General features: G+C 38.6%; 1 protein-coding gene across 1 annotated transcript; it reads right to left on the bottom strand.

Moving 5' to 3' along the window:
- Positions 1–61,678: 61,678 nt before the first annotated feature.
- Positions 61,679–134,144, bottom strand: LOC126235870 (uncharacterized). Its single transcript, XM_049944774.1, has 9 exons — positions 133,910–134,144; positions 117,488–117,605; positions 92,460–92,593; positions 92,083–92,179; positions 91,630–91,859; positions 83,127–83,278; positions 75,691–75,816; positions 69,098–69,228; positions 61,679–61,893 (listed from the first exon to the last, which is right to left on the bottom strand). The coding sequence occupies exons 1-9, from the start codon at positions 134,108–134,110 to the stop codon at positions 61,790–61,792; spliced, it is 1,293 nt and encodes a 430-aa protein (XP_049800731.1). The 5' UTR covers positions 134,111–134,144; the 3' UTR covers positions 61,679–61,789.
- Between the last annotated feature and the right edge of the window lie 10,035 nt (positions 134,145–144,179).

Here is a 144,179-nt window from a genome sequence, read left to right as displayed (position 1 = left end):
GAGTATTCAACTGAGTTCACTTCACTAGCCATGGAGTACACAGAGACATGAAAGGCAAAGCAGCACTTTGCAATATGGTACTGAAACAATGAAATTGAAATCAGCCAGGGTTTGTGCAACCACCAATTATAGCAGCAGCAGTGGAATCATCAGTTTCACTTGAAGAACCAAATACTACAATATTCTGGACAAAGCTGAAACACCAAAAAGAGGATCTCCATAAAGTTTAGCTGCTGTGTCCCAAGTTACAACCTAAAAAAATCACAGCTGAAATGCCATGTCACTATACATCAACTCAGTACACCCACAAAACAGGAACGAACCACATCCATTTTATGGCAAGTGATTCCACAGTAATTTTAAATTCATCTTGTAAAACATTGCTCTGGAAATAAAATTACAACAGTAAAAGTGTAACGAATGGTATGTCATGTTCACCTGTTAAAAACATTTTGTAGGATAAAGCAACCAAGTAAGTAAGCCATTATCAGCAGTTAAGCTCCTTCACCAAAATAAGCAGTCCATGTCAAATAAAGTTAGTTAACAGAAATCAAACAGTGGGAGGATGGAATGTAACAATATTATGAAAACAAAAGTTGCTACTCACCATGTAGCAGAGACACTGAGTAGCAGATAGGCACAACAAAAAGACTGTCACAAATAAAGCTTTCAGCCATTAAGGCCTTTGTCAACAATAGATCTCACACACACACACACACACACACACACATATATTCATGCAAACACAGCTCATACACACGACTGCAGACTCAGGCAACTGCGGTTTCAGTTGCCTGAGACTGCAGTCATGTGTGTGAGTTTAGCAATTGTGTGTGTGTGTTGTTTACAAAGGCCTTACTGGCTGAAAGCTTTATTTGTGACAGTCTTTTTGTTGTGCCTGTCTACGACTCAGCATCTCCGCTATACTGGTGATTAGCAACTTTCCATTTCATAATATTGGTTAACAGAAAGTATCTTACCACATACAAGAGTAGAGGACTTTACTCTTCCATCATTTTTTTGCAGAAAAGCCTTTATGCATAGAAGAACATATGTATATGTTAGAGAAGACATCAAACATAGTTGCTTGAAGCTCATTGATCAGCTATGAAAAGAGGATGCCTTCAAAATTTCTGCCACAGAACTGACTAACCCACATCGCACCATAACTACTTTCCTAGCAAATCTTGAGAAGACACTTAATAGTATAAAAGCATTTAGTAAAACAACTATCATGTGTGGTGACTTTAACATAGATTTCAACATTCAGGAGACAGATTAAACCTTGGGCCACCACAGTATAGGTTATGTGGGGTTGGTGATTGTAGTAACACGATTCACATTTCCGTCGCGCTTCACCTAGTGTAGACCGGGAACTGTCCATTAGGCATGCCCAATGTGGACTGGCTGGGCACAGCCCGTGCTGCCTGAGTTGTTGTTGTTCCACCAGCAGAGGTCGCGGCCGAATTCTCGCGTGCCCTCTGGTGGGCGGGACTTTACTTGCGGCAACTACTGTCCGTGATGGGCCGTGCCGGTGTGCGCCTCCCGAGATCTTTCTGGTGGCTACTGCAGTGATAATAGTGTGGAACCATTGTATACTGTAATACTGGCATTTTTAGTTGGAAAAACTAAATTCAAGGAATGCATAGAGGTATTGCCATGCATAGGCGAAGATTATTCAGTGATTCTTGGTCTACACTTTCTTGACAAACATCATACTAAGGTTGATCTTTAGCGATACACACCAGAATTCAGTGGGACTTGGTTTAAATTGGGGGAAACAGTTGCAACTGAGGCAATGGCACAAGGTTCACCTTTCATGTGGGTGAGACTAACAGAACGGCATACATTTTTAATAAAGATCAGTAAGTAGGATAAAATACCAGGAGGTACAGGGAAGATAGTGTTGGTTTCAGTGGATACCAATTGGCTGAAAGAAACATTAAATGTGGTTGAATCACTCTTAAGTAAGTGAAAAACTGGATAGTTTGTATTGTTTTGTCTGCTGAAGTTTGGTGCATGAGAGTGATATTAACGGGGAGCAGTTGATTCTGGTTAATGTGAATAACTTTGGCAGAGGGGAAGTGACTCCACCAAAGGGTGCAGTAATGACCATTCTGGAAATCTTGGAAGATGAGGACTTCCGTAGGTCAAGTCTAGAGGGAAGCCACAAACAACCTGTCAACATGGAAGTGTTATGAGGGAAAGAGGGCCACTTGAAGGTCAGTGATCTAAGGGCTATGGAAAACTTGTTGTTGAGGTTGAGTGATTTATTTTGTGTAGATTAAGGGTTACCAGCAAACATTGTGACACAACATCATGTACTGACTGGGAATAGAACACCAATTTATAAGAAACCATACCTTATAGCAAGGTAACTGAAAACATTAGTAGAAGAGTTCACTGATCAACAAACACAGGATGGAATCACAGAGCTCAGTGACAGTCACTGGAATGCAAATGTAGTGCTCATGCCAAAGAAATCAGTGGACAGAACACGGAAATACAGATTTTGTTGGGACTACAGATATCTACATGCACAAACCATTTTGGATGCTTATCCAATTCCAAACATCACAGAAACTTTGGATTATCTGGATTAGTGTAGTTCTTTACAACTATGGATCTCAGGAATGGGTATCATAAATTGGAAGTGGCCCCTGTGGATAGACCAAAAACATTGTTTATGGTACAGTTTGGTCACTATGATTACAAGTACATGCCATTTGGACTAAATAACACACTGGCAATGGTTTAGCTGTTTTTAGATGGGGTATTGAGAGGATTAAAACCAAAAACTTGTGTGGTGTTTCTAGGTGACATAATTCTGTTTCAAAGGAATAACTGAAGCATGTGAGACAGTAAGAGCATGTATTTACTGGACAATGGTTGGTATGGTTAATGTTAAGTGGGGACAAGTGCTACTTTACACAAACTCAGGTAAACTATCTGGGTCACGTGATTAGTGAATGCAGCATACAGACCGATCCTCACCTTACAGTCACAGCTCAAAATTTTCTGACTCCATGAACAACTGAAATGAAATGAAATGTTGTGTGGTTAGGGCCTCCTGTCAGGTAGACCAGTCACCTGGTGCAAGTCTTTTTAGTTTATACCACTTCGGCAACTTGTATGATGAACAACTAAGCAGATTCAGCCATTCATTGGCCTTTGTAAATATAACAGATGCTTCGTGAGGGACTTTGCAAAAATAGACAAATCCTTGAACAGCTACTGTAAAAGGGGATGAAATTCCATTGGTTTCAGGAATGTCAAATATTAGTTTCAGATCCAGCATTGGTTTTTCCGGATTTCAAGAAATAGTTTGTCCTTTCATGTGATGCTTCAAATGAAGCAGTCAGGTGTGTTTTGCAACAGATAATAGATGGTCAAGGACATCCAGTAGCTTGCGCTTTGAGGCAGTTAAACAAGGAGGGTTGTAACTACTCAATGACTGAGATAGAGATGCTGCCGATAATATACGATATTATGTATTTACAATTTTACCTGTATGGTAGGAAGTTTGAGGTCATGACAGACCATGCCTCATTGGAATGTTTGCTTGATTTAAAAGATCTGCCTGGAAGATTAACTCAATGGGCACTTAAGTTTAGTCAATTCATGTATGAGGTAATCTACAAGACAGGGAAATTGCATGCAAATGCATTAAGTCATAAGGCAGCAACAGTGAGGACGTTAGGGAAGAGAGTAGATGAGTGGCAGAGACCAAGGACAAAGGATAAGAAGTACCATGCATTTAAGTCATACCAACATTTTGTTATTCATGAGGGTTAGTTGCATAGAATAATGAGGTGTGGATCATGTGGGGTGGTTCCAGTGGTTTTTCAGAAGAAAATTTTGCAGTAAGCTCATGACCATATGTTGTCAGGTCATGGAGGGTGACGTGATGAATAGATGTGTACCAGAACCATTCTGGTGAAGTAACAGGAAGCTCAACGTGGAGCAGTAAGTTAGGAATTGTGTGCCATGCAAGCAAAGGACTGACATTGCGCATCAGAAAGTGCTGTTACAAAGATTAACAGAGGCATCTAATCTATTTTCTGTGTTGGGGCCATTTAATAAAACACCTACATGGAAAAGGTATGTTCTCATGATCACTGATCATTTTTCTCAATTTCTAGCAATGGAACTGATGCCAGACCAAATTGCTAGTACTGTGGCGTAGGCATTAGTAAACAGCTGGATACTGAAGTTTGGGGTACCTGATCCCATTGTTGTGGATCAAAGTAAAAACTTTGTCCTGGATTTAATAAATTAATTCTGCCACATGTTGAGCGTACAGAATTCACAGAGAAGTCTGTTCGATCTGCAGAACATATGAAAAAGACTTCCTTATGGCTTCTGTGCCTAGAATTCAAAGGTCCATATTGTAAAGGGCTTGTCACCATTTGAGGTGGTGTACAGCAGGAAGCTGTCTCGTCCTTTGAGGTTTTGACTCCTAAATTAGAGCGAGATGGCGAATCAGTAAAGAAGTTTGCCAGAAGAATAAGGGGAGTTTGGAGTAATGTACAGAAGGTAAACAAGAAGGCACTAGAATGGCAGGAATAGCTGAACAGTTCATTACGCAAGCTGCTGCATTACCACGTCGGACATTGGGTAATGGTCATGAATCCCTGTACTCAGAAGGTGAAAATAATGACTAAGTACCATTGACCTTATCAGTTTGTGGAAATGATCTCACCACTGAATGTGAAGAACAATTTCCCACAAAGGCATCTGTTATATATGTCTTTCCTTCTCATCCCATCCAGTAAGTCTTCTCTGATTAAGGATTCTGAGTGAGTTTTCCAAACTCTACCCCTTTTCCTAAACCTCTCCAGTCCTTCCCTTCACCCTTCTTCCTACCTCTTCAACCCTTCTGCCAGAAGAAGGAGCCACTACTATTGAAAGCTTGCATACATATATGTTGTCCTGCCACCGCTTGGTGAGCAGTTTTTTTTATCTGTCAAATTACATTATGTTATACATGGCAGTTCCATTTAAAGGAATGGTAGAGGGGATACTACAGTTATTAGCAACCAACCAAAAGGAGAAAGTTACAATAGGTAAATAAAATGGGACTTGGAATTGGTGAGCAATGTAAGGTGCATGATGTGCCATACATGTTAAGGTCACGTAAGTGAGATGTAGGATTGTAATGTGTTGGGAGTTTTTCAGGTTAGTGTATCAGAGAGTGGTTATGTTTATTACCATAGGGATTTTTGGTGTGTGTGTGTGTGTGTGTGTGTGTGTGTGTGTGTGTTTGTGTGTATTATGCATTCTCAGAAGGAGGGAGGTGGTGATAGAGTAATGTTCTACAGGAAGCGAATGCACAAGGATGTCCTGGGTGAGAAGGATGGTCTTGCTGTTGCTGTGCTTCACCAAGGATGAGGCAGGACATGTAATGGTTGTTCAACCTCTAGAATTGCGTGAGGTGTTCTCAAGGCAACTGGATGTGTAGCTTACTAGTCATAAATGGATACCAAAGCAACAGTGGAGATCTGAGAGTTGCTAAGGAGGTGTGTGGGCTAGAAGATCTCTATTCAGAATTGTATAAGGAGGCACAGGGAAATAGTTTGCTTAGAGAGATAAATGGAGAGTCCAGGAGTTGCAGCTCACTTACAGTAAATTAAGGACGCAGTTGTCACAGTTGGTGGATGTGATTCCACATGCCAGGAATTGGTGCAAGAGGGGCTCAGTAAATATTGGAAAAAAAATTGTTAAAGACAATGTTTGGAACAGCAGATGAAGTGGAAGTGCAGGTGTTAAATAGTACAGCTGTCCATGTTCAGTAGATGGCAAGTTCTATGAAGGATGACATGGAGTGGCACACAATACAGTTATCGTACTTGGAACAAGGAGTGTTGAAGAACAGGACACTAGTACAGGAATTGGCAACAGAGCTAACACAATGTGCGATTGAAATGAGGGAAGCACTGGATAGCAATTTGGAGAGAATACAAAAGCAACTGAGTGCACTGGCCAACAAACTGAATAGAGCAAGATTGCTATGTGGGCTTGTGGGCCAACTTGGGGATACTAGGAGTGAAGTGGTTATGTGTCCCGCTTACTAGGCAGATTCACTAGCCACTAAGCCACCATGGCACAGTGGTTCGCACAACGGTGCGGATTATTTTGGCATACCTCCCTCCTTGATTCAAATTCCCGCTGCTGCCCCAGTCTGCATTTAAAGTCCCCCTTACACACGAACAGAATTATGGAGGCTCCCCCCATTCTGAAACAACACATTAGCATCAAACATAAATGGGGTTCCAGCCTGAAACCCAGGTACAGGTACTTATCCGAATGAAATGATGGAATTTCAGAGACTTTACTGGTCTCATACAGATTTGATTTTATGTATATAAACTGCAGCAGTGAGTGAAAATTTATACCAGGGCTGGGAATTAAACCTGGGTCTCCTGCTTACCAGACAGGTGCACTAGCCACTAAGCCACCTTGGCTTTGTCCCAGCGTTGGTACAAATTTTCATTTGCCACTTCAGTCTGTACACATAAAATCATATTTGTATGAGACCAGTAAAGTCTCTGTTACTGTGTTATTTCATTTATATAAGTACCTGCACCTGCATTTCAGGCTGGATCCCCCACTTAGATTTGACGCTAAGGTGCTATTCCAGAGCATGGAGAGCCTCAGTAATTCTATTCATATGTAATGGGGAATTTAAATGCAGACTGGGGTGGCAGTGAGAATTTGGATTGAGGATGAAGGCATATCATGGTAAACCATACCATTGTATGAACTGCTGTGCCAATGTGGCTTAGTGGCTAGTGCACTTGCCTAGTTAGCACAAGAGCCTGGCCTTGGTGCAAATTTTCATTCACCGTTTCAATCTATATGCATAAAATCATATCTGTATGAGACCAGTAAAGTCTCTGATACTGTGTCATTTAAATGCACCTAGGTTTCAGACTGGATCCCCCATTTGCGTTCAATACTGAAATGCTACTTCAGAACATGGAGAGCCTTGTCAATTGTGTTTGTGTGTAAGGAGGAATTTAAATGTAGGCTGGGGCAGCAGTGAGAATTTGTATCAATGAGGGAGGCATACCAGGGTAATCTACGCAGTTGTGCAAACCACTGTAAGCAGAAGACATGAGTTCAATTTCCAGCCTCACTACAAATTTTCACTCACTGCTTCAGCCTATATACATACAATCATATTTGTATGAGAGCACTAAAGTCTCTGAAATTGTGTCATTTCATTTGTACACCTAGGGAATTCATGATGAGATTGTGTCAAGCAGAAAACAGTTTCCTGCAAAGTTACAAAATATAGCCAAAGGACCGAGCGAGGTGGCGCAGTGGTTAGCACACTGGACTCACATTCGGGAGGACGACGGTTCAATCCCATCTCTGGCCATCCTGATTTAGGTTTTCCGTGATTTCCCTAAATCGCTTCAGGCAAATGCCGGGATGGTTCCTTTGAAAGGGCACGGCCGATTTCCTTCCCAATCCTTCCCTAACCCGAGCTTGCGCTCCGTCTCTCATGACCTCATTGTCGACGGGACGTTAAACACTAACCACCACCATAGCCAAAGGGTAGAGGTGGAAACAGTTGGGGCCATGGTGCATACAGTGATCTGTGTACCCGTTGCAAGGAGAAACTCAAAGTTTCAATGCTATATCATTCACCAATCTCCAGTGAAATGGGAGTTATTGGGGAAGTTGGTGCAGGTGAGAAAACAGGAAGTAATGCTAATCTCAGAGGACTGGCAGACTCAAATGGTAATGTCACAGGCAACGCTGAAAAGATGCACGCAATAGAAGGTTGTGATAAGCCTGGGTATTCAGGTATGGATTGATATGCAGCAAGTTTGTTTCTGGGGTAAATAAATGGGATGAACCATGGGAAGGAGCTTCTGCCTGCTCGAACTTACTTCCAAAGGATGGGAACACATTCATTATAATTAGTATTCATGCCAGAAACTGTATGGTTTAATTGCTACGAAGGAGGAAGATTGGTAAGGGTGAGGAAACTTGAGTTTCTGGAAAGCAGAATGATTGTTAATGGCAAGGCTTGTGAGATAACTGGGATGGACTTTTGTCTTCTGGCAATGTTCATAGGTGGAACTGTTAATACATTGTCACAAAATATGTTGTTTTAGCTGGAAGGATCTCTGAGGATATTACCCATTCAGAATTCAATCTATCTAAATAACCCACTGAATCCAGAGCTTACATAACCCCATTACAAATTAACAGAGCCCAAGCAAGGGTGACTTTTCTTGGAACAAATGTGATAGCATATACACCATTTCCAGGACCAACAGCAGCCTAGAGTGTTAATAGCAAGTGTTTCAGCCACCAGTTGTGGCATGTTTCTAGCTGGCTTTTGTATACTGTTTTTCTGGGTAAAATGCAAGCAGGCACAGGCTATAGACATGCCAAGACACCATTTACCCATAGAATGGCTGGGGAAGCAATCAATTTTAAGAACTTAATCAGTATATAAGAGTGTAATGGGGGTACATGGTAGTTAGTTAAGGCAATGCATGAGTGAGTGGACACTACATTGTGAATTGGGAGCGATTGTCCTCAGTGTATAAGTTATTAGAGCTAAGGTAGTTTAGTGGGAACCTGATATTAAAGATTCAGAATGAATCTTCTCAGAAGGGAGGAGGTATGCTGCACCACAAGTACGTATAGGCACGGATTTGGAGAATTCTTGAAAATTTTGCACAGCTATGGCTGGAAGATAGAAATTAAGGGGCCAAAGGATATATCGGGCAAAAGGCATTCACAATGTTGTTACTAAGCAAATAGTTCTGCTAGGCAGGTTTACGAAGAAAAGGAGTATAAATAAGGAAGCCCAGACACTCGAGGCAAGCAGTTGTGTAGCCATTCTGTCTGCATCTGGTACTGGAGGGAATGACGATTGTTTAAGCACAATGACCATCTGGTGATGAATTTCAGTGGCCAATTGTCCCGCTGTATGAACCACCAAGCTCTATTGTATGGACACACCAGAGCCGAGGTGAGGCACGTCAAAAACTTGACACTGCACGGGAGCAGGGAGCAGGGGTGTGGCCAGCCTCCACTCACTGGGTGATGTCTTCCAGAGACTGGAAGCTGCCATCTGCAAGGGCAAAGCCACGATATAAGCTCACAGTCGTGCAGGTCCAAAGCTACCGTCCATCACCGACCAATCCACCATGAGCAGGTGACTGAAGCTACTGAGGCTCTACTACTATGATCACTGCTGGCTCTTACCCTTTTGTACTCTACATGGTGATCACAAGAAGTGCTTGAGGGAATAGCCAGACATGTTCTGGAGGCCTTCAGCTTAGCTGATACAAGCTGCCAGTCATGCCAACTGGGCCATTGCAGGAGCCATCAGCTCACAAAAATGGAGCAGCTGGGTGCCATAGTAGCAGATTCTGGTGCTAGCATTTGCACTGTCACATGTACACACATCATGCTGCTGCCATCTGAATCAGCAGAGGCACTGTGTATTCCTTGTTGGAATAAAAGTCAATGCCAAACTTGTATCAATACCTCTGCACACCCCAGTATGATTCAGTCCTGTCTACCAAACCATATCTCTCACTCATCCTGGCATATTATGACCCCTGAGGTCAGGGGATTGTAACAATATCTTGTAAAAGGAAAATTTTAGTCAGTAAAAAATCTTTATTTACATTTATAATTGTGCAAGCTAGGACCATGTCCTAAGTTTTCCATATTTTGTTATCCCTATAGATAATCTGAAGATGCCTCATGAAACACGTTGTTAATAAAAGAATGAATTGTAACCAAGATTACTTTTAATTGAAACACAATGCATTTATGTTTTGTTTAATGCTTGTGTGGTTTTGACGGCAACAAATAAATGAAACTGTTGCAACAGATAGAGGTGTTACAATGACTCTGAAGAAACTGTGGCCAACTGGATGGTCTTGTTGTTATCAAACAAACAGAATTTCATACAAATTTTTTGGTGCTTATACAGTATCATTCGAAAGAGTATGAAGCAAGCGAGAGGGAAGAAGCTTCTAATTTGATAAAAAAATATGGAAACTTTTGGTTACATCCTGTCTCTCCTACTTCAAAGTATGATTTTGTAAAATATTTTTTTTAGTTTCCAAGCTAATGCAGTCCCCTAATGCCTTCTAAACTGAAGAAATGGTTTGGTCACATTAAGAAATAATTTTGAAGTTGTAGAAATAAGAAGAACCACTGGGAGATAAATCGTAGGTACTTACAAATTGTTTGGTCAAGAATGGTGGGCATTAACTTGGCTCCTTCTATAAAACAAAATAAAAGATTCATCCTTATACATTACAGCTTTATAAGTGACAGGCCTGACTCAACAGTCTGCAAACCAATACTAGATATTTTCTCTGAAAAATATGATATTCTATTTGAAAACGTCCACAAGAGGAAGTTGTAACAGAGTACAAAGGGCAATTGAAAGAAGTACAAATATTTACAAGTTCAGTACAGCAGATGATTATGTCTAGGGATGACTCTGTTGGTTGAAATAAGGCTCCAAGTTTATGTCCACCATTGACATTAATTCTTGACCAAACAATTTCCAAGTGTCTGCAATTTCTCTCTCAGTAGACTGGAGTTTCTAGTTTAATGTGACATGTAAACTGCCTCTGTTTTCCATTACCATATTATTTTTATATAAAATTAGAACTACTCCCAAAATTTCACTACTATCTATTTTGGCTTTTGGCAATTCATCAGTAGAAATATAATATTCTCATCTGCTGAGGGATTTCTTTGAATCTCATATTAATTATTTGTGGACTCATATAGCTATCATTATCTGGAATGAATTGAGAGTTACATATTCTAAAAATCCTCTTTTGCAACCCATGCATAGACACCAACTCGGTAGCAGCCTCTTATACATAATGACTCCTAATGCATTTTGGGAGACCCTACAACTCACAGACCTATGGTGCAAAGTCTACGAAGTCACAGTTTAACTTGCTGTGGTCTCCAAAGTCTCTTGTTCAAGCCTTCAACTCAACTCAGAATTAGGCTATCAAGACTAGTTCTGAGGACATTTCTGCAGACTATGAGCTTCACTGAAATTCCATGAGCTATGTTGTTCTCCTCAATCTTTTCAGCTAATCACTGGAATTATTCACGTATGAAACTGGATGCCAGATGACAGGCATTGTTCATTCTAATGTGTACCAATATGTGCAGCTTGTGCACCCTGATATCCCAATGGCTGTTGGAAGTATTTCAACCTGTTGAGTAAGTCCCTCTGACATGCACAATGAGTGGTAAGGATGATTCTTCTTACCTTCTGCTGCAATTTTCCTGAAGTGTGCAATATTTCTGGTACGTGTCTCTCAGTAGCCTGCCCAGCACATCCATTCATAGCAGCTTCCAATAAAATGACAGAAATTTGGGCGATTTCCAGCTACTTATGAACAGCAATTAATTTATTCCATAGGCAAGAACAACATTCACAGTGGGGTTGTATTGTGAATAGTGCAGTGTTTTTCTGGAAAATAACAACTCCACCTGAAAAGGCCTCAGAAGGTCCAACAGTGTCAACCGACTGTCATGTCATCCTCAGCCCAAAGGGGTCACTGGAGTCAGATATGGACGGGTGTGGGAGTCAGAAGATCACACTATTGACCCTTGTCAGTTTTTGTCATCTGGGGCCACTATCTTTCAGTCAAGTAGATCGTCCGTTGGCCTCACATGGGCTGAGTGAACCCTACTTGCCAACAGCGCAGAGCAGACCTGATGGTGACTTATCCAAATTTAGCCATGCCCAACGGTGCTTAATTTTGGTCATCTGATGCAAACCTGTGAATCCAATGTGGTGGAGCCATTGGCTAAAATGTACCATTATTTGCCATATTTTTGAACTTCCAATAGTTAACAGACCCCTACCCTATTTTACATACTTCCCTCTATTACAGAAACAGCAAGGCTCCCAAACAGGTGAAGTGTGTTGTACTGGCTCAGTTTCAGTTCCATAGACAGCTCTCAAACTTGTTGGTTAGGGGTATAAGAGTAATACTATCCTAAATTCTTCAAAGTCTGTTTCCATTGTAAAATTCCCTTAGATCTAACACTTACTTGCCACCCACAGTGAAATGGACAAGTTACAATTGGTCCTGTTTGCCTGTAGATGAGACGGTATCTACAGAAAAGGATAGTACTTGAGATATCTTTGGTATTTCTGGTATATGTCTCTCTGCACTCTGCACATCATCACATACATTCCCAGCAGCTTCCAATCACATGAGAGAGATTTCCAGCAGCCCACAGGCAGCAATTAACTCACCGCATTACCAGGAACAACATTCACAGTGGGGTTGTATTGTGACGGGTGTTGTGTTTTTCTGGAGAGTAAACAATTAATTTAAATGAAGCTTATCAATTCCCTTTTAATTCTTGGGTCTGTTATGGTGCAAGGATTACAACTTTCTTTAAGAAATTGATTTTCTGATATAACAAGAGATAAAACTGAAATAAAATTTAGAGTCCCTGAAGCTATTTGGAACTCAAAGCCTCAATGCTCACTAACAAAATCATGTAACAGACATAGAAATACTGGAAATTTATGACCAATCAAAACAACATACACTGCTGTTGAAGGTTGAAACTAACTAGAACATAATATAACAGTTATAATACTTAGAGAACATACCATTATGCCATAGCAGTTGACTCCTTAAGAGCTATGTTTACAATGGAGTTGTAAACTTTCAGACACATCCTCAGATGGTATAGGATTTTTGCATAATTGAATTTGCGATTTCTCGTTTTTAAAGTCAGAAAATAAGCAAAGATTTTTGTACACTCATTATCTTATATAAATATTCATCTGCCATAAATTAATATTATAATAGTGCACAGGTCCACATTTTGCTTAATTATGGTGTTATGTACTAGTACATATAAGTATTTGTGTGTGTTGTTATTTGGTGCCGGCCGCTGTGGCCATGCGGTTCTAGGCGCTTCAGTCCAGAACCGCGGGACTGCTACAGTCGCAGGTTCGAATCCTACCTCAGGCATGGATGTGTGTGATGTCCTTATGTTAGTTAAGTTTAAGTAGTTCTAAGTTCTAGGGGACTGATGACTTAAGATGTTAAGTCCTATAGTGCTCAGAGCCATTTTGTTGTTATTTGGTTTGATGTACTTCTTGGGTGGCATGTCGGAATTGCAATTTATCAGCAGTTGCCTCTACATAACAAGTATGTCAAGGAGCTTCCAACACCACACTTGTGCTGAAGGGCAGCTTTGGAGAAGATATTGTTGAACATCATCAAAATGTTCTGGTATGATTTTTTTTTTTTTTTTAGTAATTTAATTGAAAGCTTTGTTGCTTTGGTAAAAATAAAATTGGTTCTTTTTGTCGTGACAGAATAAATTACTATTATTCACACCAGATTTGTCGGAGAACAGCAGCAACATGTGTAATTGATCCAGCTTTAAGAAATTCTATTACCTTTTAGCGGAAAATTCGTGCGGTACTCTCCGACGTTAGAAAAGTTGTGGTGTTCCGTTCGGAACAGGAGGCGGCTGTCTTTTCTCCTTCGCGATATCGAAAATTACTCAAAAAAAATGAACAGAAATTTTTTTCGGAGGAAGATCGCGCGGAGAAAACAGACGGAAGTTACATGAAAGAAACCTAAGGGACCAACTAATTGGATTTGTACGAACATATAAACGGAACTGAAAGAACTTGGAATAAATACTATAACGATGTCGTCACGACAGCCTCCTGTTCCGACAGAACACACGCTGGATCATAAGCTGCATAAATCTTTTAAACAGGAAAGATTATCACAAGTATAATTAATGAAAATAAGGTTGAGAGATTTTCTTTGAAATTAAATAAACTTCAAGGCTTCAAGTATTATATTATGAAACGGAAACTTACATTAACATGGCCACCCATTGTGGCGGTGGAGCGAATTTTCATGATATACATTCTCGCTTGTTTGTGGCTACATATATTTTTTAATCACTTAAACTCTTAAAGTTACAATAAAATGATTATATCAGTATGGAGCACAATACTTTTGCGTCCGACTCGCAACACATTCACAGAACAGCTAGAGAGCAGCGCGGCTCCCTGCAGAAGTAAAAATTGGCAATTGTTATTTTTAAACATAGGTGCATCATTTTTTTTTTACTGATCGATAGCAGCGTATAACAGTTTATAGCTATCATGATATTCTGGGCTTTTCAGGAGCGCGGCAAAGATATCTGGTTACAACATTCATTGGTATATGTTAAAAGTTCGCACATACTGACGCGAATACAGAAAAAAAAAACTTTTACATGTTAAAAATCGCAGTGATAAAGGCTGTAATGTCACAATGTCTAGAAAACTTATACAGTAAAACTGCTAGTTTGTGTTAGTATAAAAAGTCTTACTGAGATATCCATACTAATAACACATTTGTACAACCTCTGACAATCAGATGAAGGTTATTTAAAATACAAGAAAGTATAATTAATGATTGTTAAATGAAAACGAAATTTACTTCAAGAATATTTGCTGACTTTGCCACCCAGCCAGCCTTTTTAGTCTTTAGAAGAAACTTGCAAATGAGTGAAAACAGATGGGAGCATTTTACTAAATTCATAATTACCTACACTGCAATCAAGTGATAATGATTGCCCAAACTAGATATCACTGCCAAAAGTTGTAGAATGCACAGCTGTAGCTTGCAATCATCAATTTATTACGAAATATGTTATGTACAGCCTGTGTAAACTTCCAGGAACTCTCAAAAACATATTTTAACAAGATTGATATACACCAAAATTAGGAGAAGGAATGGGGTAGGTTGAAATGATTGTCTGAATGTGCGTACTAGGAAGATACAAGACTAATTCAACTGTTTACAACAGTTGACTTAGTATGAATCACATTTTTGTGGCACAAAATGTTTGAAAATATGTAATATCCACAATACATACACAGGCTGTGATGATACGAACAGCATGTTTAGTTTATATTTAGATTTTTGAAGGGAATACCGTAGTACTCGCTCCCCTCTCTCTGCCCTTCTAATGTTTCTTCCTCCAGCAGCTGGTATGTAGACACATCTCTCCTGACTTAAATTTTAATCATATTGATTTCTGACTTCCTCGAGTTGCAATTACACTGAGTGGCCAAACATCATCAAAAGTCACTGAGACATAAGTCGCTCAATGACAGCTGATGCCTGCCCATTTATATCCTTACAGTCCCAGCAGGAATGAGTTCCCGACACTCCATATTAAAAGCGATGATGATCTGATTCAAAGCATACTTTTGATCACCCTATAGGGACATTCTGGTGTTCGTTGTAAAAAATTTAAGGTTGTTGTAAGCATCAGTTTACATGTGTGGAAACGCTGTATCCATAGTACCGAAGAACCACCATAGACATTGTCAACCTCACAAATCTGTATTCTTGAGTGATCTCCTAAGTGTTATGACCCATTCATCTTGCAATAATCATCACCTCTTTTTCAAAGTCAGTTATCTCATGATGTCCCATGATCACTAAAGACTTTTATTTGACAGACTGCTCAGATATCATGGCAACAGTCACATTTGCAAAATACAGATGCAGCATTTGATCATCACACAGAGTACACATTCAGATGGGACACCCTTCCTATCAGTCATGGCCATGCAGTTTATGCACACTAATGAGCAAAATGTTATGGCCACTTGCTTAATAGTATGTTTGCTCACTTTCGGAATGCAATAAAGCAGCATTTCAGTGTGGCATGGATTCAGCAATTCCTTAATAGATTCCTGGGGTACATAACACCAGATGTTTATGAACTGGTCACACAGTTCCTGTCAGTTATGGGCTCGTGATTTATAGGTATGGAGATGGCATGTGCTGAGATGCATTCCTTTGGGTCCAGATCCGGTGTATTTAGTACCGGGATATCGACATGAAATCACTGTTGTGGTCCTCAAACCACTGTAGCACAATTGTTTATTATGGAGAGCTATCCTGCTGGAAGGTGCCATCGATGTCTGGCAAAACAGCAAGCGTGAAGGGATGCAGGTGGTGAGAGGATCCGATACGTGGTAAAGATTTAACATATTCTTGAAGTAACTTTAGTTTTCTCATATCAATCATTGATACACTTTCTTGTATTTCAAACAACTTTCAAATGATTTACATAACTATTAACATTTATTAGACAAGCTTGGTCAAATATGTTACTGTGAAGGCATCTCTATAAGAATATTAATACACATAATTTGCAGATATTTTACATAATGTTTCTTTTAAACACCATTGGTGAATTTCAGCATTATTCTCTCTGGTGCCCTCCTTCAGCATCCATGCAGTTGTACAAATTTATATTAAAAAAATATAATATGATTAATTAAAAAACTGATTTTTTCTCACTTTTATCATTTTGATTCCTTATAGATTTTCAAGCGAATGCAATGTCTTTCACTTTTAACTTACATCGATTCCTGTATTCACTTTGCTGTTGAGAGTCACACAAGTTGGTTAAATGGTTCTCCTTCCGTCATAATTAGTTCTCATTCTTGACCGTGTGTACAATATTGATTCTTAATCAAACTTCCTCTTATGATGCAGGCAGCTACAGTGACATGACACTGGGATAATGCACAGCAGAAAAGAAAACTTTCGTGGTTTTGCACAAAAACGAACTCTCAAACTTCATATTTTCATAATATTATTATTCAGACAACATACTGTATCACAAGAAATACATCTTCTCACCACGAGAACTAAAGACAGAGTCTCTCCAATAATCGTCCAAAAACAATTGAAAAAAGTTTCCATCATTTGTTTCTTGCCTTCCAGTGTGGCAAAATATCTCTTTGCCGATGCTTACAGTGGCCACACTAGTGTTTATTGTCATTGGTAATAACTTTTATTGTAGCATGTCAAGGCTTTTCCTTTATGTACCTCTACACAGTGCTGGAAGCTCCTTGACGTACATGTGACGTAAAAGCATCTGCTGGCGAACCCCAACCATCATGTACTGCCTGAGGAGTACCTCAAACAGAATAACAACACAACACAAAAGCATATATGTGTTAATAAAAAATACCATATGCAGAGTATGGACTTGTGTACTATTATAAAATTAATAAACAGCACAATTGCTCCTTTATAGAAGATGACGAGGGTGCAGAGACGTTTGACTTTAAGAAGGAAAAATTGTATTGTAGAATATTACACTGGTGTTGTGTTTGTTTCATTCACAATGTACAAAATATTCTACCAAGAACTGGCATAACTTCAATCAACACAAAAGAAAATTCCCTAATTTAAAAATGCAAAAATTCTGTACCCTCATAGTAGTCCACAATAATGTTCACATAGTCCACAGCTGTCATGGTGCCTTTGATTACCACCACAGGTCCCATAGCAGCCTAGGTGAACATCTTTCACAGGATAATACTGCCCCCACCAGCCAGCATCCTAAGTGCAGTGCATGTTTCGAGCAGTTTTTTGCACAAATTACAGCTAATCCGGACACAGTCATCAATTTGGTGTTACAAGAATCATGATTCATCTGACTGGGTAACACATCTCAATTGATTCATGGTCCGATCTCAAACATCTCATGCCCACTGCAACTGTAACTGATAATGTCATTGGGCCAAGATGGGACAGAGCCCCACATTCATCAAAGTGTACTGAATGCTATACTCCGAAACACCTGTGCCTGCATCAGCAGTGTACTCAGATCTGTAAGAGATAACCATCTATTCTGCTTTACAGAGTGGGCAAGCCTCTGACCTCCATATTCTGTGATGAGTCACTGAGACCCAACTTGTTGTCAGCTACTCATTGTTTCACTGTCCTTCAACAACTTTCCGTATAGGGTTCTGACAGTAGCATACAAATAGCTGACCTGCTGCACCACTTTCAAGATGCTCATTCCCAGGTGTGAGGCCATAAAATCTGTCCTTTGTCCAAATTATTTATGTTTGTGGATTTCCACATTTATGGCCCATGTTTTTGGTAGAATGAGCCCTATTCACCTCTGTTCCACTTATATAGTTTCCATACACAAACACACACACACACACACACACACACACACACACACACACACACACACACACACACACATGTATGTGTGTATATACCGCATTGCAGCATTGTGCAGTTACATACTTTTTTATATTTCTTCTACGAATGTTTTACTATAGCTGTGTAGTTTGTCTTCATCACTGGATACAGAGAATATGAAGAAGAGTATGTAATATGAAAAAATGTAATACCATTATTATACCTGAAATAAAGACAGCAACAGAGCAAGGATGATAGCAAGTGCAGGATAAAAGAAAATATAATTAGTAAAAACTTATATACGAGGTGCGGCTAGAAAAAAACCGGACTGATGCTGGAAAAAACATTTATTTACAATTATTTACAATTTAATGTTATCTCCTTCAATGTTCTCTCCTCCTCGGTCTCTACACCGCTCCATACGAATTTTCCACTGTTCATAGCAATGCTGCAGATCATTTTCGGTAAGTCCATACATTACTTCCGTCGCTTTTTCTTTTACTGCTTCAACAGTCTCAAATCTAGTTCCTTTCAAAGCTGACTTGACTTTAGGGAAAAGAAAAAAGTCACAGGGGGCCAAATCAGGTGAGTAGGGTGGATGATCTAAGATGGGAATGTTGTGTTTTGCCAAAAACGTCTTCACTGACAATGCACTGTGAGCTGGGGCATTGTCTTGGTGAAGGATCCATGACTTTTTTCTCCACAAATCGTTCCGTTTTCTCCGTACTCGCTCACGTAGGGTAGCCAGGACGCTAATGTAGTAATGCTGATTCACTGTTTGTCCCTCTGGTACCCAATCAATGTGCACAATCCATTTGATGTCAAAAAAACAATCATCATTGCCTTGAATTTCGATTTTGACATTCGTGCTTTTTTTTGTCGTGGAGAACCAGGAGTTTTCCAATGCATCGATTCGCGTTTAGTTTTGGGATCGTAAGTAAAAAACCACGATTCATCGCAAGTAATAACATTTTGTAAGAAGGTGGGATCACTTTCAATGTTTTCCAGGATGTCAGAACAAATCATTCTTCGGCGTTCCTTCTGTTCAATTGTGAGACACTTTGGAACCATTTTTGAACACACTTTGTTCATGTTGAAACTTTCATGAAGAATCTGCCTAACACTTTCCTTGTCAACTCCTGTTAACTCAGACACTGCTCTGATTGTTAAACGGCGATCTTGTCGAACAAGTTTACCGATTTTTTCAATGTTTGCATCAGTTTTTGCTGAAAATGGTCTGCCAGTGCGAGTGTCATCACTGGTGTCTTCGCGGCCATCTTTAAATCATTTAAACCACTCAAACACTTGTGTTCGCGATAAACAATCATCGCCGTACACTTGTTGTAACATTACAAACGTTTCACTTGCAGATTTTCCTAGTTTGAAACAAAATTTGATGTTAACATGCTGTTCTTTCTGTACACTCAACATTTTCCGACGCACAGACAAAACGTCAACTACTTAAAACAGACGCCACGGGCAGACTGAGTGCAGGAGGCAGATGAAACTCGAGCAGTAGGCGGAGCGAGAGTCACGTGACAGGCCACGCGACTTTCAGCGTTATTTCATTCGTTTTATTGTTTCACCAGTACTAGTCCGGTTTTTTTCTAGCCACACCTCGTATATGGCAAGTCCAAGGAAAATCGTGAAAGACAAACATTTACCTCCATATGAGTGTTAGGCCATGAATTGGCATGATTATAGTAAAAAAATTGCACTAACTTTTTCTCTTTCTCTAGGATGAGTAAAACACTTCCCTCTCTTTCTCTTTCTCTTTCTCTTGGGCTGTCAGGAAAGGCAGTATGTGTTCAGCAGGCATTGTTTTGAGAAGGCCTGAAAGGCCTGGAAGGCCTGAAAGGTGAAGATAAGTGGCTCTTAGAAAAACAACAGGGGGAAAATATGAGGCCTGTTCTGGCAACAATCTATAAATTGTGAGGGCTTATCATGAAAGTTGGTGGAATATTAGGTGAGAAATGAGAGTTGAATCATGTGAGGAAGAAAAATGAGGTAGAAAATCACAAGAGATAAAGGTATGAGCTAGTATGTGGGAAGAGAATATAGGAATTGGAAGCAGATGACTAAGGGAGAGGACAAGTGAAGATTTAGCCAAGAAGGAATCATAGATATGCCATATAGATAATTCCCAAATGCACAGTACAGAGGAGTTTGTGTACTGTGCAGAATGGGGAGGTTCCATGTTGCATGGGTGCATAGTTGTTGAAGTCATGAATGGTGTACTGCAACCATCTTCACCGATCAGCTGGCTAAGTTTACACTTACCTCAGTCTGGTCATGGCCATTCCCATCAGGAAAGAACTGGTTATTTGTCATACTCTCTTAGCTTATTACACAGTAGCTGCAGCACAGCTGGTAGCTGGTAATAGCTTAATGTCAATGACTTAATTGTGAAAATTGTGATCCTTCTACACAACAGAAGAATTTCTGAATGTATAACATAGCAACATAATGTGTGAATGACTATGTGTCTGGGCAGACTGAAGAGACCAGGGGGAGCAGTGCACATGGAGAGATATTATTAAATGTTGGTTTAATTAGAAGTCACAAAAGAATACTAAAATAATAAATAAATAAAATAGAGGTACAGTAAGATTGGGCCTAACAAATGAAAGAGGAAGCCGCCTGGTAGAATTTTCACAGAGCACAACATAATCATAGCTAACACTTGGTTTAAGAATCATGAAAGAAGGTTGTATACATGGAAGAACCCTGGAGATACTAAAAGGTATCAGATAGATTATATAATGGTAAGACAGAGATTTAGGAACCAGGTTTTAAATTGTAAGACATTTCGAGGGGCAGATGTGGACTCTGACCACAATCTATTGGTTATGACCTGTAGATTAAAACTGAAGAAACTGCAAAAAGGTGGAAATTTAAGGAGATGGGACCTGGATAAACTGACTAAACCAGAGGTTGTACAGAGTTTCAGGGAGAACATAAAGGAACAATTGACAAGAATGGGGGAAAGAAATGCAGTAGAAGAAGAATGGATTGCTTTGAGGGATGAAGTAGTGAAGGCAGCAGAGAATCAAGTTGGTAAAAAGACGAAGGCTAGTAGAAATCCTTGGGTAACAGAAGAAATATTGAATTTAATTGATGAAAGGAGAAAATATAAAAATGCAGTAAATGAAAAAGGAATACAAACGTCTCAAAAATGAGATCGACAGGAAGTGCAAAACGGCTAAGCAGTGATGGTTAGAGGACAAATGTAAGGATGTAGAGGCTTATCTCACTAGGGGTAAGATAGATACTGCCTACAGGAAAATTAAAGAGACCTTTGGAGATAAGAGAACCACTTGTATGAACATCAAGAGCTCAGATGGAAAACCAGTTCTAAGCAAAGAAGGGAAAGCAGAAAGGTGGAAGGAGTATATAGAGGGTCTATACAAGGGCGATGTACTTGAGGACAATATTATGGAAATGGGAGAGGATGTAGATGAAGATGAAATGGGAGATATGATACTGCGTGAAGAGTTTGACAGAGCACTGAAAGACCTGAGTCGGAACAAGGCCCCCGGAGTAGACAACATTCCATTGGAACTACTGACGGCCTTGGGAGAGCCAGTCCTGTCAAAACTCTACCATTTGGTGAGCAAGATGTATGAAACAGGCGAAATACCCTCAGACTTCAAGAAGAATATAATAATTCCAATCCCAAAGAAAGCAGGTGTTGACAGATGTGAAAATTACCGAACAATCAGTTTAATAAGCTACAGTTGCAAAATACTAACACAAATTCTTTACAGACGAATGGAAAAACTAGTAGAAGCTGACCTCGGGGAAGATCAGTTTGGATTCCGTAGAAACACTGGAACACGTGAGGCAATACTGACCTTACGACTTATCTTAGAAGATGGATTAAGGAAAGGCAAACCTACGTTTCTAGCATTTGTAGACTTAGAGAAAGCTTTTGACAATGTTGACTGGAATACTCTCTTTCAAATTCTAAAGGTGGCAGCGGTAAAATACAGGGAGCGAAAGGCTATTTACAATGTGTACAGAAACCAGATGGCAGTTATAAGAGTCGAGGGACATGAAAGGGAAACAGTGGTTGGGAAGGGAGTAAGACAGGGTTGTAGCCTCTCCCCGATGTTATTCAATCTTTATATTGAGCAAGCAGTGAAGGAAACAAAAGAAAAATTCGGAGTAGGTATTAAAATCCATGGAGAAGAAATAAAAACTTTGAGGTTCACCAATGACATTGTAATTCTGTCAGAGACAGCAAAGGACTAGGAAGAGCAGTTGAATGGAATGGACAGTGTCTTGAAAGGAGGATATAAGATGAACATCAACAAAAGCAAAATGAGGATAATGGAATGTAGTCGAATTAAGTCGGGTGATGCTGAGGGAATTAGATTAGGAAATGAGACACTTAAAGTAGTAAAGGAGTTTTGCTATTTGGGAAGCAAAATAACTGATGATGGTCAAAGTAGAGAGGATATAAAATGTAGACTGGCAATGGCAAGGAAAGCGTTTCTCAAGAAGAGAAATTTGTTAACAACGAGTATAGATTTTAGTGTCAGGAAGTCGTTTCTGAAAGTATTTGTATGGAGTGTAGCCATGTATGGAAGTGAAACATGGACGATAAATAGTTTGGACAAGAAGAGAATAGAAGCCTTTGAAATGTGGTGCTACAGAAGAATGCTGAAGATTATATGGGTAGATCACATAACTAATGAGAAAGTATTGAATAGGATTGGGGAGAAGAGAAGTTTGTGGCACAACTTGACCAGAAGAAGGGATCAGTTGGTAGGACATGTTCTGAGGCATGAAGGGATCACCAATTTAGTATTGGAGGGCAGCGTGGAGGGTAAAAATCGTAGAGGAAGACCAAGAGATGAATACACTAAGCAGATTCAGAAGGATGTAGGTTGCAATAGGTACTGGGAGATGAAGAAGCTTGCACAGGATAGAGTAGCATGGAGAGCTGCATCAAACCAGTATGTAAATGATTGGAAAGTAGCCCTATTTTTCACTGGGAATATGTATTACAATTGTGTACATATTGAACTGGCAGATACAAGAGAGCAGACAACAAGAGCTTTTTCGAATGACATAAGATACTTAAATTTAAGTGTATAAACAAGTGTGTTACATACAATGATGTTTGTAGAGATAATATTGTTTTCACTTCCAGTAATGCAGTATGTAAAATAAGGCAAGGACAACCATTCACCCATAGCAGCTTAATGTGTAGAGCACAGAAACACATAATAGAAAACAGTATTTACACAAGCTTTCAAGCACTAGCTCTTTTTCTAGCAACAGCACACACACTCTCACACACAACTCCACAGACACCCAAATACACACTCCCATGGTCACAGCAAGACTAATTATTGGTACATGATTACTGAAAGCTGATGGAGGTGGGGTGATAGTAGGGGAAGAAGGAAGGATGGGATAGTGGGACAGAAACATACCTTTGGACAGATGACTCCGAGACTACATAACAGTATTCCCGGCACTCTTTTCATCTTCTTGTGTAGCCACGGAGCCACCTGCCCAAAGACCTGCCTCTTTCCCACTAACCTCACCTTGTGTCTTTCCCTACCCTCTCTCCACCTCCATCAGCTCAGGCAACTGCTTTCAATAATCGAATATCAATAATAAGTCTTATCAAACAATGGGTGTGCGTGTTTCAGTGTCTGGGTGGTTGAGCCAGAAAAAGAGCCAGTGCTTGAAAATTAGTGTGAATGATGTTTTCTGTTATGTATTTCTGTGCTCCGTGGTTGCCTTTCCTTTATTTTCCTTACTGTCAGTTTCAACAACATAGGAACAGACAGATTGCTACTTACCATAAAGATGACACATTAAGTTGCCAAAAGGCTCTATAAAAAGACACTTACACATAAGCTTTTTGCCATAGCCTTCATCAGAAAAAGAGAAACACACACCTTTCATTCACACAAGCAAGCATGCACAACATGATTGCCAAATTTGGCAGCTCGGTCCAGAAAGCAACTATCACATGGGATGGAAACAACAATCTAGAGGGGGAGGGAAAGGGAAATGGATAGCAGTGTACGGGTGGAGGGGGGGGGAGGGGGGGGGAGGGAGCTCTGTCTTACAGTGTGTGCATGGACTAGAATGCCAACAGGTGCAGTGCCAGTAAGTTGTGGGGCAGGGAGGTTGTGAAAATGGAACAAAAGAGGGAGAGAAGTGGGAAAGATGGGCTGGTGCATTGGCAGAGGGTGGCAAAGTAAGAGAGTGGAAGGCGAGTATGGGGAAACGGTGACAGGACAGAGGGGAAGGAAACTGTTGGGTGGAGGATGTGGGGATAATATATTACAATAGGTTGAAGGTGAGATAATTACGAGGACAGAATGTGTTGTATGGATAACTCCCATCTGCACAGTTCAGAAAAGCTGATACAGCAGTGGAGGGCAGGATCCAGATGGCCTGGGTAGTGAAGCAGCATTGAAATCAAGCATGTTATGTTCAGCTACATATTCTGCCACAGGGTGGTCTAATTTGCTCTTGCCCACAGTTTGGCTGTGGCCATTCATCCTGGTGGAAGGCTGGTTGTTAGTCATACCAATGTAAAAAGCTGTGCAATGATTGCAGCAGAGCTGGTAAATGACTTTTGGTTTCCATACATATGATTATAATCCGACTAGTTGACTCTTGCACTTCCGAACAATATGCAATGAGGGGATTTTTTTATTGTTATTTATAGTAATATGGTACTCTTGCTCATCATTAATTACACTTAGCTCTTTGGGTACATACAAGTAAAATTCTTAACAGATACTCAAGAGAACTGACTGAAATTAGGAAAAATAGAAAATGCTAAAACACAGCACAGTGAGCAGCGAGAGATATTTTTATAATTAATATTGGAAAGGTGAAAACTTCTAACAATGGTTATCTCCTTCAGACCAAAAATAACTTGTCTGTAGGAGGAGGAGATTAGTGTTTAACGTCCCGTCGACAACAAGGTCATTAGAGACGGAGCACAAGCTCGGATTAGGGAAGGATGGGGAAGGAAATCGGCCTTGCCCTTTCGAAGGAACCATCCCGGCATTTGCCTGGAGTGATCTAGGGAAATCACGGAAAGCCTAAATCAGGATGGCCGGACGCGGGATTGAACCGTCGTCCTCCCGAATGCGAGTCCAGTGTGCTAACCAGTGCGCCACCTCGCTCGGTAACTTGTCTGGAGTTTATGTAAGAACCTCCCACTAAATATAAGGCACCATGGCATTGTTAAACAATGAGAAATCTACTACTTACTATTGAGATGCTCTGCTTACTCCAAGCAAAGAATTTGATTGTATTCAATTTTACAACTTACTAACAAAACTTAAGTTATGTGATTTATATAATACAATAGTTACTGCAGTTGTTTCCCGTTTAGATAAACAGAAGATACTCTTAATTGGATGTAGTCATTCCCAACAGTAAACATTAGCACCGGAGTTCCAGGGGGTGCTCACTTCAGACATGTTTTTTTTATTATTTCAATTATGGACCTGTCCTGTTATGTAGCTCAAACCATTATATGCTCTGCTCCTGATGCAAAAACTGCTTATCATACATCAGGTAAATGTTTTTCTGGATCAGAGACCATGGGAATCACTTGATTCTGTTAACTCAAAACTGCAGTGAGACAAATAAATCAACTTTGTTTTCAAGACAATATCCCAGATAACTTATTTCCTGTAAGCACTGATTATCTTCATGTGATGTACTTTTCACTTTTCACCTTTCACTTTTACAACAATAAAATTGAAAAAAACAGAAAAAGAAGTTTTTATAATGCATAAACTGAGAGTAGAAAGGATTGTCAATCTGCACATTTATGTTTTTGTAGTCTGTATGAAAAGCACTAATAAAGTACCTGTCAGGGAAGAAATTTGCCACTATAATACTAAAGCAAAGGCAATTTTGAATAGAGACATCAAGGTGCAGATTAGCAGGAACAGAAAACACAGGTACTGTGGTCAGAAAAACGGCCAAAACTTTAAGTACGAAGTATCATAAACCTCTACAAGTCTGTATCATTTAAGTTGGGAAAGAATTTCTAGAGATACCTTCAGAATAACTAAAGGACTGAATGAAGGATGCAGAAGTCACTGGATCTCTGGTGCAGAAAGTGCATGGCCATGGGAATTGAAGTAGGGAACCAGTGTATATACACACTTTTTTTATGCTGATGATCATGCCGTTCCAGCAAGCAATGAAGAGGATACATCTTACCTGCTTAGGAAATTGTTGGAGGAGTACAAAAATGTGGTTTGAAATTTAATTTCAACAAGATGGAATATCTCATTTTGTCAAGAAGAGAGAAGTAACCTGGACATTGACAGACATCCTATTAAAGTGTGTAAAGAGTTTAAGTACCTGGTAGTATCCTCTCTATCACTTGATGGAAGATGTGACAGAGATATCCAACAATAGATCAGGCAGGGAAGGGTGGCTGTCTAAAAATTAAATCCTACACTTTGGTCCTCAAAATTGAGTTTAAGGGTTAAAATTCATTTATACAGATCCACTGTTGACCCAACAACAAGATATGGGAGTGAGTACTGGGAACTCACAGAATAAAATTAAAAAAAAAAAGAAACATTTAGAACTTTAAAAATGGACCAGTCCTGACTTGACCATGTAAGAAATGAATAAATAAGAGAAAGGACACAGATTCATTATAATATTATGGATGAAACAGAAGAAACACAGCTAGCATTGTTTGGGAATGTTAAAAGAATGGATAAAGACAGATGACCCAAGAGGGTACTTTCATGGCAACTTCTTGGAAGGTGAGAAAGGGGAAGATCACAGAAAATCTGGCTACGTTGTATCCAAGAATAGATGGAGAGAAGTGGAATGGAAGATGATGAGGAAAAATGGTGAGATCAAGGCATTTGGTGACAGAGATGTGAGACACAGCGACAACTTAGGACTTCCACAATAAGAAAGGCAGTACCTTGAACAAACTCCTAACCTTTTCATAATCTTTGTCTATAAAAATTTAGGAAATGAAGTAGTATAATAGGTATCAAACAACAGGTTTATAATTTTTTTATATCTCAAGTGGTGACATTAGCTTTTAAAAATTTTCTTGCATTTTACTCTAGTTGCCTATTGTCTTAATATTTATTTTATCAATGGTGACACTAAATGTTAAAAATTTTAGACTTTTCCTATATTATACCATACTTATCTGCCACATATTATTTACACATTGGAAAATCCAGGATGGAATAATGACAATATAATGAAAAGGATACTTTGCTACTCACCGCATAATGGAGATGCTAAGACACAGGTAGACACAATGAAAAGACTTTCAAACAAATAAGCTTTCAGCCAGAAATGGCTTCATCAGAATTAGACAGCATAAACACACGCGTACTCATGCAAGCACAACTCACATACACATGACCGCAATCTCTGGCTTTTTCAGTATAACAGTAACTTTTCAGAAGTACAGAATTCTTAAGAGTTTCCCATTGCTGTACTTGCATACATTATCATGAACTGAATCTATCATGAGACCTACCACACAGGAAAATATTCCATATCATTAGTATCCATCTGTGGCAGAATCTTACGACATACTGTGAATTCAAAAGTAATAAATTATCTCAAACAGAATGACCTCCTCCATTCACTGTGGTATTGATTCCAAAAATATTGGTCACATGATATCAAATCAGACTTTACCTACACAATGTCCTTAAAGCCACGGATTAAGGTGATCATATGGATGGACTGTTTTTGACCTCCAAGAAGCATTTGACTCAGCACCACACAAATGCTTTTAATGGAAGTATGATCATAAGGTGGCAATGTGCCAGGAGGGTAGGTAACTACCTACCACTACACATCGGTCTATGGGCGAGTGCACAACCTAAGAAAACTGTTAATTGGGTTGTCTACACAGGGGTTTGGTTGTACATTGCTGCATTATGCCCATATGCAAGCATCCAAAGATTTTTCAAGGGGCCTATGGAAGCAGTCAGTGAATGTTATACATAAACAATACAAATAAAATATAAATAATTAAGTAACAGTAAATTAAGATAATGAAATGGAAATGAGTGTTTGGCGTCATTCGCCAGGAGGCCCCTAGCGGGGCAGGTCTGGCCGTATTGGTGCAGGTCTTATTACATTCGACACCACATTGGGCAACCTGTGTGCTGGATGGGGATGAAATGATGATGAAGACAGCACAACATCCAGTCCCTGAGTGGAGAAAATCCCTGACCCAGCCAGGAATCGAACCCGGGCCCGTAGGACGGCAATCCATCACGCTGACCACTCAGCTATCGGGGCAGACAATTAAGATAATAATACCTCAGGATAACAATGTAAGCTTACCACAGATGAATTTTATTGCTCATTTATTAACCGACAAAATACTTTCTATGAATGATGGCCCTGCACAGGATAACACTATCTACAATAGTACAAATGAAATTAGAAATAATTGTTCTAGCAGAGCATTTGTGGGCAGTGGCTACCGTAAACCAAAAGCATTTTGCAGTGTACTTAAATTCAATAAGAGCTGCATAAATTCCGAGCGCTTTACTAATTTAGTCAGTCCTTCTTGCAATTAATAACTCACCACAAAAAATCTCATCATTTAACTTTTCTAATGTTTACAGTTTTGAAGGCTCAAAATCTCCAACCAATATATGGAAACTAACTAACTTCTGAATAAATGTTCATAGGACTAAGCCTAATTCAGAACACAATCAAACACAAGCAGTGCCCTGTCCACTCAATCAACCTTACTCCAGCAGCTACCACCAGTAAACGACCTCGATGCTAACACTGCACGCTCACTCTTCGATTATGTTACATGACAAACCATCTTGCTCAAATAAATATCTATATAGATGCCTGACTGTCATTCATATCTGCAATCAATTCACAAGCTTAAATATTTCTGTATATGGTATATAATTGTACACACATACATTCAAATGTAGTTTCATTTCATTTACACATTGTCATATGATCCATTTTTTTATTAAATTTTCATACAAATTGGACAGCTGTCACTAGTAAAAAGTGCTCCTTTATTCTTCCTAATGAGTTCCACACTATGGTACTCAACTGTCATCTTGCAAATATTGATATACGAATTTATCATTAAATTAACATGGACAATATTAGCACATAAACTATCCCTGCAGAGACTAACTATTTCATGTATTTGTGAAGAACTTTTTTTTGGCACACAGCAGTAGTGCTCCAAGGTTTTTGTTTACAATAAATAGGTAGTTTAATTTACCCTTATGCCGAATATATTCATTTTTTAATGGATTTCATGCCCGCTTGTTGCTATATCATAAGCATAGGCTACATGTTTGGTATCTACTGGTAGTCAAACGATTTTAGAAACAATTGTTAATAATTTATTATGTAAAAGTGGTATAAAGCATAATGACATTTTTCTACAAATAGTATTTTTATTGTGATTTCAACACTGCTCTAAATTTTACTGTAGCTCTTGTTGACACGATTTTAGTATTTTTGATGAGTCGATATTTTAGTTTTGAATACAGCCATAGTTTTGCCATTTTAGGATGCTGTGGCCAGGCAGTTTCTCAGTTCCCCCTCTCTCCTCTTGTCAGAAATTCCTGGCAATATCCATTCGGTCTGTGCTTGCCTGTGTGGCCCAGCAATCATCTTGCAAACAACCATCTGCATTTACAGCTCACCAGCGGGTGTTACAGTGCCATTGCTATCAAAGCTATCATATCACGCAACACTGCTGCCTTTTATCTTACATGGTGTATCAAACTATGTGACTGAATTGAGGATTTCTTTGTAGGGAGGACGCAACATGGGTGGGGAGTCACAATAGGTTTAAAAGTAACTTCAGATGTCCCCTAGGGAATTGTATTGGGACCTTTTCTGTTCTTTTTGCATGTTAATTGACCTGGCAGAAAATAATAATTGTAATCTCAGACTTTCTACAGGTAATTCATTTGTCTTTAATGAAGTCTTACCTGCAAAAAGGTGCAGAAATATTCAGTCAGATCTTCAATAAAATTTTAATGCAGTGCAAAGAATGACAACTAGCTTTAAATGTTCAGAAATAAAAATTTTGCTCTTCACAAAATGTGAAAACACAGTATTCCATGACTATAACATTAATGAGTCACATGTGGAATGAAATTAAGCATATACCTGGTTGCAACAATTTATGGGAACTCAAAATGGAATGGTTATAAGTACTCACTCGTACAAAAAGTGTATGACAAACCTCATTTCATTGGTAGTAAACTGGGAATATGCAGTTAGTGTACAAAGGATACTAATGGGAGACCATTCGCAGCCACTTCAAGAAAGACGTCTACTCTTCTGCTTAAGTCTACTTACAGAGTTTCAAAAACCAGCATTAAGTGAGGAATCTATTAATATACTACAGCTCCTCTACATTGCTCTGATAGAGGTTGCAGAAATAAGATCAGACTTATTACAGTCTGCACAGAGGCACTTACACAGTTATTCTACCTGCATTTCAGACACAACTGGAATGGGAAGACAATGTAATATGTGGTATAAGGGGAAGTAACCTCCATCACACACTTCACAATGGTTTTGCAGCATATAGATGTTGTTAACGTGGAAAATGATGAATGGCCAATAAAGATTTGTAATTCAATCCAAAGCCAATTCCACTTTGCAGTACCTTTGTATTTTTTGCTCTTTTTGCCCCTTTAGAAACTTTTGCTATCATAAAACTTTTCATCAATCAATGTTCATCACAGTTAAAAAAAACCTCACTACCCACAAACTGAAATAATAACAAGATTTTATGATTTTATTTCAAATAACATTATTGTCAATCAGGTACAACAAGTATTTAAAATAAAAGGATTTTTTTTTAAAAAAAAAGGTAGATGACAGAAAATACGGTGATTCAAGTGATTCCCCTTTCTTAGGTACACCATGACACTTGAAACAGACATCTGACAGTTGGCTAGCACTGCAAAGGCCATCTCACTCCATACAGACACCCTGATATACCTGATTCTTTTGTATCATATGATTTGTAATCAGTCTGTGTGGCCTTGTTTATGACATTCGTCTTAACTATCACTTCCTTTTCCTATTATGACTAAGCAACAGTAAGCTATCAGTTAAACTACTATCTCCGGAAGTATACGTTCTATTTTGTTAATCACTGGTAAATTTTTCAGCAATTAAACTGTGTCTCCAAGCAGTTTCAGTTTGATAACTGTATTTATTTATTTATTTATCCATGAGACCTTGTTAGTACACAGAATGTACATAAGATGTTGGACATCATTTAACACACTATTGTTTCTATCATTTTAACATCATTAAGTTCCTATGATTACACTACTTATTATTGGTACACTAGCTGACATGGCGAACTCTGTTCTGCCTTAAAGTCAATAAATAATCAGATTTTGGATGTTAAGTTCAATTTTTTATTAGGAAATACAAATAAAAAATTAAGTAATTTAATGATTCTTTATTCTTTATGTTTTTTGGTGCATAGCTTGCACTCATCAATTAAGTACCTTGTGATACACGACATTTTTTTGTTTTATTATCAGGCGCAAGAACAAACAACGCAGATGGTCTTCCGACCCAGGGACATGCCACATATAACTGAGCTTGTGAAAAACATGGATATTCCAGATTTAAACCACAAACTTTCAAGGACTGGCCTTGTGATTTGTTAATGGTCATGGCGAATGCTAGACAGATCGGAAATTGAAGTCTTTTAAACCCAAATGGCATATCAGTTGGGATCATCGGAATGAGAACTTCCTCACCTTTGAATTTTCCTTTGAGTATCATCGCATAAATAACATTGTTCATCAATTTACTTACTACCAAATGCATACCACTGCACAGTTTTGGTTGGTTTTTGTTTTGAAGCATGATTACTACAGAGCCAACTTTTAGGCGTAAATTGTGTGGTGGTAAGCCAGGCACATCCAAGGAATTTAAAATTTCAATTGGATAGTTGGTGGCTTCATCTTCATTTGTTACACAGTCATTAGATTTGCAAGAAAATGATGTGATTCGGGTGTTTTGCCACAAATCAAAGAATGCAATGGCTCAGGTGGCGGAGTCAATAATGGCAGGTTCACTTTCCCACTAAGGCAGCACAATCTGTGCGTTTCTCCGGAAAACTTCAATGCGCAACAATACTCGCAAACAACGCCTATCGGCCCAATGCAGACACAAGAATGCAAGCAGTAATCATTGCTACAATCACATCTAAATTTTCAAATCATCATGTGATAAATCTCTTCTTGTGTGTCGAAAATTATCTACATGTTGATCTCCGTTGTTTGCTCGATGATTTCGCATTGCCAACCGAGCTGTTTCACGAGCTGCCTCACTTTGCTCTTGTGATTGAGAATCACGAAGTCGAGCCATACTAACACGGCGCTCTTCATGGGCAATTTCTTGTTCTTCTTCAGTCCTTTCATTCGCAATGTTTTGTATCCTTCTTGCATTACGCCTTGTCGAGAAATATTTGATCATCTTGGTCGCAGCATTGTTAATGATGATTCAAAGAAAATACAAATTATTTCTTTAAATTTTTAATTAATGATATATACTGATACTTAAGCATAGACGTTTAGCTGTCATTTGCGTTTTGTTATTCCATGCCAGATGCGTTTTTGTTATACCACATTTTATAGCGGTCGAATGGGATAAAAAGTATCCTACGTCTGTCTCCTGGTTATAAGCTACCTCTCCATCAATTTTCAGCCAAATCGGTCCAGCCAGTTTTGAGTTATAAATAGTGTAACTAACACAACTTTCGTTTATATATATAGATTATTTTCATTTGTTCAAGGGTTACAGTGTTACTATGGTTTCAGTGGATAAGAATGATACATTATTATACATACTGACACATTATTATTAACCAAAATACTCTATCGGATTGTAGAATCAGTGATCAATTAGGTACGCCTCCACTGCAGCGTTGAACCCTGATATGTTGTTTATCGAATGTATGTTACTTGGTAGTTTCCTGAATATCTTTTTTCCAAGGTACAGAACGCCATTTTGGCAGATCTTAGTTTTTGTTTGATGCATATGGAGATCCATTTTTTGCCTTGCGTTGTGTGTACATCTTCATTTTTGAGGAAGAGCATGGGATTTTCAGTCGCATAGTGCTGTGTGAATACTATGGTTTCATGTATATGAAGTCGGAGAATCTGCAGTTTTCTGAAGAGTGGCTTGCAAGGTTTTTTGTGCTTGACACCTCCTATGATTCTTTTTTTGGTTTCTCAATAACTTGATGATATTTAGCGAAGATCCCTGGAAAATGACTACATACTTCAGCATTGATTGGACACTTGCATAGCACACACCTTTTAGGCAGTCTTTACTACAGCAGCTTTGAAGGATCCTCATCACATAGCAGGATGTGTTCAATTCTTTGCTGAGATTGTCAGTATGAGTTCCCCACCTGACATTATTCTGGCTCCACAGCCCAAGAAACTTTGTCAGGTCAACTCTATTTACAGCCTTGTTCGACAACTGGATATTTATAGTTTGTGGAACCTTTTCCTTGACATTATGGAAGTTAATTGCTACAGTTTTTCCTTCATTTATGATTAGCTTATTGTATGTGAACCACTCTGCTATGCTATCCATTGTCTTTATTATGTTTTCCTGTAATAGGTTTTCTGATTTTGCAGTAATGAGAAAGCTTGTGTCATCAGCAAGCTGGTAAGCATTTTGACATTGTATGTTTTTTGTAGGTCACTTACATATAGGAGGAACAGCACTGGCCCCAGTACTGATCCTTGGGGGACACCATATTTCATGTCTTGGTAATCTGAGTAATGGTTTGTGATTTTGTTTCAGTCAGTGTGTTGTATTTCCACTGTTTGTTTCTATCTGCAAACATATGACCTGACCCAGGTGTGGCTCTGATGCCTAGTTGATTTAATTTCTGAAGGAATGCTTCATGATCTATAATATCAAATGGTTTTGACAAGTCAAGGCATACACCAGTGATATAATTGCCACTGTCCACTTTTTGGTAAATCACACTTAGGAATTCATAGATAGCAATGTTGGTTGGTTGAGCGGTTCTTTCTAAACTCATGTTGTGCTGTGGATAGGATTTGATATTTTTCCATAAGGGCTGTAATTCTTTTGTGGAAGACTTTTTATAGAATTTTTGAGAAGCCAGACAATAGGGCACTTGGTCTGTAATTGCTAACTTCTTCTGTGTTTCCTTTTTTTTAGATTAGTTTCAATTTTGCAATCTTTAGACAAGTGAACTATTGCATAAATATGTCAGTGGTTTTACAATGTGTTCACTACATTTATTTTATTATTTCATCAGATATACCATCAACTCCTGAGGTCTGTTTCATTTTTAAGGTTTTTATGATGGCCAGGGTTTCTTCTTCATTCATTGGGTACAGATAGAATGAGGAAGCAGAGCTGTTGATCTTAGGTGGTGATGCTGTTGTATTTTGGTTACTTGGAGTAATCTTACTGACTAGTTGCCCACTTATGTTTGTAAAATAGCTGTTCCAAAGGTATTTCCTACTTTCCTTGGATCTGTTTTTTCTCTCCATTTTGACGTAGCATGATATTGGCATTTCTGGCAGAGACATTACCTGTCAGTTGTTTCATAACTTTCCACATGGATTTGGTCTTGTTTCCCACAGACTGAATGTATAGATCATTTGCCTTCATTTTTGCTTCCTTCACAACTTTTTAGAGTATTATCTTGTATTTTCTGTAATAGGCATGAAATTCATCACCTACCTGCTGAGTCTTTATAATATCGTATAATTTTCTCTTTTTCTTGCTTGAGATCTTTATTCCAGTTGTTGCTCAAGATTTGTTTCTATTATTAGATCTCAGTCTATGTTTCTTTATTGGGATAGCAGTTTCACAGTACTTGCTAAATAATTCCATAAATCTGTTGAACTTTTGACATGTACTTCCATGCTCATATACTGCATTCCATGTTTCCTTAGCTAACATTTGTCTGAAGGTGTCTATATTCTGTTCGCTTAGGATTCGTTCTTGTTTGACTAGTTCTGTTGGCACTGTGGGCTTAAGTATTGGTATTGTGTGGAAAGCAATATATTGTCCAGTATGGTAACTGTAATTTGCTGAAGTGTTAGACATTGGAATAAAAATAACATCAGCTGCATAAACATACAACACAAAGATAGGGTGCATACATTAACAGACATATATTGACAGACAAGTAGATTAGCATAGTCTAACTTCCTGTATCACCATCAGAATATTTGCCAACTGGAAATCATGTTCCAAAGTTGCTGATCAGTTGATGATGCTGGGTATCCCAGTGCTTTTGTCATGTCAGTAAGCATCTGATCACTGAATGATTTCCTCAAGAGTGAATCTCCTATTGTTGCACAAAAGCTTGATAGTGGAACATGAACTATTCATTATTTTGAACATGGCTGTAGTTCAGCTACTGCACATGCAAAAGCTTCAATGGATTGGAAATAACAGCCAACCAGTCACAAAATACAGGTTTATTAAACCTTGACCATGGTTTCAACAGTTTTAAAACTTTCTTATTCAGAAGGTATGCTACATGGAATCAAATTATCTACATCCAATGTGGGAGTCATTGACTGTATCTAGTACATGTGATTAAGTGGATAACATGCATATGTGCTAGACAGAGTCAACGACTCCCAGACTGGATATACATAATGTGATTCCATGTGTCTTATGAAGCAGACAGTTTTAAAACTATTGAAACCATGGTCAAAGTTTAATAAACCAGAACTTTGCAACTGGTTTGCTGCTATTTCCATTACACTGAACTAATTAACTAACTAACTTGTGTGGCCATAATGTGTCTTGACATGTTGAAGTCAATGCCAACATTTTTGTTGCTGAAAGTGCTGCTATTCATGTTTTCCTATCTCTAAAAAAAAGTTACATGGATAACTTCCTGGCATCAGGTAGAGCAATATTTGAGCTATTTTTAGATGCAGTCACCATCAGAACTGAGACAACTGTCATATTGTGGGATCAGCTTTTGTATTCTTGTATCGTAGAAGTCTGCAATCCATAAATGGAACTAATGTGTGGCATTAGCCTTCAATTCATCATTGTGAAAATGATAACAAGAGAGCAAGAATTTCTTGAGACACAAGATGGAAATCACTGGGAGCAATATCAGGACTGCACAGTGGGTGATCAAATGGATCCCAGCCAAGTTCACTCAGAGTAGATGTGCACTAAGCCACATATACACGAGCATTATCATTACTGCACCGAGCATTCCACACTTCCTGTTTTGAATGGCCCATCAATATTTCCACAGTCTACCACAATAATGGTCAATTATCTTGGATGGAGAGTCATCGTTAGATGTAGAAATAACTTCAATTGTGCAGCAGGGAAGTGTGTTAGGACCCTCACAGTTCACATTATACATTAATGACCTTGCAAACAATATTAATAGTAACCTCAGACTTTTTGCGGATGATGCAATCATCTGTAATGAATTAGTGTCTGAAAGAAGCTGCATAAATATTCATTCTGATCTTTATAATTTTTAAAAGTGGTGAAGCGACTGGCAACTTGCTCTGAATGTTCAGAAATGTAAAGGTGTGCACTTCATAAAATAAAAAAAACATAGTATCCTATGTATGTCACTGTTGGAATTGACCAACTCATACAAATACCTGGGTGTACACTTTGTAGGGATCTGAAATGGAATGATCACACTGGCTCAGTCGTGGGTAAAGCAGGTGGTAGACTTCAGTTCATTTGTAGAATACCAGGGAAGTGCAAATAGTCTATAAAGGAGACTTTTTACAAATCATTAAGGTGACCAGTTCTAGAGTATTGCTCAAGTGTGTGGGACCTGTACCAAATATGACTATCAGGCGATATTGAATGTATACAGAGAAGGGCAGCACAAATGGTCACAGGTTTATCTGATCCATGGGGGAGTGTCACATAGATACTGAAGAAACTGAACTGGAAGGCTCTTGAAGATAGACAGAAACTATGCTGAGAAAGTCTATTAACAAAGTTTCAAGAACCTGCTTTAAATGATGAATCTAGAAATATACTACAACCCTCTATGTATCACTCAAATAGGGATTGTGAATATAAGTTCAGAATAATTACTGCATGCAATGCAATCATTCTTCATGCACTCCATATGTGAATGGAATGGGAAGAGACCCTAATAACTGGCACAATGGGATGTGCCCTCTTCCATGCACTTCATGGTGGTTTGCAGAGTACAGATGCTGATGTAGAACATTCTGTTTCATCTATGGGCAGGCAGTCATTGAGCAGAATGCCCTTCATGTCCCAGAACAATGTGCACATTACTTTCTGTTCTGATCCAGCCTGTTTCAACTTCAACTTTACAAGAGATCAACTGTGACACCAATGTATCAACTTCTGCATGGTTCGGGAGGGGGATGGGGGAGAGCAATCCACATCTTAACATCTATGACAGTGCTGTTGAGGTACCACTGCCATAATTATGGTAGCACCCTATAAATGTCAATGCTGCTCCTACATTATTCATTTCGTGTTCTAGTGTCAGGTTTTCCAGCACCCAACTGGCACACAATTTCTTGAAGCAGATGTGTAGTGATAATTTCCTGCAAGAAGTGTCCAAATATATACAGAATATGGGCGCTGAGATCCATAAACATGGAATAACAGTTCTCCATAATGCACTGCTGAATCAGCTCCACAAAGGTGTCATTGATGAGGGATGACTGCCCACAGCCCTCTTCAGTATGGACACTTTGACAACCTATTTCCAACCAGTAGGGGGGGGGGGGGGGGGGTAAAAAAAATGATTTTTCAGATGTCTAAAATATTCTGATGTGCCCCCCAAAATGGGATACAATGTGTACCCACATGAGGACATTGTGTTCAAGTGGGTGCCATATAAGCCGAAAAGTCAAAGTATTTTATTTGATTTTATTTCACCAATATACACAAATTACACAAAGCTTACTTAATGATTATATGGTTTTACACTTGTGAAGAATGATAATCAAAAAAACATTTTTTTTTCTATCCAGACGTAAGTGAATGTTACATTTTACACAATAAAATTTGGTTTTACCTTTGCAACCCAGTTTCTTGCACCTGTCAAATGATTTTTTGTCGCTGACCACTGGAAGATGCCAATGTTGTCGAAACAAACATCAGCTTCTGGATGAACTTCCGCACTGGCTAGTTTTGAAGTACTTGGAGATGGCATTGGACTCTCACTAGTGTGACACTTCCTTTTCCTGGCAGGTGGCTTATCTATTTTTGTCAGTACTTTCACCACACTTGCCCTAAAGTGAAGCAAATCAAGGGTCTTATTTTTAGGAACACCTAATTCTGATGGTAAGTGGATCTACAGGACCTATAGTAAAAAATGCTATTACAAAATGAAAAACTCATAAAAAACGTACATCTGAGTAGCCCAGATGAAAATGCCACTAAATCTATTTTAAGTCTATTTTGAGGTGGGCACATGGCCATATTGATTTTTTTCAGTGCCTACATGATGGAATATGTTTCAGGTTGCAAAACTGGCTATAAACTGTCAAAAATGGCTGTTGGAACTTGTGTTTGGTTTCAAAATCAGGTGACTGCATGTTGTCTTCGGGTACAAAGCCCAATAAATTCCCAATAGGTGTGGCTGTTGCCCTGCCATGTCTGGATGCAAAGTACGTGAACAGACAGACTTACCAATCTGGACGTTCAAAGCTACCTTTCAGTCTTTTATGATTAGAATAGATGTTTTTCTTATTCAACTTTAGATTGCTTGCGCTGTAACAAATTCGTAAGCAACAATAACATTCTCACTGCCAATGCATTGTCATTTGGATGGGACGAGTGTTTCGTGTTTATCTCACTTACGATGCAGTTAGTGAGCTTTGCGTCTAGGCTACTTAACTTACAATATACTGTATGATATGAAACGTCTAACATCACCTCCATCATTGTCCTCTTGTTAAAAATTATTGCAAGGATCATCAGATAGATAGTCAATTTCAGATGAAATAAGGAGCTCTATAACTTCTTCTTCTGTAAGTGTCCTTCATCTATCTTGGACTCAGGGCATTGTGAAATCATCATGATATGACTAAAAAGACAGCAAAATAATGTCCTAAATTTCTGTGCTATTACAACCTTTCAATCACAATGTTCTCATTTAGAGACATGTATCAAGTTATAAATATGTCACTCACCTTTTGTTTCGAAAGACACCTTTAGCTTTCACCTTCAAGAATGCAACTTTCTGTGCACAAATAAATAATTTTACCTAAACTCAGAAGGTATTAACTGGCTGATGGGAGGTACAAAGATTACTGGGAAGCATCCATGTGATTGTGCACATTCAATTTTGTTTTGTGGTACCACAGATTGACAAGTGATGTTGACACTGTTCTCAAATAAACTCTCTGGTTGTAACAATATGAGGACAACAATCACAAATAGTATAAATTAATGAATTTTAATATACTAAGCATTTATTTAGTATGCCCTTATATGAGGACATCATGACTGAAAGGGTTAAAAATCACATAAGGAATAGTATGTATTGTGAGGTCATTGTTAATATTTTATGTATTCCAAAAAAAATTTCTGCATGAATGATTTCTATTAACTCCACTTTGTATTTAGATTTCTCTTTTCTGAGTGACAAATATTTTATCTTCCATTGGCTGGTTACCCCAGAATATTATGCCATGGGACAACAGCCAAAATAAGCAGCCTTAACAACATCAGTATCAGGAGTTGCTGCTATAATATGTAGAGCATAAGTTTCTGAACCAAGTCTTTTTCTCACATCCAGAATATGGCATTTAGTTAATTGTAGATGTGGAAGCCTAAAGCTTTTAAAGAATAAACTTGCTTTTAAAGAAAGTCAGGCCATTGCAGCTGAACCACTTATGGAGATCATGGAACACACATTTAGCAGATGTTGTAATGTCATTGTCAGGTGTTTTTTCAACTAAAAGAGATGTCTCACCTGCAAAGAGACTAAATTTGCTAGTAGCTTTTGTACAAGACACAAAACATATCAAGTGAAGCCACTCTATTGTTCAGCATCTAAAGCATTATTGGTAAGGGAAAATATAGTGTCATTAGCCTTTTTGGAATCTGAAGTGACAATGGCTAAGAGCCTCGAGCACATTCAGTTGTCCCACAGATCTCTTATGTATAATTTTCTCAAGAACTTTGGAGAAGCATGTTAAAAGGGAAATCAGGTGGTAGTTTGAAGCATCAGTTGTATCCCTCTCCTTGAATACTGGTTTCACATTTCCATACATAATTCTGTCTGGGACAATTCCATGCTAACGGGCTTTATGAAATGTACGACAAGGTATTAGACAAATGGCATTATGACAATGTTTTAGTACCTTAGTGGAAATATTATCAAAACCAGATTAATTTTTATTTTGCATTTTTGTAACGATCCTTTTCACCTCACTGGCTGTAATAGGGCTATGTGCATTTGACTTAATAGGGCTATGTGCATTTGACTTATTTTGCACAACCTATATTCTTTCGGAAGGTCCATACTCTCATTAAGCAAGTCCTTACAGTCAGTTTTCCCAGAAGCTATTAGAAAGTGCTCATTAAGGACACTTGCAATTGCATCCATTTCTTTAATCAAATTACCACAATGTCTTATTTCTCTGCTGGACACACTATCACCTTTCCCCCCCAAAGCTCCCTTTTGATGACACTCGAGATGGTTTTTATTTTGTTGTTTGAGTTGACTGTTTCAGATTTGATATGTAACGTTTTGGAGCACTTTATAATTCCTTTTAGGATTTTACAATATAATCTATAGTGTTCTTTTATTGCAGGAATATTAACATTGCTTTCTTTATTTACTGGGCTCCAATTAATCTGCTGCAAGAACTGTTTGAAATTTTTTAATGTGTCCACATTGATTGTTCTGAAAGACTAAAAACTGGTTTATGTTTAAGGCTAACACATAGGTCATTAAGGAGCAGGAAGCTGCCCTTAATGGTCAGTCAGACCATTGAGAATTTGTCTTACAGTAGTACAATGGCTACTTAACTTATCAGGAAAGATGTTGGCAATAAGACTTACTTTTGTACCTGTCCCTCAAGTTGGAAATTCAACTACTGGAGTTAAATTAAAGGTTTATAACAAATGTTCCAGTTCTCTTCTGCCTGAGTTGCTGTAAGGAAGTTTACATTAAAGTCACCCATAATGATTAACTGCTTAGCCTCTGAATGTATTTTTACCAAAACTGATTCAAGTCGTTTTAACAAAACAAATTTTCCCTCCAGGAGCCCTATGTATTGTCACCACTCAATAGTGATTGGCACTCAACTTTATTTACAAATTACACACACACATCCATGATCACTGATGCTAACAGTGCTGACAACATATTTCAAACTGTAATTAATACCCTAAAAAGCTAGATAAGTGGTTTAATCTAAATGGGTTGAAATTAAAAAAGGAAAAAACTCAGTTAATGCAATTTAAAACAAAAATATGAAAGTCAAAGGATATGATCTCTCAGGTTTTCTTGGCATGACTGATTAATCGTTTGATTGATTGATTGATTGATTTCTTTATTAATCCATGTAACAATTTACATTGTGTGGATTTCGTCAGCAAAATCATATACAATACAATATACCTACAATTATACACATAAAATTTGTATTTACACACATTTTTGAGGTATCTTAAATTAGTTTTATATCCTTGTGTAATTTGTAATTTTCTTATAGTACTGTACAATTTTTGATTTCCTCATGTATTACAATGCAGGCTACTTTAATTATACTACATGTTTTAATTCAGATAGTCCATTACTGCGTAATAACTTTTATTTAATAAAAAAAATTTTAGTTTTGTTTTGAACTGTCCGATTGTGTCAATATCTTTTATTTTTTGGGGTAATTTATTATATAATTTAACAGCATTGTACAACAAGCTCTGCTGAGTTTTAACTTTATTTTTCCTCTCTAGATGCAGATTGTATTGGTTTCTAGTTTCATAGCTGTGTACTAAAGAATTTTTCATATAGCAGTCAATATTTTTTTTTACATACATAACACTTTGAAAAATGTATTCACAGGGGCAGTTAGGATTTCCAGCTTTTGGAAATGTTCAAGGCAGTGAGCCCTACTGCCAATCTTGGTTATTATACGAATTGCTCTTTTCTGTAATTTGAAAACTATTTGAATATTTTTACTGTTGACTCCCCAAAATATTATTCCATAGGTGATAACAGAGTGGATATAAGAAAAATATACAGATCCGACACATGTAGTATCACAAACTGCAGTCAGAATTCTCAGAGCATAGCATGCTGTAGTGATTCTGTTACTAAGTATTTTAATATGTTCTTCCCACTTTAACTGACTGTCAACATGCATACCAAGAAATTTTGTGTAGTCTACACATTCTATAGTTTCATTGTTTAACTTAAAGTTGTTATAATGTGGTTTTTTGCAGACATAGAAGTTAACAGCATTTGTTTTTTTTAAGATTTAATGTTAGTTTATTATTGGATGCCCACTCACGTACACTGTTTAGTGTTTGTTTGGCTTTTTCTTTTAGTGCATCTGGTGATTTGTCACTGATTAGAACATTTGAGTCATCTGCAAACAATATTGTTTGTCCATGCTTGATGCTCTGTGGGAAGTCGTTTATGTAAATGAGGAATAGTACTGGGCCAAGGACACTACCCTGTGGGACACCTATATTTACATAATTTGGGTCTGAAGTATACTTTACAATATAGTTTGAGCAACTTGAAATATGTGAGATTTCAGTTATCTGTCTTCTATTTTTTAGATATGACTGGAACCATTTGTTCACAAGTCCCCTTATTCCAAGTTCATCTAACTTATTTAACAATATGTTGTGGTCTACTGTATCAAATGCTTTAGTTAGGTCAAGAAATATACCTGTTGTGTAGTTCCCTTTATCTAATGCTTCTAGAATGTGTTTTGTGAGGTGTGCTGTTGCTGATTCTGTGCTTTTCCCTGATCGAAAACCAAACTGGTCAACAGACAGTAAGTTGTATTTATTTAAATAACTCATTAGCCTATCTTTCATAATAGTTTCAAATATTTTTGCAAAGCATGATAGTAGAGAAATTGGCCTATAATTTTCAATTATTCCTGCATCACCTTTTTTGAAGAGAGGTAGTAATTTCGCATATTTTAAATAGTCTGGAAAGTAGCCCTGCTTGAAAGATTGATTTATAATATCAACTAAAGGTGGAAGTAGGCTCTTGATACAGTCCTTAATTATAAAAATGGGGACTTCATCCAGACCAGCTGAGTTTTTGTTTCTCAGTTTGCTGACTGCTTTATAGACTTCTTCCTGTGTTGTAGGGAATAACACCATTGAGTGTGATACACCATTATTTAGCTTTTTGACCTGAGGGGCTGTTAGAAAATTTTCCTGTAATTTTATTCCTATGCTACTAAAATAATCATTTATATAGTTTGCCAAATATATTGGGTCTTTTATTAGAGTCCCTTCCTCTTTGATTTTCAAGTTTGACAGATTTATTTTCCTGGTACCAGTTTCCTGCTTCACAATCTTCCATACTGCCTTATTTTTGTTTTCAGCAGAGTGCCCTATTTTGGAGTTATGAGCTCTCTTTGCTGCAAGCAATGTTTTCCTATATGTTTTCCTATATCTTTTATAAAAGAGTGAGAAAGCAGGATTAGTTTGGCTGTGTTTAATGGAGCTCAGGTACTTTAGTGTTTCAGATGATTTTTTGATTCCTTTTGTGACCCACTTGCTTTTTCCTGCTGTTGATAATGGACATAATACTTTAGGAAATGTTTCTTCAAAATTTAATTTAAACAATGTCATGAAATTTTTGAATTTTTCATTTGCACCTACTTCTGAGTATACTGAGTCCCATGTTTGTCCTGCTATCTATTTGGCAAACTCATGTCTATTTTTTTTAGAAAAAATTCGTCTGTAAATATTCATTTTCTTTGTTTCTTCTGGAGCCACTTTTATATTAATGATTTGAGCTGAGTGATCAGATAATCCTAGCTCTGCTACCACCACCTCACAGTTATCTTTGCCTAAATCTGTTAATACCTGATCAACAGCTGTCTTTGAGTATTTTGTTATTCTGGTTGCACTGTTAACCATTGGAACTAAATTAAAACTTTGAGCAAGACTTTGTAATGAGTCCCATGTAGAATCAGGATTCAGTTTATCAACATTTAGGTCTCCACATATGAGAATGTGGTTCTTTGGAGTGGATATCTTGTTAAGAACATGATTAAGTTTGGAGAAAAAGATATTGAAGTCTCAACTAGGAGAATTGTATATACATAAGATAATCAAATTCCTACACCTGTATTGGTCCCTGATTTCAACTGCTGCCAGTTCAAAATGTTGCTCTTCACTGGTTACACATAAATCGCTTCTGGTCTTATACTGATAATTTTGTTTTACATAAATATCAGTATAAGACCAGAAGCGATTTATGTGTAATCAGTGAAGAGCAACATTTTGAACTGGCAGCAGTTGAAATCAGGGACCAATACAGGTGTAGGAATTTGATTATCTTATGTATATACAGATCTCCTAGTGGAGACTTCAATATCTTTTTCTCCAAACTTAATCGTGTGCTTTCGGGTGTTCAGCCAAGTTATTGTTTCCATTTTAAGCACAATATTTGGACAATTGATACAGACATATTCTTCAGTGTTCCAAGTTTTGATGTTGTGTGTACTTTCTGACTGGACTCTGACCAAAATGTAAACTATTCTTGCTCTTTCACTGCTGTTTATAGCTGAGTTTGATTCCCAATGATCGCTATGCCATTTGATGGTCTTTTGTTTTTCACAGCTCGCACTAATACTCCTGGAATGCATATGCTCTTGGTATTTTCCTCTTCTGGTGCATGTGATGCTCAGTGAGATTCTCATAAATTAAGTGTTGGATCCCAAGTGTTATTTAAATTGAAACCTCCATCCCTATTTATTACGTTTTCTGATGTCTTCATTTTTACAGACTCATTAATTATGCTGTCCCAGAAACTTGTCATCTGCATCATAATATTGGTCTCAGTGCTCAGTGACAGTTGATTTGATTGACTGTTTAAGTCAAGTATGTCACGTTTTTTACATCTTTCCTCAACCATTGTGATAGTCTGCCCCACATATGAATGCCACATTCACATGAAATACCATACACACTTGCCTTTTGGAGATATAGATCTACTTTAACATTACAATTTTTTTTGTTAGTTAAAGGGGATGAAATGTACTTGATGGCGTGTTCCCATCGATCTTCCCAGATACTCAGCTTGCATATGGCAGATAAGTGATTTTAGCTTCACAGAGGAAGAAGTTGAGACTGAGACCAAGGAAGAGAAGCTGAACATTGTTCATCTATCTTATTCTGGCCCAATATCTTGTGTACCAGATTCCATGCAAATGTGGCATGCCTTAAGGGGGGGGGGGGGGGAGGGGGGTGGGCAGACTATCAGAACAGATAGGGAGATATGCAAGAAACATCAGCAGCACAACTGACAAAACAACCAAGCATATCAGCTGTCACTGATCAATGCCTTGAATATAATCATGAAATGAAATGTGATGAGACAAGTAACTTGGTTCATATGCACAGATTCTGGGACAGCATGATTAAGGAATCTATCAGAATAAATATGTCAGAAAATCTAATAAAGAGGGATGGAGTTTTCAATTTAAAGAATGCTTGGAGGCCAGCACTCAATGTATTAAAATCTGGCCAGCCATCACGTGCACCAGAGCAGGAAAATGCTGAGAGAATAAGTGTTTTATGGAATATCAGTGTGAGCTCTGAAAAACTAAAGGACATCAAAGGGCATTGGGAGCATCAAGACTTAAACTCAGTTATAAATACTGGTGTGAGAACAATAACAGTTTACAGTCTTATTAGAGTCAAGGCAGTGAGAACACATAACAGCACAACTTGCGGCACTTGAATAAGATGGTAAAATGTAGTAAGTTCAAGTTAAGCCATCTGTTATGTCTCCTGCTCCCCCAAATAACTAATTTTTTTCACTTTTATTCTAGATCTAATACAGTTGCACACATAATATGTAATACGTACAGGAACATATAAAACTGTTACTTATAAAAAGTCCCATTTAAACTTATAGTTCAGTTGTTTCTATTTGTATTCCTGATTACAGTGATGCAAGTTGTTTAAATATAAGTCTGAGTAAGTAAAAGGTACAGTTAACTGAAGGCATAAAAACTACATATAACAGTAAAACATTGTGAGTAAATAAGCATCAGAGGAGGTATTGTTAGGAAGGAGAGGCACACAGCAGTCAGTTGCAATCCCACTAGCTTTTATTATACTTGCAAATCTAGATTTCAGCTATAAATAGCCATCATCAGTGCATTTTCATTCTATTTCAACAGACTCACCAAAAGGTAGCTTGACCAACACCTGTAATAACATATGGTGACATGAACTGCTACTAGTCTGTTGAAATATAAATCTATATTGCAAGAATAATAAAAGCTAAGGGGACTGTGACTGACTGCTGCGTGCCTCTCCTTCCTTATAGTCCACAGTTGCTGCACACAATGGCTCCTGATTGAGTCAAAGTTGGATGTACTGTTACCAGTAACTCAAATGCAGACACTCCAGACTTTCTGGCAACATATTTTAAATTATCAGAAGCTAACTGACTTACAAAATAATTGACATAAAAGTTTGGACCCTCAAAATTTCAATCACCTATTTTACTTTAATGGCTGCAAGATTCTGAACTTGGACAATATAATTTCATTATAGTATTTTTTCTGAATCAGACAACACTTGTCACTAATTAACTCAGCCAGTAATTAAGATTTTGACTAATTTTGAATCATGAAACATTTATTTCAAGATGGATGCCATACTAGTAAATAAGGGATTTCAGATGACGCATAATAACAATGTTCCATGCACTTTTGTAAATTACTAATCTGAAACATTTCTCATAAACCAAACAACATTGTAGGCTTAGTGTCCAACAAAACATGACAAGCTATCAGTGCAGGACACCATACAATAGTCGTCCAAAACCATATAATGTAAAATCAAGTTGTCAGATAAACAAAATCCAGTGATGATGGCACAGAGGTGCAGAAACGTGTTTGGGAAATAAGAAAAAACAGTGTTTTGCATAAAAGGTGGAGCCTATATCCAATAATTCTAACATAGCTGAATTCCAAAATTTTGAGTAGTTCCAGAAATTACATCACTTTCTTAAACTTGTCTGTAAATAGTCACCCCTCCTCGAAAATTGCCAGGCTGCACTCCAAGCTCATACACATCAATTTGTTAGGTCAAATTGTATAAGTTTGTCTCTGGAAATCATACTCTGTAGCCACCTTTATGTCAGTTTGTGAAAGTCTGCAACTGTCCAGCACACAGATAACATCACTATATCAATTCATGTGAAAGTCTGCATGTTGCTAGCCTGAAGCTAATAATTCCATGTTGGTGTGAAAGACTGTGCCTGGAGATTATACATCTAACATCTCTACGTCCGAACTTGTTACAGACTGGAAATGGAAAGTACTCCGGTCACATTCTGCAAACCAATATAATATGCACAACACATACATGTTTGTAAATAGTATGAACATGAATAATATTTGTGTCTCAAAAACCTTGAGCTAGCAAGTGGATACGCAACCCAGAAGTGTTAATTATCTAAAAAATGTATTAACTGTACTGTGTTGTTGACACTGGTGATAACAGTGCAAATTATTTTGCGTGCACTGATACTTCCATGCATCTGTTACTGTACATTACGCCACTGTGAACTTCAGCCAATACTGTGGCAGTATTTAACAATTGGGTGATTCTTCTTTCGTATGTATTTGCAATGGAAGAGATGTGTATTCCTTTACCTGTACTAATTGTGAATTGTAAAACTGGAACTGGCTATCAACTGTGGTGTAGTGTAAATGAAGTGGGATAAACTACTCTTAAAATTCATTTATTGTCTGTCTACATCATTTGGCACTATCCTTAATAGCACCAGTGTCCAGGATATTTTTCCATATAGCAAGATATGAGACTTAGATTAAAGGATGTTCAAATCCAGCATAAAAACCAGGATTTACAAGAAGTTAGCTGTGTGAAACTCCTAGGAATGCAATTGGACAAATAAATTAAATAGCCTGGCATTTGAAATGATGATATTATACAATGCAACAGTATGAACATCAGGAAAGTGGTATATCACAGTTACTTCTAATCTGTGATAAAAGGTACTAAATTATATTGTAAGACAATTCAAACACTATTTCTTAAATACTAACACCTCAAAAAAAAAGCATCATTACAAACATGCACAACGCAAAGTGAAGAAAATCGTGTTGCTCACTTCTGAAAATCTAAATATGCTAAGTGTTCCTTCATTGTACATATATGAACTTATTGTTTATATTTTGTTCTCTATAACAGCAGATATATTCAGACATAAACAAATGAGAAATAATGAAACTGATAAAGTTTCCTCACAGCAAGCCTGAATAATTTGTAGCAAATCAATTTCAACATGATTACAACACTAGCAATCAAAATAACTGTATGCTGCCTACCCATCTTTTGAAACTTTATGCTCAAACTCTATAGTATACAAATATGAAAATTTGTAAAAAAGTCAAAGGAAAAGACTTGCTGAATATCTGTGTAATTAAGCAACTATCACAGAACCCAGTAACAGTTGCAGGTTGTTTATCTAACAGCTTTTACAGGCAACAAAAATATGATTTTCAATCTTTCATGTAATTAGTGAACAAATTTAAAAATTTAAAGTGCTATCACAATCTATTCATTAAGAGGTATACTCTTATGTTACAAGATTAACACAATAGGACAAGTATTAGAGTTAGACTGTGTAAATATCTTGAGACAGCATAACTGATGGCATTCAAATACCCATACAGTATTCATCCAGTTTCATAATGAGAACACTTGGCAACTTCCAACAAACTTTGAACATAATTTCAAACCTTTTACAGATTGTATCTTGCCTGTATGCTTAATGTCAATTATTTACCACATCAACTCATTTTTAAAGCAATCAGATGTCTGAAACTGTATTATATATGGGCATTTGATTCTTTGAAGGGTCAGAGGTTTACTCATTAACTAAGAATTAAAAAAAAAAAACTTGTGTGGGAAACTGATGCAGAAATATCACTATTTGACTGAGACGAGTTCATCAAGAATGATTTGAGGAGAGAACAAACCTATGATTAAAATATGTTACTTTAAAAAAATAATCAATTATGTATCCAGTACAGTATGGTATATTAGTAATATCTGGAGCAGTGGCAGCCACTGAGACATTCCATTGGCAGTGTGGAAGGGAAAAAAACCCTTATTACAATGACATTCTTCTTATGCACAGTAAGAGTTTCACGTGTTTCCGAGAAACATGATAGGAATCATTTGTATATAATTTTGTGTGTGTGTGAGAGAGAGAGAGAGAGAGAGAGGAGGGGGGGGGGGTTGCTTTACCTTTCTTTTATGCACGCACATACATCAACCATGCAATTCTTATTGCTCATACGGTATGTGCAGACACTTTTACATGACAGTCTTAAGTAGAGGGTGTTTCGATGTATGGTTGCGTAAGATACCGGTAGAGGTCGGGCTTTAACTATTACATTTACAACAATGCCAACCACAGCTATTGCACTGTAGCCATTACTGAATGCTTTGCTCTGTGTTGTGCTTGCTTGTTGTTTTCTTTTCTTATTTTGAAATGAGAGCAGAGACCAATCTTGGTCTATCACGGGGTTCAATTACAACTCTCACAACACCAGATACGATCAGCAATCCATATGACCATTACATTAGCTCTGCCTTTGCAGGAGCATAGAATACGAACATCGGCTACCAACCCTTTGATAAGGAGGTGTGACTTGTCCCACCACACCAATATTCTCCACTTAAATGGCTGATGTCCTCGTTTGTTTAAGTTTGCAGCTGACTGCCAGAATAGTAACTGATACAACATGAGTGCCATTAGTATGAGAAGTAACAGAGCTTGCACAAATTATTCAAACTTGGAATCTGGATTTTGGGAAATAGATTTAATCAAATTACCAAAATTTAAATCTAAAAGCATTTTACTCACCAAAAGCACCAACTATCATGGCTTTGGAAACACAGCTTCAAAATAATTAGCAGGAATGGCATTGGAATCTATTCATTGCTGTTTCTTGATGGCAAATAAATCTTTCACTGTTGAATTTAAATTTTCATTTTACATTCACATGACTTTTCACAGGACAAAATCCCTGAGGCACTCAGTCATTTTTTTTTTTTTTTCATAGGGTTTTGTAGAAACATGATCATTCTCTTGAGCACTGAAAAGCACCGCTCAGCTTCTGACATCAAGATAGGCATCGTGATTAGCAGTTTCAAAACTTTAACACTCTCTTCAAAAGTATCACAAAGCTAATCCTCTAGAATCAATTAAAGAAACAGAGCTGCACCGCAACCTCTTCTCAACTCAGGCCTAGCACAGAAGACTTGAAACTCTCCATTCAACTTTCTTTTTTTCCAGAAAAGGTATTTGTCCGGAAAATTTGTGATGTCTTCATCAAACTGATTTATATTAAATAAGTTAGCTTCAATTAGGTGTCCAGTGAACTGAAAACGTAATTTCATTTCAGAAAGGATGGCATTGCATACTTCCAGAGCATCTCTTTTTTTTTTATCATCAACAATTCATGGTTTCTTGGCAGGCACTGTTTTTTCATTTTCAAAACTAATCTCATTAATGATGGAGTCAATGTCATCTCTGATGTTTTGCATTACTGCTTCAAAGTACTTAATGTCTTGTTTTTCTTTGGTCAGATCAGTCATCTTCTTTTGAAACTGATTAAAAAGTACATCTGCATGAGGCATTATCTTATAAAAGAATGATAGCTGCAAAATGAATTCTTTATCTTGCAGTCTTTGATAGTATGAACCTTCTTTCTTAACAAGATCTTCCATGTTTTCATAAACATCCTTTACTACTTGCGAATGGTAATTCCATCGTGTGACAGACTTATAGGGCAAGCTTTTCTGACGAACATTGTGTAACATTTTTCATTTCTGTGGCAAATTTGAAAAGAAAGAAGAAATACCTGAAAGACGTGCAAAGAAGATGCAGGCTTTGCAATTAACAGAGGCTGCTGTAGACATAATAAGGTTGAACTGGTGCACATAACAATGGCCATAGTTTGCATTTAGCTATTTCTCTTTAATTGATTTATGTACCCCATTTGACTTGACATTTTCATCATCATAGTTCTTAATTATTAGTGAACTTGAAGATCTTTATTCAGTTCCATGCTAAACTGAATTAGGTCATGAAATATCCCATTATTTTGAGAAGCATCAGATTCATTGTGGCCCCCATGAACCAGTTCCAAAGTGCCACAGAAACGAACACAATTTACAATTAAGTTGCATATATATCTGTTCTTTTCTAGTTGGTTGTTTTGGCTGTCAATTGTTTGTCTATATTGTGAATCTAATTTCTGTTGAATATTGGTTTTGCCAAGAAATGAAAAACTCAGAACATTATTCATCTGTCACTCTGACATTTCATGTACTTTCATTTTAGACCACATATGCCTAATATCAGTTATTCCAGCCTTCCACCCATGAACGTGTCTCCCAAATAGCACATGAGGAAAACAAAAAACACAATATTTTCTGCACAGGCATAAATCCTTTTATTCTTTTAGTAAATTTCCAGACTGAACTTATGGAATTGATTAAGGGGTGGTCTACCTAGTATTTCTATCTGAATTTTTACACTGAGATCCTATCGTTAAATGGTGTTTTTAATAATTCACTTACTTTGTTCATGTTTGTAATTTTCACTGTCAACTGAATATTCACTTAAAGACAACATTCAGCACATAGCTATATTGTTTCAATTACTTAACCTCCCAACAAACTACAAAGTGTTTGGGCAGAACTGAACTGCAAAAACAGAAATACTACACTGTTGTTTTGGAAACAGGTACTCGACACATGGAGAATGCATCAGTTTTTTGTTCTGTACTAAAATCCCTTCTGTTGTGAAATAAATAAATACTAAAATAATACCTCTTAGTTTCAAAATCTAACAGCATAATTATATTCAAATTATAGATAACCATTTATAATGATATTTAAGTGTATTATTTCTGTATTTAGTTTAATTAAGCATTAATTTTCATTTCTGAATTGCCGTAACTTTATTCTATATCTACCAGGTTTTTATGGGATGTATTGTCGAAATGGATAGCAACCTCGAAATGTGACCATCTGTTCATCCATTGTCATGCATTATCCTGGTATGTAGGCATCTCGAAGGGTAATTTCCACATCTCAAAAACTTCTCTGACTGGCTCCAATTTGTCACTTGAGGTATGTTCATGCTGGGCTGCTGAATTGTCAAAGCTCAACACCTTCAGAATAGAATGGAAGCAGCTGCGAGACATAATTTCATTGAAAAAAGGTCAGCCATTCTCAACATTCCAAAGCTGACTTATATCTTCAGATCTTGACTTGTAAACTCCAGTCAGGATCAGAACACCAAGAAACGTTTTCATTTCATGTGTATCTACATCCAAACTGTCCTCGTAAATGATACGACTTCCTTGTTGGTCCATATACACACTATGTCAATGAGAGGAACACGAAAGAAACATAAGACAAAATTCTTCATTATCGCTGTTCCTAATAGAATAACATTTAGAACCCTGAGTTTCTATGAATACACCCTTTTTGCTCCATTTACTAGAAATTTCAGCTTGAGGAGCTGTAGGCCATATTTCATTTCATTATGAGGAAACAATAAACCAGACTCAATAGAATTTGAATTGTTGTTGTTGTTGTGGTCTTCAGTCCTGAGACTGGTTTGATGCAGCTCTCCATGCTACTCTATCCTGTGCAAGCTTCTTCATCTCCCAGTACCTACTGCAACCTACATCCTTCTGAATCTGCTTAGTGTATTGATCTCTTGGTCTCCCTCTACGATTTTTACCCTCCACGCTGCCCTCCAATGCTAAATTTATGATCCCTTGATGCCTCAAAACATGTCCTACCAACCGATCCCTTCTTTTAGTCAAGTTGTGCCACAAACTTCTCTTCTCCCCAATCCTATTCAATACCTCCTCATTAGTTACGTGATCTACCCACCTTATCTTCAGCATTCTTCTGTAGCACCACATTTCGAAAGCTTCTATTCTCTTCTTGTCCAAACTAGTTATCGTCCATGTCTCACTTCCATACATGGCTACACTCCATACAAATACTTTCAGAAACGACTTCCTGACACCTAAATCTATACTCGATGTTAACAAATTTCTCTTCTTGAGAAACGCTTTCCTTGCCATTGCCAGTCCACATTTTATATCCTCTCTACTTCGACCATCATCAGTTATTTTACTCCCTAAATAGCAAAACTCCTTTACTACTTTAAGTGTCTCATTTCCTAATCTAATTCCCTCAGCATCACCCGACTTAATTTGACTACATTCCATTATCCTCGTTTTGCTTTTGTTGATGTTCATCTTATATCCTCCTTTCAAGACATTGTCCATTCCGTTCAACTGCTCTTCCAAGTCCTTTGCTGTCTCTGACAGAATTACAATGTCATCGGCGAACCTCAAAGTTTTTACTTCTTCTCCACGAATTTTAATACCTACTCCGAACTTTTCTTTTGTTTCCTTTACTGCTTGCTCAATATACAGATTGAATAACATCGGGGAGAGGCTACAACCCTGTCTCACTCCTTTCCCAACCACTGCTTCCCTTTCATGCCCCTCAACTCTTATAACTGCCATCTGGTTTCTGTACAAATTGTAAATAGCCTTTCGCTCCCTGTATTTTACCCCTGACACCTTCAGAATTTGAAAGAGAGTATTCCAGTGTACATTGTCAAAAGCTTTCTCTAAGTCTACAAATGCTAGAAACGTAGGTTTGCCTTTCCTTAATCCATCTTCTAAGATAAGTCGTAAGGTCAGTATTGCCTCACGTGTTCCAGTGTTTCTACGGAATCCAAACTGATCTTCCCCGAGGTCAGCTTCTACTAGTTTTTCCATTCGTCTGTAAAGAATTTGTGTTAGTATTTTGCAACTGTAGCTTATTAAACTGATTGTTCGGTAATTTTCACATCTGTCAACACCTGCTTTCTTTGGGATTGGAATTATTATATTCTTCTTGAAGTCTGAGGGTATTTCGCCTGTTTCATACATCTTGCTCACCAAATGGTAGAGTTTTGACAGGACTGGCTCTCCCAAGGCCGTCAGTAGTTCCAATGGAATGTTGTCTACTCCGGGGGCCTTGTTCCGACTCAGGTCTTTCAGTGCTCTGTCAAACTCTTCACGCAGTATCATATCTCCCATTTCATCTTCATCTACATCCTCTCCCATTTCCATAATATTGTCCTCAAGTACATCGCCCTTGTATAGACCCTCTATATACTCCTTCCACCTTTCTGCTTTCCCTTCTTTGCTTAGAACTGGTTTTCCATCTGAGCTCTTGATGTTCATACAAGTGGTTCTCTTATCTCCAAAGGTCTCTTTAATTTTCCTGTAGGCAGTATCTATCTTACCCCTAGTGAGATAAGCCTCTACATCCTTACATTTGTCCTCTAACCATCACTGCTTAGCCGTTTTGCACTTCCTGTCGATCTCATTTTTGAGACGTTTGTATTCCTTTTTCATTTACTGCATTTTTATATTTTCTCCTTTCATCAATTAAATTCAATATTTCTTCTGTTACCCAAGGATTTCTACTAGCCTTCGTCTTTTTACCAACTTGATTCTCTGCTGCCTTCACTACTTCATCCCTCAAAGCAATCCATTCTTCTTCTACTGCATTTCTTTCCCCCATTCTTGTCAATTGTTCCTTTATGTTCTCCCTGAAACTCTGTACAACCTCTGGTTTAGTCAGTTTATCCAGGTCCCATCTCCTTAAATTTCCACCTTTTTGCAGTTTCTTCAGTTTCAATCTGCAGTTCATAACCAATAGATTGTGATCAGAATCCACATCTGCCCCAGGAAATGTCTTACAATTGAAAACCTGGTTCCTAAATCTCTGTCTTACCATTATATAATCTATCTGAAACCTGTCAGTATCTCCTGGCTTCTTCCATGTATACAGCCTCCTTTCATGATTCTTGAACCAAGTGTTAGCTATGATTAAGTTATGCTCTGTGCAAAATTCTACAAGGCGGCTTCCTCTTTCATTCCTTCCCCCCAATCCATATTCACCTACTATGTTTCCTTCTCTCCCTTTTCCTACTGACGAATTCCAGTCACCCATTACTATTAAATTTTCGTCTCCCTTCACTACCTGAATAATTTCTTTTATCTCGTCGTACATTTCATCTATTTCTTCATCATCTGCAGAGCTAGTTGGCATATAAACTTGTACTACTGTAGTAGGCATGGGCTTTGTGTCTATCTTGGCCACAATAATGCGTTCACTATGCTGTTTGTAGTAGCTAACCCGCACTCCTATTTTTTTATTCATTATTAAACCTACTCCTGCATTACCCCTATTTGATTTTGTATTTATAACCCTGTAATCACCTGACCAAAAGTCTTGTTCCTCCTGCCACCGAACTTCACTAATTCCCACTATATCTAACTTTAACCTATCCATTTCCCTTTTCAAATTTTCTAACCTACCTGCCCGATTAAGTGATCTGACATTCCACGCTCCGATCCGTAGAACGCCAGTTTTCTTTCTCCTGATAACGACATCCTCTTGAGTAGTCCCCGCCCGGAGATCCGAATGGGGGACTATTTTACCTCCGGAATATTTTACCCAAGAGGACGCCATCATCATTTAATCATACAGTAGAGCTGCATGTCCTCGGGAAAAATTACAGCTGTAGTTTCCCCTTGCTTTCAGCCGTTCGCAGTACCAGCACAGCAAGGCCGTTTTGGTTAATGTTACAAGGCCAGATCAGTCAATCATCCAGACTGTTGCCCCTGCAACTACTGAAAAGGCTGCTGCCCCTCTTCAGGAACCACATGTTTGTCTGGCCTCTCAACAGATACCCCTCCATTGTGGTTGCACCTACGGTACGGCCATCTGTATCGCTGAGGCACGCAAGCCTCCCCACCAACGGCAAGGTCCATGGTTCATGGGGGGGAGAATTTGAATTATATTGTGTTGAATTTGAATTATATTGTCCTTATCCATCTTTGTAAAGGGATTCTTCCTGGTTATCATCTTCATCTGAGTTTTCAGTGACATCCACCCCATGTTCATCATCACTGGAAGATTCTCATTCACTGGGTGGGTTTTCAGAACCAGAAGACTGCTCCAACAATTCCCTAATTTCCTCATCTGACAGACCTCTGCTTCATAACATTTTCACTTTGCAAAACAGACAGATTTAATGAAGTAATGCACCAAAATATACATGTGCTTATCACAAAGAGGACGTTTGAACACAGAAAGAGTAACAGTGTGAGTCAACGACAGAAAATTATTATGTAAGAGATGCTGCACAAACAGACACCTGGTTGTTGAAAAATTGCTTCTAACCAAATGGGCCTCTGAGGCCCATAAGGGAGGAAATGTTGACCAACACCTTAACATGAAGCCACAGGTAATTTTTAATAATTCTTTTGAAAAATTACGACTAACTTCAAAAACTAGGAAAATTCGTAAAATTTCATTACAATAAAATATATAGATAAGATATTACACATCAAGGACAGGCCTCTGAGGCCCGATGGTAGGTAAAGGGTTAAAAACAAATTAAAAGAATTTCTGAATGACATTTCCTTATACTCAATATGAAGCAGTCACAGCAACAAAAAAATTAATTATATCGTGTAAAGAAACCTTACGTTAAACTAACATGTTCCACATTATATATATATATATATATAATAGAGGGAAACATTCCACGTAGGAAAAATATATCTAAAAACAAAGATGATGTGACTTACCAAATGAAAGTGCTGGCAGGTCGACAGACACACAAACAAACACAAACATACACACAAAATTCAAGCTTTCGCAACAAACTGTTGCCTCATCAGGAAAGAGGGAAGGAGAGGGAAAGACGAAAGGATGTGGGTTTTAAGGGAGAGGGTAAGGAGTCATTCCAATCCCGGGAGCGGAAAGACTTACCTCTTTAAATATGTCTGCTTGTGTCTGTATATGTGTGGATGGATATGTGTGTGTGTGCGCGAGTGTATACCTGTCCTTTTTTCGCCCTAAGGTAAGTCTTTCCGCTCCCGGGATTGGAATGACTCCTTACCCTCTCCCTTAAAACCCACATCCTTTCGTCTTTCCCTCTCCTTCCCTCTTTCCTGATGAGGCAACAGTTTGTTGCGAAAGCTTGAATTTTGTGTGTATGTTTGTGTTTGTTTGTGTGTCTGTCGACCTGCCAGTACTTTCATTTGGTAAGTCACATCATCTTTGTTTTTAGATATATTTTTCCTACGTGGAATGTTTCCCTCTACTATATATATATATATATATATATATATATATATATATATATATATATATATATATATATATATAACAGAGGGAAACATTCCACGTGGAAAAAATATATCTAAAAAGAAAGATGATGAGACTTACCAAACAAAAGCTCTGGCAGGTCGATAGACACACAAAAAAACACAAATATACACACAAAATTCTAGCTTTCGCAACCAACGGTTGCTTCGTCAGGAAAGAGGGAAGGAGAGGGAAAGATGAAAGGATGTGGGTTTTAAGGGAGAGGGTAAGGAGTCATTCCAATCCCGGGAGCGGAAAGACTTACCTTAGGGGGAAAAAAGGACAGGTATACACTCGCACACACACACATATCCATCCACACATACAGACACAAGCAGACATATTTAAAGACAAAGAGTTTGGGCAGAGATGTCAGTCGAGGTGGAAGAGTAGAGGCAAAGAAGTTGTTGAGAGACAGGTGGTGTATGAGTGGCGGCAACTTGAAATTAGCGGAGATTGAGGCCTGGCGGATAACGAGAAGAGAGGATATACTGAAGGGCAAGTTCCCATCTCCGGAGTTCGGATAGGTTGGTGTTGGTGGGAAGTATCCAGATAACCCGGACGGTGTAACACTGTGCCAAGATGTGCTGGCTGTGCACCAAGGCATGTTTAGCCACAGGGTGATCCTCATTACCAACAAACACTGTCTGCCTGTGTCCATTCATGCGAATGGACAGTTTGTTGCTGGTCATTCCCACATAGAATGCATCACAGTGTAGGCAGGTCAGTTGGTAAATCACGTGGGTGCTGTCACACGTGGCTCTGCCTTTGATCGTGTACACCTTCCGGGTTACAGGACTGGAGTAGGTGGTGGTGGGAGGGTGCATGGGACAGGTTTTGCACCGGGGGCGGTTACAAGGATAGGAGCCAGAGGGTAGGGAAGGTGGTTTGGGGATTTCATAGGGATGAACTAACAGGTTACGAAGGTTAGGTGGACGGCGGAAAGACACTCTTGGCGGAGTGGGGAGGATTTCATGAAGGATGGATCTCATTTCAGGGCAGGATTTGAGGAAGTCGTATCCCTGCTGGAGAGCCACATTCAGAGTCTGGTCCAGTCCCGGAAAGTATCCTGTCACAAGTGGGGCACTTTTGTGGTTCTTCTGTGGGGGATTCTGGGTTTGAGGGGATGAGGAAGTGGCTCTGGTTATTTGCTTCTGTACCAGGCCGGGAGGGTAGTTGCGGGATGCGAAAGCTGTTGTCAGGTTGTTGGTGTAATGTTTCAGGGATTCCGGACTGGAGCAGATTCGTTTGCCACGAAGACCTAGGCTGTAGGGAAGGGACCGTTTGATGTGGAATGGGTGGCAGCTGTCATAATGGAGGTACTGTTGCTTGTTGGTGGGTTTGATGTGGACGGACGTGTGAAGTTGGCCATTGGACAGGTGGAGGTCAACGTCAAGGAAAGTGGCATGGGATTTGGAGTAGGACCAGGTGAATCTGATGGAACCAAAGGAGTTGAGGTTGGAGAGAAAATTCTGGAGTTCTTCTTCACTGTGAGTCCAGATCATGAAGATGTCATCAATAAATCTGTACCAAACTTTGGGTTGGCAGACCTGGGTAACCAAGAAGGCTTCCTCTAAGCGACCCATGAATAGGTTGGCGTACGAGGGGGCCATCCTGGTACCCATGGCTGTTCCCTTTAATTGTTGGTATGTCTGGCCTTCAAAAGTGAAGAAGTTGTGGGTCAGGATGAAGCTGGCTAAGGTAATGAGGAAAGAGGTTTTAGGTAGGGTGGCAGGTGATCGGCGTGAAAGGAAATGCTCCATCGCAGCGAGGCCCTGGACGTGCGGAATATTTGTGTATAGGGAAGTGGCATCAATGGTTACAAGGATGGTTTCCGGGGGTAACAGATTGGGTAAGGATTCCAGGCGTTCAAGGAAGTGGTTGGTGTCTTTGATGAAGGATGGGAGACTGCATCAGCAGTGGTGATGTTGGGTGTAGGATTAAGGTTTTTTAAGAAGGATTGAGATGCAAGGCTGGAAGTCAGAAATTCCTGGAAGGTTTGGAGAGGGTGATTTTGAGGAAGAGGAGGTGGGTCCCGCTGTGACGGAGGACGGAACTGTTCCAGGCAGGGTTCAATTTGGATGGTGTCTTGGGGAGTTGGATCATTAGGAGTAGGATTAGGATCATTTTTCTTCGTGGCAAAGTGATATTTCCAGCAGAGAGTACGGGTGTAGGACAGTAAATCTTTGACGAGGGCTGTTTGGTTGAATCTGGGAGTGGGGCTGAAGGTGAGGCCTTTGGATAGGACAGAGGTTTCGGATTGGGAGAGAGGTTTGGAGGAAAGGTTAACTACTGAATTAGGGTGTTGTGGTTCCAGATTGTGTTGAAAGGAATTTTGAGGTTTTGGAGGGAGTGGAGCTGGAAGTGGGAGATTGAGTAGATGGGAGAGACTGGGTTTGTGTGCAATGAGAGGTGGTTGAGGTTTGCTGGAAAGGTTGTGAAGGGTGAGTGAGTTGCCTTTCCGGAGGTGGGAAACCAGGAGATTGGATAGTTTTTTGAGGTGGAGGGACAGCCGGTGTGGATGTGGGAGAGGAAAGATTAAGGACTTTTATTAAGGATAGGAGTTGACGGGTGTGTTCATTGGCTGAGTTGATGTGTAGGTGAAGGATTAGATGGGTGAGGGCAATGGATTGTTCAGTTTGGAACTGGTATAGGGACTGATGGAAGGAAGGGTTGCAGCCAGAGATGGGAACTTTAAGTGTGAGGCCTTTGGGGGTAATGCCAAATGTCAGACAAGCCTGAGAAAATAGAATATGGGAGCGTAATCTGGCTAGGGCGAAGGCATGTCTGCGGAGGGAATGTAAATAAAACTTAATGGGGTCGTTGTGGGGGTGTTGTGCGGGTGACATGGTACTAGAAGGTCGAAAGTGTAACGTGAGGCTGAAATGAAAATGAATATAAAAATATGTGGGGAGAGATAAAGGTGAAGTAGAAAGCAAATGGAGATCTGGTGTGAAAAGAGGCGAAAAGGGGTTGGTTGGAGCTGGGTTATGTTGATCCTGTGGTGAAATAGTGTAGGTAGAAAACGATGTGCATAAAGGTTAGGTGGTTGTGTTGCCGCCAAAACACGTTAAAGGGTGGAGAAATTCGGGAAAATTTCGAAAAAACTACGTGAGGATGTATTAAAAGTAGTGGTATGGTGGTGGCAGATTATGGAAATGAGGCTAACAATTGTCTGGTGGAGAAATAATAACGTTAAAACCTGTGGGAAGCGGCTAAAAATGATCGGTGATGTGAAAAAACGGAAATCGAAATAAAGCAAAAGTTATTAAAACTAGCCGAAAAGGTTGTTTAGTAGCTGAAAGGAACTGTTTGTGAACTGGAAACGGTGGATTTTATAGCAGTAGCGGAAGAAAAAAGTTTTTGGTTATGGTTTGGAAGTGGGTTACGTATTATTACGTATTGTTGAGTATATATCGGCGGGATAAAACTGTATAGTGGATTACGGTAAAAAGGAGAAGGTGAATACAAGGGAAACTACTGGCAAAAACAGAAGGAGGAAATAAGACGACAGAAAAGACTTCGAAATGTAACAGTGACAATAACAAACGTCATTGTTGGGTTCAAATTAATGATATGAATATAACAGAGGGAAACATTCCACGTGGAAAAAATATATCTAAAAAGAAAGATGATGAGACTTACCAAACAAAAGCTCTGGCAGGTCGATAGACACACAAAAAAACACAAATATACACACAAAATTCTAGCTTTCGCAACCAACGGTTGCTTCGTCAGGAAAGAGGGAAGGAGAGGGAAAGATGAAAGGATGTGGGTTTTAAGGGAGAGGGTAAGGAGTCATTCCAATCCCGGGAGCGGAAAGACTTACCTTAGGGGGAAAAAAGGACAGGTATACACTCGCACACACACACATATCCATCCACACATACAGACACAAGCAGACATATATATCCCCCATCAGTATTGCAGATCATGGAGAAATCTTTCACACACACACACACACACATGAAAGCATGTGCATGTGCACATGTGTGTGTGTGTGTGTTTTCTTATATACAAATATTTCTGAACTAATACTTGATATGTCCACTCCAATACTGTTGGACAAAATACTCCATGGACCAACAAATAACATTTAATAATAATCAGACTTCAATGAGATAGATACACTTTATTAATACACTATAATTTCCATTCCCATGGCTACTAATCTTTTTTTGTAGACAGTGATGTGACTTTAAGACACAAAGGGACAGAAATATTTACACATCTCCATAGCTGTAAACATATACCCTGCCTGCCGAATAAGCAGCTGCAATAATTTCCGTCTTGCCATCGCCATCCAAATCAACTGCAACAGACTTGCCTGAAAATAAAGGTTTCATATTTACAAAACATTCTGTAACACGAAAGCAACTTTTTTTTTTTTTTTTTTTTTTTTTTTTTTGCCATCAATGTCATTTTCATTATGATACAGATTTATAAGTAATGCTGTATGTTTTGGCAGAAAATATCTTCAAATATACCACCTGGACTTACACACTAAAATTTCCAGTATAATCACTGCTGCCATCCTTGAGATCTAGTAAAGACAAGTAACATTTTCGGACAACAAAATATCTTACCCATTGACAGTAGAAAATTGAAATTTACATAAGGGATGTGAACCTTCTATTTAAGAAAAGAAAATAATTTATAAGGAAAGGTAACAACTCACTGTATATTAGAGGAATTGAGTCATTGACAGGCACATAAACAAGATGTGAAACTTTACTATCTTTCTTTCAAATGCTTTTTTAACCTAGAATATATAGACAACCTGTTAGTGATTTGTGCCTTCTGAATACTTAATGGTAGGACTGTATATTCCCCCCCCCCCCCCCCCCAACGCCACAACACAACACACACACACACACACACACACACACACACACACACTGCAGCTGACAGGTGTAAAACGAAGTATAGGGTTATAGATAGAGAGATTCTGAATTAAATGTGTTTTGCTGTCAAGGGAGGAATACATGATGCCTTCAACGATTACCATAGCATAATATTGTCAAATGATATTTCCCAAAATCCAAAGAAATTCTGGTCATAAGTAAAGGCTTATTGTCAACAGTATGATCGTATGGAGTATAAAGTGAAATTTGTGATTGCAATTCGAGAGATAAAAAACATCTACTCACAAGGCGGTGGCAGGAGAACATACACCTAACAGAAGATTATACTTGTGCAAGGTTTTGGAGCCAGTGACTCCTTCTTCCAGCAGAAAGGTTGAAGGGAAAGGAAGAGGGGCGAAGGAAAGTACTGTACAGTTTTAGAAAGAGGGGCAGATTTTGGAAAAGTCATTCAGAAGTGTGGGAAAAGAAGAAAAGTCCTCTCTTCTCATCCCATCTGGTAAGGGTCTTTCCTTATCTCATCTGGTAAGTCTCCCCTGACCCACAGTTTTGGGTGACTTTTCCAAAATCTACCCCTTTTACTAAACCTCTGCAGTTCTTTTCCTTCACTCCTTTTCTTTCCCCTTCACCCCTCTTCTTTTCCCTTCAACCCTTCTGCTGGAAGAAGGAGCCACTGGTTCTGAAAGTTTGCATAAATATAACCTTCTTTTATGTATATATTGTCCTGTCATGCATGGTGAGTAATTTTTTTATCTATGCAATTACATTTTTATACTGTCAAAAATGATTATTTTTGTTGAAATTTGTGACTGGATAGAGTACTTGTTGGTAGGGAGGATGCAGCATGTTACCTTGGATGGAGAGTCATCAACAGATGTATACATAACTTCAGCTGTGCCCAGGGAAGTGTATTGGGACCCTTGCTGCTCATATTGTACGAGGGCGGTTCAGAAAGTAACCTCCGATCGGTCACAGTGCGGGTTGTGGGGGGAGTAGCGACGCCATCTGTGCGTTCACGCACTCAACAGGTCAGTCGGCATCAAGCCGTGGTCGAGTGAACGTCGTACCTGCGCTAGTTTAGTTTTTGTGGCAGTTTGAAATGTGTGCTGCAATAGAAAACCCCGCCAAATGTGATGTGCGTGCTGTCATAAGGTTTTTTACAGCCAAAGGATATTCTGCAGTAGCTATTCATCGTGAGCTTTGTGCCGTGTACGGACCAAGAGTTATGAGTGAAGGAGTTGTCCGTGAATGGGTACGTTTATTTAAAAGTGGACGAGAAAACGTTCATGATGAAGAGAGGAGTGGTAGACCATCATTGGTGACTGACGAACTCGTTCAGACAGTTGATGCAAAAGTTCGTGAAAATCGACGTTTCTCAATGTCGACCATTAATCAAGATGTGTACCGTGAAACAATAAAAAAGTTACGACGGGCTATACAGAACAAACGCCGTGGTATGCTGACTTCCGGTATCGTTTTTTTGCACGATAACGCCCGTCCTCACTCTGCTCGCAGAACAACGGCCCTTCTTGAGTCCTTCAAGTGGGACGTTATCAACCATCCACCTTACAGCCCAGACCTGGCGCCGAGTGATTATCACCTCTTCATGCATTTGAAGAAATGGCTCGGGTCACAGCGGTTTGATGACGACGAAGAGCTCAAAGATGCGGTCACAGGCTGGCTCCAGGCACAAGCGGGTGATTTTTATGCAGAAGGAATTTCAAAGCTTGTGAAGAGATACGATAAGTGCCTCAATCGCTATGGAGACTATGTAGAAAAATAGTGCAAAGATGTAGTTGTAAGATGTATATATTAAAATATTTTTATTTAACTTGGTGTATTTTTTTAAATCAACCGGAGGTTACTTTCTGAACGGCCCTCGTATATCAATGACCTTGCAGACAATGTTAATAGTAACCACAGACTTTTTGTATGATGAAGTACTGTCTGAAAGAAGTTGTATAAATATTCAGTCCGATCTTGACAAGATTTCAAAGTGGTGCAAAGACTGGTGTTCATTTAAATGTCAAATTGTACTCCTCACAAAACGAAAAGACATAGTATCCTATGACTATAATATCAGTGAGTCACTGTTGGAATCAGACAAATCACACAAATACCTAGATGTAACACTTTGTAGGAATGTGAAATGGAATGATCAATAGGCTCATATGTGGGTAAAGCAGTTGGTAGACTTCGGTTTATTAGTAGAATGCTGGGGAAGCACAAACAGTCTACAAAGGAGCTTGTTTACAAATCACTAGTGTCACCAGTTCTAGAATATTGCTCAAATGTGTGGGACCCATACCAAATAGGACTAACAGGGGTTTTTGAACTTATACAGTGAAGGGCTCCATAAATGGTCAGAGGTTTGTTTGATCCATGGGAGAGTGTCACAAAGATGCTGGAGGAACTGAACTGAAAGACTCTTGAAGATGATGTAAACTATCCTGAGAAAGTCTATTAAGAAAGTTTCAAGAAGCGGCTTATATTATGACTCTAGAAATAGGCTACAACCCCTTATATATTACTCAAATAGGGATCATGAGGATAAGAGTAGAATAATTACTGCACGCACAGAGGAATTTAAACAATCATCAATCTCCATATGTGAATGGAATTGGAGGAAACCCTAATGGGTGGTACAGAGGGACATCCCTTTGCTATGCACCTCATGGTGGTTTGGAGATTGTAGATGTAGATGTCGATGAAGAAGACAGAACATAATGTAATGGATACTGACTAGCAAGAAGTGTACATGGAATCATTTATTATGAAGTATCAAAACTATTTTGCCATTCATGGAGAATGTGATATGAGTGTCCCTCTCCCTCAGATCCTGTGTACATGCTTGCCCAGAAAGTGTAGTGTTTTGAATGGTCCAACATATAAAACTGTGTCACAAAATTTTAACACTGGATAGCTGATGCCAGTAGGAACCAAACTACAAAAACTTGGCGCCACGCGCTACAATTGGCCGTGGAATTGCCCTGTTGCCATTTGTCGATTGACGGGCAGCACTACGATTGTCAGTTCCCACATACCAATTTGTTCCCAGTACATCTTATCATGAAACTAGTCAATGGATGTGTCGAGAGCCTGGCGGATTTGCCCCCAAGGGCCAATCAGAGGGCGTGGTGCCAAGTTTCCATAGTTTAAAAACTGTGCATTCTTTTTTTGAGGGGGGGAGAGAAGGGCTTTATGAAGCAGGAAAATTTCCCCAAATGAATAGTCCCATATCTTAACAAGATTTGACTTGCGCACAATTAACTTTTTACAATCTGGTAAGTTGAACTTTCTATTAGCACTTCAGTATATTAGCAGATGGTACCTAATTTACTGTTCATATAATTCATACTTACAGATCCCATTTTAGATTATCTTTTATCTAGTGGTTTTCACAGTTTCTAGTTGCTTTCTAGGTAGAATTATTTCTGCAGTTTGTAGGCGATTCCTCTCTTAGGCATGAAACTACATTCAATTATTTGTGGTAAGGGTGTTTTTGGAGGACCACTCTGTGATGTTCGAAGCACAGATTTGATTCTGTTGTCCATACGCAGTTTTCATTCTAATTGTAGCTTTGTGCCATCTACAATTTTACTACTTTTTTGGAATGGGAAGGATGAGTCTAAATAATTTATGAAAAGCAAGAACAGAATAGGGCCTAAGATTGAATTGTGAAGTACAACTTATTTTAACATTTGGTGTCTCTGAATGGCATACATGCATACTGTCCCCTTACTGTTTATGGCCTTTGACTATTGTTGCCTGTTTTTAAAGAAGGACTGAATCTGTTTATTTGTATGCTATACCCAATATATTAAAATTCCAATTTTGTGAGTAACAGTTCATGGTTTATAACATCAAAGATCTTTGTGATGTCTAAAAGTACGGCCAGTGCATATTGCTTACTGTGTAATGAAGTCAAGTCCTCAGTGATAAAACCAAGGACAGCAATTTTTGTACACTTGCATTTCTGAAAATCATTGTGCGTGTTGAAAAACAAATCTTTCTTTATGAAGCATACAAGTCTTTTGTATAATACACTCCTGGAAATTGAAATAAGAACACCGTGAATTCATTGTCCCAGGAAGGGGAAACTTTATTGACACATTCCTGGGGTCAGATACATCACATGATCACACTGACAGAACCACAGGCACATAGACACAGGCAACAGAGCATGCACAATGTCGGCACTAGTACAGTGTATATCCACCTTTCGCAGCAATGCAGGCTGCTATTCTCCCATGGAGACGATCGTAGAGATGCTGAATGTAGTCCTGTGGAACGGCTTGCCACGCCATTTCCACCTGGCGCCTCAGTTGGACCAGCGTTCGTGCTGGACGTGCAGACCGCGTGAGACGATGCTTCATCCAGTCCCAAACATGCTCAATGGGGGACAGATCCGGAGATCTTGCTGGCCAGGGTAGTTGACTTACACCTTCTAGAGCACGTTGGGTGGCACGGGATACATGCGGACGTGCATTGTCCTGTTGGAACAGCAAGTTCCCTTGCCGGTCTAGGAATGGTAGAACGATGGGTTCAATGACGGTTTGGATGTACCGTGCACTATTCAGTGTCCCCTCGACGATCACCAGTGGTGTACGGCCAGTGCAGGAGATCGCTCCCCACACCGTGATGCCGGGTGTTGGCCCTGTGTGCCTCGGTCGTATGCAGTCCTGATTGTGGCGCTCACCTGCACGGTGCCAAACACGCATACGACCATCATTGGCACCAAGGCAGAAGCGACTCTCATCGCTGAAGACGACACGTTTCCATTCGTCCCTCCATTCACGACTGTCGCGACACCACTGGAGGCGGGCTGCACGATGTTGGGGCGTGAGCGGAAGACGGCCTAACGGTGTGCGGGACCGTAGTCCAGCTTCATGGAGACGGTTGCGAATGGTCCTCGCCGATACCCCAGGAGCAACAGTGGTCCCTAATTTGCTGGGAAGTGGCGGTGCGGTCCCCTATGGCACTGCGTAGGATCCTACGGTCTTGGCGTGCATCCGTGCGTCGCTGCGGTCCGGTCCCAGGTCGACGGGCACGTGCACCTTCCGCCGACCACTGGCGACAACATCGATGTACTGTGGAGACCTCACGCCCCACGTGTTGAGCAATTCGGCGGTACGTCCACCCGGCCTCCCGCATGCCCACTATACGCCCTCGCTCAAAGTCCGTCAACTGCACATACGGTTCACGTCCACGCTGTCGCGGCATGCTACCAGTGTTAAAGACTGCGATGGAGCTCCGTATGCCACGGCAAACCGGCTGACACTGACGGAGGCGGTGCACAAATGCTGCGCAGCTAGCGCCATTCGACGGCCGACACCGCGGTTCCTGGTGTGTCCGCTGTGCCGTGCGTGTGATCATTGCTTGTACAGCCCTCTCGCAGTGTCCGGAGCAAGTATGGTGGGTCTGACACACCGGTGTCAATGTGTTCTTTTTTCCATTTCCAGGAGTGTAATTTTCAAATATTTTATAAAATATGGGTAACAATGGGATTCGTCTACATATTTTTACATTTGTTGTATCTCTTTCCTTCAAGAATGGCCAAAATAACAGGTGGTAGTGCCAGAGCTTTTGTATTTCTACCAGTACTGTCTTAAAATGATTATCAATATAGCATTATGACTGTAGCTGATTACAGTAAGAAAGTGCTGTTTCATTTTCACAGCCCATTTATGGAAAAATAGATAATGGACATAAGAGTATAGAAATGAACTCGGAATGAGCTATTCCAGGCAGGGGCACCATCCACCATGGGACCACATGGAAACATGATTTGTAGCCACCAAGGAATATATATGCAAGCAGCAAATGCAAGCTATGAAACCTTCTAATGTTAGTGTTCATTTTCCACTTGTACAACAGTAAACAAATATTGCAAATGTTGAACATATTAAGCATATTACTGAGGACAAAAGAAAAGTCAGTAGTGGCACAAACTCAACTGATTACATGCTAAGCAAATTACATAAGTGATAAATTATGAAGAAGGCCACGAAAATACATATAATGATGACATATTGGAGCAGACAGGCTTATCAATAAAATCCACAAAGTCAAACAATGGAAATTGCAGGTTTGAATATCAACAATATAGGAAAAGACAGATTGCTAATTACCATAAAGATGACACGTTAAGTTGTAGACAGGCACAGTTAACAGACAACAATGTACGTAAAGTCAGATTCCTACTTACCTCCGTGTCATCTTATGTGTAAATGTCTTTTAATTGTGCCTGTCTGCAACTTAATATGTCATCTTTATGGTAAGTAGTAATCTATTTTTCCTACATTGTTAATAAAATTGACAAAGAATCCAAAATCTGAATCAGTGTGTTACAAGTACATCCCTTTCAACAAAACCCTGAGCAACAGATGTGAAGTAGAGCTGAACTGACCTCAAGTGGAATTCAGTACAATTCTTAGCCTGTGACCAGATCAGGAGTATCACACTTCTGAAATGAAATGTCAATTTTGCAGCTAGTTTAGCAAAATTGAAAATTTCTTTCCTCTCATAATTTACAGACCAAAAACAATGAAAATACTTATGTTTCTCAACAAAATGTTTTGTGAGGGTGAGATCCAAACTAACTGTTCGGCTTAAAGTAAATTATCTAAAGTTAATCAACTTAATATGTACATGTTCCCAAAAACTCACCTGTAGTAGTACCACCTGTTTCCAAGTAAATATTTTTCTGATAACTCCATTCATTTGCGTCTTGGCTTACTGCAGTGAGGATGTAGTGATTCCCATCATCATCACCAGACAAAAGTATATAGGGCTTCTCTCTGTAAAAAATCAGTGTCATGCTCAGTATCATGTCAGTGGAGCCAAAGTGACAATTAAGTAAGCATAGTTTAAACACTGTGTACTATTTTAATCCATATTAACATAAAATGCAACAAAACAAAGAACAGTCATAAAAATGAGTCAAAAGTACAGAAGGTACATTTTTGTGTGTTGGGGACTGATGACCTCAGATGTTAAGTCCCATAGTGCTTAGAGCCATTTTTGTGTGTTCAGCCAAGTTAAAAATCCAATTTTTGTGAGTAAGTCCAAAACCTACACAAAGAAAAGCTAGAGAAACAGAAAAATCCTTTGAAAAAATTATCATGGTTGCAGAAAACACCACTCACAGGAAACACAACTCACTTTTTTCACACACGATATCTCGATAATAGTAGATATGGATCAGTGGATAGCTTCTGTCTTGTTTATTTTCAAAAGGCGTTGGTTAAGGTACCACAATTTTTACTGCAAACTGTGACGTGAATATACAAAGTATGCAACCTGTGAGTGGGTCAACAATATTTGACTGGTAGAACCACTTATATTGTCTTCGGCAAAAACACATGTAGCATGGAATTTACCCCAGGGAAGCATAACAGAATTGCCAATATTGTCACCACATGTATGTGGTTTGTCTCATAAATCAATATTTCCATTTAAGTTTTTGGTCGTGACACTGTTGTCTACATGAAAAATCACCAATTGATGATGCAGTCTGATGAATACAGAGCAGCATCTTGAAGTAATGAACAGTAGCTCTCTTTCAATGTGGGTAAACACAGGAAAATGTTCATAAATAAGAAAAAGAATCCAGCAACATCTGATTACAAAATTAAAATGAAATAGGATAGATTGCTACTTATCATACACACACAACTCACACACACATCATCTCTGGTCTGAACACTGAAGGCCTCTGTGCCCAGTGAAAACAGCAGCCAAGGGTCTTCAAGGTGGTGCCACAAAGTGATGTGAAATGTAATTAACGTAAAACATTACGGATGATTAATTGAAAGTCAGGTTTGTTGAAAAGATTCTAAGAAAGTCAGTTCATATATTACAGAAACTACATACAAGACACTCATGTGATCTATTCTACAGTACTATCCACATGCACTGAGTTCTATCATGCAGGCTTAACAGACAGAAATTATTCACTGACACAGTGCTAGGGTTGTAATAGGTTTATTTTATTCATAAGAAAGTGTAACTGAATTGCTGAAAGACTTTACTTAGGAATCTATGGAAGGAAGAGGTTATTGTTCTCACAACATCCTGCTGGGTGATTGCAGAAACTTTATTTGAGGTAGATTCTGGAGTAATTCTGCTATCTCCACTGCATATGCAGAGGATAAATCTCGAAATAAGCTAAGAATTATTAACATGCATAACAGAGACAAACAGTATTGCAAAAGAAGATCAGGTAGTAATTATTGGTGGGGGTTCACACTATATATAAATGCTTGTAATCAGGTTCTTAGAAACTACTTAAAATGTATCAGGTGGGTAGGCAAAATTCCATTAATGAAGTATTCAAACCAAATCTCAGGTATACTTCACAATCTGAACTTGCATATGTATGACACAATACAGGTGATCACATAAAAATAAGCATGTTATCCAGTATGGGTTGTAACTAATAGATGCATTTCTGAAATGTATAGCATATAGCAATGAAGGTTCATCAGCTCAGTATAAAAGAAAGATCTATCTTTCTGTTACATACTGTTCTCTTCTATTACTTTAAAATCTCACTAATCCGGCCCTCAGTAGTCTGGCCTCTTAGTAATGCAGCCCACATCCAACATCTAGTCACTCAAACAGAAATGACACCCAAAACAATGAATTATTGTGTGGAACTTTGTTGTTAGTCCATAAAAATGTTAAGTATCTTTGAAATTATGATTTTTGTTAAAGTTCAGTATCATGGCTTCTAAATGTAAGTACATTACACTAGATCCCAAGAAGAAACTGGAAATTTTAGAGTATTTGAACTGAGTTTCTTCCCAGAAAACCATTGCTGCTGAGTATAATGTTCGACGAGCAACTATTCATCACATCAAAAAACAAAGAAAATTTTGTTTGACAATAAGCAGCCCCAAAGGAGAGCAACTTGGGAAAACGGAGGGTTATGTGAAAGAGTGAGAATGAAGAACAGGACATAGCTCTTTGTAGATGGTTCATACAGCAACACAGTAAAGGAATTCCATTGAGTGGCCTTATAATAAAGGAAAAAGCAGTTGCATACAGCAACACAGTAAGGAAATTCCATTCAGTGGCCCTATAATAAAGGAAAAAGCAGTTGCATTTAACAAACAACTGGGTGACAGCTATAAAACTGCAAAAAGCAACATAGCATGTGGCAGCTGACAGTCACTGGAGAAAGTTGCTAAGCTAACAAAAAAGATACAGAACAGTTTGTAAAGAAGATATGGAAAATAATAGATAAAGAAGATTTAACTGCTGATGCTTTGTACAATGCTGATGAAACCAGCTTCTCATAGAAAATGCTTCTTGCAAAAGATGAACGAGAAGGCAGTTTGTGGGTACAAACAACAGAAACAACACACATTGTAATGCAAATTGGAGTTGTAAACTACTGCTCATGGTGACTTGGAAATCACTACCAGGGCAATATTTTGATCAAAAGAAAGCATGTATGGACAGAGAAATATAACCTTTGTGGTTCCTGAAACATTTGTACCAGCTGTGAGAAAAGTGCTGAGGAAGAAAAGGTTTCCATTGAAACATATCCTCACCTTTCCAATGTGACTCTGAAGTCTGATGGTATATAAGAACTCTTTCTACCACCCAATGTTACATCCTTCAGCATATGGACCAGGGAATTATGCAATAAATTAAAAGTCATTATCAACGTGGACATCTCATCTCTCTGCTGAACAAATATGAAAATGACTTTATTGAAGCTATGCTTAGGGTGTGGAAAGTGACCAACTTGTGTGATACTGTTTACCAAATAGCAGAAGCATGGGATAAAGTGGAAAAAGCTACCATAATGAAGAGCTGGAGAAAAGTGTGGCCATTAACTGATGCAGAGGTGGTAGCCAGTACTGAGCAGACATGCTCGTGTCTGTGTATGTGCGGATGGATATGTGTGTGTGTGTGCGAGTGTATACCTGTCCTTTTTTCCCCCAAGGTAAGTCTTTCCGCTCCCGGGATTGGAATGACTCCTTACCCTCTCCCTTAAAACCCACATCCTTTCATCTTTCCCTCTCCTTCCCTCTTTCCTGACGAAGCAACCGTTGGTTGTGAAAGCTAGAATTTTGTGTGTATGTTTGTGTTTGTTTGTGTGTCTGTTGACCTGCCAGCACTTTCATTTGGTAAGTCACATCATCTTTGTTTTAGATATATTTTTCCTACGTGGAATGTTTCCCTCTATTATAAAAAATTATTTAATATGATTTGGATTGAAATTACTCAGGATTTAGATATCTGTTACCTATTTGGAAAAATGGAATTAGTTTCATTGGAAACCTGTTATTTAAAGAAAATAATCACAGTATGACAACACAAACAAAACAGAGATTACATAAAATTTCCATATACTCAAAAGTCGGTATCTACTGACAAAAGAATTAACTTGCCTTAATCAAGAAACACACTTTTCAAAAATATTGGTTTCAAAAGAAACTTTCAGGCAACAGAAACTTCGAATATAAATTGAAATTAATTTAAATAACAAAAATTATCCATCTGTGGCACTAAATTAATACTTTCTAAAAATGTTTACTATTGTTGAAAGTTATGTTTTAATTGCAAAAGTGTAATTTTCTAGAAGGATTTGTGGCAAACCAATAGGTTATAAATTGTGCACCAACAGCATATTCGTTAAGTTCAGATGTTGTTCAGTATTTCAGTTGTTCAGTCACCCTCTTGTTAAAATGAGATTAGGAAAAATGTTCTCTGATGTGTATTCTCACTATGTCATCTACTAAGAAGTGTTTTGGAAGACAAAAAATGTCAAGAATTAAAGTACTGAAAAGTGTTTCAATCAGAATGATAATAAAACTGACCCTATTGACAACGAGACAAGAGATGTTCTGCAAACTACCTGTAAGAAAGCCAGAAAAGATAAGTATATTCACTCAGTATTTGTAATTATTAGTTCCCAGTTATAAGTACATAATGCATCAGTGATTTGAATTTACACAAAAAATGCACTTACAGTGATTTATGTCCAGCTTTATGATTATAGTGTGTCTGGGAAGCAATGTTAAATCCTGCAGGAGTCATTACGATAAAATTACTTTCAGTGATGAAAAACTGGAAGCCTGGAGACATATTAAGAAACTAAGCAGTGCCTCAACAACTACTGTAAAGCATGCATAGTGTACTGCCTGTCAATTAGTCCTTTTAGCTCCTCTTAAATGTCAGAAGGTGAAAAATGTTGTATGAGTTTCCCATTATTAAATAAAGTGGACTAAAGAACATGAAACCAATGAACTAATGTAGCCCCTAAGCATATCTGAACTGAAATATATCAGCTGTCAATTCAAAGGACAGTAACACAGCAGATGCAGGTGACATCAGAATGAAACAGACAAAATATCGCTGAAAGGAGATGAGAGAATGGGTCCTTGAACTTTGTGGTAACTGTCCCAAAATGTAACATATCCCAAAATTCTGAAGGAAAACATGTGTAATATCTGGTTTGAAGTCAGATCCTAAAAGCTGTAGGCTAATAATACTGTTGTGTCACTTATACAAAAGTTTTGAAAGAATATTGCTGAGCTGCTTGCAGCACACGATGGAACCAGCATTATTTCATCAACAGACAGGTTACAGACTAGGAAAAAAAAGTACATCTCAGATTCTTAATCTAACCCAGTATATAGAGGATGGGTTGGAAAAATGCAGCTGCAGCTTGCATCAAACTGACAGCTGCTTATGATATTGTCAATCACTGTATACTGACAAGAAAGATATATAAGCTTACCAAGAAATACAGTTTCCCCAAACTTATTGAAGGATTAATTAGAAACAGAAGGTCTAATATAGACTTTCTGGGAAAATGCTGTGTTATGGCTATGTTTGAAAAATGGCTTACCACGAAGATGCCCTGCTCTTTTTAGTATATATGCTAATGACAAGCCACTTCCAGAGCAGGACAGGAGTTTCCTTTATGCACATGATCTGCCTTTAGTAACTCATGCTAAGTTATTTAAAGATACAGAACTTTGGATTATAGCAGTTTTGAAGAAGATGGGTATTTTATAAGTATCAGCTGCACCCAAACCCAGTTCAAATTCAGCTGTGCACTTATCATGATAAATACAGACAGATACAATGTAAATACAGCATACATGGATGCAGCACCATATACAAAATATTTATGTATCACCTTGATATACAAGCATCATTGACATAAAACAAGGCTGAAAGTGGAACCCAGCAGTAACATACTTAGGTAGGTAATTGGTTGTAGCTGGTGCTCTCAGTCACAAACATTAAGAACAATGATATTATAAATCTGCTACTCCATGGTATGCCCTATGTGATACAAGGTGAACAACTCAGTAAATTAAAATGTAATGCTTTATGTTAAAATGAAGCTTTATGTTAAATCAAGACTGGAACCAAGATTTTATACTATTTGCAAACAGTCAACTAACCATGAGGCTATTGAGAACACCAGCCTGGTTCAAACTTTCATTGTCACTGATGTTCAACTATAATTTTTGAAACAAAGAAGGTGTTGAATAAATCATGAAAGCTTATTACTGACCACAAAGAGAAATGGACTACATGATGTGTCCTCAGTCATCTACACTGAGGGGTCAGGAGTTACAGATGTAATCACAAAAATGACAATTTCCAATTATCACTACTAATTGCATTTGCAGAGAAATGCAAACCAAGATTCATTTGCTCTGCTGCTGGGCTGTATCTCACATTCTGCATAAAGGAAGATTTACTTCATGTGTTGCTGAAAAGCTCTTTAGATTGCTTGTTTTTGGTGATTCATGGTGTAATCTGCTCTTATATCTGGAGATGTTCACCATTATTTATATCATATATTCATTACTTTTTCCTTTGCATTTTGAATTAAAAAGTCTAGAACTAACTTCCAAAGTTATAAATGCTGGCAGACTAACAATGGTCATAAACAGCTGTTAGTACACGTTATGGAAGTAGTCTGCAGTGGTTGCTTTTGTTTGTTAATGTATAACTTCATTCACTGCATGTCTCTTTCCACAACCCATTTCCTCCACTTTTATCTGTTTCTACTAAAAATGAGCTACCAGCTGAGGCAGCCTTGAATTTGATGCATCTTTTAGTTTTGCTTCAGTTTCTCCAATTCTGTAATTTAGTAAGATGTGGTCTTCCTTCCTGTTATGTAATTTCAATAAGGCAAGAGAACTTTATGATAACATATGAAATCAAGATAATGAAATGTAAATAAATTCTTAACAGATTTATGGTGACAACATTACACTTACCCTGATTGTTCATGCTCATCAGAAATGTAAAACAGATGTGCTGCACCAGGTGTCATAGACTGACCTCCCAAAATGAAATTGGCCTCAAACCCATCTGCAAGTGTATGTCTTTCAAATGTTCCTGTTCTAAAAAAAAATTAAAACATTATACACAGACAGAGTACTGCAGTAAATGGCCAGTGTACCGAAAATTTAAGAGAGTTTATCAACAATATGAAAATAATTTTTTGGATCATCACTGTTATAATATGATGAATTTTTTCTCAACAGCATATTTTTTATTTATTTTATGCATTATCTAATATACAGTATTAACACAGAATTCTCAGTTATTCTTATATTTGCCCATTACTTTTAACTAACTTCTTGAGCAGGTAAGCAGATGTTATCCACCACAGAGCTTAGTCAGGGAAACAGTACAAAAATTGAAAAATAAAGTCAGCAGACATAGATCAAGTGTCAGACCATATACTGACAGTGTGTACAGACAGCATGTAAGCTCTCTTAACTAACATAATAAACGACTCCAACTTTGGTAACTTCCCATCCAAAGGTCATGACCCTCCTAAAGAAAGGTAAAGCTGCAGACATGGAAAATTACAGGCCTATCTCTTTCATCATTCTAAACAAAAATAAAGAACAATTCTAAAACACAGACTAATGAATTACCTGAACAAATATAACCTCCTCCATAAGGCCCAGTTCCATTGTTACAGTAGCAGAAGTACTGAATCAATTGTAGTGAAGTTTGCTAAAGTACTAATTATGGTAATGGTGGAGCTTATAAAGTAAGCAGTAAAGATAACAACAAACATTACTGTCAAGACACTCAATGGTCAACAGGAACATAAAAAAAGACTGAAAATGTTTCTAAGCTTTTGTGTGGCATCTTTCTTCAGAGCTAATTAGAGTACTGCATGTACGCGTGCACGTGCACTCGCATACATGCACGTGAACGCACGCACGCGCGCGCGCGCACACACACACACACACACACACACACACACACACACACACACACACTCTCTCTCTCTCTCTCTCTCTCTCTCTCTCTCTCTCTCTGCTCTATTGTCGTAGCAAGTAATAACATTGCAGCTCAACTGGAATGAGGGGTTTTATCAAGTGGATTGGCTGAGGAGATAAAGGAAATGGAGAGGGGAAGGCAAAGTTGGAGAAGAAGGTGGAATGGACAGACAGTAAGTACATGGAATAGGAAAGTGGTGGAGTAACATTCCCAACACACAAACATTCAAAACTAACAGACTCAAACTATTTAAGCATGAATGACAGTCAGTCCATTTTGATAAAGACCATGACTTTTGTAAGAGACTGTAGAAATACTTGTTTTTTTAATCTTGTGAGAATTTGTTGCCCATCAGAATGCTTAGAAGACAGAGTATTCACAGTGTATAATAAATCTTGTCAAACTTTTTGTACTGGGCCATTATCAAAACATGAAATATTTAAATTGTACAGTAAATCAAAATTCCATACCACACTCAATTTACAAACTTGTTGACACAAGAATTCTATCTACATGGTTACATTATTAAAGTAATACACAAACTTAGAAAGTCACTATCAAAGAAAAAACTGCAAAACCTAATGAGTACATGCATGAAATTACCTCAATGCAATCATAGTAACTCAGGTGTTTGTAACAGCAGCTGCTAAGTTCACTATGTTTCTTGTGAAATAATTCTAGAAATTGACAACAGAAGACCACATTAGTCAAGGGACACGTGGTGAGACATCCGCACATTGTTCTCATAAGAAATGAGTCCAGTTATGGAGCAATACGTGGCTCGTGCATCAAAAAAATTGCAGCCCAACCTATACTTGCATACAAAAAGCTGTCGCCAGAGCTACGCTTGGGCTTGGTCTCCAAAGTGTGAAACACAGAAACTGTAAATTATATTTCTGTAGTTAATGATCACTGCATGGAAGCAGAATTAGTATATGAAAATAACCAACATCTGTTTTGTTTGTATCACAAATACTGTCTTCCATTTGTCACCAACCCAAGACATTAGAATATATTAAGACTAAATCCACCATGTTTGTTAGTGAGATTCCAGAAGTCGAGATGGTGTTTTGAATTCTGAGAGACAGCTGTGATTTATGGTCATGTGTATTTGACGTTATTGTACTGTGCAATAGTGGCAAGTCCAGGACTGTGGCTACTGTACAATAGTGTGACACGGTAAAATGGTGCATGACTATGAGTTCATGTGAACCTGCTGAGTAATATACCAGAGATTTTAACTAAATTTGTGACTAACATTTTTATTTATGAAAACACATAAGCATTATCACGAAAGTTTACAGTGCAGAATATGAACTTGGAAAACCAACTACATACTTTCAACACCAACATCAATATCAAGAATTAAGTTAATTATTATAAACCAGAAAGAACTAAAGGCTCAAATGGATGCCAATATATTGGGCAAAAATAGCTACATTTTAGCAACAAAAAGTGAAATAGTTGGTGGACAGAGCACTCAGATTTCTGAGGTCAGAAGTGAGCTAGGTGGACGAGTAACAGCTATAAGTGAAAAAGTAGACAAGTTGAGCGAGAAAAGAATAAGACAGATGACTGGTTAACTAACACAGAATCCAGATTGCAAACAGTAAAACTGGAAGTGACTGAAATAAAGCCAGGACTCAGAGATGAAATTTCTGCTGTACATTAAAAGATCAAATTAAAACTGTCAACAGCCAAAATATTGTTCATGTTAGTACTTTAAATAAAACAACTGGAAAGGCAAAAAGTTTGTTTCAGGCTGCATATAACAACTGGTCTAATATTCCTGTGAAAAGTTTCCCTGGAGATGGATTTCATAGAACACTGCAAAGATAATCTACTTTCTGAAATGAGAAATGAAATAATAATTAAGTTTGTAAAGAGATTTCTTGAGGTGGAAGCAATGTGGTTTTGTATACACAACTGATGAAGAAATACTGTTAGGAAAAGAAGAGACTGAAGTCTCAGATATAGTGAAGTTGTTAGATGCTAAAGGGGGGTAAGAAGAAGAAGTGAGTTATCTAAAGTCTGTTGTATTGGAAATGCCAAAGTCTGCTCAGGAATCAGATATTGGGGAAAGGGGAAGGGAGGGGGGTTGAAAGTCATGTAAATACCAAACAAAACTTAGAATGTGTAAAACCCAATTTTGGTGACTTTAGGAAAAATGTCTCATAACAATCCCTTTCGAGAAAAGCTGGCAGTAATAAGTAAACGACTGTATCCACAATGGTGGAAAGAATATCAGAGATGGTTTCATAAATGACTTAAGGGAAGATTGAGTAATCTACACAAAAATTCACTATATGAAGAAAAACTGTCTGAAAACGGTAGTGAAAATGTGATGGATCACAATCATTAACTGAATGTTAAAGTAATGGAAAAAGTAACTGATGTTAATAACAGTAAAGGTATTGAATCTGATGACACAATGTGATATGTTGGGAGCGTATGTTGATGATATACAGGTGAAAGTGGGAAACCATATATACAGAAGACTTAAACATATATACCGGTACTTAATGGCTACTGACTGGAAAAGAAAAACTTTTCACCAACATATGACATTAAGGGAACAGTCATTCTTAGAATTTCCTGTGCCTGGCAAACAGAAAGTCTCTAGCTGTGCAGTGTTATTCTCCCAGTGTTAATTATTAGCATTGCACTATTTTTTGTGTTCTGATTTTATCCATTCTGGATTTTCCATTGTTTAATTTTATTTATTGTGTTAATGTGTATATGTTATAAATGTCTTGCAATTATGTTATAAAATGAAAATTCAAGTAAACTTTACTTATACTCTGATAAACATTGCTTCTGATGATAACATTTCATCTAACTAACATGATGTTTTCTCTTTATGTACTGACTGGTTTTATGCAAACTTTATTTCATAAAATTCCTTGTGTTTAGTAGGATACATTGACATTATTCTACACTTTCCTGTGTGTCTAGTCAATGTAGCATTTATTTAGGGCTAAGTTTTCAACACACACACACATTTTAGTGGTCAGGCAGAAAAAATTAGCTATTCATGTTGTTAAGAGTTGCTTATTCACACACGACATGGAGGCTTGATAACTGTTTCAATGCCAAAATCAAATCTTCTTTAATTTTTTAAACCAAAAGTATAGCAATATATTGGAGGAACCAAAGTCAAATACAATGATAATATCTTAGTATAATCTCCACTACTATAAAAAATTTAACACAAGTATCTGACGTACAAATATTAGACCTACTTGCACAGAAACAAGAACTGTTTATTTCCAGCTGAATTTTCACTCAGCAGCAAAGTGTGCACTGTTATGAAATTTCCTGGCAGATTAAAACTGTATGCCGGACTGAGACTCAAACTCAGGACCTTTGCCATTCACAGGAAAGTGCTTTACCATCTGAGTTACCCAAACATGACTCATGACCCATTCTCACCACTTTATTTCTGCCAGTAGCTCATCTCCTACCTTCCAAACTGCTACTCAGAACAACTTGTTGCCATGTTTTATTGAATACCTGCTGTTTGTCTACCACTGGTCGCTTACATTACTTTGATTAAAATGTTATTTTTCAAAGAGAATATTTTTTACATCTATAAATGTTTGTATACATGGACAAGGAAACAAAATTCACAGATTTTTCCCAGATTTCCCAGTTGAAAATACACTTTCTCCCAGGTGAAAATACATTTGTTCCATGTTAAGTGACAGTATACTTTTCCTTGGCACTGTAAAACTTATCAATCCTTTGAATTTTTATTGTTTTATACACCGATGCAGAATTTCCCGGCACTTACAAAACGAAACTCAGAGGGAAAAAAACACATTTTGGAAAGATCTTTGATGTGCAGCAACATGTATGCTGCATATTTTTCTGTTACGAAGGTATAAATTTGAATTCCACCAAACACTGCATGTTACTTTCCGAAGCATTTAAATAGAGATTGCAACATGCTTTTGTAAGCCAGTCATAGCTCACGTCACATGATCTCACCAGCTGATGACAGCGTAGGACACGTGATGTAGTCAGCCAATAGCAAGATCACTCTTAAGTAGTGCAAACACTCAAATAAGGAAAGTTAATGGTTTAAATTAATATACATAGTGTTGCTACAAGAAAAACAAAGTTTTTACATATAATAGTGATTTCAAAGATTAATAAGCTGCAAGAGAAGCTAAGCTTCCACATATAATGTTGATCTTTTCTTGCGCATGTTACACTTTAAGATACATCACAGAAATGTGCCAGTAAAATTTTTAATAACGATGTAAATGTCTGATCTTCTGGGCTCAAAATTGTTCTAGATGGTCGCCCTCAAGGAGTTGATTTTTAAATGAGAGTCAAACGCTATGTGATTTAAGAAATTCATCGTACATTCTCGCACATGGCTCATCTTGCGTAATCACCATTCACAATATTTTCCTGTGACCTGTTAAAAATTGGTTCATTTCAGCAGTTGCCAGAGAGCAGCAGATAACAGGTGTCACTGCGCTTGTGCAGCTACGATGACGCAAGAAGCCTGCATGTTCGTACGTGTAAAACATTAAAAGATCTTGCATTATGTCTTAAAGGAACAAGTCATCATAGGATACTTCAAGAGCATTGGAATTTTGTGAACCATAATAAAATGCATAATTTGGCTTTAAGTGCTCATTCGTATGTCCAGATTCAGATGTAAATTTTCTTCGTACCAGTACTGCATTATCTCGTGTTTGGTTCTTTATTATGGCATAATACCATACGAGCTAGAAAATGGAAAACGTGCACTTGAAATGCAGCGAACAGTTGAAACTAGCCAACAGTGTGAAACTAAACACTTCGTTTCAAATAAATTGACTGCCTCACTGCAAAAGATTAATAAAAGCCAAATCTCTTTCGCAAACTGACAAAAATAACTTCGTTACTCTGCAAGGCGATTAATGCTTGACTGTCAGAAAGGTGGAAATAAAACCTGAAACTAATAACATATTTTAGCCTTCCGTAATTATGCAAACGTATTTTAATTCATTTAATAGCTCCCAGCCATGGAAATCTGTTTTGCTTTCATTTAATGTGAGAGCAATAAATGAAGAGGAAACAGCAAAATCACTAAACGTAAACACAGGTCACGTGGAGACTGCCCACCTCCCCACTACAACTCAGGCTGCTCTGTGGATCAGCCCCAGATCTCCGATATTTCTGAACCAGGGCAATATTAGACAGCGGCGCCCAGCCACACATCTGTAGCCAGAAGCAGCAGAAGGTACTACTCATACGCGACTCAACCATGCATTCACAAGAGCCCCCCCGCAACTGCTCAAACGAATCTAATGTAAACAGCTGTCATGTCACGCTCATCATAGGCAATTTGTTGTTATGAAGCATTGCATAGTCTTCCTCAAGTCTTTGATACACTTTGCTGTTGGCAGACGCTTGTATGAGCACTGTTTTTTATTGTTGTATATGGTGTATTTCCTTTGTGACTTAAGTTTTTTTTTATTTATTTATTTATTTTTTTTACATGTTTTGTTGCTGCAGTATTATTCTGCAGAAGTGGGATACAGTAATATCCTTTGTTAGAGTATTGGTTCTTACCAGTGAAAATCACAAAAATTTAACTGAAAATGTAAACAATGAAAAATTCCCTGTTTTCTCCCAGATGAAAAAATTCCTAGGTTTCTTCCCAGATCTCCCAGTTGTTCCGGGTCGTATACACCCTGATATTATTACTTGTCATACAACTTTATAATAAACACCGCCTCTCAAATGATGAGACCTATAGATAATTATAAATTACTTTATGGAAAAGATAGATTTTAATACTTTACTATGATCTGATAGCTACATACTATATTTTTATAATCAGTAAATCATAAGAAAATTCTTTATAACAGAATTCTTGCTTGGTAAGATATAAAACAAATTTGTCTTTGTTATGTTCCTGCTCTTCTTAATATTTATTTGAACTGTGATTATGTGATTACTTCAGTATCTTATGAATATAAATGAACTGTCTTCCCAATTTTCTCAGCCAGATATTTCATTAACCACAAACAAAACTGTTTCACTGTTGTTCAAAACAATTTTTAGTCCAAATCCCATCAAAACCCATAGTTTATGACATTAAAAGCATTCATTGACCAGTTATATTATTGGGTTGCATAAGTAGATGGAAATGTATTTTTGTGTGAAGTTTTCTACTGTTGTGTCAGATAAATAACATGTTTCATCCTTGATGGCCTACATTCCCTAAATAATTTTAAATCTTTTCACATTACATTAGCTCAAAACTTCAGCTCTAAAAAGATAATTAGCAAACTTGCTTCACAAAGAAATGTCAAGTATAATACAAGGCCAAAGGTATGTTGTCAATTTTTATAATTACGTCTTGCAGAGAATCAGAATACCACATATAACACTCAGAATACTAACTCACCTGAAGTCTTCTGGTACAGTGTAAGCATACACATTTCCATAGCTGCCATTATAGGCTGTCACAACTATTTCTTTCACACCATCAAGATTAATATCCCAGTAATACACATCAAAAGGTTGACCAATTGTATCATCAACAACAACTTCCTGCAGCTGTAAAAAAATATAACAGTATTACAAATCTGGAGTCTCATAATCAGACTTATATTCGAATAAGTGCTGAGATAAATTTTATTATGAGAGTAAATAGATTATTAAATTTATTTGACAAATATATGGGTCAGTATAAAAAAGAATATAAGCCAAAAAGCACAAGCAGAAATAAGACAATTTTAAAGCAGTAAAATTTCCTAGGGTTTCTTGCCTCATCAGTTTGCAGTGTGTCCATGATGCTTTACAAGACATGTTATTTCCTTCCAAAATGTCACAGAACACTATGGTTTGATTCTGCAAGAAACCCAAGAAGATAATCACAGTTACAACAAATGAGAATATTCATTTGTATATTGCAGTTTAATCCAAAAGACCAGATTTAGGGGTACTGAGTAAATTGTTGACTTGCATCTGCTTTATCTCTGTCTCCAGACAACAAAGTTGATAGCACAAGATCATCACTGCAGTACACTTTGTCGAGTGCCATGAGACATAATAAGAAGGCTATTACATGGCTAGAGCCTCTGACTTTATACAACTAATATAACTCATTATCTAGCTGAAAACAATCACTCTGAAATGTGTTGCATTCTTGTTTACGTTTCTTACTGATTCTGTGCTCCATTCTGCCTAGTTTTGAGTTATCACTATTTTGTGTTTACTTATTCAAACTGTTATACTTGGCAGTTGATTCTATTTGGACATGACTATGGACTTTCTTGATGGATTGCAATCTATCATGTTTATGACATCGAGGTATGGACTCGGTTTGCATGCTATTAGCTTATTCTGCATTGTGTAAAAGATAATGAAATAAGTCTCTTTTGCTAAGCCATCACAAGCAGTTGCATGACAGTGAGGACTCCAATGAAGTGTGGGTGATAGGCTGACAGACCAATTTTACAGTTAAAAAGGATCTTATATTGATGAAACTGTGGCAGCAACAATTGCAACTTCACATACCCAACAACATGTATATCAATTACAACAACTGGAACAGCAGAAGAGGAGCAGCTTGCTCGTGTAACAAAAAGCTAAGCAGGCTGCACAACAGCATCACATACTACAGCTGCTTAACATGTCAGTGCAACAACCATTTCATCCAGAAAATGGAGACCTGAACTTGTACTACAGATGTCTGTTGTTTCACTGCCAGACTAGTAGTACCAGTGACATAGCTCTGCAGTGCACTTTCATTAGCTAATAACCAACAGTTAATGTGTCTTCTACGGAAATTGTAACCTCTTACTAAGGTCGAATGCATAGAATTATTGGAAACCTCATGTTGTAGCAAACACACTCACATTTTTTCATTGTCGTAAGAAATCAGATTAACCACACACTGCGTGGGAAGCTGACGTTGAGGCCCAACATAGTAGTATCAACTCAAATGTCAAAATGAAATTTATAAATAGTGTATAATAATAATAATTAGGTATGCACCTAACAAGGAAGTTTCTGCACAGGCAGTTAATCCAGCAAACTGCAAAAAATTAGAAACAGCAAAATAATTTGTAATGTCAGCTGCAGTAAAGGAAGATTTTGATGAACTTAATATGATTTCTATAAAACAACATTCCTGTTCCTGCCACACTAAGAAAGACCAGAACACATGCAGTATGTCATCATCAAATTTGGGAGCAAAGCCTGATATGTAGATAATAAAAGCTCCAGAGGATCCACACAGCAGCTGCACATGTTTCAGTCTTTACAGGAACCCTAATCAGCCCAAGGCTCTGTACTGAAATTGCCTAAACTGTTTTTCAAATCATTCTCACACTCAGTGCCCATACAAGGAAATGATCTGTGTGCAGTACTAATACACAGGGGCAGTTTGCCAAAGTCACATTGAGTCAAACTTGGCAACTAAGTCCTGACAACAGTACAGCATAAATGTACTTCAACCACAGCTGAATCCTTTCACACCATGATTACAAAAGTTTTCTCTTCCATTAATAATTAACAAGCAGTCAACAGCTTTTCTTGTTGATGTTGGTGTACCAGACCCCATCATAAATGAGAAGAAGCAAGTCTATATCTAGATTGGTTCACAGCCACCCCAACCTACATAATGATGACTAAGATACTATAGCAAACAACACATCATATTGTGCAAAGTTCAGTAAAATCACAGTAACAGTGTTGTACGAGAAAGTCAAGTGATCACTTATATTTTTAGTTGTTCCCTCGCCAAGGACAAAAAACATATTGGCAACCAACATTTACAAAACTTCTGATTTCAAATGATAGGCTGTATTAATTTTTCATCTACAATGGTATCATTCAGTGATTTCAAATTTCTGATCTCTTTCCTACAGGTTTAAGATGTGTCAGCAGTTATGTAGTTCATATTCAGTTCAATTCTTTTCCAAGACCTCTTTACTTAGAAACCAGACCAGTCCCAGCAGCATTATGAGAAGACCTCAAAAGTGAGTTAACCTCTTAGTGAAATATGATATCCTCACTTCTATTCCATCTAGTCAATGAGAATCCTGTTGGTACTTTTATGCAAACCAAATGTTTGTGGTGATTTCAAAACAACTGTAAACCCACAATTGGTCACTGACATGCATCTCGTTCTATGAATAGAGGAACTAATGTTAAAACTACCTGGTGGCCAGTATTTCTCCAACATAGACATGGTTTAAACATATGCTGCCTGACAAAAAAGTAAAGCACCCAGGAGAGGTGGTCAGACATCAATGTGTAACTTCATACATGTATATGTCTCTGTGACATGTGGCATTAGTTGCTTTTTTTCATTTTTAGTGTTGTTACCAGACATGGTAAAGTACATAAGGGGTGTGAGCAACATCAGATGTCAAAGACAAGGAGATGCTGCATATTCATGTAAGACAGTGTTATCAGTACCAGACAAATTTTTGAAGACACTTCATTTTGGGTTACCATTCTGTTTGGCCAGTCAAACTGGGCAGTATCCAGATTTATGTGACACTTAGATGTGATGGTAGCACAATGGTAAACTGCATGAGAACATGAAGGCAGATATACCAATCATCAAGGTTCCTGTTGATGACACCCAACCACCACAAGGGAGTGTGCCATAATTTGGCACACCTTTGCTTATGGCAGGGGACTGGTACATTTTCACAGTGTGCGGGCTAGCCCATCATGAGTGCCATTGGGAGGCAGTGGCAGGAGGAGAGGATGGGCACAGGTCAGTTGGAGCAAACAATCAGACACACATGTACAACCAGCAATAGCAACTGGTACAACATGATGTGGGACTGTTAAAAGGGTACCTTAAGGAGTTGATTGATGGATTGTATGTCCTGTGCATTGGAAGCATGTTATATAGCTGAAATCCAATGAAAGTTTGACCAATGGATATGCTTATGCTGCAATATTGCACAGCTGAAGTGTGTAGCTGGGCATGCAGTGGAAAAGGAACATGATATTTTTGGTGAGCCTTATTGCTGTTTATCGTACTTCCCATGGACTTGTTAGATGATCTGTGTATTCTAATCTTTGTGGAACCACCAAACGTAATTTGTGTTGAGTGCCAGGTTCTCATTAATGAAGTGGACCAGTGTTTGTTGTAAATGCCTTCAGACTGCAGGCTTGATTTCTGTACATGCTTGTTTTATGCTAATTTGTTGAGGCTAGCTTATAACACTGTGATGGTGCTTGGAAAAAGCACAGTTATGTGTGTGCACCCAAGCACTTGGGTGTAGGTAAACTCACACCGAGCCTACATCATTATTTGTAGTAAAGCTGAGTGAGTTCCCATGATCTTTTATTGGTTCTTTAGTCAAATGTTTGTTGTCGTGTTACAGCTGGCTATTAGCTGAAATTTAGTCCACCCACTTCTCCTTAAGACTGCATTACTTGATGAATGTTGTCATTTTTAGTATATCTCAGGATTTAGATTATTGGTTAATAATTGGTATCTTGCTTGTGGCTGGAATTCTTCTTTGCAATGTTATACAACTGGCCACTCTTTACTGTCACGGTTTTAAGGTTTGGCTGTCAAAGGGAAAAGCACAGGCACTACGAGCAAAGGGAGTTGTTACTGAATGTTTCTGTGGTCAGATTCTAATATAGTTTTCCTTTCAGATGGGTCTATTGTGATATCATTTGTATTATTTGTGTCGGCGTGATTCTGTGGACTGTTCCACTGCAAACAACTAAGGTGTCCACTTGTACTGACTGTATTGTGATGGTGGACCAGCTGACTTGAGAAGATGATAAGATTAATTCAAGTTATGTATTGTGTACATATGTACTAACTGTGGTGGTAAAAATTTGAAAGATGGTTCAAAGGAATGCTAAAATTTTACTGTGTTTTAAGTTTTTATTTAATTGATTGCATAAGAGATGAATGCTTTGAAAGGGCATTCTGCACTTATTGGACCTAGTTCCCACTCTACTCCTGTATATGTAACAGGACAATCATCATATAGTGCACCAAGCTCATTGTAACCCCTTCACATCAGTGCCTGCCATCCAAGAACAAGTAATGAACTCCTTGCAACAATCTGTGTCATCCTGCACATTACTCAGAGACTTGCAGCATAGGACTAGGGAATTATCATTCCATGTTTAGGCTGCTTTTATAACACCACAACATAAAAGACTGCATTTGGAGTGGCGTCGTTGACTGGGAAGAGTGGACTGCTGATGAATGGCGTTCATCATTGTCTTCAGCAATGAGTCACTGCTCTGCACTCTCTTAGATGACGATCACCAGTGAGTATGGTGGCAACGTGGAGAAGTGTCTTATTCTTCCAATGTTTTGGAGAGGCACAGTGCTGTTACACCTGGTGTCAATGCGAGGGCAGACATCAAGTATTGCTTCAGGTCACAACCAGTAGTTATTGAGGGAGTAGACGGCACAATGGTATGTCTCAGACATCCAGTGCCCTCATGTGTTACCTATCATGTGACAGTATCATGGGGCCATTTTTCAACCGGACAATGTTCATCCACACATGGCACATGTCTCTAAGAATTGTCTGCATGATGCTGACATATTCACATGGCCAACAAGAACCCCAGATCCATTCCTGATAGAGCACATGAGGGACCATCTTATATATCAACACTGTGCCAATATCAGTATAGAGAATATCAAGGATCAGTTACAACAGTTATGGGCCACCTTGCCTCAGGAGAGGCCACTCCCAACTAAATCAGTGCATTCAGGCTACAGGGGACTCAAAATCATACTGATAAGTTCATTGTTAATTTGACTCGATTTTGATGGGTGAGGGATAGGGTTTATTGGAGATCTCACCCAAGAGGATAGCATGATTGAAGGGCAAAACCCATCTACACAGTTCAAGGAGATTGTGTCAGAGAGGTTGGTTGAGGAAGAAGAATCAAGATCACATGGTAAGTTGAGGATGTTCTGATGACAGACATTTACTGCCATTGAGTGGTCACATTGCACTTGGCATAATGTGTATCACTTCCAGCCGGGAGGTTACCTGCATAGTCTCGGATGTTATTGAATTTAGCACATGTTAAAATTCAGGAGTAAGTAAGAAACACATTTTTTTTTGTTTTCTCCAAAAAAATTCATACCCTGTGGTACATGCCTCCAAATATGACACTGCAAGCACCATTTTGAAGATGTGAAATTCGGAAAAAAATTTTAAATGCTGTATCTCTGTAACAGTTCTAGATGTTTTGTTAGAGTTTTTTTTTATTTGAAAGATAATTGCTTTATGATTACAATGATATCCTCCATTTGGACATATCTGTCAAATATTAAAGTTTTCTGGGTGTGGTACCACATCATAATGTATAAAACTACTGCTGCTGGTGAAAAACCAATGTTTCGGCCACGGTTGCAGTGGCCTTCTGCTTCTACTGTCTACTGTCAGTAGACCCAGAAGAAGGTCGCTGCAACCGTGGCTCAAATGTTGGTTTTTCTCCAGCAGCAGTAGTTTTGGCCACAGTTGCAGCTGCCTTCTTCTGGGTCTATGGTCTACTGCTACTATAGTTCCTGGGAACTATAAGTAGAAAGCTGCGACCGAGACCTATGGGAACAGGACCGAGGCTGGAACGAGACTGGCCAATGTGCCATTGTGGGAACGAGACAGATCGTTTCCATTCCCGGGAACTATAAGTAGAAAGCCGTGACTGAAGTGAACGATGAAAGAGCGTTCCTTAGAATTCATTCATCACTCATTCCTTTCATATTGATGAACCGTTCCTTTGGACCCGTTAGTTCATGAACCACCCATCTCTAGTATACACAGTGTCGTCCCTGGAGGGCTGTATCTCGGAGCAGAAATTCTTTTGGAGAAAACAAAAAAATACATTTTCCTTACTTAGTCCTTCATTTTAACATACGCTAAATTCAATGACATCCGAGACTATGAAGGTAAGATTTTTTTCTAGCCTGCCTGAACTGATATGGACTACGCCACTTGATCATAGCCAAACCAGTGAAAATCCTCTCCACTACTTCGCTCTGTGCCACCTGGAATTTCCCCTTCCTGTGTCAGGGCAGGCTCTCCAAGCCACATTCTTGCTCCGTTCCCTGGGTGACTTTCACTCCCCAACTGTTACCGTCCCTTCCGTTTACCTTTCCCCTCACCCACTTCTAGCTGGCACGTCTCCTCTCCCCCCGCCTGGCTGCAGCAACAAGACAATGTAGCTGCACAATTGAGAGTGTGTGTGTGTGTGTGTGTGTGTGTGTGTGTGTGTGTGTGAGAGAGAGAGAGAGAGAGAGAGAGAGAGAGAGAGAGAGAGAGAGAGAGAGAGAGATCAACTTGTGACCCTTATGTGTTTCTCCCAACATAATTCACTGAGTCAATTATGATCACAATGAGGTTCTGGCACAGGTATCAAACTACTGGGGCTGTGTCATTAAACAACCATTGAGATCTCAGAAAAGTGCCTGTTGATACACTGAGACTGTGCCTACAAATGTAGTAAAGCATGAGAACCAACACTTTGTTAGATTAAGGAGAGGTGGGAGACACACTGCACCCACAACTGACATCAGGGAGAGGTGGAGCACCAGCATATATACCCAGGCATGGACCAAGCATGAAACAGTGAAATGTAGAAAAGGAAAAGATATATACTGTATGCTCATGCTGAGATGGTCAGGTCTTCAGTGCACTTGAGCTCAATGAAGTTATTTTGCCTGTTCACAAAAGAGGACTGTACAGGAAATGCTGGGGAAATATAATCTGCCTGTAAACTGAAAAGTCAGCTATGATCATGGTGGAGGCAGTTACCTTTCCCAGAAAAATGCTACAGCTGCCATACAGGATGACTAAGAATCAGTGTAGAACTGTATGCACAGATTTACATAGATTACATCCATATGTATTTCTTGTGTTAGTATTATTAGTAACTCCTATCTATATTCCATGCAGTGTGAATGCACTCTGTAGACAGCAAACGACACCTGGACATGTCTGCACACTATGTTGCCAGTGATTCATAAGGTGCGCTGCAGAGCATCTCTATAACTTCATGAAAAAGCCAGAGTTGCTCCTTGTCACATAGTGGGGAGCCATCTGCTCATTCTTCAGCTTGCAGATTTAAAAAGAGAAAAGAACTACATGACTACGATCCAATGACATAACATTCCTTGGCACTTCTGCCCCCCCCCCCCCCCCCCCCTGCCCTTTCACCCTGTCACACACTCAGAACACAATTCGGGCATTAACATGTTTCTACTGCACTAAAAAATGGGACATACATCAAATGCCTGTAAATATTTGTTCTTAACTCACTTTATTTCACAATAAATGTTAATTTTATACCATTAAAACACTATATTTAATAATCTATGAGTTTCCATCAGCTGCAGCCTGGAAACTTATTAGTCCCAGAGAAACAACAAACAGGACCTTTTTGTGGAAAATTTAATGTAGTTTAATTTTGTACTGGGAAACATTTTTGCTAGCAGCTGCTGTTTTTGAGTTACTCATGAGAAACATAGAAAAGTGACTTTTAAACACACACCCATGCTTACGTGCCAATGGTGGGGATTTTTAGTATGCGGCTCATGATACTCCCTCCTACAGTTGTACTAAAATTTGTGATTACACAATTTTTTCCCAGTGTTCCTTCACTGATGGACTATATGTAATTGGAAAGAGGATGCCTGTCACTTTTTGAACCTCCCTCAACTCCCACCCAATCTCTCTCTCTCTCTCTCTCTCTCTCTCTCTCTCTCTCTCTCTCTCTCCCTCCCTCCTTCCCCCTCTCTGTTTTTAGGCACTTTTATAAATTCTTTGTCTAACATTTACAGTAGTTTTTAGCCTTCATTTGTGGCTTTCACATAAACTACAAAAAATTCTTAGTCATTTATCTCATGATCTAGGTGATATCCTTGTATATAAAAATGTGATGGTACTTACCTCAGATGGGTCTTCCCAGAAGTTTGCATTGTTATTTCCATAATATATTGTGAGTTTTTCATTCCAGAACTCTCCATTGATCTGGACATCATAAGTTGTTCCACCTGCTGTCAGTTGCTCTACTTGGAAATGTATATCAGCTCCATCCTCTTTTACCATATGCTGAGTCCATCCCTCTAACTGAGAACTACCGGGATTCTCAAGCCACAACGACTGTTTTGTTACACTACCTGAAACATATATAGGTATATGTTAACCATTGAACTTATCTATTTCAGTAGAGTGGTAAATGATGCATTTAATTACATTAATGTATGGCTCTCACTATATAAGCTTCTGAGACTCATTACAGCCCCTCATAATCAGGAAGCAAAAACTGATTTAAGCTATGGGACGTGAATGCTTTTGATTTATTATTCTCAATCAAATGACAAATTTTTCACCCATGCCTACCTAGGAGACCAGTATGGAAACGAGCTGTTACTGCATCCAAAAGACCATCACCATTAATATCCTTCCAAATTACACGATGGTAAGAGTAGTCTTGGTCCTGCATAAATAAACATTGTATAATATCCAACTAGAATTTGCTGCAACACATACTAATAAAAACATAATGTTACATGCACTCCAGTTTCTTTAGACTGTCAAAGGCATTGAAATCTGTTAGCATTGTTGAACTGCCTGGGACCCTAATATCACTTTATGTGAAAATTTAAGTGTTTAAAATCTAATATGAAAGCTCTCTAACAACAATCACCTTAAATTAGTATGGTACATTACTTGTTTGTTATAGGTTTCATGCTATGTTTACAATAAATTTAACTTACGTCTAGGGAAGCAATGTTGTATGGCCCATCAAATGGCTCTGTACCGGTAAAGTAGATGTTCAAACAACCTTTGGTTTTGGTGGGCACAAGAAACCCAGATGTCCAAATTATTCCCTCGCGGCCCACTACTGAACCTGTAATTCAGAGAATGCAACTTGAAGTAGTTATGCTAATCATATGTAGTACGTCACAAATTTTATATTCATAAACAATACATTGGAACAATCCAATTATGATGCCACGTAATGATGGACAGTAACTTACTAAATTGCTACTTGATAACATTCCATAATATTCTGAAAATGTATAATATCATGTTAAAATAACAAGAATGACACACTCGTCATGAATGACACAATTGTATACGTATATTGTATATTACAAGAAAGGCAACTACATTGCTCTTCCTCTACCTTTTTTTTTTTGGGGGGGGGGGGGGGCGTCAGCCATCAGACTGCTTTGATGTGATCCATCATAACTCCTTCTTCTGTGTTGATCTCTTCATCTCAGTGCATTACTTACATCCGACACTGTACATTATTTGTTGGATATATCCCAATCTCACCTCATCCTGAAGCTTTTACACACTACAGCTCTCTACAACACCATGGACATTATTTCCTGCTCAACTGCTGTTTTTTATCTTATACTTCTTGTAAGGAATTTATGTAACTTTGCACAGATTTCTATATGCTGCCTGTATACTTGTAAAGTTAAAAACTGACTGATAAGAATACTAGGGTTATACGGAAGTCAAGATCTTCTGGTAAATTATAGGAGAAGCTAAAAAGTATTCTTTCACTATACTTCTGAATATCTGAGAACTTTTAATTTCCAGAATCATGTGCATTGGCAACCTGTTATACACTTTTGTAGCAGAACTCCATTTCACAGTATGGTTAGCGGGGGAGGTTAGGGATATTCAAGTAGCAGCGTGGCATCCAGCTGAAGACTTTGCACCAGGCCACAGAGTCACTTGGAATTATTATCGTTCTAGATGAATCTATTCAATTTCTGTGAACTCCAGTTTATGGTCTGTAGTGCATAGAAAATCTGTACAAATACCTTTAGATTTTACAATTTCCTGTAAAATATATGAGACGACCATCTTCCTTATTTTATATCCTTCTTCTGTTTTGGTGGATAAGTTACAGTCTGTTTTGACTGTTACCCCTTGTAATTTAAATTTTTTAATATATAGCTGGTCAGCAGCTCTGACTTTCAGGAACACTTACCTTTTAATGGCCTAATGACAATATCGGAAAGCACCTGGCCTTGAAACAGTGTTCTGGATATATTAAACATTTCTGAAAAGTACACACTTGTGTTAGCTTGTCATTTATGTGCACATGCAAGGAGTCTCTACCTGAATTGTAGTTTCTAATGTTTTTTACTTTGTACTTTTGTTATTTTTAGCTTGTATTTTCTGTGCTTTATATTTGGATCCGTTTCTCTCAATTGGGCTCCTTTTCTTCCTTTGCTCACTGTTTCATTGTTCTCTCTCAGATTTTTGTCTGTTGCATGCTTTAAGTGGATTTTTCTTTTTCCTTTTTCTTTAAATTTATTTTTATTTTTATTCTTTTGCTGGGGGATCTGGGAATCTTGTCATTGCCATTGTTCTCTCCACCTTCCACTTTGTTTGCTCTCACTGATTCATTCATTCAATCATTACATATTCACATATCTCACCAAGAAAGAGAAACTTCAGACTCAACAATCAGAGATGGTGGTCATATGATTGTGAGTTACCTTTGCCTGAGTATGTGTGTGTGTATGTTGTCTAATTCTGATGAAGTCCTTTTTGGCCAAAAGCTTAACTATTTGACAGTCCTTTTGATGTGCCCATCTGTGACTCAGCATTTCCACTACGTGGTGAGTAGTACTCTACCTTTTTCATAATATTGTCATCATTCCCTCCTGCATTTTCCATTGTTTGACAAAAAAATCCTTCATAAAAGAATGCGAGTAATAAAACCCCCAAAATTTCTAATACATTATCGCTTCTGCTTTACACCAGTCTAACTCTGGGTCTTAACATAAATGGCACAGTAACCAAAGACTGTGTGGGAGCAGCCTGATTAGCCTTTTCATCCATTTTGTACTGATGTTGTAACAACGTGATTTTTCTGTATACAACTGCCTGATCATCTGTGAACATTCCTTGTTGTTGTTGTTGTTGTGGTCTTCAGTCCTGAGACTGGTTTGATGCAGCTCTCCATGCTACTCTATCCTGTGCAAGCTGCTTCATCTCCCAGTGTGTACTGCAGCCTACACCCTTCTGAATTTATTTATTTATTTATTGTCCTCTGAATCAATACTCTACATGACATGCACATGGTGATGCACAAACATACATTTGATGTTGCACATTGTGATAATTTGCTGGCATGAAGTAATATACCAAAAGTTTACACAAACATGAGCTTACACACATATTTTCTGAGAAGTTATGGACACACAAATTTATGGACACACAAATTACGTACTCAGTTACACATTTGTATTTTAATAATATATTCCTCTAACACATATACACCACAGTACCTGGTTGGATATTCTTTCTGCACTTAATTTGCTTAGTAGCAGATGATATAGATGCAAGATTTTGGCACATACTTGCATTAATGTTTTACTCTTTACAAAATTCTTTGCTGCAATTTGTTTCATGTTTCTTTCCACCCATGTGGAACAGAAATTCACTTGCGCTGTAGAAACAATGATCAAGTAGGAATGATTTTAATTTTTTATTAACTACAGTCGGGGACTTACTGTTTTTTATTTCTGATGGCAGGCTATTGGATATTTTAATGCCTTTGTTGAAGGGAGAGTTTTTAAAGGCAGAGGTGCCCATTTCTTTAACATGGAGTTCCATTTTCTGTCTAGTACCATAGTCATGGACATTTACATTTTTATTAAATTTTGTAATATCACTTTTTACAAATTTGCATAGTTCTAGTATATACAGGCTGCCAAGGGGTAGGATGAGTAACTTTTGGAAGAGAGGCTTGCAGCTATCAGTCGGCTTTGCCTTGTTCATTATTGTTATAGCTCTCTTTTGGGTGAGGAGGATGTTTGGGCTATGTGTAGAGTCTCCCCAGAATATAATACCATACTGCATTACACTGTGGAATTGTGCATAGTAGGCTGTGTGAACAGTTTCTGGGCTTGTGCAGTATGCAAGGATTAGTAGGGCATAGCAAACTTGGTTTAGCTTACTATTAGTTTTTTTAATGTGTGTTTGCCATTTTAGATTATCCTGAATCCATAGGCCTAGAAATCTTGTTTCTGTATTTGGGGATATTTGGGAACCGTGTAATTTCATATCAGCAATAATTTTATTTGATCTTAGGTGGAAGTTTAGGTAAGTGGTTTTCTTTGTGTTAACTATGAGCTTGTTTTCCTCAAACCAATCACCAAGTTTGTCTGTATTTCCAATTATGGCCTCTTGGAGTTCATGTAATTTTTGCTTGTTATGAGGATACTGGTATCATCTGCGATGAGTTTACTGGTGTTGGCATTGATGTTTGATGGTAGGTCGTTTATGTAGATAAGGAAGAGCACTGGTCCAAGAATTGAGCCTTGGGGCACACCTTGCGTAATATTGCAATAGTCAGAGCAGTATGTTTCGATATGTCCTTGGTTGCTATGCTTTATTGACACTTTTTGTTTCCTATTTGTCAGGTATGAGCTGAACCAGTTTAGTGGGGTGCCTCTGAAGCCATATGACTCCAGTTTGTTGAGAAGAATCTTGTGGTGTATGACATCAAATGCCTTGGACAGATCATCTGCTTTGTGTATTCATCTCTTGGTCTCCCTCTACGATTTTTACCCTCCACACTGCCCTCCAAACATTTCTTATGGAGCTAAAATCAGTGGCTGGCAGATCATTTACATATATATCATGAACATTAATAGTCCTACCACACTTCCTTGACATACACCAAATGCCACTTTCAATTCTGATGATGTCACCTCATTAAGAATGAAGCATTTGATTCTGTTAGCCAGGAAATCTTCAGGCCAAATACATACCTGTTCCAGTATTTCATAAGCATATATTTTATTCAACAGGTGACGTCAAACTGTACTAAAGATTTTCTGGAAGTCACGGAAGATGTGTGGGAATGCTGGTCCACAGTGAAAACTATGCATATAATGATGCAAATGAACACACAAGGTTTATTTAACACTCAATGATTGTACATAAATACACAGAATGGATAGTGAACAAGTTTCAGTAACATGAGTGGTTAAAGAGCACTACACATCAGTCATGAAAATCGAAGTTATGTACTGTCTCTATCAGTAACCATGCTTTACAATTGAAATAATCTCACAGCCATAAATGAAATCAATCTGATGTTTGTTATCAATAGGCTAGTGGATCTAATGTATGAGCATAGCAGGCTGAGTATCACGCAGCTGGTTCACACTAAGTTTCTTATAATCAGCTCATGATGAATTCAATTTGGTTCCTGCAAATTAGCTTTTTTGTTCCCAGGAAAGTTGTGCCTGAGCACAAAATGTTTCCCTGACTCTACAACAAATTGATTCAGTGAAATAGGTATTTAGTTCTGTGAAACTGTCCTGTCACTCTTCTCAATAACTTTAAGGGTTGACCACTTTTTCCAGCCACATGTGATTTCCACTGTTCTATTAAGCTACAATATACTGCTGTTAAAAAAAGAAGCTGGATCTTCTACATATTCATTTAACAGTATTTCATTATGTCAATCAAGTGTATTCAGCTGTTTTTCAGCTTTGCGCTCACTAACTTTTATTTGTATCATTTTTGCAGCTAAGCAATGATTGAAAGTAGTGATATTTGGTGAAGCAATCTCAATCAACAGAATTTAATATTTCAGCCTTCAGTTCAACATCTTCAATTTCAAAGGAAGGAAGATTAGAGTTTAACATACCATTGGTGACAAGGTCATTAGAGACAGAGCATGAGCTGGGATTATGGAAGGATGGGGAAGGAAACTGGCTGTGCCCCTTCAAGGGCAAGAGCAAGGCCTTAAGCAATTCTGGGAGATCATGGAAGATTTGAATCAGGATGGCCAGATGGGGATTTGAACTGTTGACCTCCAAAATGCAAATCCAGTGTGCTAAACACTGTGCAATCTCACCTGATACTCTTTAATTTCAGTGTCTCAAGATCAACAAACATCTGAACAGTTAACTATGATCCATTTGCTGATAGGTATGTTCTAAATTATTTATAAACTTTTTAAAATAATGTTGTATGTAAGTTACTGCTTTCAGATTCATTGAACACATCATTCATAGTTGCCCTTATGCTTGTTTTGACTTTGCTTCGTTTCTGTTTGCCATAAAGATTTGAATGCATTTTAATCTGCAGTGTAGTTCCCACTGATTTCATAGTAACTTTAAAGTATTTTTATTGAACCTCAGTCAGTTCTTCCCACCCATTGCCATCTTCCCCAGAAAAGACTAATCTAGCTCCTGGCCTGCAATTTGAACTATAAGTCATCAACTTGTTCTTTACTATATCTCAATAGCTGTAGTCGGCTGCTCTGGCAGTTTATAATAATTTTCTTGTCATTCTTGTTTACTATAAATATTCTCTTACATTTATTTATGTTTTGTTTCCCACTAGTGATCAGTGATGCTGCAACAGCCTAGGTGTTGCTGATTCCTGTCTCTATAGTCACTAAACCAAAATGTTCAGGGCAATATGTTGCGAACAGGTCTAATATATTGCAGTACCCTCATAAGTTGGTAATTCAATCAACTAATTGAATTACTTTTATTAAAAAAATACATTTAGTGGAGTCTTGCATTAAACTTTGTCCTTGTCTAGATCTTGTGCATCTTCTATACTGACAGACTCAAACCTTTCTTAATCACTTAGGCATGATGGGGGAAATTAAGGGTGATACTCTCCAAAATTTCTCTAAAATGGTCCACAGCTTCCATATTTGATACGGGTGAGCAATATGTAAATGTAAATACTCTTTTTGGCCCACCACTGATGCTTATATTCACCCAGATAGTCTCGTATTCTGACTCTCTACACTTCTCATTAAACATTACCGAGTTCACGTAATGGTCATGCTACAATCATTCATGGTTACATCTACATCTACATGGCTACTCTGCAAACCACACTTAAGTGCATTTACAATAATTCTCTGTTATTTCATTCTCGGTCTGCAGCTCGTGGTCTCGCGGTAGCGTACTCAGTTCCTGATCACGGAGTCCCAGGTTTGATTCCCAGTGGGGCCCCTGAGATGACTGGGTGTTGTTGTGTCATCTTCATCATCGTCATTCATCCCTATTATGGTCGGAGGAAGGCAACGGCAAACCACCTCCACTGGGACATTGCCTAGTATGGCAGTGCAGGTCTCTCGCATCGTTCCCCTATGCTCTGTCAAGAAGCATGGGACTTCATTTTCATATTCCAATCTCAGATACTGTACAGAAAAAATGAACACCTATATCTTTCTATGCGAGTTCTGATTTGCGTTATTTTATTATGATGATCATTTCTCCCTATGTAGGTCAGCATCAACAAAATATTTTCACACTCAGAAGAGAAAGTTGGTGAAGAAATTTCGTGAGAAGATCCTGGCACAACAAGAAATGTCTTTTTTTTTTTTAAAGAGGTCCACCCCAAATCCTTGATCATGTCTGTGACACTCTCTCCCATGTTTTTCAATAATACAAAACGTGCTGCCCTCCTTTGAACTATCTTGATGTATTCTGTTAATCCTATATGGTAAGGATTCCACATCAAGCAGCAATATTCCAAAAGAGGACATACAAGCATAGCGTAGGCAATCGCTTTTGTGGATTTTTTGCATCTTCTAAGTGCTCTGCCAATAAAAAAGAGTTTTTGGTTCACCTTATCCACTACATTTTCTATGTGTTATTTCCAATTTAAATTGTTTGTGGTTGTAATTCCTAGATATTTAGTAGAATTTACAGCCTTTAGATTTGATTAATTTATCATGTAACTGAAGTTTAACAGATTCCTTTTAGCACTCATGTAGATGACTGTGGTGTCACCGCCAGACACCACACTTGCTAGGTGGTAGCCTTTAAATCGGCCGCGGTCCGTTAGTATACATCGGACCCGCGTGTCGCCACTATCAGTGATTGCAGACTGAGCGCCGCCACACGGCAGGTCTAGAGACACTTCCTAGCACTCGCCCCAGTTAGACAGCCGACTTTGCTAGCGATGGTTCACTGTCAAATTACGCTCTCATTTGCCGAGACGATAGTTAGTATAGTCTTCAGCTACGTCATTTGCTACGACCTAGCAACGCGCCATTACCAGTTACTATTGATGCTGTAAAACATGTACCGTCAAGAGCGATGTTCACCAATTATGGATTAAAGTTAAGTATTCCAGAAGATACGTACGTTTTTTGCTAGTCTCAATTCCTTGTCCTGTTCCAGACCTCACGCCAGCCTGCGTGAGCTTAAACGCATGCCTTTCGGCTTCCTCATAGTGGGTTGGCTGTGTTGCCAATCCACAACAATGACTTCACACATTTCATTATTTAGGGTCAACTGCCAATTTTTGCACCTTAAAGATATCTTACCTAAATCATTTTGTAATTGATTTTGATCTTCAGATGACTCTACTAGATGATAAATCACAGCATCATGTGAGAACTTCCTAAGATGGCTGCTCAGATTGTCTCTTAAGTTGTTTACATAAATAAGCAATAACAGGGTGCCTATAACACTACCTTGGGAATGCCATAAATCACTTCTGCTTTACTAGATGACTTCCCATCAATTTAGTCTATCTTTCCAGAATTCCATTCATAATATTTAAGGAGTGGACTGGTATTTGTTTCTGATTTTAGCTAGGCTTCTGTGTTATGTGTAAACTGCTTCCATAATTATGTGAGAGTAATTCTGAGAGCTTGTCTTTCGCAGTCCTGCAGTTGATTACTGATACATTCAAATTTTCTTTGTATGATCAGAAAGGACATGTACTCCATTCTACACCAAATACATATGACCCACTCTTCATTCTGCTGTGTACTACTTATTGGCCTGACAAAGAGTTTTTTTCTAGATCCACATACATGCTCTGCAAGTCCCCTGTTCCACGCACAAATAGAACAAGGAAAAAACAACTGTCTTTATGCCTCCACATGAGGCATAATTTCTCATACCTTATCTTTGTGGTCCTTACACGAAATGAATGTTGGCGGCAGTAGAATAATTCTGCAGTCAGTTTAAAATGGCAGTTCTCTAAATTTTCTCAATAGTGTAACTCAAAAAGAATGCTGCCATCCCTCAGGATTCCCATTTGAGTTCCTAAAGCATCTCCGTAATACTAGCAGCCCACCTCTGAAATGCTTCGCTGTCTTCCTTTAATCTGACCTAGTGCAGTATCAAGTATAGTGGCCTATACGTGGTCTCCTTTGCAGATGAACCACACTTTTCCAAAACTCTCCCAATAAATCACAGTCCATTGTTTGCCTCCCCTACCACAATCCTTACTTGCTCTTTCCATTTCATATCACTTGGTAGTGTTATGCCCAGATATTGAAATGATCTGATGTGTCAAACAGGACACTATTAATGCTGTTTCTGAACATTAATGGTTTGTTTTTTAACATAAAACAACCTCATAGGCACAAAACATGTACTGTGCTATTCCAATGGCTGCTTTTTTATTGTTGACATATTCTGGGAGAATCTATAACTCCCCACACATTATCATTAGTCAAGAACTCTGTACTTGACATTGTCACAATATCCACGCAATCTTTGGTTTAAGCCTTACACCTAGATTCAGGCTAGACAAGAGGACAAATTCAGTTCTTGAGATGACATTAATTATTATGAGCTGTGCTTCCATTTCATGAGCCACAGAGAATCTGTCTCCACTACCTCTGATAGCTGCTGAAGGCAGCTGACAGCTTTAGAATCAAGGTGTCAGGTCTCACTGGTGCCTGCATGATCTAATCCTTGCAGCTAGTTGCATCCAATACATTTGAAAGCTGCCAGTAAAGCCTTCTTAGAAACACTGATTCCACATTGGTTTTCTTCCTAACCTGTTTCCCTGACAGCCTCCAACATTTCCTTCTGTGCAAGCCTGAACCTTCCTTGGCAATCAAAGTCCCAAATGATGCATCTCACAATATCTCTTCATGGCTCACGTGGCTCAGCCTGTATACTAGAAACAGTTAACATTTCATACATAATGTTGTGGAATACAGGGACAGCAACGTGGGCAGTACTCAAACTCCAAGACTAATTACTGTCCATCATTTACTTTTCAGATGACGACTGGGCTGTGAACTACAGCATGCTGACACTGTCCAGCAATTGCTGGTCTCTGGTCATCCAGAGGTCACCTGAAGTGCCACAAGGCTTTAGCTGCAAGTAGCCTTGGGCAGAGACATTATTCAGTCTGTGGAGGGCTATCAAGAAAAGACAACAACAGAGCAACAGGGACAGGTGTAAGCAATAGGACAGAGTTTCAAGCTCGCTTGGGCAACAGTGGGACAGTCAGGTGGGGTCTGGGTTTAAGATAGTAACTAATGGATCTTGTTATCAAAGCATGTACAAAGATTCTTGTTCCAGGTGGGCTGATGGTGACTGGCATCTTGGCTCCAGGGTAGGTTGTGCTGAAAAAACACGAGTGGATACTAAATGTCAAATGAGCGGTGCTTGATGAAAACATTGGTTGTGCAGTCATTTGCATTCCAATTGTGATTCTTCTTCAAGCTCTGCTAGCAGTTGGAGGGTTCAGGGCTTTCCTACTTACTGTTGTCCTAAAGGTTGGACTGCTGCAAATGCTTAAGTGTGTTTGGCTGAAATATATTTCAGTTATTGAAGATTTATTGAATTAGCCTCTTAGGTATGCACTTATATTATTGTTGTGTTTTAATGGGTGACCTTATATCTGATTGGTTGGCCTAGCATTTGAATTTGCTAGATCTGTCTATCTTGACTATATTCCAGCATAGTTTAGGCCTTTTTCTGGATTATAAGTTGTCTATTTCCTGCTGCCTTTGGTTAATTGGGATAATTAATATTAGCCTTAAGTGTTCCTGAGTCAGTTCGCATTTTCATTTGAACTGTGAATTTTTTCCTAAACTTGTGCATAACTACCCTATTCCACTGTTGTCCCCTCCAGCTTATACACTGAATCAATTGTAGGCTTGTTAGATTTGAGTGCAAGTAATCTTTCCTTTGTTTTTTATTACGCTCATACTCTCTGATTTGCTGGATTGTGTTATTAATAAATGGTTTTAAACTAGACAAGTATTTACGCCCCCACAATCCCCAGCTACTTACCACTAAAAAAGTGTCCTGTACCACAACTGGCAGCACAATGTGGTTGTGCATTGTAAGGGTGTGTTTTTAGTACATAAGATAATTGTGCTATTTTTGTGTCCTTCCACTCTTTTGTTATTGCTATTGCAGGGATGGTAGTTCGAGAAGTGAGAGGAATGGCTACTTCACATGGTAACTCACCCTTACACAGCCATGCCATTTACCATTTCTGATAAGTCTCTAATTGTCATCCCTGGAATAGTAACAGCAAAAGAGTGGAGCAACACTGAAATACCACAGTTATATTACATACGAACAACACACCCACACAACACACAATCACATTCTGCTACCAGTTGTGGCACAGTATATGTGAGTGATAAGTGGTTAGAGGAATACTGTAAATACTTGTCAAGTTTAGAAACATTTATTAATAATGTGATCCAGAAAAATAAGAGTGCATGAACACAATAAAAACATTAGGAATTATTACTTGCATTAGGCTCCAAAAAATAGACACAGGCCCCCCACATGTACTGACCCAAGTTGACCCAGAAGCTTTGCCAGGTATTGGGGAAGCCAGTCTGATTAGCATCACGGGAGCAGGAGAATGCACGTAGTGCAAATGCTGCAGTACTGCTACACTGGCTGAAATCGATGCATTTATTAAGTTCTTGAAAGGCGAGGTTTCCTCCTGGTCATAGTTGAAGAGATTACACACCAGGGTAGCATGTAACTTACATAAACTACATGATTTATGTTTCCTATGCAAGGAAAGGTAAACAGTGACATGCTGGAGAAGCTTCAAGCAAAGGAGGCACAAACAGAGTTGGACACTCAATGAAATGCTGTCAGCAACTTCATTACAAGGCATCAGGGCAAAAATAAGCACGGTGCAGGAAGATTGCCTTATCAAGATCAGAGGTTAGCGGGTCCTGGTGTAAGGGTGGTACAGTGGAGCTAACAGTTTTCTAGGTTCTTGCTGTACTCTACCCCAAATACTGCATAATTTGTATATTATATTTGGTGTTGCTCAACGAGCAGAAGGAAGTTTTTGGATTAGCGGATGTGGGAATCTTACAGATGTTGTATGCACACATGAGAGTAAGTTTAGTTCAGGAAAAATGGCAGGTACAACTTAGTGTCTTTTGTACAATGAGCTAGAAATGGTATCAAATTTTGTGGAAGGAACCAATCCATTGGAATGATCACATATCATATTTGCCCAACTACCTAAAACGTTAAAGGACTTGGAAACATTGGCCTATATGATTGAGGGCATTAGTTACGTGGACCTAGGCTGGGCAGCAGGAAGAAAACTGGCTGGTGTCATAGGAAGAACAGAAGCTTCAAGAGCCAAACAGAGTAGCTGTTTTGCCTGCAAAAGTCATAAATATGTTAAGCGTGATTGCCTGTGGGAAAAAGCAGGATGCCAGAGCAATCAGATGACAGTCTTGAAAGGGTACAGCTCAAGTGCTCAGGTCAGTCCCTGTCCCAGGCAGTGGCAAGAGGCCATGTCAGCACAAGAAAACCTCGCTGCATTTGTGTGTTAATGGCATTAATAACAATCCACTTTGCACCCTGTTGGACAATGATAGGTCAGTGTCAGTTTTAGGTGAGCAAGGTTCATGGCCCATCAATCTTTGTATGGGTGTCCTCAGTTGAATCAGGAGTCTGCTTCCTACAACAAAGTAAACTCCATTTCATTGCATGTGTTAGGCTGTTAAAAGCCAAGCTTAAGATTCGCGGCTTCACATGTGTTATTAAGCTATGTGACACACAAGGTCTGTTGACTGAATTTATTTTAAGTTCTGGTGTTATTCAGATGACTGGATTAATACATAATTGGGGAAGAGACTATGTTTCATTTTGATTCTGTAAAAACTGTATCGTCTCATTTTGTCAGCATAACAAACTGCCAAAGAATTCTATATAGTCGAAGAAAGGCATGGGCAGCATAGTTCAGTTAGATCATTTGCCGTTACACCAGAAGAAACAATTGAGTGCCTTGTGTAATGACTTTGTAGATGTGTCATCGATAGGTTGGGGAAAATGAATCTAATTAAATATGGAACAGATGTAATGAATATGGTTTCAGTCAGACAGCCACCATGTAGGTTATCCTCACAGCAGATGAAAGATTTAAAGGTACTTATGGACGAGATGTAGGTTATCCTCACAGCAGATGAAAGATTTAAAGGTACTTATGGACGAGATGTCTGACCAAGGTGTCATCCCCCCCTCCAAATATCTGTATTCAACACTCATTTTCCTGGTACTGTGGCCACAAGGAAATCTAGACCAGCGGTGGATTATAGAGAGCTGAACAAAAAGGTGGTTCATCATTCAATACCCTTATCCAATTTATGTACTTACTTTTGTTGGTTCGCTGATGTTCAGAATTTTACCACACTGTATCTCAACCAGATGTGACACCATTTTCTCTTAAATGAAGGGTTCAACCTATTGCAGCTTTTGCCATGGAATGGAATCTTTTTGAATTCAGTCATGTTCTGTTCGACCTTCCAATTGGTGCTGCAGTCCTTTCTCCATTGCCAAGTTTGTTATTCTTGGACATTATGTTTGTCTACAATTACTTAGATGACTATTTGTAGTAGCAACTGGGAAGAATATGTTTAACATTTAAAGGAAGTCATCACTAGACTACGTAAACTGTGTTTAAACATAAAATGCATTAAGGTCAAGATTTCTTTTATGGAATTGTTCTTTTTGGGGTATATTATATTATAATAGCTGCTATAGCATGAAGAAACAACCTCATAACCATAGTCAGTGCCGTTTCTAGCAGTTCACCAGTAGCAGTGGGAACTAACATTTACCCCACCCATCTTTCAGGACATGTAGAACTAATTGTTATGGATGTTAAAGAATCTACTCAACTGACAGCATATAATGAACTATGTAATTCAATCCAGAGTTGAGTGTTTCCCACATAATCTTACAAAGGTTGTTGATGTCATGATGGGAAGTACGTAGTATACCAAGAGATAACAGACTGTGATACATAATGATGCAGGTCAAGAAGTTGGGGGTGAGGACAGACCCAGTGGAACACCAGAACTAACTTTTACTAAGAGGGAAAGTGTATTTGTATCTGATACAATCTGTCTTCTGTTGTTCAAGTGCGAGGCGATTGCTGCTAATGTAAATTTCTATACACTGTAAAACTCCAGTTTTGTTAGTAAAATGTTAGAAGGAACATAGGCAAAGGTTTTACTTCAGTTGCTTCATCCTGGCCAAAAGCCAAACTGATTCTTACAGTGAAGTCATGTTTTTCAAAATAGTGCCATACCATATTAATATGACAAGCTGAAATTTGTGATAGACATAGTCAAAGGCTTTGGTATAGCCATATAATATATCAACAGTATAATTTTTGTTGTTATTTAATTAATAAGTTCTTGTATTGCTTTCTCTGTGAAGAATTCTCTATGAAACACTAACTGAGAAGCAATTAATAAGTTCTGTTCAGAAAAATGTGTCAGAACTCTATTTGCATACACATCTACATCTATGATCAAATTCTGAAAACCACTGTGAAATGAATGGCAGTAGGTGTGTCCCATTGCACCACACATCTGCATTTTATCCCCATCCAATCATTTATTTTATTTACACGTCAGGTTCCATAGGACCAAATTGAGGATCAAATCTCCAAGGCCACGGAAAGTGTAAGTGCATGAAATTACAACATAAAAGTAACAACAGACAAAAATAAAATGTTTATGAACCTGAAAAAAGTCAAGCCGTAAGTTTAAGTAAACACAGTTAATAATACAACAAGAATCAGCTTAATTTTTCAAGGAACTCGTCAACAGTGTAGAAGGAGTTACCCATGAGAAAACTCTATGGTTTCGATTTGAAAGCACATGGATTACTACTAAGATTTTTGAATTCTAGGGATGCTTATTGAAAATGGATGTAGCATATACTGCACACCTTTCTGCACAAGAGTTAAGGAAGTCCGATCCAAATGCAGGTTTGATTTTTGCTGAATATTAAATGAGTGAATGCTGCTTGTTCTTGGGAATAAGCTAATATTGTTAACAAGAAATGACAGTAAGGGATATATATATTGAGACACCAATGTCAAAATACCCAGACTTGTTAACAGGGGTCAACAAAAGGTTTATAAGCTTACACCACTTATTGCCCGAGCTGCCCATTTCTGAGCCAAAAATATCCTTTTAGAATGGGAAGAGTTACCCCAAAATATAATACCATATGACATAAGCAAATAAAAATAAGCAAAATAGACTAATTTTCGTGTCAAATGATCTCCCACTTCAGATACCGTTCATATAGTAAAAAAGGCAGCATTAAATCTTTGAACGAGATCCTGAACATGGGTTTTCCACAACAGCTTACTATCTATCTGTACACCTGGAAACTTGAACTGTTCAGTTTCACTAATCATATACCCATTCTGTGAAATTAAAACATCAGGTTTTGTTGAACTGTGTGTTAGAAACTGTAAAAATTGAGTCTTACTGCGATTTTGTGTTAGTTTATTTTCTACAAGCCAAGTACTTATGTCATAAACAGCACTGTTTGAAACCGAGCCAGTGTTGCATACAACATCCTTTACAACCAAGCTAGTGTTGTCAGCAAATAGAAATATTTTAGAGTTATCCGTAATACTAGAGGGCATATCATCTATATAAATAAGGAACAGGAGTGGCCCCAACACTGATCCCTGGGGCACCCTCCACTTGCCTATACCCCACTTAGGTCCCACATCACAGCCATTCTCAACATTGTGAATAATGACCTTTTGCTGTCTGTTGCTAAAGTAAGAGGTGAACCAATTGTGAGCTACTCTTCATATTCCTTAATGGTCCAAATTCAGGAGCAATATTTTGTGATCAACACAATCAAACGCCTTAGTTAAATCAAAAAATATGCCTAGAGTTTGAAACCTTTTGTTTAAGCCATACAGTATCTCACAGAGAAAAGAGAATATACCATTTTCAGTTGTTAAATGACTTCTAAAGCCGAACTGTACATTTGATAGCAAATCGTATGATATAAAATGATCAATTATCCTTAAGTTTGGCAAACACTGATGGCATAGAAATAGGTCTAAAATTGTTTACATTATCCCTTTCCTCCTTTTTATAAAGCAGCTTTACATTTACATACATGTGAAGAAGAATGACTGCTTGAACTCCTCTGTGTTTACTGTAATTAATCTAATCTTGTTTTCAAGGTCCGTACAGGAGAAAAACAAGCGAAGTGTAGCACATTTCTACACACCACACTCAATACTGGTTCTTAAAACTTCAGAAGTGGAGTCATTGACATATATCTTCAAGCTGATGCCAGTTCAAGTTTTTCTAGATTTCTGTGATGCTCCCCCATTTACCAATCAAATCTACAACTATTTGTGCTAGTTTTCCTCATACACCTTCAATATACTCTGTTACTCCTGTCTGGGATAGGTCTCACATACTTGAGCAATATTCTACGTAGGTTTTCATGAGTGTTTTGGAGACAATCTCATTTGCAGTCTAACTGCATTTTTCCAGTATGCTACTAATGAACCAAAGTCCCCTACCTGCTTTATTTATGACTGAGCCTTAGTGATCATTATATATCATATCTGCATAAATTTGTACACCCAAGTATGATGCAAAGTTTTTATAAACGGAATTTGATGTACCTTCACTCATGATGAGGGCGATTTCAGAGATCGTGCGCCCGTACAGTTCACAGGCCCGCTTAGAGAGACCACCTGGGTTGGCCTCCTGGCATGCTCCAGTGAGCTGCCAAAGAAACAATACTATTTAAGTGATTGCAAATGAGCGTTCGGCCTGTTCTCTAAGCTGTATTCCTGTTGTTCGTTCTATGTGTTCAGTACTACACACAATCTGTATTTCACCGTATCTTATGTATTGCTCTATAAAGTACTATGTTCCAAAAATAGTGTTTATTCTTGCTACAGCAAACTTGGTGACAAGTGAAGGTTCATCATAATTAAAGAAAAACATTTTTGGTACAAATTGTTTTATTGTTCCTAAAAATATCTGACTTAAAATGTACGCATTTTTTCATGTGTTTCAACCGATTCTGGGAATATTTTTTTCTCTATTCTGATGCTAGTAACATCAAACATGATTTTGGAAGGACCTAACAGCTTCTTGACATGGAAATCACTACCCACTGTAACGGAACATATTAAAGGCTTTACTTTAATGAAGTATGCGATCCCTTCCAAATTCAACCAGTTTAACGAGTATTTATGATTATAGAAAAGTTATTGTGTATGTTAACAATGATTGCACAACATGTCTCCATAAACAGTCAACCCATTAAATTATACTGAATAACTGACCCACACAAAAGTTTATATCACTTGATCACTGATACAGCAAATGTCATCATGAAAAACACTAAGTTTATCTTAAATAATTAATATGAAGTACGAAAAATAGTGGCCAACTTAAGTATTTTGGATCTCCTTAAATAAAAATCACCCAGTGAAACCTATTTGTTCACTAGGAGCGTTTTCACTCAGTATTCACGTAATCAATCCTATTTTAGACGAAAAACCAATGTAATTCTTAATAATTCATGTTACTTACTTATTTATGCAAATTAGAGAAGTCAGTTGACAAACTTCTAAAAAACGGCCTTTTTGTAACAAAGAATTATTCTGTCAAGTCAACAAATCTGTCTGTCATTTTAATAACATGTTAAATTATGTCACTCGATGCAAATTAATAACTTTTCTGCACAAATTATGATAACAGATGTACATGTGACTCATAAACTATATCTCTTTTTAGTAGTTCTTTGACAATGTTATAAATACAAGCAGCGAGAAGGGTCGGCAGAGCAGTCGGAGGCAGTAGGGCAGTCGGAATGTCACTTTGGTGAAGTGTGTTTCTGTGTTATTGTTTGGAAAAACAAGGCAAAGAACATGTAAAGGAAGTACTACTTTGTGTTGTGTTATGGTCTTTGGTGGACAGTGGAATTAATATGGCCACTAAAGTAATAAATATTTGATGTTTACATATGTGTTGGTTTCGCTCGTTCTTTATCATCAAAAGCACATGAAAAACACGGGACCTCATGTTTTTTAACCCTAGACAACCAGATTTAGAGCCAGCATCAGCATCGAGACACAGCAGCGATCCAGCAAGCAGCAGCGATTACTACAATACAATACATTGTAATGGCGCCAACCTAACATCAAGTGCTAACAAGCTCCGTAAATTGGAGTGAAATAGTGCGTTTACAGCAATTAGCGATATCAACGACGACTCTAGGCGGGACCATTTACAAAAGTGGGGGCTCGTCCGGGATGTTTAAGTGCATCGATGATAGTAGTGCAGCGATAAATTTCGTAAGTGCTTAGCATTCCAAAAAAAAAAGTTTATTAGTGCATTGTGGCAACAGTGAAAATATGTCAAAAATAAATAAATAAAGTGTGTTTGTGCGACTACGAAAAAGTATCATCACACCGCTCGGAAGATTAACGCCTGGATTATGTCAATGGATTTCATCAATCAAGACTTCAGCTTCAATAAAACCGAATATAAGTGAAGAAAGCCAACAAGAACACCGACCATGACATCATAGCATAGACATAAAGCAAGGTATTTTGTTGTTGTTGTCATTTAAAATAATTAATTGTTAACATGTCTCTACCTGAGAGTGATGAGATCGTAGGAAATGTAAAAATTGAACCAGGGGATGGTGAACAATTAAACTTAACAGAGTGGCTAGCAGAGTTTGCAACTCAAATAAGCTCGCAACTTAAACAATCGAGTGAACAAGTAAGTTTGAAACTTAAGGAAAACACAGATAGACTGGATAAGTTAAGTTTGAATTTTGATCTATTAAATACTCATCTCAATGAGAAGTGTGAGGAAATTAAAACTACCCTCAGTAAGGACACTAGAGAACAGTTGATACACTTCAGAAAAGAATTTCAAGTTAAAGTTGAAAGTTTAAATGAAAACATACAAGCTAACACAGACAGCATTGCTGTCATCTACAACAGAGTAGATGCTGAAGCTAAAAGATTAGATCAAAGAATAGACAATACATCAGAAGACCTTAAACAAGAATACAACCTGTACACCACTAATGTAGATACAAAAGTAGAAAATATGCACACTAAATATTCACAATTGGAAGATGCATTGATGTCCAAACAAACGATTTACAATCAAAATACAATGTATGGGCACATCCAAGTGAAATGCTTTCCTGGTGAAAATCTGCACCCTATTGACTTTATTCACCAATGTAAGGATATGTTTGTTGTAGGAATGTCAGATAACCTAAAAATTAAGTTAGTAAAACGGTTTCTAGAAGGGGAGGCCCTATCCTGGGCAAATGAGAATAATGATTCTTGGAATACTTTTGAAGAGTTTGAAGCTAAATTTATTTGCAAATTTTGGTCACAATCCATACAAGCCAGATTAAAGTCAGAATTTCTAAATGGACCAGCGTATAGAGGGAAAGTAGGGGGAATGCAAAAATTTTGCAGAGATCAATTGAAAAAACTTGCTCACTTGAATAACTCTTTTGATATTATGACACAAATTGATGTTTTAAAAAGAAGATTACCAGAGAGACTGCAGTGGGAATTGGTCCATGGACCAGACGATTCAATGGAAGAGTTCCTGAAATTTGTAGATAGATTCGATAGGGCCTTGGAGAGAGAAAATAACCAAAGTTTTGGCTCTGGCAACAACCAGTATGGGGGGTGGAACAGGAATGTAAATAGAGATTATTATTGGAGGAGAGACTTTGAAAATTCTGGAAATAATGCTCCAAATAGGGGAGATAGGAGATATGAAAATGATTTCAGAAACAATACGCAGGAGGGAGGATGGAGGAGAGATAACAGGAATGATAGAAATAGGTATTGGGGAAGAGAACAAGATAGAAGGGGGTTTGTTGGAACTAGTGAACAAAACGACAGCTACAAACGGACAGACCGAGGAAACCAGCCGGGAAACGGTGGACAGTCCCACTAGATGTCCGTAGTTTTGGGGCTAGACAATATTATGACAGGACAACACATAACCGAAACTGGAAAAGGAGAGGATACAATGTAAAGAGTAATTACCATGAAAATACTGAAGTTGTTAGAATGAATAAATTAGAATTTAATAAAAGGTTTTGGGATACTATGAGTAAAAGTGATACAGTTAATAAAAACTGTGTTCAAGCACAGGTAGTTAGTGAAAGTGCAGAAGTTGAAGGTATTGCAGAGTTCCATAGTTGGGCTGAAAAGGATACTGGTGTGAATAACAAGTCAGACACACCACAAGTAGAATCTATTTTGGGGGGTTTATTTGATAAGAAGGGGGATGACGAAGTGTTTAATGGAGCCAAAGACTCAATTGCTGAGATTCAGATACATAGGGGGGAAACTGCAGATGGGGTTGTTGTTGAGGAGGAGGAAGAAGTAATAGAGGGACATTTAAATAATGATCCTAAATCAAGTGATGTTATTGATGAGAGTGTGAAGGAAGAAATAAAAGTATTTGTAGAATTGAAAAGTGATTATGTGGTAAAGGTAAGTGATGTGACAAACATGGGTAATAATGAGGTTAATTTAAGTGAAATGCAGACTAGGGAATGTGTATCTGAGGACAAGCTATTGCCTATTGGGAACTATGAAATATTAAGCTATGAGAATGGTACTAATAATAATAATATTAAAGAAAATATAAAGGGATGGAATGTAAATGTGTGTTTTCAAGAAAAAGGGGAAAAGTTTTTAGAAGTTTTGTGGAACAACTATGGAAACTGTATAAACAAAGATGCCTTTTGGAAAGAATTAGCAAAGGTAAGTGCAACCTTGTATCCTATATGGTGGATAAGAATCCGTAGTGGACTTTATAAAAAATGGGGTGAAAACAATAATTTGTTGAGTGGCAACACAGTGTTAAGAGGAACAGATGAAAACAAAGTTTTATGTTTAAATGTCAATGCTTTGCAAACAGAGAGGGATGTGTCTAAGTGTAGGAAAGAGACATTAGACTTAGGAACTAAAGAAATTGAAAATGATGTATTATATGTTAAAGTAAACATTGACATTTGTCCATTTGAAATAAAAGAAAGCCCACATCCTAATGCTTATAGACCTATCTTTCCCAGATCAAGAAGGTTATTTGGATTAAGAAACATCACTGAATTGAAACCATATAAACATGATTAAGCACATTTCCCTCTTTGAATACAGTCACTTACCCATTTTCCGTAAAGCATTTTACCAGCAAAGATTTTTACTGGGTGTGTCAGATAGCAACTACCACTCATCCTATAGACCCTGGAAAAGTTTCAGATCTCTGAGAGATCGTTTTTATATTTTTATTGCCACTATTGAATATTAAATTTGGAGACATCTTCTTTACTTGCAAGGAGCAAGTTTAACCATGCACCCAAAGAGGTGACAAACATTTATTACTTTCTTTTTATATTGTTGAATATGGGACATTCTTGCACCAAATATAAAAGACAATGTAAAAATTGTTGTGCAAGACCCATCATTTTGTTACTATTCTTTTCTTAGGCATAAGATTTGTGTACAATTTTCTACAGCCAATCAGATGTTTACCAAGTCTGATGTTTGTGTTATGTTGTGACCAATTTAAGTGTCCAATTTTAGTATTCATATGTTCTTGTACTGTCTTGACTATGTGTCTCAATGGGAGACAAGTTTTTTAAATATTTCGTTTCTTTTTTTAAAATGCATATTATATTCATACATGTGACTTCTCTAGTGTTGTGTTTATATATATATCATGTCCATACTTATAATTATGTTCTTTGTTTTCATTTCCTTTATGTGGCTCAAAACGAGCAGACAGTTGCATTGTTTTTCCTATGGACATCTGACCTGTCCATCTATGTAATATATTTATGTTCCTTCTATTATCTTGATTATTCTGTGACTCAATGAGAGCTGACTTTGAAATAATTTACATATATTTTTTTTTTATATCTTAAGATCGCATGTGATATATTTGTGTCTGTTTTTGATCATTTTGCATGTGGCGCACTGGGAGCAAAGATTAACAATTTTTTTTTTTACTTTCATATATTACTAAATATTTTTATGATGCTGTCATACTGAGAGCCTTAACACAAAGTGCATTTGAAACAACACAACTAAAATATTTTCAGGAAAAAGTCATTTTGAAACGGTGTAACGGTTGTTGTATACATACACATTATGCATAGTAATTGACACATTTGTCCTAGTCGGCTAATATCATTAACATTCTGTAAATGATATTACCCGAGGGGGGTATTGTAACGGAACATATTAAAGGCTTTACTTTAATGAAGTATGCGATCCCTTCCAAATTCAACCAGTGTAACGAGTATTTATGATTATAGAAAAGTTATTGTGTATGTTAACAATGATTGCACAACATGTCTCCATAAACAGTCAACCCATTAAATTATACTGAATAACTGACCCACACAAAAGTTTATATCACTTGATCACTGATACAGCAAATGTCATCATGAAAAACACTAAGTTTATCTTAAATAATTAATATGAAGTACGAAAAATAGTGGCCAACTTAAGTATTTTGGATCTCCTTAAATAAAAATCACCCAGTGAAACCTATTTGTTCACTAGGAGCGTTTTCACTCAGTATTCACGTAGTCAATCCTATTTTAGACGAAAAACCAATGTAATTCTTAATAATTCATGTTACTTACTTATTTATGCAAATTAGAGAAGTCAGTTGACAAACTTCTAAAAAACGGCCTTTTTGTAACAAAGAATTATTCTGTCAAGTCAACAAATCTGTCTGTCATTTTAATAACATGTTAAATTATGTCACTCGATGCAAATTAATAACTTTTCTGCACAAATTATGATAACAGATGTACATGTGACTCATAAACTATATCTCTTTTTAGTAGTTCTTTGACAATGTTATAAATACAAGCAGCGAGAAGGGTCGGCAGAGCAGTCGGAGGCAGTAGGGCAGTCGGAATGTCACTTTGGTGAAGTGTGTTTCTGTGTTATTGTTTGGAAAAACAAGGCAAAGAACATGTAAAGGAAGTACTACTTTGTGTTGTGTTATGGTCTTTGGTGGACAGTGGAATTAATATGGCCACTAAAGTAATAAATATTTGATGTTTACATATGTGTTGGTTTCGCTCGTTCTTTATCATCAAAAGCACATGAAAAACACGGGACCTCATGTTTTTTAACCCTAGACAACCAGATTTAGAGCCAGCATCAGCATCGAGACACAGCAGCGATCCAGCAAGCAGCAACGATTACTACAATACAATACATTGTAATGGCGCCAACCTAACATCAAGTGCTAACAAGCTCCGTAAATTGGAGTGAAATAGTGCGTTTACAGCAATTAGCGATATCAACGACGACCAGGTGGACCATTACACCACGCATTTTTGATTGATTTAAGGAAACCCAAAGAAGTCAACAGTCCATCAGTCAGATGAGATATTAAACTGATATATTCTTCATGAAATAAAAAAATTCTGACATGCTGTGTGACAGCTGGCACTGTCATGATGAAGAATGGTGTAAATTTTTGCTTATTTTTTTATGATGTCATTGAAGACTTGCGACAAATAAATTGTTCACCATTAACTGTTATTCGATACTTCAAGGCAACTGTTGCGATATATTCAGTGTACTGCTAACTGAAGAAATAATTCTTCATTTTTTTGGAAGTACTTTGTGAATCAATAACTATCAGTGGTTTCAGTTAACCTTAGGACACCCAAACAGTGGAATGTTGCTTAGTAACCAGCTGATATAAATATATTTATACCAATTTTTTCTCTTCTTACAATTTTGTATACAGACTTTGCATTTCCTCTGCTGACATTTTTCATTATTTCCTTACAGTAAGTGACATGAAGTTCTGTCTGAGTTTCAGTCGAACACTGTGTAATCCAACAGAGCATGATCTGTTTCACAGTTAAGATTCACACATCAACCACATTCCAGAGCCTAGGGATACATCTGTCTCACAGTAATTCACAAGCCAATCCACTTCAACCATGAAGTACACAGCACGTGTGTTTTTTGTGACAACAACTGATTCTGGTCGATTTCGTGAAATTCATCACTGACAGAAACACTACCACAGTGTAAACCTGTAAAATTATTAATAGTCTTCTCTGGAGCTGAATCAACTGATTTGAGGCATTGTCACTGAGTAAGGTGAGTGCAAAAATTATAAAAAGTTATTAAACAAAAACTTCCATTTTTTCATGGCAGTCTTTGTTTAAATTCATACTGGAAACAAATTATTCAGTTCATTTCTGCTATTCTATTATTTTATCAATAACAAATGACAATAACAATAGTAATGTCACACCTCAATAGTGGTCATTTGTAAAAAAACATAAAAAGGCAATCCTCATATTTGTATAAGTTCACTGATTTGAATTATGACTCAATAACTTGATTGCCACTGCAGTTGTTTCCATAAAACTACAGTTACAAACCCTACTCACCAGACACAAACCATCCAGTCTATTGGTTTTCACTCATTTGTCATCCAGTTTAGTTTTTATGTTCCATACATTATTTTGCTCGATAGATTGTAATGATGCGGAATGAGTCTGTGGCGCCGATGAGGTCGACACCAGTATCGATCTGAGTATCGTCTTTGAACTAAGCTAAACATTATCTTTGTGCAGTTCTGCTATCCAGTTCTTTGTAAGCCTTGCTTGTGGAAAGAGGTGAATAAATGAACTATTGCAAAATGGGAGTAATGTTTGGTGTAACCGACCCGAACTTCTCCCTCAAGTCTTTACATTCACATCAGAAAATAAGGAGTTGTCAGATTTTATTTTTCTGTCCGTCAGACATTTCACAAATATATTTCAAAAATATTTTTTGCAGCACTGTGCATCCCTTGTTGTGCTAAAGACAACCTATTCTAATCAATATGGATATTTCAGAATTTTGAAGTTTCCACCTTATTTATTATTTATTTCCTCGCCACGAGTTACACCCATAATTGGTGTAATACCACTAGATGTGCAGAACTGAATAGTTGTGTCTTTTTAAAATTGAAGGTGGACCATTCACACAAAATCAGTCAATGATACCTTTAAGAACTTTGTTTACTATTTCGTTTTTGTGCATATGTTTGGATTGATTACAATAATAGTATCATCTGCAAAAATAACTAATTCTGCTTGTTGTATATTAGATGGAAGATCATTTTCATATATGAGGAACAACAGTGGATCTAAGATTGAGTCTTGGGGAACCCCACACAAGGCTTCTCCCCAGTCATAATTATATACCCAGACTATATTGGTTGAATTATTAAGCACAACTTTCTGCAATAGTTTGGTTAGAAGTGACATTATCCATTGGCTGGCTATACCATCAATACCATGAAACTTAAATTTATCTAAGAGAAAATTTTTATGTATAAGTACACAGATTTTGCACAAATACTTTAAGTTTCTACATTAAACAGACTGCTTCATTAAGATGAAAACTATAACTGTTAACTCACTACAGCTGATTTTTTCTCTCATATCAGTGCATAAACAAAATTATAAGTATGTAAGTTGAATATATAAATGAGGTATTTTATCAGATCACTTATTTAGTAGAGGGAAAAAGTTTTAATCTATTTGCAAAGTTTATTCGTAATGTGCTGTAAGCGTAACAGAATTAAATATTTTTGTTCTTAAAAGAAAAATGGGCAAATCCCTTACAGTGAATGCTATTAAAATATACTCACTGTTCATGTAGTAGAGATCATTTGGCCAATAGTTCTCTTGATCTATCCTTGTTGGCACCCAGCTGTCAACACTATCAAGCTGACTTCCAGGGGATTTTACATAGTAAATATAATCTTTCTGTAAACAAATAAATATAAAATTTTTAGGTCCAGTGTAAAAATAAATGTCCATTAAAATGAACTGCAAATTCATCCAAGTATACTGAGATTTAACCAACATTAGAAATCATCAGAAGTAAAAAATAATAATAAGAATGAAAATCAGACCATCACTGTTGTTACACATCTTTAAATTTGGTGCATGTGGGAATACTTGACATTTAAAGAATAATCTTGGTTTAATTATGAGCACTCTGGTTTACAGAAATATATGAAGACTGGAACTACTGTAGATAAACTGCATAAACAGTTTTAAAGGGAACTTTATGCACAATCAAATAGCTTATTAATTTATATCTATCCTAGATATAATAATTTAACGGTGGCCATTTCAAAAGGTAGATATACATGGTGTATCAAAAAGGATGGCACAAATGTACATGGCTGAAAGTACAGGAAAATAGAAGCACAAATGTCCCAGTAAACATGGGTCCACAAACGAGTCACTTGCAAGAGAATCACGACTGTATGGCTCCACGCCACCACTGACGTCATTGTAAACATTGTCCTAGTTAGTACACATTAATTTGAAATTCAGACTTTACTATTGTGTTGTACATCACAATTAGTTCACATTTCACGTACAGGGTACCTGTTAAGGGAGGTGTTCAAAGTGTTTTCCTTGCATCCTTCTGGATGCAATACTGTGCTCGTCTCTGCAATGAATTTCGAATCCTTTCGAAAACCCCTGGATCATTCTGGAATTCTTGACAAGCAAGTACAACTCTCTGTTCCAGTTCTTCAACCATGTTAATGAGTGTGCTGTACACTTTGCTTTTGAGATGACCCAAGACAAAAATCCAAAGGATTTAGAACAGGTGATCTTGGAGGCCAACGTACAGGTCCGCCTTGACCTACCCATCTTTGGCCATATCTGCATGTTAGATGCCATCTTACACCAGCAGCAAAATGTGCCAGAGCTCCATCATGTATGACCACATACTCTGACATTGCTGAAGGGGAACATCTCAAGCAATTTTGTAAGCTAAGGTACCTCCATCCATTAAGTTGTGGTGGAAGAATGTGTGGACCAATGAGTTGATCACCTAATACTCCTAACCACACATTCAGTGAGAAATGTTGCTGATGTGGTGACTTATGAACAGGATGTGGGTTTATTTCACACCACAAATGTGAATTATTATAGTTAAACACACCATCGCGTGTGAATCCTGCTTCATCTGTAAATAAAATGTTACACGCGAAATGAGGGTTGACTACAGCCTGCTGTTGCAGCCACTGTCAAAACATCATTCTAGGAACAAAGTCCGCATCATTGAGACATTGAACTCGTTGGACGTGGTAAGGGTACAGTAAGTTGTGATGTAAAATTCTCCATTAACAACTGTTGCTTGGTACACGCACTTGTGTGGCAATTCTTCTCATCGAGGTTCCTGGAGAGCACTGTACTGTTTCCAACACCATATCCTGAACCTCAGGCCAAATGCGAACAGACCTACCTCCTGCTCTGCCAATGTGCAAAACCCCTGTGTTCTCTCAGGCGCCGATGGACCCCGTGTAAATGTACGACTTTCTGGGTGTCTTCGATCAGGATATGTTTCTTGGTACAAGCATGCAGACCCCCGTGCATTGTCATTAGCCCTACCATACATGAAATGCATATCCGTATACCCTTCGTTACTGTACGGTTCCACTGTAACTACAACACAGCACACGTGGCACTCCTCAGATGCGACTGATACCCTTTGAGACTGTGTACTGTATCTGTCCTGTGCAGTCTGTGTGTATGGTGTGATTCCAACTCCACCTCTCAGCAATGTTCCGTTATGTAAACAGCGAACATAGGATGGCCTCAAATGCACAAGGGGGAAACCGGACAATGTTACAAACAATGCCGTCAGTGGCGGCGTGGAACCATATAGTCGTGATATCGCAAGCGGCTCGTTTGCGGACCCCTGCTTACTGGGACATTTGTGCTTCTATTATCGTGTACTTTCAGCCAGACCTGAAATCTTGGTTGTTATAACAGCCTGATCCATAGCACAACCCAAGGTCTAGGTTAGGTTGAAATGTGGCAGTTTGGTTGTGAGCTGCCAAACCCAATGAATGTGAAAGTCAAATAAAACGTGTGATAAAAATATTTACCAGGAAGCCAATGTTTACAGCCATGTGATATTGAAAAATACAAGGGGGTCCAGTACTACTCTTATATGTACCATACAGCTACATATTAGCCACAATGATTGTAGAACTAATACTGCACATGGTGGAGTGGCAATTTATGCAGAAGAAAATCTAAATTTGCAGAATTCAGTGACAGACCTAAGCAAGTGCTCCACTGAAAGTGCATTTGAAGCACCAGCTGTAATACTGCACTCACAAAACTTATCACTGCTTCTGTGTACCATACAACAGCCTCTGATAAGGAAGTTCTTATAGATGAACTAAATGCATTGATCAAGTTGTTCACTAAACACAAAAATCACAAATTCTGTATTGCAGGAGACTTTAATATAGACATGTGAGAAAGCAAAACAAATGTAAATCACAAGATTAACTGTCTAAAAGCACTAAACTGTTACTATGTAAATGAAAAGCCTACTAGATTACATGCATGCCTTGAAAATGTTATTAGGAATGTAAATAGAGATCAACTAATGTACTGTAAGATTACACTAAAGTTACTTGATCGTGACTGGATATGCCTCAAAACAGGCATTGTGAACCCTGAGGGTGCTAAACAGTTAGTCACATACAGAATGTTAAATGAGGGCAATATGGAGCCATTGAAACATGAACTGAAGGTGGTAGATTGGCCAAATATACTGCCACATAAGATAACACTGATGATTGTTTCTCTTTGTTTTTATCTGTAATTAAAAATGCAATAGATGGGCATTATCCACTAATAACAAAAAATACGTATCCCTAGCAATAGACAAATACACCAGCACTCTAGTAACTAATACACTCCAAAGCTCTAGGAAATGAGGATATTGCTACATATGAACAAAAATAACGGTGGTAAAAGTGAGTATGCCACACAACAGTATACGACTATCAAGAAATTTGTAGAGATATGAAATAAAGCCAGTTAAATGCAAAATCGATGCTGGCTGTTATCACAGGCACAAAAAGCAGTTGTCAAGCAGCTTGGAACTTGACAAAAAGTGGGCTCAGTATGGGCAACGGACAAACCTCAAACCCAACAGATGCAATACTTCATAATCAGCGCCAGTTCACATTCTTCATTCACTACAAATAAGTCTAATAACTGTACTTTTCCTGTGTCTCAGCTTAACACTGTGTGAACACTTCAGACCGAAACTTTGAGGAAACTGTGAGCAGATGGTTGGAGGAATCAGACGATAGTGACTGTGGCGATAACCCTGAAGAAACTGTTCCCATTGTGAGTAAGCATGACACCTTGTCAGAACAAAGTGCAACAGAAAATTACTGTAGTGAAAGTAGTGATCCATGTGATGAGCAAGGGGGAAACAATTACTTCTATGGCAAGAATCAGTACAAATGGGCCAAAGCACCTCCGATCCGAGCTGTTAGAACTCCTGCCATAACATCATCATGAAAGTTCCATCCACTACGTTGACTACAGGAGATCCAAACGAACCATTTTCATTATGGCATCTCTATTTTGATGAAGTTCTCGATCACATCCTGCTATGGACAAATGCTAAAATAGATTGCATCAGGCAGAAGTACTGTGACAAAAGCAAAGCTGAACTTCAGAACCTGGATTTGGATGAACTTTTGACTATTTTAAGACGTCTGATATATTATTCCGTCTTTAAATCCAACCACTGTGGGATAACAATGGCGATGTTACTGATGACAGTGCCACTAAAGCAGAGTAACTAAACACGTTTTTACGAAATTCTTTTCCTCAATGAAACTCCGTCTCTAAATCTGACAAAGAGCCCGAAGAGATCCTGGCAATATGTAAAGTTCACCAACAGCAAGACGCAGTCAATGCCTTCACTGCGATATAACAATGGCGATGTTACTGATGACAGTGCCACTAAAGCAGAGTAACTAAACACGGTCTTACGAAATTCCTTCAACAAAGAAGATGAAGCAAATATTCCAGAATTCGAAACAAGAACAACTGGTAACATGCGTAACTGAGAATTAGATATCCTCGTTGTAGGGGAAGCAGCTTAAGTCAGCTCTTCGGTTCAAATGGCTCTAAGCACTATGGGACTTAACATCTTAGGTCATCAGTCCCCTAGAACTTAGAACTACTTAAACCTAACTAACCTAAGGACTTCACACACATCCATGCCCGAGGCAGGATTCGAACCTGCGATTGTAGTAGCCGCGTGGTTACGGACTGAAGCGCCTAGAACCGCTCGACAACAACGGCCGGCGCAGCTCTTCGGTTCAGGTTGTATATCAATCAGGTTCCTTTCATAGCATGCTGATGCAACGGCTGCATATTTAGCAACCATATACAACCACTCGCTCGTCGGAAGATCCGTTTCTAAGGACATGTACACCTACATCTAGACGGATACTCTGCAAATCACATTTAAGTGCCTGGCAGAGAGTTCATCGAACCACCTTCATAATTCTCTATTATTCCAATCTCGTATAGCACGCGGAAAGAACAAACACCTATATCTTTCCGTACGAGATCTGATTTCCCTTATTTTATCTTTGTGATCGTTCCGTATGTAAGTCGGTGTCAACAAAATATTTTCGCATTCGGAGGAGAAAGTTAGTAATTGGAATTTCATGACAAGATTCCGTAGCAATGAAAAACGCTTCTTTTAGTGATGTCCAGCCCAAATCTTGTATCAGTTCTGTGACATTCTCTCCCATATTTCGCGATAGTACAAAACGTGCTGCCCTTTTTTGAACTTTTTCGATGTACTCCGTCAGTCCTATCTGGTAAGGATCCCACACCACGCAGCAGTATTCTAAAAGAGGACGGACAAGCATAGTGTAGGCAATCTCCTTAGTAGATCTGTTGTTACATTTTCTAAGTGTCCTGCCACTAAAACACAGTTTTTGGTTAGCCTTCCCCACAACCTTCCCTGTGTGTTCCTTCCAATTGAAGTTGTTCGTAATTGTAAAGCCTAGGTATTTAGTTGAATTTACGGCTTTTAGATTAGACTGATTTATCGTGTAACCAAAGTTAAACGAATTCCTTTTAGCACTCATTCGGATGACCTCACACTTTTCGTTATTTATGGTCAACTGCCAATTTTCGCACCGTTCAGATACCGTTTCTAAATCGTTTTACAATTTGTTTTGATCTTCTGATGACTTTACTAGATAATAAACGACAGCGTCATCTGCAAACAACCTACGACGGCTGCTCAGATTGTCTCCAAAATCGTTTACATAGATAAGGAACAGCTAAGGGCCTATAACACTACCTTGGGGAACGCCAGAAATCACTTCTGTATTACTCGATGACTTTCCGTCAGTTACTACGAACTGTGACCTCTGTGACAGGAAATCACACATCCAGTCGCATAACTGAGACGATATTCCATAAGCACGCAATTTCACTACAAGCCGCTTGTGTGGTACTGTGTTGAAAGCCTTCTGGAAATCCAGAAATACGTAATCGATCTGAAATCCCTTGTCAATAGCACTCAACACTTCATGTGAAGAAAGAGATAGTTGTGTTTCACAGGAACGATGTTTTCTACACCCATATTGACTGTGTGTCAAAATACCATTTTCTTCGAAGTAATTCATAATGTTTGAACACAATATATGTTCCAAAACCCTGCTGCATATCGCCGTTAACGATATGGGGCTGTAATTTAGTGGATTACTCCTACTACATTTCTTGAATATTGGTGTGACCTGTGCAACTTTCCAGTCTTTGGGTATGAATCTTTCGTCGAGCGAACGGTTGTATATGATTTTTAAGTATGGAGTTAATGCATCACCATTCTCCAAAAGGAACGTAATTGGTATACAGTCTGGACCAAAAGACTTGCTTTTATTAAGTGATTTACGTTGCTTCACTACTCCGAGGATATTTACTTCTACGTTACTCATGTTGGCAGCTGTTCTCGATTCGAATTCTGAAATATTTACTTCGTCTTCTTTTGTGAAGGCATTTCGGAAGACTGTGCTTAGTAACTCTACTTTGGCAGCACTGTCTTAGACTATATCTCCACTGCTATCGCGCAGAGAAGGCATTGATTGTTTCTTGCCGCTAACATACTTCACATACGACCAGAATCTCTTTGGATTTTCTGCCAGGTCTCGAGACAAAGTTTCGTTGTGGAAACTGTTATAAGCATCTCGCATTGAAGTCCATTCTAAATTTCGAGCTTCTGTAAAAGATCGCCAGTCTTGTGGATTTTGCGTCTGTTTAAATTTGGCATGTATGTTTCGTTGTTTCTGCAACAGTGTTCTAACCCGTTTTGTGTACCAAGGAGGATCAGCTCCGTCACTTGTTAATTTATTTGGTATAAATCTCTCAATTGCTGCCGATACTATTTCTTTGAATTCAAGCCACATCTGGTCTACACTTATATTATTAATTTGGAATGAGAGGAGATTGTCTCTCAGGAAGGCGTCAAGTGAATGAATTCAAGCCACATGTGGTCTACACTTATATTATTAATTTGGAATGAGAGGAGATTGTCTCTCAGGAACGCGTCAAGTGAATTTTTTCTGATTTTTTGAATAGGTATATTTTTCGCTCATTTTTGGAGGATTTGGAGATTACAATATTCAGTCTTGCTACGACAACCCTATGTTCACTAATCCCTGTAACGGTTTTGATGCTCGTTATTAACTCAGCATTATTTGTTGCTAAGAGGTCAAGTGTGTTTTCACAACCGTGAGCGTGGGCTCATGAACTAACTGCTCGAAATAATTATCAGAGAATGCGTTTAGCACAATTTCGGATGATATTTTATGCGTACCTCCGGAATTAAACATTGATTTTCGCCAACATATCGAGGGTAAATTAAAGTCACCACCAACTATTATTGTATGAGTCGGGTACGTTTTTGAAATCAAACTCAAGTTTTCTTTGAGACTTTCAGCAACTATATCATCTGAATTGTAAGGTCGGTAAAAGGATCCAATTATTATTTTATTCCTGTTGCCAACAATGACCTCTGCCCAAACCAACTCACAGGAAGTATCTACTTCAATTTCGCGACAAGATAAACTACTTCTGACAGCAACAAACATGCCACCACCAACCAGAGTAAGCCTATCCTTTCGTAACACCGTTAGGTTCTTCGCAAAAATTTCTGCTGAGCTTATATCCGGCTTTTAGCCAGCTTTCAGTGCTTATAACGATTTGAGCATCAGTGTTTTCAATTAGCACTTGGAGCTCTGTTACTTTCCCAGCATAGCCACGACAATTTACAACTGTTATACAGTGGTTCCTGTATCTACTTCTTCCTGTGTTCAGTCTGCACCCTTTGTGACTGAAGCCCTTCTTGTGTTTTCCCAAGACCCTCTAACCTAAAAAACCGCCCAGTCCACGCCGGACAACCCCTGCTACCCGTGTAGCCGCCTCCTGCGAATGGTGGACACCTGACCTATTCAGCGGAACCCGAAACCCGACCACCCTTTGGCGCAGGTCGAGTAATCTGCACCCTACACGGTCGCAGAACCGTCTGAGCCTCTGATTCAGACCCTCCACTCGGCTCTGTACCAGAGGTCCGAAATCGATCCTGTCGACTATGCTGCAAATGGTCAGCTCTTCTTTCGTCTTGCAAACAAGACTGGCAGCCTTTACCACTTCTGTTAGCCGCTCGAAACCAGAGAGAATCTCTTCTGATCCAAAGTGACACACATCATTGGCACCGACGTGAGCAACCACCTGCAGTTGGCTGCACCCTGTGCTCTTCATGGCATCCGGGAGGAACCTTTCCACATCTGGAATGATTCCACCCAGTATGCAAACGGAGTGCACATTGGTTTTCTTTCCCTTGTTGTCAGCCAAGTCCCTAAGGGGCCCCACAACGCGCCTAACGTTGGAGATCCCAACAAGACTGGAAAGTTGCTCAAGTCACACCAGTACCCAAAAAAGAAAAGGGAGACTGCTTGAAAACCACATTGAGGCTGATCATAGAACCAACCCGGAATGACACTGGGTCCAATCGAGGCAGCACTCACGTCCACAATACGACGTCCTTGACACGTTACTGCATAGCCATCTCAACGTGTTAGCAACAATGTTATTGGAAAAGGGCCTTAACATGGGCTGGCATTTAACTATTTACTCATCAAACAGGGCTTTTTCCTTGCTATATGAACTGAAGAAATGAAAGTAGTGACTGGTAGGTTTACTGTCTTGGCTACTGCCTATTATGTTCGCCAAATAATGGTAAAATAATGAAGTTCAAGGTGTTTAAATTAGTGCGATAAAATACAAAGAAGGTCTGGAAAGTTTGGTGAATGATCTCAGAAGATATGAGAAAAAAGAATTACAAACAGAATTCCTGTAAGGAACTTCGAAGAAATCAGCTAATCACCATTAACTACAACACACTTCTGGCATTGGCTGTGAAGTTGTTGGAATCTGTCAAGAAGCATTTCTTCTGAAATCGCTCGAAGCACCATGCTCACGCATTGTTTGGTATCCGCTTCATAACAGATGAGACCTCACACCATTATAGATGAGACCTGGTGCTACCAATACGATCCACAGATCAACTGACAGTCAATAACATTCAGTAGCATGGTGTTCATCGTCTTCCCCGTCTCCCTCAGGCGGAAATGTATGATACGTTGTATGAACAATGTGCCATTGACTATCACTTGGTCCCTGAATTATATTGGTAACACCAGATCTCACCTCCTGTAATTATGCGCATATCCATTAATGTGTGGCCATTGCCGGCCGGGTGACCGAGCGGTTCTACGCGCTACAGTTTGGAACCGTGCGACCGCTACGGTCACAGGTTTGAATCCTGCCTGGGGCATGGATGTGTGTGATGTCCTTAGGTTAGTCAGGTTTAAATAGTTCTAAGTTCTAGGGGACTGATGACCTCAGAAGTTAAGTCCCATTGTGCTCAGAGCCATTTGAACCATTTTTGTTTGACCATTGTACCTCGATCGATTCCAGAAGAAGTGCTTGCTGTCAGTTGCAAACAGTCTGACAACCGATGTCAGAAGTGTGCTGTAACTAGAGGTGGCTACTTTGAAGGCCAGTAATGGCTTCTGTTACTTTCTGAGACCATTTCACCGAACTTTTCAGACACATATTGAATTTTAATACATTACGTTCAATTCTTACACAGATTTAAAATAAAACATTAAAATATGAGTACATACGAGGTGTGTGAGAAAAGTAATGAGACTGACGACACTACGAGCGATTTGGTACCGCTGTGTTGTTCGACTTGAGCAGACCGATGTATTAATCCCTTCCAGATGCTGAGTCCGAGTTTCAGTTCTGTACGGCCATGACGTGATTCTTGAAAGCGCCATCAGTGTAGTTATGCAGTTGTGTGTTACGAAACACACAACGGAATTTAGGGCAGCGTCATGCAATCAAAATATGTGTTAAACTTGGGCAATCCGCAAGTGTGACCTTTGAATTGTTGAAACTGGCCCACGGGGAACGTTCCTGATCAAGAGTACAGGTTTTCTGCTGGCACAAATTATTTTTGGAAGGCCGATGACACGTTGAAGATGAACCTCGGTGACGGATTCACTTCAAAAACCGACGTAAACGTTCTACGTGTGCGTTCTCTTGTGAGATCAGACCAAAGTTTAATAACAATAAGGATGGTGTGTGACCCGTTAAACACTTTCACCGTGAGAAAGGTTTATGGCAGAGTGGATGCTGCATCATGACAAGTCCCCATTTCACACGACCACTTCCACACGGAATTTTTGACCTCAAAAGGCATTCCTGTTGTTCTAATCCCGTCCCCTCCCAATTCACCTGATCTGAGTACTTGTGACTTTTTTTCCTTCCCTGAAATTGAAAAATATCTTAAAACGAAGTCATTTTGGGACTTGGAGAACATTCAGGAGAATGTGACAGACATGTTAAAGGCCCTAACATTTGAAGCCTTTCAGCGCTGCTACCAAGACTGGGAACAACTACTCCACCAGTGTATAGCTGCTGTAAGGAACAACTTTGAAGGGCACAATATTGTAAGCTTTTGATCTTGTCAACCATTAATTACTTTTGGAGAAACTACTACGTTATGGAATAAGGGGAAATTGCAATGACTCGTTTAGGTCATATCTCTCAGACAGAGTACAGAAAGCAGTGATTACATCAAAAATTGGTGAAAATGCCCAATCAGAGGAGCAAGTTGTAAGACAAGGTATTCCCCAAGGCTCTACACTTGGTCCCCTTTTATTTCTAATATTCATCAATGATCTGCCCCAAAGCATTCAGGGAGGTCTATCGGTAATGTTTGCTGACGACACCAATATACTGTTTTCAAATCACTGTCCTCATCAACTCAACTCCACAATTGCTGATACAAATTGTAGTCTGGTAAACTGGTTGAACAAAAACAAACTTCTCCTAAACGAAGATAAAATAATGTATATAAATTTCCACTCGACACAAATGGTATCGTCTGTGATAGATGGTATCAGGATTGAGAATGTGCCCATACAGCGAGAAAGAGCCACTCAAATGTGCCTACTTTGCATTAGTACACTCAATAATTACATACTGCATTCCTTTTTGGGGCTTCTCCCATAAGAATGTATTTATTATGCAGAAGCGAATAATTAAGACAATGAAACAAGTACCCCTGTCTTCCACCACTAAACATCTCTTTAAGGAGCTCAGTATTTTGCCAGTGCCTTATATCTATATTCATGAAACAGTGAGTTTTATTCATGAAAATCTCCATATATTTACAAAAAATAGAGATGTTCACTATCATAATACTCGTCATTCCAATGACATATTTATAGCTGATCAACGGCGACATAAAGGGCACAGTAGTGTAAGGCACAGGGGAGTACTTCTGTACAAGAAGCTACCTGAAAATGTCAGGTCTTGCCAGAAAGGATTCAGATCCAAAATAAAGTCAATCCTACAGAAGCACTGCTTCTATTCAGTGGGAGAATTTATGAATAGTAATCTAAAACAATTTTTGTAATGTATTTTACTGCATGTGTTAAAATATTACTTTCAACTGAGTTATTTGACTCTATTCACAGATATAACAGTTCCTTGTTATGGCTCATCTGCACTTATGATAACATAATGTAAATAGTGTTACTCTGTAATCATTATCTGATGACTATATGTAACATACCAAAAAAGTTATGATTCGCTATGTACAGCATATAATTTATATAAATGTATATCTTAAGAATGTCTATACTTCTGCATGTAACTTGATACCTACAAAATAAGTATATTTATGTATCAAAGCATGTTAAATGTAACTTATCCTACATCTATGTGTAATAACACAACAAGATTTCTGGATGAATAAATAAATGAAAAAAATGAAATTGTTTGAAAAAAATAAAAAAATTGGTAGATAAAAAAATCAGTCTCATTACTTTTCTCACACACACCTTGTATAGCTAATTATGAGTCCGGTAAATCATCAGTGTCGTGTTCTCTTATAAAGGAGAGAGTTTTCCTGCTCTTGTGCTGTAGACGATGGATTTTAGGGTAAAATTTCCGAGGCTCCATTGGTGGGCAGTCTTCGTTGGATAATTAGTGAAGTTTCCCGCATTGATGCAAAAGAAGAGGGGTTATTGGCTACAATTCTTGTCATTGTGTCTATCTATCTATCTACACTCCTGGAAATTGAAAAAAGAACATCGTGAATTCATTGTCCCAGGAAGGGGAAACTTTATTGACACATTCCTGGGGTCAGATACATCACATGATCACACTGACAGAACCACAGGCACATAGACACAGGCAACAGAGCATGCACAATGTCGGCACAAGTACAGTGTATATCCACCTTTCGCAGCAATGCAGGCTGCTATTCTCCCATGGAGACGATCGTAGAGATGCTGGATGTAGTCCTGTGGAACGGCTTGCCATGCCATTTCCATCTGGCGCCTCAGTTGGACCAGCATTCGCGCTGGACGTGCAGACCGCGTGAGACGACGCTTCATCCAGTCCCAAACATGCTCAATGGGGGACAGATCCGGAGATCTTGCTGGCCAGGGTAGTTGACTTACACCTTCTAGAGCACGTTGGGTGGCACAGGATACATGCGGACGTGCATTGTCCTGTTGGAACAGCAAGTTCCCTTGCCGGTCTAGGAATGGTAGAACGATGGGTTCGATGACGGTTTGGATGTACCGTGCACTATTCAGTGTCCCCTCGACGATCACCAGTGGTGTACGGCCAGTGTAGGAGATCGCTCCCCACACCATGATGCCGGGTGTTGGCCCTGTGTGCCTCGGTCGTATGCAGTCCTGATTGTGGCGCTCACCTGCACGGCGCCAAACACGCATACGACCATCATTGCCACCAAGGCAGAAGTGACTCTCATCGCTGAAGACGACACGTCTCCATTCGTCCCTCCATTCACGCCTGTCGCGACACCACTGGAGGCGGGCTGCACGATGTTGGGGCGTGAGCGGAAGACGGCCTAACGGTGTGCGGGACCGTAGCCCAGCTTCATGGAGACGGTTGCGAATGGTCCTCGCCGATACCCCAGGAGCAACAGTGGTCCCTAATTTGCTGGGAAGTGGCGGTGCGGTCCCCTACGGCACTGCGTAGGATCCTACGGTCTTGGCGTGCATCCGTGCGTCGCTGCGGTCCGGTCCCAGGTCGACGGGCACGTGCACCTTCCGCCGACCACTGGCAACAACATCGATGTACTGTGGAGACCTCACGCCCCACGTGTTGAGCAATTCGGCAGTACGTCCACCCGGCCTCCCACATGCCCACTATACGCCCTCGCTCAAAGTCCGTCAACTACACATACGGTTCACGTCCACGCTGTCGCGGCATGCTACCAGTGTTAAAAGACTGCGATGGTGCTCCGTATGCCACGGCAAACTGGCTGACACTGACGGCGGCGGTGCACAAATGCTGCGCAGCTAGCGCCATTCGACGGCCAACACCGCGGTTCCTGGTGTGTCCGCTGTGCCGTGCGTGTGATCATTGCTTGTACAGCCCTCTCGCAGTGTCCGGAGCAAGTATGGTGGGTCTGACACACCGGTGTCAATGTGTTCTTTTTTCCATTTCCAGGAGTGTATATCCGTATCCCGCACCAGCTAGTACCGGGTCTGGGTGCTCACGAGTCCTCTCCATTTGGTTTGGTCCTCCCACCACTTTTCTTCCTCCACTTGCTGCCAGGTCACACCTCTTCTTTCCACAGATATTCTCACTCCTGTTTTCTACTGTGTTCTTGGGCGCCCTCTAGGTCTTTTTCCATCCATCTTCAGTTCTTCCATAATTTTGGGGAGTCTCTGCCCACACACCTCTTAACATGCCCAGACCATCTTAATCTCTTTTTTTCAATTTCTTCTCTCATACTTTCTTGTTTAAAGTCCTTTCTGATATCTACGTTCCTTACTCCGCCCGTTCTTGTTTTTCCCTTAACTGCTCTGAGAAATTTCATTTCCCCTGCTTGCAGTCTGCTCCAGTCCATTTTTGTCATTGTCCATGCTTCGCCTCTATAGGTGATAATCGGGCAGTAATAACTCTTATACATAAGGAGTTTTGCTTTTTCTGAAACTTCCTTATTCCAAATCAGGTGCTTTATTGTTTGGTAGAAATTGCCTCCCTTCTGTAACCTCCGATTAATTTCGTTGGTTATTCTTCCATCACCAGATGTTTCACTCCCTAAATAAGTGAAACTGTCTACCACTTTGAGGGGTTCTCCATTCAAGTAATATTTCCGTTGATCCCTTTGTTTCTTACAAATACCATTACTTCACTCTTATCTTTATTTATTTTTAATCCATACTTTTTCATTATTTTCTTCCACGCATCAAGTTGTAACTGTACATCTACCTCTTTATCGCCCCATATTACAATGTCATCTGCAAAAATCATCTTTTTGTCTTTTTCTTTTACTATATCTTTAACTGCCCTATTCATTCCCTCCGTCACAACATTAAAAAACACAGGAGATAGAAAACTTCCTTGTTTAAGTCCTTGTCTTATTTCGAAGTATTCAGAGTTCCCCAATGATATTCTAATTCTACAATTGTGTCCTTTGTACATTGTCTTTATTACATTAATGTATGCGTCTTGTACATCTATTTTCTTCATTTCTTCCCAGAGTCTTTCCCTGTCATTGTGTAGAAAGGGAATTTTCCTGTGCTTATGCTAGAGAAGGAATACTTGATTCAAATAGCTCTGAGCACTATGGGACTTAACTTCTGAGGTCATCAGTCCCCTAGAACTTAGAACTACTTAAACCTAACTAACCTAAGGACATCACACACATCCATGCCCGAGGCAGGATTCGAACCTGCGACCGTAGCGGTCGCGCGGTTCCAGACTGTAGCGCCTAGTACAACTTTAGTAAAATGGGTCATTAGTGTCTATTTAATGTGTATACAGGGTGGTCCATTGATAGTGACCGGGCCAAATATCTCAAGAAACAGGCATCAAACGAAAAAACTACAAAGAACGAAACTCGCCTAGTGTGAAGGGGGAAACCAGATAGCGCCATGGTTGGCCCGCTAGATGGCGCTGCCATAGGTCAAACGGATATCAACTGCGTTTTTTTTTTTTTTTAAATAGGAACCCCCCAGTTTTTAATACATATTCGCGTAGTACGTAAATAAATATGAATGTTTTAGTTGGACCAGTTTTTTCGCTTTGTGATAGATGGCGCTGTAATAATCACAAACGTATAAGTACGTGGTATCACGTAACATTCCGCCAGTGCGGACGGTATTTGCTTCTTGATACATTACCCGTGTTAACATGGACCGTTTACCAATTGCGGAAAAGGTCGATATCGTGTTGATGTATGGCTATTGTGATCAAAATGCCCAACGTGCGTGTGCTATGTTTGCTGGTCGGTATCGTGGACGACATCATCCAAGTGTCCGGACCTTTCGCCGGATAGTTACGTTATTTAAAGAAACAGGAAGTGTTCAGCCACGTGTGAAACGTCAACCACGACCTGCAACAAATGATGATGTCCAAGTAGGTGTTTCAGCTGCTGTCGCGGCTAATCCGCACATCAGTAGCAGACAAATTGCGCGAGAATCGGGAATCTCAAAAACGTCGGTGTTGAGACTGCTACATCAACATCGACTGCACCCGTACCATATTTCTATGCACCAGGAATTTCATGGCCACGACTTTGAACGTCGCGTACAGTTCTGCCACTGGGCACAAGAGAAATTACGGGACGATGACAGATTTTTTGCACGCGTTCTATTTAGCGACGAAGCGTCATTCACCAACAGCGGTAACGTAAACCGGCATAATATGCACTATTGGGCAACGGAAAATCAACGATGGCTGCGACAAGTGGAACATCAGCGACCTTGGCGGGTTAATGTATGGTGCGGCATTATGGGAGGAAGGATAATTGGCCCCCATTTTATCGATGGCAGTCTAAATGATGCAATGTATGCTGATTTCCTACGTATGTTCTACCGATGTTATTACAAGATGTTTCACTGCATGACAGAATGGCACATAGCTGGCGTGCGGTTGAAGTGTTATTGAATAGAATATTTCATGACAGATGGGTTGGTTGTCGAAGTCGAAGCATGGCCCGTAAATTCACCGAATCTTACGTCCCCGGATTTCTTTCTGTGGGGAAAGTTGCAGGATATTTGCTATCGTTGATCCACCGACAACGCCTGAAACATGCGTCAGCGAATTGTCAATGCATGTGCGAACATCACGGAAGGCGAGCTACTCGCTGTTGAGAGGAATGTCGTCACACGTATTGCCAAATGCACTGAGGTTGATGGACATCATTTTGAGCATTTATTGCATTAATGTGGTATTTCCAGGTAATCACGCTGTAACAGCATGCGTTCTCAGAAATGATAAGTTCACAAGGTACATGTATCACATTGGAACAACCGAAATAAAATGTTCAAACGTACCTACGTTCTGTATTTTAATTTAAAAAACCTACCTGTTACCAACTATTCGTCTAAAATTGTGAGCCATATGTTAGTGACTATTACAGCGCCAAACGCAGTTGATATCCGTTTGACCTATGGCAGCGCCATCTAGCGGACCAACCATAGCGCCATCTGGTTTCCCCCTTAAAGCTAGACAAGTTTCGTTCTTTGTAGTTTTTTCGTTTGACGCTTATTTCGTGAGATATTTGGCCCGGTCACGATCAATGGACCACCCTGTAGTGTAAGATAGAACTTATAAATCAAGAGTTATGTCAAAAATCTTGCCTGCAACAACGTAGCAGGGTTGAAGATGGAGATATAGAGCGTGTACTGGTCTGCGACAGTCTCCGTAGACTGTTCAGTGGCGAAGACCTCGAGGAACGCGGCGTGTCCCAAGTAGAAACTGCCCAGCTCCTTCGGCAAAATGTCGAATGCGGCAGAGCTGGCCACTGCCGCGGCGAGGACAACCAACGTCACGCTCATCATGTTGGACGCTTGCACCAGCTGCCTCGACCTCCAGCCTTTATGTAGGCTGACACACAATACTTATTTGCAGACCCGCGAACAAGCATGTTACGCATTTACTTGCTTCTGTCTACCACCCAGGCGTAATTAAGTCACATTTGTTCACGCAGCTGTGTTTGTGTTCATAGAGAATGTACAAATTTTTTGTAAACGAAGGTAGGTGCTGGATGCCTAGAAAGTATACTAGCAGCCACAAATACAGACAACTGCAAATAAATTAATTTGCCAAACGAAGCTCCTTAAAATGCAGGCTGGCCACGTCACATGTGATGCTTGACAATCAAGTATTTTGCTTCGCCGGCTGAACAGATAAGTAGCCTATATTTTAATAACTGGTAGATGTCTAACATGCTGTCAAAGGCACACGTATGATTGATTCTTGGGCAGGAGTTCGCGAAGGAGCAAGTTATAGTTGCCATGTCCCGAGGGGAACACTAAGCACTATGCAGAGCACAAATCTAGTACTGGAACCAGTGAGTTTGGAAACAGTTGTGTTATGTTTCAATCTGAGGTATATTTCTTTGATGCGACAAGTTCGTAAAGCCGAGCGAACAGTGTTCCTTGTGCATTAACTAACAACATCGATGATTTGTAACATGATGAAAATTTTTCCATGGTTGAATTTTGTTGAAAGCGTTAAACCAACGCAGTATCATTAATATAAATGGAATGCATAAACTAATGCTCTCCGCTTACGTGTACAGAAAATGTTGGCACCTTCAGTTTTATTACGAGAAATACACTATTAGATATTCCAATAACTCGGGTTCTTTATGAAGTACCGTAATGAATATAATAGCAAGTATAGCTAAATATGGATAAATGTAAATTAATGCAGGCCGGCCGTGGTGGTTGAGCGGTTCTAGGCACTGCAGTCTGGACCCGCGCGACCGCTGCGGTCGCAGGTTCGAATCCTGACTCGGGCACGGATGTGTGTGATGTCCTTAGATTAGTTAGGTTTAAGTAGTTCTAAGTTCTAGGGGACTGGTGACCTCAGATGTTAAGTCCCATAGTGCTCAGAGCCATATGAACCATTTTTTTAAATTAATGCAGATGAATAGGAAAAATAATCCCGTAATGTTTGAATACCCCAATAGTAGTGTAGCGCTTGACACAGTCACGTCGATTAAATATTTGGGCGTAACATTGCAGAGCGATATGAAGTGGGACAAGCATGTAATGGCAGTTGTGGGGAAGGCGGATAGTCGTCTTCGGTTCATCGGTAGAATTTTGGGAAGATGTGGTTCATCTGTAAAGGAGACCGCTTATAAAACACTAACACGACCTGTTCTTGAGTACTGCTCGAGCGTTTGGGATCCCTATCAGGTCGGATTGAGGGTGGACATAGAAGCAATTCAGAGGCGGGCTGCTAGATAAGTTACTGGTAGGTTTGATCATCACGCGAGTGTTACGGAAATGCTTCAGGAACTCGGGTAGGAGTCTCTAGAGGAAGGGAGGCGTTCTTTTCGTGAATCGCTACTGAGGAAATTTAGAGAACCAGCATTTGAGGCTGACTGCAGTACAATTTTACTGCCGCCAACTTATATTTCGCGGAAAGACCACAAAGATAAGGTAAGAGAGATTAGGGCTCGTGCAGAGGCGTGAATGCAGTAATTCTTCCCTCGTTCTGTTTGGGAGTGGAGGAGGGAGAGAAGATGCTAGTTGTGGTACGAGGTACCCTCCGCCATGCACCGTATGGTGGATTGCAGAGTATGTATGTAGATGTATATTTGTGTTATTGAAGATAATTAATGCACAGACCACTCGTTCCGAAGAATTGAAGCACAACTTCGAATCTTGATTAATAACTGATACAACAGATAATGGAATCGTGAACGTCGAATATAGTCAAGTTGGAACGAACGTAGCATTTATTTTCTACGATAGTCATCGTAAAACACAGGGTCACATTTATGGGCAAGCTATCAGCGTTGCAGCCACAGGCTCAAACCACGAAAATTTAAAATAAAAAAAAATTGTTTTAATACTGTGGTATCGACCCTCTTACAGTCGTAAAAGGCAAGGTCTTTTTTATTTAAATGGCTTATTCGGCCAAATTTTTCAATGGACTGCTGATACAAACTAAGTCAGTAGCTTTATTGGTATAAACTGTAAACACAAATTAATCTTTCCAGTTTGAGTTTTCCAAATTCCCCCATAACAGACAAAAAATTTCTCCTGCATCATACCATTTCAGTAACTTTTTTCCAAATATCTTAAGCCTACCTATTCCTTTCAACGATTACTTGTTATCAGTGTTGGCAGCTTGAAGAGATGGATTTCTGTGTTCAGAGCCGTAGAAGTATCGTACATTCCAAAAAATTGTTGTACGTAAACTAAAATTTTTAATTTGTAAATAAAAACACACAGCGTGACAAAAATAATTAAGAAAACCTGCTCTAGGGGCGCCACATTTGCTTTTTCCGTGCGTTTTTCATTGCTCTATGGATTTACCATTAGCGCACCACCTAGATCTCACTTCGTAACTCGATAGTTCTATCCACTACGCTAGTGCAACACACAAAACCTCTGCCAATGATTTTTACTTATATCTCCTGAAGGTTCTTAACCGGAGATCTGTCACTACCTTACATTCAATTATAATAAATGTCAAAGCGTTTCCGAGAGATGCTCAGCAGTTGAAACAGTATACATTCATATACATACGTTATAATACTAAAGCCTTCTACAATAAAAGCTTCAAGCAAAACGACGCAATCTAATATAGCGTCTCCTCAGAATTCGATCCGACCACGAAGACCGATAAACATCCCAAACGGTCGAAACTTGATTTGTATACATCATAGTGATGTCACGGCCATGTATGACTCCAGTGAGCCTAACGTCTCCCAGACTCCCACAAAGAGAAAGGTTGTCAATTAATTTGAACTGAAATGTCAGAGATGGCATTAGTAGTAAGGCTAGGCAGATAAAATCCTCCGTCAGTTCCCCAATACCGAAATTTTCTTCCCCCAAAATTTCCGGAAGTTTCCCGTTTTCCCAAAAGTTTTTCAAAAACATATTTTTCCCCAAAACTGCGAGAAGACCCCACAATCTGGAGTCGCTGTCAGACAGTAAGATTGTTTGAGACTTTCATTTTAATGTAGATTGTTAAATATCAGTCAATTTTATTTGGTCGTTAAATTCCTTGGGCAGTCTATATCTGCCTAACAAATTTGTTTGCTTACACACTACTTGATGAAAAGAATGCGGACACTCCCGTGTAATGGGGATCAGCTAGTATAAAAGTAGGAGGGGGTGTACTGTGTTGGCAGCAGAGTAGCTGTAAGGTACAGTCCTCTCTGGAACAATGTTGCGGGTATATTTTGCGGGGCTGCCCCGATTCAATGCCTCGCATCTGTTCAGGGTAGCCGCGCAACAAAGAGTCTTATCCACACTATAAGGGGCAATTCTGCTCTAAATGTTTCAGGAACTAGCCTACGCTGGCCTCTGTTTCGCTTTTAGATCTGACTAAAAATCGAAATAAACAAAACGGAAAAAGTGGTGGATACGGAAGCAATTCAGTGTTACAACGAACCATTCCATGATCTAAGAATTAAAACTGGAAGATGGCAATGGGTTTGTCAATTTTTTAAGGTTGTTATGACAGCCAGTGACTTTGAACATCTTCTACGACTGGTAGAAATTTTAGAATTTCGATTTCGCCAATTGTGAGATTTGCAACTACCCTTTATATACCTTACCAGTGGCGATTCCTTTACAAGTCTCATGTATACTTTCAAGATTTCTAAGCAAATCATATCTTTCTTTGCCCGAGAAGTGTGTGAAGTCATCATCAGCGTTTTGAACTCATGCATCAAGATATGTGGAAAACTTCTCATACTCAGCGCAAGGACCGCTTTAAGAATTGAGAGATGGAGAAATGATATCGTTACTGCTATCTAGAGACTGATAATCGTACGGAGGGGAATGTCCAAGTTGTGAAGAGAAAAAATGGTGGAATGAAATATCTCGCGTCATTGCTTGATCAGTACGGTTCATACCCGAATCATGGACATATTGTAAAGGAACTTAATAATTTTTTCTTATTGATAAATGTATAGATAATTATTCGACTCTCACACTAAACATCCACTTGAAAAGTATTTATCACTGACTTAGTGATGGGGAGCTCGTGAATGAGTCGTTCAAATGAACGCTTCACTCCAATGAAGTGTGAACTAACCACTCAATTTCAATGAACTGGCACTTCAAGCTCTTCACAGTTAGCACACTCCACACTTTTGTCTAGTTCACTCACTCTCTTCCACTCTCCCTTTTCCACTACATCGGCGCTACGTCACTCATTCTCCCTTCACTTCAGTCCTCCCTCTACTGCCTGTCGACGAATCGCGCGGTGAAATACACTTAGAGCAACAGTTGCACTTTGCTTTCCCATCACCTAAACCGTCGAAGAAACCCCAAATTTCACTACTTTTAGGCGATCGTGAGTTGCTAGCCATTGTATAAGCGTGAACAGAAAGAAAAACTGCTTTCCGAATAAAATAATGAGGGATTTTACCTGAAATCGTACCAATGACTACAGGTGACAGTTTACGTTTTGAATGTAGAGGGTTATTATTCTCAACAAAATTAAAATATACAGGAAAACTTCTGAATAATTACGTAACGTAGGTATATAGACTTTGTGACAGTGGTAAAATACTCATTCCATTTTGGATTAAATTTTAAAAGGAACATAAAATTGGACTGCATTTCGTTGGTAGCCCTAGTTTTCAGTCCATGAATAAAACAAATAAGGTTTCACTTGGCAGATGAAGACTTATTTTGGCGCTTCATGAGAAAATGTCGAGCAAGATTAAACGTAATACCTTCTTTATATGTGACAGGCTTCTCTGTTTATCTTTCCTTTGTCCCCTTCGACCATGCTCTATTTAAGTTAACTCACGTCAGACGCTGTAAGACGCAAAACGTTCCGTGCACGTTACTGCATAGTTCGGCCATCTGTTGGTAACATTATGAAGTATTACGAAGCTTTATTGTAATGATGGGCTAAACTGCGATTTTCCGATATCAGTGATTTCTGTGAATGCTACTTTTCAGTATCTGTTATTCTTAACTGCGATTTGTCGCAGTTTAAGGAACATAGGTCGTGTATCCCTCCGCCACTGCTATTTCTGCGATTTCTGCTACTTCCGCGATTTCTGCGACTTCTGCTACTTCGGCGATTTCTGTGACTTCTGCTATTTCTGCGATTTCTGTGACTCCTGCGTTTCTGCGACTTACCACTGTATGAAAAAGTTACATCTGTCAACACAGAAAATTGCATCGCAACAAACCTGTCATTGGCAAGTATGTTTTACGTTTTTTCTTCCGTTGGCTTTAATTTTGTATTAAAGAAACAACTGTGAAAATATTAATAGTGTAATTAATATGTAAGTAGCCGTACAGTACCGTAATAGTTCGTATTTAGAAAATGAATTCTAACATATTGTTATGTTCACAGGTACCTGAACTACATTTCAGTCACTCAGTAAAGTGATAACTCAAAATATCATTGTCAACAGATCTGAAGAAATTGCCACTGCGTCTTTAGACCGTTTTCGTCAGATGAGAGGTTAGTTTCTAAGCGTTTCGATGGACTTAATTACTTCAGTGAGATCGTTCTTGCAAATGTGATATTCATTACAGCAAATATTAGCAATCTGCTGTGTCAATTATATTGCTAGTAATTAATGACAACAAAAATTGTTTAATAATCCTTGTGTTTTTGCAGACACAGTTCTGACTCTGATTACTGGTTGCTGTACGTATCTATCCACATCAAGGCTGTTGGGAGAGACTCGTGAAGATTCAAGACAGCTCCTAGAGGATTTGCAGTTTAAAAGTGAAATAATTGTGAAATAAGTGTGTGAATGATTAAACTGTGTTTTATTGAAGTTGTTGTGCGATTTTAAAGGAATAATAAATGTCAAATACAGTGAGTGAATAATAAAAATCTCATTTTCCACATGTTTAAGCCGTCCTATACCCATAATTTTCCGCCACTTACTTATTGGTAAACACTTGTTGGAGAGCGACATGCCCCCCCCCCCCCTTTCGCCACAATCTTGGTGTGACACTGACCTGTAACATATCCTGAAGTCTACAATATGCATTTTGAGGCTGTTGATATGAAAGTGGGAAGTACAGATCTTCCAGTTAAATCAGGAATAGCTTAAGTGCATTACTTGAAAGTAACACAGGAAAAGCTTACTTATGTAGGTGGTAGTAGTGTCGGCAAAAAGTTCTTGTGTGTGAAGTTTCCATGTAGAACACCAGGTGTAAAACTTTTCTCCCGAGTCTTGAACTGTGTCGGAACAAAAGTGAGGCATTCATATGACTGTTTTCATTTCTCTACACTTATACAGATGTCTGAGTTCTGCTGTGTTAACATTGCAAAGTCCTGTAGGCATGTGGAGTATTAACCAAAACTGTCATATTGGAAGCAGAATCAAACACATTTGTTACGTTACTTGATATTTTCAGGAGAAAAGGGCAATGTTGCTTCTTATTAATACAATACATTCAGAGTCTCAGCAGTATTTGACCAACCATAACTGATGCTGAATGTGCATGTCATCATATAATATGAAAGGCTCATTTCAATAGTGGTACAAGTCCATTACCTCCACTTTTCTGTCTATAATGCTTCTGAAATTAGTGATCCAAACAAACATAAATAAAGGTTCATCTCTAGCAAGAAGCCATATGCTTGAATATTTCTGGTATCTCAACTGCAGATTTTTCAGCGCTCATTTAACTTTACGACTCTGTATCTCAAAATGAACAAAAATGGACTTGTACCACTATTGAAATAAGCCCTTCATATGCACACACAGCACATCGATCTCGTGAGGCACAAGGCTCTCATAACGAAGTACGTACGTCGGTCAACAGATGACACTAGGAAAAGTATTTTAACTGCGCTTTTTAGTTGCTACTTGCGACTCTTAGTTGCGATTTGTCACAGAAATCGCAGTTTGACTCGGTAGCGTAGTATGAACTTTGCTCAACAGATGGGAGTGCTAACTGCGCTTTTTAGTTGCTACTTGCGACTCTTAGTTGCGATTTGTCACGGAAATCGCAGTTGGACTCAATAGTGTATCGCAGAGATGGACGTAATACGAACTTTGGCCAACAGATGGCACTGTTAACTGCGCTTTTTAGTTGCTACTTGCGACTCTTAGTTGCGACTTGTCACGGAAATCGCAGTTGGACTCCATAGCGTACCGCAGAGATGGACGTAGTACGAACTTTGGCCAACAGATGCCACTGTTAACCGCGCTTTTTAGATGCTACTTGCGACTCTTAGTTGCGACTTGTCACTGAAATCGCAGAAAGCAGTGCTAAATTCGACCAATAGATGGCTCACGTCTTTGAATGTGAAATACTTATTGCGACTGCTAACTGTGACTGAAATCGCAGTTAGATTCTGTAAAGTTGCTACTGTGATATCTGTGACTTCTCAGTCACTGTGATTTCTAACAGATACGCGATTTCCTGCCCACCACTACTTTATTGTACGAGCGAGCGTAGCCGCGGCTGAGCGGCGAACTGGGCAACTTCGCCAGGCTTCCGTACTTCATGAATGAACTACTTCATTTGAATGCTTCACGGCAAAGAGTGAAATGAATGAAGTAGTTCACGGGAATGAACGAGTTCGACCCATCTCTACTGACTGACCGACAAAAGAAGCTTTACGCTCTTCGTGTATTAATTTTAGTATTAGTTACCTTTCGATCTTCTCATGTCCTGATGATAAGACGTGCTGTGTAATTTTAAAGTGAAATTGTGTTATACAATGAAAGCAATTTCGAAACAGAACGACTTTCGCACGATACCATGGATCCCAAGTCTTGTAACTCTGGAAGATTATTATCATTTTAATTTTATATGGAGAATTTAGATGGAGGCGACGATCTTCACGTCGGCGCTGCTCAACAATAGAGGTTCGTGAATGTGTTCATTTCTTTCCCTTCGTAGCCGCCAATGTCAGTTTCAATATTTAGGTCATAGGCCTATTTGCCGTGACATTCAGAACCTGCAGTATTTCTTTTCATTTAATTAGGAACTCCGATAATTTTCTTTCTTAGATGAATATATGCATTTTAATCACAATTCTTTTTACCTAGGCCACAGGGAATGATAGTACTTAGAACGTACGTGCCTCTATCCCGATAGTACTTTTGCATACAACTGAGTGTGTACCAAAGCAATTATACTTATGACCCATTTCCCTTCCAGTATTAATTATTGGTTTTAACTACTCACTTGCGAATGTACGTGCCCTCTTATTTTGTGTAGTCATTCCTTAATATCATTACTTTTAATATTCAGTAGCTTAGTTTCCACAATTGACCTTTGCCTGTGCGCAACGGCGCTTCACGCGAAATATTTATTACACAACATTCTACCCTCTCTCATTTCAAAATTACGACACCGGCTGACTAAGCTTCTAACAATTTTAACAGGGTGGGTACAATGGCGACCGAGTGCCATGACCTTTGTTTCAGAAAAAAATAGTACAAATTTTAAGTTGATATATTTAAGTAATTTTTTCCATCCATTATTGCGACTATAACCATTTGTTCCTGTTACATGTTACGCCAACTGCGTACCAGATAAGAAAATTATTACCGAAATCAGTCCATAAAATTCACAAATATTTATCCTATAAAATAATTTAGGAAAGAAGGAACTTTTGGAACGTTACACGTTAAACCTACTATCAAGAAAACTGATCGGCAAAAGAAAAACGTAAGGTAAGCTTGATATACTGATCTCTATTTATGCTATCATAAGCTGCTTTGAAATCTATAAAGAGGCGATGCGTGCCAACCCCGTATTCGTTTGTTTTTTCCAGGATTTGTCTTAAGGTGAATATTCGATCTATAGTTGACTTCCTGGGAAGGAATCCGCATTGGTACGGCCCCGTCTCCCTCTGTATGATTGAGAGTATTCTGTTGAATGGTATATTAGAGAATATTTTATATACCAAATTGAGTAGTGTGATCCCTCTCTAATTGCCACACTCCATCTTATCTCCTTTCTTATATATGGGACATATGATACCCTCTTTCCATTGTTGGAGCATTTCTCCTCTTTCCATATTCTGGTGACCATTTTCAGAAGGCTTCATTCCAGCTCTCTTCCTCCTTGCTTAAACAGTTCTGCTGGAATACCATCTGTCCCTTCCTGCTTGTTGTTTTTCAATTTCTCCATGGCAGTGTTCACTTATTCTATATTTGGTGGGGTAGTGTTGTTGTCTGGGCCCTCTTCCCCATTCGTTTCTGCTGGATTCCCTGGTATAGTTATTCTAGGGTTGAGGAGGCTATCAAAATACTTGCGCCATTTTCGCATATTCCCTTCTCTTCACTTATTATATTCCCTGTCTCATCTTTTATTAAGCTTGTTTTACTACCAAAAGGCTTCCGTGCCGCATTGACCCCTCAATAGAATTTTCTTCTTTCATTTTTGCTTCTCATGAGCTCCATATCTTTGACACTTGCTTTCATCCATTCTCTCTTTTTTATTTGGTGAGTCCTCTTTTCAATCCTCCGTTCTTCTTTGTATTCTTATACTGTCTTCCTCGTACAGTGTGATCGCCGTGTCTTTCTATACGCTTTGTTCTTTTCTTCAGTTACTATTTCGCATTGAGTATCAAACCATGATAATCTCACCTGTCTTGTCCCAATTCCAAATATCTCTCTTGCCGATGTCTCCACCGTTTTTTTTTATCGCTTCCCACTGATCTTCGATATTGTTATATTCTCCAACGTTTTCCAGAATCCGAGTTATCTTCTCCTGTTACTGTGTGATCTTACTGAAATACAAATAATTTTTCATCTTTATGCACACGTTACAGTGCAAATACGCTGTTGAGGTACGATTTGTAAAAGTTATATGAGGCAAACTTAACACCGTCTTTCACAATAAAAAAAAAAGAATATGTAATTCTTTACAGGTGGCGTTCATCGAGATGCTACGAGACTTCAACCTGCGATGAGTTACACTAATGTCACTACGA

Source organism: Schistocerca nitens, chromosome 2 (genome assembly GCF_023898315.1).
Source record: "Schistocerca nitens isolate TAMUIC-IGC-003100 chromosome 2, iqSchNite1.1, whole genome shotgun sequence".
Classification (NCBI taxonomy): domain Eukaryota; kingdom Metazoa; phylum Arthropoda; class Insecta; order Orthoptera; family Acrididae; genus Schistocerca; species Schistocerca nitens.
The sequence above is the reverse complement of the archived record's forward strand: the minus strand, read 5'-3'. Positions and strand labels throughout refer to the sequence as shown.

Bases quoted from the DNA above. Each gene is read 5' to 3' on its own strand.
- LOC126235870 (XM_049944774.1), bottom strand. From the start codon at position 134,110: ATGATGAGCGTGACGTTGGTTGTCCTCGCCGCGGCAGTGGCCAGCTCT. The intron at 83,279-91,629 runs GTAAGTACCATC...ATTTTTTTACAG, and splicing joins TCTGGGAAGACCCATCTGAG to CTGCAGGAAGTTGTTGTTGA. The intron at 61,894-69,097 runs GTGAGTTTTTGG...CTTTATTTTCAG, and splicing joins AACAGGTGGTACTACTACAG to GCAAGTCTGTTGCAGTTGAT.